Genomic DNA, 144,179 nt, shown 5'->3' on the forward strand with positions numbered 1-144,179 from the left:
CTTCCAGCACCGGTTAATCCCGCCTACATCTGTGACCTTCACTGTCCTTACACTGAATTCCTAGGTTTCCTCCCTGCAAAAGACAACTCCACGAGGCCACATGGTGTCTGTGTGTGCCAGCAAAGAAATTACACGCTTCTCCCTCTCCAAATCCGCCTATCTTTCTATAAATAATCGTTCTCCTTCCCCAGGCCTGTGAGTAGTTTGGTCACTTCACTAAACACACACACACACTCACAAAGGTTTCGGGGAGGAGGGTACGACGTGAATGACCTTGCAAAGGTATCTAGCTCACTGGGGACAGGATTAGCAAACCCAAACCTCTACAGATATTTGTCTTCCCCGCACATTCCTCCCGAAGCTGCTCGCTCCTCTCGCGCCGGCCTCGCCCGGTCCCCTCTCGGCTCGCTCCGCCATACAAAGCCCAGCCCGCCCATCTCTCCTTTGCAAAGCCAGAGAACTTCAGTCCCCATGTTGAAGCTCGGCGGTGGCGGCGGCGGTGGCGGGCAGGACTGGGCATGCTCAGTAGCGGGGACAGGTCTGGGAGGCGAGGAAGCCGCGTTTGAAGTCGCGCGGCTGGGGGATCCGGGGAAGGTGGGCTGCCGGGGCCCCGGCCGGGGGTGCGCTGGTATCCCCGATTCCGCGCCGGGAGTGGGCATGCTCCAGGCCGGCGCCGGGGGGCCGGCGCGCGGGGGGCAGGGCGTGGAGGAGGTTGGAGCGCCGGCGGGAGGAGGGGAGGAGCGCCCGGCTCGCCATCCCTCGGCGCCGGCTCTGCGGCTGTTGAATCGGAAGCCGCAAGGAGGATCCGGGGAAATAAAGACGCCCGAGAATGACCTCCAGCGAGGCCGCCTGAGCCGGGCCCCGCGCGCCGCCCCACCAGCCCCTGGCATGGGCGACCACGGAGGGCAGCCGGAGCGCTCGGCCTCGCGTGCCCCGGGGACTCCCGCCGGCGCTGCAGCCGTGAACGGAGTGCTGCACAACGGCTTCCACCCGCCGCCCATCCAGCCGCCGCGCCTCTGCAGCCGGAGCCTCCCGGGCGGCGGCGACGCGGCGCCCCCGCGCCTCCCGCTCCAGCCAGAGCTCCAGCCACAGCCGCCGCCCCCTCAGCACGACTCCCCGGCCAAGAAATGCCGGCTGCGGAGGAGGATGGACTCGGGGAGGAAGAACAGGCCGCGTAAGTCCCTCCGGGAGGGGAGCGCGGGCGCCAGGCAGGCGCAGCGCGGGGTCCGGCACCCGGGAGCGGCGGGCCAGGCACCGAAGCGCGCGTCGTGCACACCAGCGCCCACCGTCGGCGGACCGCTCTGAGGGGGCGCAAGCACTACAGATCGTTGCCTAAGCCTGACCCTTGCTTGCTTCCATCTGTAGAATAGGCGATTGGACTCGGAGTCTGAGCTGCTCCTCAGGTTACGGCTCAATGGAAGGCAAATGCACTGGCCACCTTACTAATTTGTCGGTGGGGAAATGCACGTGTGTCAACACTTGGTGGGGTCCGGGAGTAGGGGTAGAGCAGCAGTGGGTGGAGAGCCTGAGTTGCCCTTGTTCTCCTCGCCCCTTTCCCTTATGAGAGCTTGTCTTTCTGGGTTGGCGCTCAGGGCAGTCAGCTTGCCCTTTGAATCGCAGAGAAGCCGCCAGCTCCCTGGGCCTATTCGCAAGCGCGAGGTCTGGAGGCGTGGAGTTTGACAGCCCCGGAAAATCACAGCCTATTAAACGCTGTTTCCTCGCAGCCAATGAGAGGACCTGTTGGGAGGGTCACACCCACTGATACCATGTGGGCCGGAACTATGTGGACCAATGAAGATTGGAGGTGAATTTTTTCGCGGAGTGGGGAGGTGGAGTTGAGGTTTCTAATAGTACTGTACAGTGCAGAATGCTGAAATGCGTTATTTCACAATCTAAAGCTTGTATATATGTTAGTTTGTGAAGAGTCCCTTCCCCGCTGGAATTTCTGAGATGCATATTGTAGCTCGAGTTTACAACAGGATTTTCTTATCAGAGCTGAACTTAATTCAATTTGTTACCTCTTTCTGGGTCTCCTTAATGAAGCTTATAAATGGCAGAAAGCAAAGTAAGTAGAATGCATGCTAATAAGTGATTGCATTCAAACATGCACCTTTTGCATACAGGTTATTCTGTTTCACATAGGGAAATTGCTAGATATGCTTTGGATTCGTCTGTAAAAGCTTGATATTTGGCAAACAGCTTCACTTTTTTCTGTTTCTGTTTATCAACTTAGACTCTTAGCTTTTCTGCATTCAGTTAAAGTCTCTGAGACTTTGGAAAGCATTTTAACTCGACTGTGGGACGCGGTAACTGATACTTGTATTTTGTAGGTCTGAAATGTTTCGGTTGAAAGTTAACGTCTTGTCGGGAACTTTGAACCCATACAGCAGATTGGCTACGGTTATAAGGAAGGCATCTAACACCTAAATTTCTGTTTACTTTTGTTTTTGAGTCTTGTTAGAAAATGACTTTCTTTATGGATTTAGCGTTGATTCCTAATGATTTATTAACTTGTTTTACTTATTTTGAAGCCACATTTTAGTTATTTCTCTGATTTACATTAACAAACTGTATGAGAATTCACAATGTAAATAGCTAAAATATAACGAAAGAGAACTGCTTTGAGTATATAGTATTGCTAGCTTAAATGGTCTGTGTTTAACTGAGTGTATAATACCTCTTGAAGTAATTTTTGAGGAATTGAAAATACACTCTCTTAACAATAGCATGAAGGCAGAGAAAAAATAACCTTGAGCCTTAACTTTTGCTTGCAGATCCGCAGGAAGTATTATTCTAGAATACAGGAAAGTATAACTTTATGCCTGTGTGCTTTGTCAGGTATTAGTTTTGTATTTTTTTTAATGAAAACCATAGTTATTTTAAGTCTAGCGATCATACTTATTTATCTTTTAAAAAGAATTCATCAAAATTGACTTTTCATTATCCTATCATGTTTTTTTCTCAAATTTGAACAAACATTTCTGAAATAAATTTTATGTGTTCTGAGCCACATCTGCTGTGTTGACTACCAAAATCTCTTAGTTAAAACTAGGCTTAATTTAGTATCTTTATACCTTGCCTATTAGCATTCAAGTATCTTTTTACAAAAAAAAAATACTGCCCAATCAGTTGATATTTAGGTAATCTAAGACAAATCTACTTAGACTCAAGCACATCCCTATTTTCTGATGACTGATAGATTTTTACATAAGCAATTATTACAAAGAGTATTTACATGCTTTAAATGAAATTTGAGTATGTGGTTGATAAAAGCATCAAAGCTGGACAAATAATTAATTCCTACTTACAGTTTGCAACTTCAAACTCCTGCCACTGTCCAAACCAGAGGTGTTTTAGGGCAGCCAGATATCACTTCTCTCAGATAGGCACCTGGATTGCATATGTGAGTAGGTATGTTTCTGTTTGCTAATATTTTGGGTAGAGTGTGATAAACATTAAAATACTTAATGTTTAAAAGCAATGAATGGAATGAAACAAACAATTCAGTAGTTTTTGATTATTTAAAAATTTTAAATCTGATCCCTCAGTGCAAGGACTATTCACAATCTTGTAATCTAAAAATCAGAACAGTGGCAGGTTGATTTTGCTAAATCAGGAAATCTTGTCCACTCTTTTAATCAAAAGATCACCTCACTCACTGTGCTTGTTATCCTTGGAAAGCTTTTCCAAGACTTAACTGCTTCTTCAAGCTTTCTTGGTTACTCTAGCAACTGGGTGCCCTCAACCAAGTTAGCTCTCCTCTTGGAATGCTGGAGTCGGCTAGATGATCTTCAAGTATTGTTTCTTATACTGTACCTTCAGATTCTAAGATACTTCAGAGCTGATGGTTCTTTCTACATGACTTCTACACTAGTTATCCAGTCTGCCACATGACTTAACGTTTTATTATTATTATTTTAAAAGTTTTTATTTTTGCCCTGTGCTGATTGTTCCATGTATGTTATTGGTCTTTTCTCCACAATTAAGTTGGAAGTCTTATTATAGTTGGTGGTTTTTTTCATATGCTGTGCAACTTGGGTACAGATATTTGAGTATTTGATTGACGTTGATGAAAAAGGTACAGGTGACATCATCACCACCTCACTGAAGTAGCCATTTCCATCTGTACGACAGACGATGGCGAAAGTCCTTCAGTGGAGTTTCCATGAGGCCTCTATAGGGAGACTCCTTTCGCGTGCTCCTTGGTGCTCTGATGTTTTTGAAGCATACAAAAGTAGCTAAATCCTTATGGAGTCAACTCATATACCAAATATTTCTAAACTAATGATAGTCCTAGTAAAATGCCTAGAGCCTAATGTTTGTAAATGGTGTAGTTATTCAAACTCTGGAGGGCTTGAGTGTGAATTGCAGCTGGATGACCTGGGGCCATTTATTTAACCTCTGTGCTTCAGTTTCAGTATTGGTAAGATGGAGCTAATCATACAACCTCACCAGGTTGATGTGAGGATTAAATAAGATAATATGTATATAAAGAACTTAGATTCCTGCTTGGCACATAGCAGTTATTCAGTAAACGCCAGCTGTCATCACCGCCGTATAGAACACTGTCCACCACTAACCCACAGGACAAGATGACTGAGCTGGCAGAGACACCTCAGAATGACTTCCTTACTTAAAAAGGAGGGGGGGGGCTACAATAAGAAAGACCAAAAAGTTTTATTTGATTAACTATGACACTCCTAGCCCCACAATTACCTTTTTCCCCCCTTTGCCTCCCAAAATATTGGGTAATATAAAAATGGAGGGAAAAAGCAGGAAAAAGTACTCACAGTACCATCACTCAGAGAAAATGACTGTTTAAAATGTGCTAAAGGTAATTTTGGATCACCCTAAGATAAGATTTTGATAACTTTTTTTTATTGGACTGTATTTGATTTACAATGTTGTATTAGTTTCAGGTGTACAGCAAAGTGATTCAGTTATACATATACTTATATCTATTCTTTTTCAAATTCTTTTCCCATTTAGATTATTACAGATTATTGAGCAGAATTCCCTATGCTATATAGTAGGTCCTTGTTGATTATCTGTTTCAAATATAGTAGTATGTATATGTCAGTCCCCATCTCCCAATTTATCCTTTTTTATTTAAAAATGTTAGCAAAAGCATTTTCTTACAGCATTAGAGCATCATTTGCAATGGTTGTATTATATTCCCAATGTTCCATTATATAGATATACCATAATTTATTTAACCTGTCTCTCATGGCTTTAGGCTGCAGCTAGAGTCTCTAAACATCATAAACAGTTCTGCAGCAACAACTTTGTACATAACTCTTTATTTTTGATGAAATTGGTGAATATGTACTTTTTGGAGAAGGAACAGAAATGGCACAAAGGAGTATGTAGCTGTTGCCTTGAAATCCTGGATATTTTATTCATTTCGTTTCTTTTTTCAGCTTTATTGAGGTATAATTGACATTTAAAATGGCAATATATTTAAAGTGTAGAACATGGTGATTTAATATATGCATGCATTATGACAAGATTCCCATCATCAAGTTAAGAAATACATCCATCACCTCATATATTTACATTTTTATGAAAACACTTAATTCTGCTTTCTTAGCAAATTTCAGTTATACAATACAGTGTTATCAACTATAGTTACCATGTTTACATTAAATCCTCAGACCTTACTCATCTTATAACTGAAAGTCTGTACCCTTTTACCGGGCTCTCCCTATTTCCCTCACTACCACCACCCCAGTCCCTGGCAACCATTGTTATTCGACTCTGTTTCTATGAGTTCCACTTATTTTTTTTTAAGTTTCCGTATATAAATGATACCACACACTGTTTGTCTCTCTCTGTCTGGCTTATTTCAGTTAGCATAATGCCCTCCAGCTTCATCCATGTTGTTGTAAATGACAGGATTTCCTTCTTTCTCATGGTTGAGTAATATTCTATTGTGCACATATATGCCACACTTCATTCATCCATCATGTTTCCATACCTGGATATTTTAGACTCTAAGGATGCTTGGAGACAAGCCACACTAGTGAAGAGAGGAGAAAAATGCAAAGGAGGTAATTGAGCCAGCAAACACTATGCTGCAGAAAGCTTAATACCTGAGTACCATCAGAAGACTCAAGGATGTGAGCTGCGCTCTTCCGTCCCAGTGTGTAGCAACAGGCAAAAATAAGGGATGGATCAGTGCCCGCAGCCTCCTGGTGGAGGTTCCAAATTCTGAGATTCTCCAGACAGAAAAATAGCAGAAGATGGGTGAGAGTTCATTATGCATGTAACACATTCGTGGGTGCAAACTGAAGAAACCCTAACCTGTTACCGGTTTTAGCTAGCCACCATTGTCAAAGTGTAAGGCTTCACTTTTCTAAATATTGGGATATTTACCTTTGGCACTTAGAATTTCCCCTACTTCTGAGTCAGGCTAATTAGAAAACCCAGGATAAAAAGATAAACAGGTAGAATTTTCTGGTTGTATCTGCATAGAGTGTGAATATATATGCATTTTTAAAAACATAATCAGAACTTCTAGATGGACAGGGAACTTTGCGAATCGAGAACAAAAGACTAAAATGGAAAGCGAGGGCACATTCTAGATTGCTCCCTTCTAGGGTGTGGTCAGATTTCTAAGTTTGTCAATGAAGTTATGAATTGTACAATGCACATTTGAACTGGAGATTTAAGAATTTAATGGCCCAAGTGTTCAGTGTCTAAGTGGTTAAGTCAGGTATCAGGATTTATTAGGGACATGAACACCACTTTTCCCCAAAAGGCCAGTAAGTGAATTTCAATGTTAATACAAAGCATATTTTGTTCGGCATAGTAACAAAAGATGGAAAAAGTACTGTTACTTTTTAACATGTGGGACATTCAACAAGTGAATGAAACAAACTCCAGCCTGGTGTTTGGAGACATAATTGGTAGGGAAACACAGAGTACTGGTTTTAATTAACAGGTTTGAGGTTGGTTTTTTTATCTGTCTGATAGCCTGACTTTTAATAGTGTGTGTTATGTTTTAATACAAACCAATTACCATGAAAATCAATCAAGGTTTGACTTCCATTATATTCAATTATGTGCTTTAGCTTTACTGTGTAGGCCAGTGTTCACCTTGGGATGACAATATTCTGAATCAGATAGGGCACACAGAATTTCTTTAGTTTTTTTTAACATCTTTTTTTTTTTTTGCGGTACGTGCGCCTCTCACTGTTGTAGCCTCTCCCGTTGCGGAGCACAGGCTCCGGACACGCAGGCTCAGCGGCCATGGCTCACGGGCCCAGCCCCTCTGCCGCATGTGGAATCTTCCTGGACCGGGGCACTAACCCGTGTCTCCTGCATCGGCAGGCGGACTCTCAACCACTGCGCCACCAGGGAAGCCCTAACATCTTTATTGGAGTATAATTCCTTTACAATGGTGTGTTAGTTTCTGCTTTATAACAAAGAGAATCAGCTATACATATATCCACATATCTCCTCCCTCTTGCATCTCCCTCCCACCCTCCCTATCCCACCCCTCTAGGCAGTCACAAAGCACCGAGCTGATCTCCTTGTGCTATGCGGCTGCTTCCGACTATCTGTTGTACATTTGGTAGTGTATATATGTAAATGCTAGTCTCTCACTTAGTCCCACCTTACCCTTCCCACTCGCCGTGTGCTCAAGTCCATTCTCTACGTCTGCGTATTTATTCCTGTCCTGCCCCTAGGTTCTTCATAACCTTTTTTTTTTTTTTTTGGATTCCATGTATATGTTAGCATACAGTATTTGTTTTTCTCTTTCTGACTTACTTCACTCTGTATGACAGACTCTAGGTTCACCCACCTCACTACAAATAACTCAGTTTCGTTCCTTTTTATGGCCGAGTAATATTCCATTGTATATATGTGCCACATCTTCTTTATCCATTCATCTGTCGATGGACACTTAGGTTGCTTATGTGTCCTGGCTATTGTAAATAGAGCTGCAATGAACATTGTGGTACATGACTCTTTTTGAATTATGGTTTTCTCAGGGTATATACCCAGTAGTGGGATTACTGGGTCGTATGGTAGTTCTGTTTTTAATTTTTTAAGGAAGCTCCATACTGTTCTCCATAGTGGCTGTATCAATTTACATTCCTACCAGCAGTGCAAGAGGGTTCCCTTTTCTCCACACCCTGTCCAGCATTTATTGTTTGTAGATTTTTTGATGATGGCCATTCTGACTGGGGTGAGGTGATACCTCATTGTAGTTTTGATTTGCATTTCTCTAATGATTAGTGATGTTGAGCATCCTTTTATGTGTTTGTTGGCAACCTGTATAACTTCTTTGGAAAAATGTCTATTTAGGTCTTCTGCCCATTTTTGGATTGGGTTCTTTGTTTTTTTGATATTGAGCTGCATGAGCTTCTTGTAAATTTTGAAGATTAATCCTTTGTCAGTTGCTTCTAGGAGGTGTGTCAAAAAGGATCTTGCTATGATTTATGTCATTGAGTGTGCTGCCTATGTTTTCCTCTAAGAGTTTTATTGTGTCTGGCCTTACATTTAGGTTGTTAATCCATTTGAGTTTATTTTTGTGTCTGGTGTTAGGGAGTGTTCTAATTTCATTCTTTTACATGTAGCTGTCCAGTTTTCCCAGCACCACTTTTTGAAGAGGCTGTCTTTTCTCCATTGTATATTCTTGGCTCCTTTATCAAAAATAAGGTGAGCATATATGCGTGGGTTTATTTCTGGGCTTTCTATCCTGTTCCATTGATCTATATTTCTGTTTTTGTGCCAGTACCATACTGTCTTGATTACTGTAGCTTCGTAGTATAGTCTGAAGTCAGGGAGCCTGATTCCTCCAGCTCCATTTTTCTTTCTCAAGATTGCTTTGGCTATTCGGCGTCCTTTGTGTTTACATACAAATTGTGAAATTTTTTGTTCTAGTTCTGTGAAAAATGCCATTGGTAGTTTGATAAGGATTGCATTGAATCTGTAGATTTCTTTGGGTAATATAGTCATTTTCACAATGCTGATTCTTCCAGTACAAGAATATGGTATATCTCTCCATCTATTTGTATCACATTTAATTTCTTTCATCAGTGTCTTATACTTTTCTGCATACAGGTCTTTTGTCTCCTTAGGTAGGTTTATTCCTAGGTGTTTTATTCTTTTTGTTGCAATGGTAAATGGGAGTATTTCCTTAATTTCTCTTTCAGATTTTTCGTCAGTAGTGTATAGGAATGCAAGATATTTCTATGCATTAATTTTGTATCCTGCTACTTTGCCAAATTCATTGATTGATTAGCTCTAGTAGTTTTCTGGTAGCATCTTTAGGATTCTCTATGTATAGTGTCATGTCATCCACAAACAGTGACAGCTTTACTTCTTCTTTTCTCATTTGGATTCCTTTTATTTCTTTTTCTTCTCTGATTGCTGTGGCTAAAACTTCCAAAACTGTGTTGAATAATAGTGGTGAGTGTGGACAACCTTCTCTTGTTCCTGACCTTAGAGGAAATGATTTCAGTTTTTCACCATTGAGAGTGATGTTGGCTGTGGGTTTGTCATATATGGCCTTTATGATGTTGAGGTAAGTTCCCTCTATGCCTACTTTCTGCAGGGTTTTTATCATAAATGGGTGTTGAACTTTGTCAAAAGCTTTTTCTGCATCTGTTGAGATGATCATACAGTTTTTATTCTTTAATTTGTTATTATGGTTTATCACATTGATTGATTTGCATGTATTGAAGAATCCTTGCATTCCTGGGATAAACCCCACTTGATCATGGTGTATGTTCCTTTTAATGTGCTGTTGGATTCTGTTTGCTAGTATTTTGTTGAGGATTTTTGCATCTGTGTTCATCAGTGATATTGGCCTGTAGTTTTCTTTCTTTCTAACATCTTTGTCTGATTTTGGTATCAAGGTGACAGTGGCCTCAAAGAATGAGTTTGGGAATGTTCCTCCCTCTATTATATTTTGGAAGAGTTAGAGAAGGATAGGTGTTAGCTCTTCTCTAAATGTTTGATAGAATTCGCCTGTGAAGCCATGTGGTCTTTTGTTTGTTGGAAGGTTTTTAATCACAGTCTCAATTGCAGGGCTTGTGATTGGTCTGTTTATATTTTCTATTCCTTCCTGGCTCAGTCTCGGAAGGTTGTGCTTTTCTAAGAATTTGTCCATTTCTTCCAGGTTGTCCATTTTATTTGGCATAGTGTTGCTTGTAGTAATCTATCATCCTTTGTATTTCTGCAGTGTCAGTTGTTACTTCTCCTTTTTCATTTCTAATTCTATTGATTTGAGTCTTTTCCCTTTTTTTCTTGATGAATCTGGCTAAAGGTTTATCAATTTGTTTATCTTTTCAAAGAACCCGCTTTTAGTTTTATTGATCTTTGCTATTGTTTCCTTCATTTCTTTCTCATTTATTTCTGAGCTGATCTTTATGATTTCTTTCCTTCTGCTAACTTTGGGATATTTTTTTTCTTCTTTCTCTAGTTGCTTTAGGTGTAGGGTTAGGTTGTTTATTTGAGATGTTTGTTGTTTCTTGAGGTAGGATTGTATTGCTATAAACTTCCCTCTTAGAACTGCTTTTGCTGCATCCCATAGGTTCTGAGTTGTCATGTTTTCATTGTCATTTGTTTCTAAGTATTTTTTGATTATCTCTTTGATTTCTTCAGTGATCTCTTGGTTATTTAGTAATGTATTGTTTAGCCTCCGTTGTTTGTATTTTTTTGCAGATTTTTTTCCTGTAATTGATATCTAGTCTCATACTGTTGTCAGAAAAGATACTTGATACAATTTCAATTTTCTTAAATTTACCAAGGCTTGACTTGTGACCCAAGATATGATCTATCCTGGAGAATGTTCCATGAGCACTTGAGAAGAAAGTGTATTCTGTTGTTTTTGGATGGAATGTTCTATAAATATCAGTTAAGTCCATCTGGTCTAGTGTGTCATTCAAAGCTTGTTTCCTTATTTATTTTCATTTTGAATGATCTGTCCATTGGTGAAAGTGGGGTGTTAAAGTCCCCTACTATGATTGTGTTACTGTCAATTTCCCCTTTTATGGCTGTCAGCATTTGCCTTATGTATTGAGGTGCTCCTATGTTGGGTGCATAAATATTTGCAATTGCTATATCTTTCTTGGCTTGATCCCTTAATCATTATGCCCTGTCCTTCTTTGTCTCTTGTAGTAGTCTTTATTTTAAAGTCTGTTTTGTCTGACATCAGAATTGCTTCTCCAGCTTTCTTTTGATTTCCATTTGTATGGAATATCTTTTTCCATCCCCTCACTCTTAGTCTGTGTGTGTTCCAAGGTCTGAAGTGGGTCTCTTGTCGACAGCATATATACAGGTCTTGTTTTTGTATCCATTCAGCCAGTCTATGTTTTTGGTTGGAGCATTTAATCCATTTACATTTAAGGTAGTTATCGATATGTGTGTTCCCATTATCATTTTCTTAATTGTTTTGTGTTTGTTATTGTACGTCTTTCCCTTCTCTTGTGTTTCCTGCCTAGAGAAGTTCCTTTAGCGTTTGTTGTAAAGCCAGTTTGGTGGTGCTGAATTCTCTTAGCTTTTGCTTGTCTGTAAAGGTTTTCATTTCTCCATCGAATCTGAATGAGATCCTTGCTGGATATAGTAATCTTGGTTGTAGGTTTTTCCCTTTCATCACTTTAAATATGTCCTGCCACTCACTTCTGGCTTGCAGAGTTTCTGCTGAAAGATCAGCTGTTAACCTTATGGGGATTCCCTTGTATGTTATTTGTTGCTTTTCCCATGCTGCTTTTAATAATTTTTCTTTGCATTTAAGTTTTGATAGTTTGATTAATATGTGTCTTGGCGTGTTTCTCCTTGGATTTATCCTGTGTAGGACTCTCTGCACTTCCTGGACTTGATTGACTATGTCCTTTCTCATATTAGGGAAGTTTTCGACTATAATCTGTTCAAATATTTTCTCAGTCCCTTTCTATTTCTCTTCTTCTTCGGGACCACTATAATTCGAATGTTGGTGTGTTTAATGCTGTCCCAGAGGTCTCTGAGACTGTCCTCAATTCTTTTCATTCTTTTTTCTTTATTCTGCTCCCTAGCAGTTATTTCCACTATTTTATCTTCCAGGTCACCTATCCATTTTTCTGCCTCAGTTATTCTGCTATTGATTCCTTCTAGAGAATTTTTAATTTCATTTATTGTGTTGTTCGTTATTGTTTGTTTGCTCTTTAGTTCTTCTAGGTCCTTGTTAAACGTTTCTTGTATTTTCTCCATTCTGTTTCCAAGATTTTGGATCATCTTTACTGCCATTACTCTGAATTCTTTTTCAGGTAGACTGCCTATTTCCTCTTCATTTATTTGGTCTTGTGGGTTTTAACCTTGCTCCTTCATCTGCTGTGTGTTTCTCTGTCTTCTCATTTTGCTTATCTTACTGTGTTTGGGGTCTCCTTTTTCGCAGGCTGCAGATTTGTAGTTCACATTGGTTTCGGTGTCTGCCCACAGTGGCTAAGGTTGGTTCAGTGGGTTGTGTAGGCTTCCTGGTGGAGGGGCCTGGTGCCCGTGTTCCGGTGGACAATGCTGGATCTTGTCTTTCTGGTGTGCAGGACCATGTCCGGTGGTGTGTTTTGGGGTGTCTGTGACCTTATTATGATTTTAGGCAGCCTCTCTGCTAATGGGTGTGATTGTATTCCTGTCTTGATAGTTGTTTGGCATGGGACGTCCAGCACTGTAGCTTGCTTATCATTGAGTGGAGCTAGGTCTTAGCGTTGAGATGGAGATCTCTGGGAGAGTTTTTACCGTTTGATACTACATGGAGCCGGGAGTTCTCTGCTTGACCAATGTCCTGAACTCAGCTCTCCCACCTCAGAGGCACAGGCCTGACACCTGGCCAGAGCACCAAAACCCTGTCAGCCACACAGCTCAGAAGAAAAGGGAGAGAAAAAGAAAGCAAGAAGGAAAAGAAAGTTATTAAAATAAAAAAAAAAATTATTAAAAATATAAAAAATTTAAAAGTAATAAAGTAAAAGAAAGAAGAGAGCAACCAAACCAAAAAACAAGTCCACCAATGATAACAAGCCCTAAAAACTATACAAAAAAAAACCAAAACGAAAAAAACCAACAGAAACCTAAGACAAATGGTAAAAGCAAGGCTATATGGACAAAATCACACAAAGAAGCATACACATACACATTCACAGAAAGATAAAAATGAAAAAAAAAACATATATATATATTAAAAAAAAAAGGAAGAGAGCAACCAAATCAATAAACCATCTACCAATGATAATAAACTCTAAATACTAAACTTAGATAAACATGAGACCAGAAACAAATTAGGTGCAGAAAGCAAACCCCAAGTTACAATTGCTCCCAAAGTCCACCACCTCAATTTTGGGATGATTTGTTGTATATTCAGGTATTCCACAGGTGGAGGGTACATCAAGTTGATTGCGGAGATTTATTCCGCTGCTCCTGAGCCTGCTGGGAGAGATTTCCCTTTCTCTTCTTTGTTTGCATAGCTCCTGGGGTTCAGCTTTGGATTAGCCACACCTCTGTGTATAGGTCGCCTGAGGGCGTCTGTTCCTGCCCCGACAGGATGGGGTTAAAGTAGCAGCTGATTCTGGGGCTCTGACTCACTCAGGCCGGGGAGAGGGAGGGGTACGGAGTGCAGGGCGAGCCTGAGGTGGCAGAGGCAGCGTGACATTGCAGCAGCCTGAGGAGCACCGTGTGTTCTCCCAGGGACGTTGTCCGTGGATCACACGACCCTGGAAGTGGCAGGCTGCCCAGACTCCTGGAAGGGTAGGTGTGGATAGTGACCTGTGCTTGCACACAAGGTTCTTGGTGGCTGCAGCAGCAGCCTTAGCATCTCTTTCCCGTCTCTTGTGTCTGAGCTGATAGCCACATCTTGCGCCCATCTGTGGAGCTTGTTTCGGCGGTACTCTGAATCCCCTGTCCTCGTGCACCCCGAAACAATAGTCTCTTGCCTCTAAGGCAGTTCTAGACTTTTTCCCGGACTCCCGCCCAGTTAGCTGTGGCGCACTAGCCCCCTTCAGGCTGTGTTCACGCAGCCAACCCCAGTCCTTTCCCTGGGGTCTGACCTCCGAAGCCCGAGCCTCAGCTCCCAGCCCCCGCCTGCCCCGGCAGGTGAGCAGACAAGCCTCTCGGGCTGGTGAGTGCTGGTCGGCACCGGTCCTCTGTGCGGGAGTCTCTCCGCTTTGCCCTCCGCACCCCTGTGGCTGTGCTCACCGCCGCGATGCCGAAGCACCCCCCTACGCCTGCTGCAGTCTCCACCCGCAAAGGGGCTTCCTATTGTGTGGAAACCTTTCCTCCTTCACAGCTCCCTCCTACTGGTGCAGGTCCCATCCCTATTCTTTTGTCTCTGTTTTTTCTTTTTTCTTTTGCCCTACCCAGGTACGTGGGGAGTTTCTTGCCTTTTGGGAAGTCTGAGGTCTTCTGCCAGCATTCAGTAGTTGTTCTGTAGGAGCTGTTCCACAAGTAGATGTATTTCTAATCTATCTGTGGGGAGGAAGGTGATCTCCACATCTTACTCCTCCGCCATCTTAAAGGTCCCCCCCAGAATTTCTAAGTAGACCTTTTCTCTAGTTAGTGCAGCCGTCAATGGTAATCGTATCTCATTACTTAATTTATAACATCTTTTATATGCTTAGAGTTGTTTAATCATACACGTGTACGTGTGGGACTGTTTTTTGTCCTTGGGAATATATTTGAACGCAGCCGATGATTCCACGGGATAAGGGAATGTTATTTTTAGGGGCAGTTACATCAAAATAATGATCTGGGCCTCTAAGAGATTTCTCTATGGTTTGGAAAGCGGGTGAAAAGACTCATGACAGTAGTGGATACTTATGGTAGTCACTTTGATTGACCGAGTAATTAGCGTAGCTATTATTTTGCAACAACTATGTGTCCCATTGCTAAAGCATGTGATTACCACTCCCACACTCCATCTTACAGATGGGGAAAGCAAGGCCCAGAGAAGTGAAGCAACCTGCCTGAAGTCTGAATGGCAGAGCCAGAATTCAAAAGCAAGTCTAACTCCATTGCCAGCTAGCCAGCTTTCTTTTATGCCACGTTCAGCCTATTATTTTGCGAAAAGGAAGTGCATTCTGTAATACTTGTAGAGGAGATAAGTGTGTGCAGTTGGTACACCTTTGGCAAAAAGCTCATTCATGTATTTGTGGAACTGACAGTAGCCAGCATTTAGAGATGCTTACTCTGTGCCAGGAAGCCGCACAGTACATGGATTATCTCATCCAACACTCCCAGCACCCTGTGAGATAGGTACTGCTCTAGATTGAATGCTTGTGTCCCCCCAAGATTCAGATATTGTAATCCTAACCCCCAAGGTAATGGTATTAAGAAGTGGGGCCTTTGGGAGGTAATGAGGTCACGAGGATGAGACCAGAGAGTTCTCTAGAGGTTACAGCACAAAAGAGACAGCTGTCTAGGAATCGGGCTCTCACCAGACACCGAATCTGCCAGTGCCTTGATCTTGGATTCCAGGACTGTGAGAAATAAGTTTCTGTAATTTATAAGCTACCCAGTCTACGGTATCCTGTGACAGCAGCCTGAACAGCCTGAGCCAGGTACCATCACGATCTTCCTTCTGCAGATGAAGAAACTGTGCGAGGGCTCCCGGACTCGGGAAAACGGAGCTCAGATTTGGACTCTGCTGGGCCAGGGGACCAGATTCAGGACCCTAGTGGATTCCTAGGACGTGTCGGTAGTGTTTTGTAGTGGAAGAAGTTTTGGAGCCACCAGATCTGTATTCAGAGCCTCATTCTACTACTTACTAACCAGTGTAGCCTCAGTTGACATGCTTAACTTCTCAGAGGCTCACTTTGTTGACTAGAAATAACTGGTGTCCATCTTACCACTCGTGAGGACCAGACGTCAAAAATGTAGATAGTCTATAGTAGAATGCCTAGACCCTGATATGTGCATAGTAAAAGATATTTTACTATTAATACTAGCTGCTATTCATAAATGGTATTTAATATTAATATTTTTGCTATTGTTTAGTCACAGAAGCTTTCAAAACTTTCTGAAATCTCAGGATCTTCATCAACTCATCTTGCTCCAACTGAAAACCTTTGGGGACTGGGTTTCAGGGTATCCTCCAACCTGTTCTGACATCACTTCCTGAATGGAAGCTTCCCTAATTCCCTCTGAGGTTTCTGGAGGCAGGACACATGGCCTGTGTGTCAGGTCTTTATCTCATTGTCACTTTCATAGATTACTCCATTGCAATTCCTGAGACCAAGTACAAGCATGCCCTGCCTGAGAGTGATGTTGGCAACTTTGTGGATAAGAAGACTGTGTAATTTATTTTACTGCTAATCTAGTGTCAGGACAAAGTTATTCTTAAAACAGGAAGTATCTTTCTTTGATCTTTACTGTTTGATATCTCAGCCCTTGTGTGAGGCAGATAGGCACCAAAGAGAGGAGAAAGATTAGGAAAGGGAGCGCTTTTCCTTTATAAAAGCTGCATGCGTTGAACATGGCTTCAGAATTCAGAACAGCCGCATCTAGTTCTTAGGCCTAGGTGTGTTTTTTTCTATTTTATCTTTTTATTTTATTTATTTTTTTAACATCTTTATTGGAGTATAATTGCTTTACAATGGTGTGTTAGTTTCTGCTTTATAACAGAGTGAATCAGCTATACATATACATATGTTCCCATATCTCCTCCCTCTTGTCTCCCTATCCAACACCACTAGGTAGACACAAAGCATGGAGCTGATCTCCCCGTGCTATGCGGCTGCTTCCCACTAGCTATCTGTTTTACATTTGGTAGTGTATATATGTCCATGCCACTCTCATACTTCATCCCAGCTTACCCTTCCCGCTCCCTGTGTCCTCAAGTCCATTCTCTACGTCTGCATCTTTATTCCTGTCCTGCCCCTAGGTTCTTCATATCTTTTTTTTTTTAGATTTCATATATATGTGTTAACATACCATATTTGTTTTTCTCTGTCACTCTGTCACTCTGTATGACAGTCTCTAGGTCCATCCACCTCACTACAAATAACTCAATTTCGTTTCTTTTTATGGCTGAGTAATATTCCACTGTATACATGTGCCACATCTTCTTTATCCATTCATCTGTCGATGGACCCTCAGCCTAGCAAACTTTGTTCTGGCAGATGATAAAATGGATATTTCTGGGTGCTTCTTGCCCTCAAGATTAGCACGTGAACCTTCTGGTATGCCTGGCCTTGACTCTACACTGAATCTGAGGCCACAGGACTTTAGATAGAGGCTCAGGACGGTCTGGACATGCATGGACCTCTGAGCTGAGGCCAGCCTGGGCAGTGCCAGTTACTGGAAATCCTCTGGGGCTTCTGGACAAACAGCTCCTTTACAGCCTGATGTAGGCAGTTCAGGAGTGAAAGAGGCAGAGATGGACTTAGTTGGCTTGAAACTCATGTGTCAGCAGGATGGTGAATCTTCCATCAAAACATCATCACTCAATAAAAATTATGGGAGGGTGGTCTTAGATGTCCTTCCTTATACTAAATCAAAACCTGCCTCATAGGCATGGACATATATACACTACCAAACGTAAGGTAGATAGCTAGTGGGAAGCAGCCGCATAGCACAGGGAGATCAGCTCGGTGCTGTGTGACCGCCTGGAGGGGTGGGATAAGGAGGGTGGGAGGGAGGGAGACGCAAGCGGGAAGAGATATGGGAACATATGTATATATATAACTGATTCATTTTGTTGTGAAGCTGAAACTAACATACCATTGTAAAGCAATTATACTCCAATAAAGATGTTAAAATGAAAAAAAAAAAAAAACCTGCCTCATAATTTCTACCCTGTGTTCCCTGACAGTACAGTACATCTAATTTATCTTATACATGGCAGCTCATTAGATATTTAAAGACGGCTATTTTATTTTGACTTTTCCTTGGGGTCCTACCCTCTGAAGAACCAAAAGCCGTGCTCTCGCCTGCCAGACTCCATCACCCATGTGATTCAGTACAGGTTGTATTGAAATACTAGAAAGTATTAAAGTTTAGACTGCAGGGTGGCTTCTTTGTGTTGTCATAAAGGAGATCAGGTAAGTATTGACCTGGGTGACCTTGAACGCGGAGATTTAATACTCCTCATGGGTCGCACAGGGGCTAGTCAGTTTTTATTCCTTTGGGCCAAGGCACCGTGCTAGACCCTGGGTGTGATACTTGGTTTCATGTGATTCCAAGCTGTAGTGTAGCCTGAAGCCCGTTACATGACTTGATTTTACTCAAATGCTATGGCAGTTCCTTTAAGTCATTAAATTGTGTGTTTGAGTCAGAGGGCTTGAATGTAGTTGAGGCTGTTTACCATTCATATTTCCCCCACTACCTACATTTGATGAAAAACACCTAAAGAGATACTATATGTTTCGGGGAAGGAAGTTAGTATTAGTTTGGTCAAGGAGATATCACATCTTACCTTTTGTGGAAGCTTTCTACTATGAAGAAGTGGCCCAAATGTGATTTATTCTTTGGAGTGACCACATAATGTTTCATCAGCAATTTTAAAAGGAGGTAGAGGGTAACATTAATAATTACTCCAGGACCATCTTGGGCAAACCAGGAGTTCCAGTGGTGTGCTGGATCCAGCTCTTACAGGCTCTGGGAGCTGGTTGTACACATTACTTCCCAACTCTGCATTTGATGCCCTTGTGTTGGTAGCTTGAAATTGGCCACTGTGCGTGTATTTACACAGTGGAAATTGGCAAATGCTGAAAATCAGGGCTTTATTTTCAGAGCCCTGAAATACTTAATTGTGAAATACTTACCAGCGCACCACTGCCTGCAATACATATCACATGTCACTCAGAGAAAAGTCCCAGAGGGCATCAGTAATACAAACTGAATTATTAAAGCATTTGGGGCAGAGAATGGGAGAAAAAGCTCAACATATCCTCTGATGCATAGGACAGTGCCAGAAGATGAGAAGTTAGGTGATGGACCCTCATTCTCAGGAAAGAAAGTATTCTACAAATTTTTGAGAGCCCACTGTAGTATAAGAGTAGAATTTAGAACCACATTGCGGTCAGCCCTCTGTACCTGCAGACTCTGCATCTGCGGATTCAACCAACTACAGGTCAAAACTATTTGAACAAAAAGTTCCAGAAAGTTCCAAAAAGCAAAACTTGAATTTGCCATGCACTGGCAACTACATGGCATTTACATTGTATTAGGTATTATAAGTAATGTAGAGATGATTTAAAGTATATGGGAGGACGTGTGTAGGTTATATGCAAATACGATGCCATCTTACATAAGGGACTTGAGCATCTGAAGTTTTTTGGTATCTGCTGGGCAGGGAGGGGTTCAGGGTTCTGGAACGAATCCCCCTCAGATTTTGATGGACAACTATTATCTGCCACCCTTTTTCCCTCTGAAATTCCTACACCAGAAATAGTTGGGCTCAGTGCTGTATGACCCAATAGGTAGAGCAAGCAGGTGTTAGTGTACCAGCAATCCAGCATGGGAACCACGGAAAGGAGAAGATAACATACATGTCTTTATATGTGTACACACACACACACACACACATACACGCTTTCACCCAAGTATTAATCATAGGAAAATCATAACTTTGGACTTCTTTATACTTATTTCACAATTCACTATTGTTTTTATTTTGAATGACAAATTATTTTGAGTTACACTTATTGCTTGTGGATGGGGTAACAGCATAATTTTTTCTTTAAATAGGTGTAAATCTGGCCCTGGTTGAGCCTTGCACCTTTGTAAGGTGATTTAGAATTGCTGCTGAAACAGCAGGGTAGAGTTGCCAGAATATCTTCATGTCATGTTTATGGTTAGGGTGGGAAGGTTGAGATTTGTCCCAGCCAAGAGGAGAAGGAACTTGGTGTGTATGTTTGGTTCCAGAACAGGATCTCTCAGGAGGGACTTCCCCAGTTCATACCCCTTTGCATTTTACTCTAAAGGTAACTCATTGTTCTCCATTTATTCTCTCACTGTCCTGAAGAATTGTTTGGAGAGTGTTGGGATTTTTTTAAAAATCTTTTTATATAGGAAAATTTCAAACATTATACAAAACTAGAGTGTATGGTATAACTAACTGCTAATTACTCATCACTCAGCTTCTGCAATTATCAACTCATGTCCAATCTTATTTTATTTTGCCTATTACATGCAAACCTTCCCCTCCCAAACTGGAAGATATTGAAGCAAATCTCAGATATCATAACATTTCAATGGTAAATATTTTCATATATATATCTAAAAGATAAGAACTCTTTAAAAAAACATAACCATAATCTGTTATTTGTTAAAAACATTAACAACATATTACATCCAGTTGAGACAATAGTATTTTATGGTGCGCAATTAGATGTAGAAATTCAGTTATCTAACCACAGTTAAAATTGTTACATCCTCTTTGTTGATAGATGAAAATCTGGTATCATGTTACCCTGGAGGATTCCTCTGTTTGCCAGTACCTTTTATTGTTTGTTTATGATTAATTTTCAACCATTTCTTTATGGTCTGAGATTTTGAAACCTAATTCTTGTAATGAAATGGTCCTGTGCCCCAAAATAGGTGCTTTGGGATCACCCCAAAATCACTGAACTAGAAGCGATTGTTATCTCCTACACAGTTTTTGTCTTGAGATTGAGAGATTAGGAACAGTCTTAAAAGAATTCCACACCCTTCCTTTCCTCTGGAGTAATTAGAGTGGGAACAGGCAAGCTAGCACTCAGTTTGAAGATGAAGACAGTTAGGATGTAGGTCTGGACTCAGGCCTGGGAATCTGGAGGTGCTAGATTCAGGGTTGAACTAACAGAGGCATTGCTGAAATTTGTGAGATATTCGGAATTCTCCGCAATCTCCCTACCTATGACCCCGTATTTCAAGTTAACCACAAAAGCAAAGAAAAAGATCCTGAATCTATCTACTATCACTCTTGCTTGTCAAGCATTCCTAGAGATCCAACCAGTTAAACATCAGTGAATTCTTATCTATATAACTGCTAGAACTGGTTTACTTTTGTCGGTTTTATGACTTTATCAGTTCTGTGAAAAAAGTGCTTCAAATGCATTTTATACACCCCTGCCTTCTTTGATGGAATAATGAGTGTCATTTAATATCTTCTAACAATCTAGGGACATTATTAATATCATTTTTTATGCTGAGTTATAAAAGTAATGGCGTACAAAGTGTTTGCGTTTGCTCTTTTGTTTTCCAGTCAATGGATGTTTGTTATACATCAGTTTTATACAGGACAGAACTTTTAGGGGATCCAAATATTTCATACAAAATTCTTCTTTAAAAATATTTTTGTCTATTTAAAAGCTGTAATTAAAAAGGTGGAGATCACCCAACTTAATGTTTGGCTAGTTTCCTTAACCTCTCTGAGCTCCAGTTTCATCATCTGTAAAATGAGCATAATAACAGTGCCTACCTCATTGGGCTATGGGAATTAAATTAAATATTACATGTGAAGCTCCTAGCACAGCACCTGCCACATAGTAAACCCTTAATGTTAGCTGATACAATGCTGCTGCATTTTTTTATAGACCCTGGAATAAGCTTCTTCTGAATTCTTATCAGCAGACCATTGATTGGCAAGCGTGCAGCTCTGAAGTATTTTTTGAAGTTTGGCCTGTGCATCTACGTCCACATAAACTTACACAAGCTAATACATCACTTCAGCACATGTTTACCACACTCGCTTAAATTTTGGGCAAGACTTAGGCATATTTGCTTTTAGCAAATGCTCTAACAAGTAAGTGGATAACCTGTCAAGTCCTGATTATGTTGTCTTAGAGTTTTAGCACTTTTTATAAGGTTTTGATGCTTTTTGTTCGATTTTTATATTTATTACAAGCAAACTGAGGAGTTGTTAGATATTTTAGTATTCAGCTTTTTGTGAAAATTTTCCAGTAAATCTTTTCAAGCTACTGCATCAGTTTTGATTCAAGAAATCTCTGAGATTGTGAGGAAAGCTATTCAGAAAACCAGTTAGGATTTGCACCTGCTCTCTGCGAATCAAGCTTGTCTCCATATTGTGTAATCCAAACAAGGTACACAAATAAACTGGATGCTGGAGGTTCCTGAAACTGCAGCTATCGTCCATAAATGACAGTTAACCAGCCTTTATGTTCATCGAAACAGTATCATTCTTATTGGTTAACTTTACATTAAACGTGTGATATGTTTTTAAAATAAACCAATTTAAATAAGATGTTGCTTTGATCTCTTTCAAATGTGAGGTCCAGAGTTAAAGTGTAAAAAATAAAGGTTCCAGTGCTAAAGAGTTTGAAAATCTCTCAGTGATAGAGAAGGGCAGCGTGCCCCCAGACTAAATGGTACCAGATAAATAAAATATTTTGAATACTCATATTTATATTTGTAAAGTTTTCATCTCTTTTCCCAATTAGATATTAAATCTGGCTGTGCCTTTGACAAAAGTTGTTACAGTAAAAAAAAACAGTTGTTACTAATCACAGTGATCGTCACTTCTGGCATCTTGGCAGCGATAACCCAGAAGGCAGCTGAGAACCTAGAGGGAAGCAAACACTTCTGAGCCACGAAAAATCACTGTTGGAAAGTAGATAAAATTGGAGATGCTCGTGCATTTTACACTTGGAGTACTTTCTGGGCTCTCTCGGAGTCTGTTTACTCTTACCAAAGTCACAGCTTTACCAGACTTGATTTTCTGGTTTCTCTGCAATCATACATGGCAGGTTCGGGATAGACATTGCAGTACACTGACAGCAGCCAAGAAATTAACAGCGTTAGCTTCTAAAAAGCAAGACACAGAAAGCTATAACAGAGACAGAAGAATACGCAAACCTAGCAGCCTGGGAAGCACAAGTTTATGTGGTTCCTGAGGGCATCAGTATATAGTGGTGTAGTACAGTAATTGATTCTTACATGACTCCAAGTCATCAGAAAGAGCTAAGATTTTCTTCTATTTTCTTTAAGAATATGAGAAGGTGGGTCATGCATTTTAGGAAGATTTCCTTCAAAAACAATTTATAACTTGGCATTTATATCTTAAAAGTCATTTATAAAAGGCAGGGATTGGGCCAGAGCTTTATACATGTTATAAAATCTGAGATAGAATTCACATAGAATTCACCCATTTAAAGTGTACAGTTCAGTGTTTTTTAGTATATTCAGAGTACAACCATCACCACAATTAAGTTTAGACTACATCATCACCCCCCAAAAAACCTTATTAGCAATCACTCCCCTTTTCCCCCATACCTGTAACTCCCAACCCTGGACAACTACTAATCTTTTTGTCTCTATAGACTTGCCTATTGTGGATATTTCATATAAATGGAATCATATAATACCTGGTCTTTTGTGATTGACTCCTTTCACTTAGCATAGTGTTTTCAAGGCTCACCCGTGTCTTAGTATGTATCAGTATGCTGTTCCTTTTTACTGCCAAATAATATTTCATGTTATTTATCCATGCATCAATTGATGGACATTTGTATTGTTTCCACTTTTTGGCTATTATGAGTAATACTGCTCTGATCACTCACATACAAATTTTTGTGTGGGCGTATATTTTCATTTCTCCTGGGTATATACCTGAGGCTGAACTTGCTAGATCATATACTAGCTTATGTCTAACCTCTTGCAGACTGCCAGACTGTTTTCCAAAGTGACTGTACTATTTTATATTCCAACCAGCAGTGTAGGAGGGTTCCAGTTTCTCCACATCCTCACCAACACTTGTTATTTTCTGTGCTTTAAATATAGTCATCCTAGTGTGCTTGAAGTAGTATCTCATTGTGGTTTTGATGTGCATTTCCCTAAAAGGTGTCTTACATCCCTCAAACACTAACATCCTTGTGATTTTGAAACTTTTTGTAGGTTCAAACTTTATATCCAGTTTAATTAGAAGGTTCTTGAATGGGGACTTCCCTGGTAGCACAGTGGTTAAGGATCCGCCTGCCAGTGCAGGGGACATGGGTTCGAGCGGTGGTCCAGGAAGATCCCATGTGACGCGGAGCAACTAAGCCAGTGCGCCACAACTACTGAGCCTGCGCTCTAGAGCCCGCAAGCCACAACTACTGAGCCCACGTGCCACAATGACAGAAGCCCGCATGCCTAGAGCCCATGCTCTGCAACAAGAGAAGCCACCACAATGAGAAGCCCACGCACTGCAACAAAGAGTAGCCCCCACTAGCCGCAACTAGAGACCACGCGCAATAACGAGGACCCACCACAGCCAAAAATAAAATATAAATAAATAAATAAATTTATTTTTTAAAAAAATCCCAGGACTTTAAAAAAAAAAAAAGAAGGTTCTTGAATGGCTAGGAATTGGTGTCAGGCTTTACTTTGTGCCAGTTACTGTGCTCAGAAGGGAGCCCTGCAAAGAGCTGCTGCCATTTGTAAATATTAAAGGATTGTTTTAATTAAGTAGTGTCTGGTACAACGGCAATGTGAATTTAACTCATAGGAGAGTTTTCACTCCTCTCCAGACTTTTTTTTTTAACTTTTTATTTTATGTTGGAGTATAGTTGATTAACAGTGTTGTGTTAGTTTCAGGTTACAACAAAGTGACTCAGCCATATATATATATATGTATCTATTCTTTTTCAAATTCTTTTCCCATTTAGGTTATTACAGAATTTTGAGCAGAGTACCCTGTGCTATACGGTAGGTCCTTGTTGGTTATCCATTTTAAATATAGCAGTGTGGACATGTCAATCTCAAACTCCCTAACTATCTCTCCCACCTCCCCTTCCACCCTGGTAACCGTAAATTCATTCTCTAAGTCTGTGAGTCCAGACTGTTCTTGATTAACGATCAGTCCTTGTAAATGAGAATGTAAGTGCCAGGGAAGCAGGTTCATTGCTGCATCCTGACTCTGCCACAGTGGCTCCCACTGTCTATAGGAACAAAATATCTGTTTAATGAATCAGTGGAGGCATAAGCATGTAGCTTGGTCTCAGATTGTTGGAGGAGGGTCGCTGTGACCTCTTTATTGCAGCTTGCATTGCCATGTGAGCAGGTGGCACATCTTTTCTCGGTCCCCACCCATCTTGACTTGAAAGATTTGACAGGCTTTCACAGCTAAAATAAATGAACAAAGCCCATTTCTGGTAGCCCTGTTGTTCTGCCCCACAGTGCCGCCTAGCAATGCTGTTCTCCCTGAAGCCTCTTTAATTAACCACTCCCTGGTATTAAATTGTCAATAGCATCCCTAGAGTAAGTAAGCATGCTCTGGTGGCTTGTCAAGACAGAAAGCTAAACCTCTTGGTGGTTTATTCTGGGATTTGTTTAAGTAGGTAATGAGATTACCATCTTGAGCCTCAGTGCATGGCGTTAGGTAGCTGGAAGAACCATTCCTGGGTGGATGCTGGGGTCAGCTCTGGTGGCTGAAATGCTCACACTGGTGAGAGTCGCACAGGTGTACTGTACTCAGGTCCCCATGGCATATCTCTGCATGGTCAAAAAGGTGGAATGTTTTTAGTCCACGGGCTATTTCTTATGAATAAGACGGTGTAGTTAAAGGTGAGAACCACATGGAAGGTTGATACTCACCTTCCCTTGCCTCTAGACTGGGCGGGACAGGCAGCTTCTGGGTGAGAAATAGGGACAATGACCGTAACTGTCTGTAATTGTCTTTTCCTCACCCCCCACCCCTGCTCCCCCGCTTAACCTGAGAACATTGCTGTGGAATGGGAAACAAATTTCATCTGCCTCTCATTTTCCCTCCTTAAGACCTGGAACAGATTCAGGGCTTGACTGCAGGGGTGAGGGGGAGAAGATGAGCTCGGTGGTCTCTCTGCTCTGATTTCTCTCATAAGAAGTTGGCATAGAGAGGCTCTGGGACCTTGGGAAAGAAACCGCACCTCACTGAGCCTCTCGGGGACTTGAGGAAGAGACTCGAGGAAAAGTTTGTTTTAACCTCATGGCTTTGACATTTTGGGTCCCCTCATGTCTGCCTCCAACTTGGCCCTGCTAACTCCTGGCCCAGACCCAAGCTAAGAATACATTTATTGGTGCCACCAGAATGGCGCCCTGCAAGACCTTTTGTTACTCCCAAATCTTAACCTACAAAAAAAAAGTGACATAGCTTTTATGTCGTTGTATCTGTTTGTTCTTCTGATTTCATGTGGTTGTCTGTGCCATGGGTTGCAAATCAAAGAGTATCTGCCTGCCTGACCTAAATACATGAGTACTGTTGCCAGAGCGCTCTTCTTTATGGAAGAATGCCTGGTTGCCTTTAAAATGGCAGTCACTGGGAGAGATTGGTTGAAGATGGCAGAGTAGAAGGACATGCGCTCACTCCCTCTTGCAAGAGCACTGGAATCACAACTAACTGCTGAACAGTCATCAACAGGAAGACACTGGAACTCACCAAAAAGATACCCCACATCCAAAGACAAAGGAGAAGCCACAATGAGATGGTAGGACAGCCGCAATCACAATAAATCAAATCCCATAACTGGTGGGTGGGTGACTCACAAACTGGCGAACAATTATACCACAGAAGTCCAATCACTGGAGTGAAGGTTCTGAGCCCCACGTCAGGTTTCCCAACCTGGAGGTCCAGCAACAGGAGGAGCAATTCCTAGAGAATCAGACTTTGAAGGCTAGTGGGACTTGATTGCAGGACTTCCAACAGGACTGGAGGAAACAGAGACTCCACTCTTGGAGGGCACACACAAAGTAGTGTGCACATCGGGACCCAGGGGAAGGAGCAGTGACTCCAGGGGAGACTGAACCAGACCTACCTGCTAGTGTTGGAGGGTCACTTGCAGAGATGGGGGTGTGTGTGGCTGTGGCTCACCTTGAGGACAAGGACACTGGCAGCAGAAATTCTGGGAAGTACTGCTTGGTGTGAGCCCTCCTAGAGTCTGCCATTAGCCCCACCAAAGAGCCAGGTAGCCTCCAGTACTGGGTCGCCTCAGGCCAAACCACCAACAGGGAGGGAACCCAGCCCCACCCATCAGCAGACAAGTGCATTGAAGTTTTACTGAGCTCTGCCCACCACCAGTCCCTCCCATCAGGAAACTTGAACAAGCCTCTTAGATAGCCTCATCCACCAGAGGGCAGACGGCAGAAGCAAGAAGAACTACAGTTCTGCAGCCTGTGTAATGAGAACCACATTCACAGAAAGATAGACAAAATGGAAAGGCAGAGGACTAGGTACCAGATGAAGGAACAAGATAAAACCCACAAAAACAACTAAATAAACTGGAGATAGGCAACTTTCCAGAAAAAGAATTCAGAACAATGATAGTGAAGATGATCCAGGACCTCAGAAGAAGAATGGAGGCAAAGATCGAGAAGATGCAAGAAATGTTTAACAAAGACTTAGAAGAATTAAAGAACCAACCACTAGAAGAATTAAAGAACAAACAAACAGAGATGAACAATGCGATAACTGAAATGAAGAATACACTAGAAGGAATCAATAGCAGAATAACTGAGGCAGAAGAACGGATAAATGACCTGCAAGACAGAATGGTGGAAGTCACTGCTGCGGAACAGAATAAAGAAAAAAGAATGAAAAGAAATGAAGACAGCCTAAAAGACCTCTGGAACAACATTAAACGCAACAACATTCGCATTATAGGGGTCCCAGAAGAAGAAGAGAGAGAGAAAGGACCAGAGAAAATATTTGAAGAGATTATAGTCAAAAACTTCCCTAACATGGGAAAGGAAATAGCCACCCAAGTCCAGGAAGTGCAGCGAGTCCCATACAGGATAAATCCAAGGAGAAACATGTCGAGACACATAGTAATCAAATTGGCAAAAATTAAAGACAAAGAAAAATTATTAAAAGCAACAAGGGAAAAATGACAAATAACATACAAGGGAACTCCTGTAAGGTTAACAGCTGATTTCTCAGCAGAAACTCTACAGGCCACAAGGGAGTGGTGCAATATATTTAAAGTAATGAAAGGGAAGAACCTACAACCAAGATTACTCTACCCAGCAAAGATCTCATTCAGATTCAACAGAAAAATCAAAAGCTTTACAGACAAGCAAAAACCAAGAGAATTCACCACCACCAAACCAGCTCTACAACAAATGCTAAAGGAACTTCTCTAAGTGGGAAACACAAGAGAAGAAAAAGACCTACAAAAACAAACGCAAAACAATTATGAAAATGGTAATAGGAACATACATGTTGATAATTACCTTAAACGTGAATGGATTAACTGCTCCAAGCAAAAGACACTGGCTCGCTGAATAGATACAAAAACAAGACCCATATATATTCTGTCTAAAAGAGACCCACTTCAGACCTACAGACACAGACAGACTGAAAGTGAGGAGATGGAAAAAGATATTCTGTACAAATGGAAATCAAAAGAAAGCTGGAGTAGCAATACTCATATCAGATAAAATAGACTTTAAAATAAAGAATGTTACAAGAGACAAGGAAGGACACTATGTAATGATCAAGGGATCAATCCAAGAAGAAGATATAACGGTTATAAATATATATGCACCCAACATAGTAATACCTCAATGTGTAAGGCAAATGCTAACATCCATAAAAGAGGAAATCGGGCTTCCCTGGTGGTGCAGTGGTTGAGAGTCTGCCTGCCAATGCAGGGGACACGGGTTCGTGCCCCGGCCCAGGAGGATCCCACATGCCATGGAGCAGCTGTGCCTGTGAGCTGTGGCCACTGAGCCTGCGCGTCCAGAGCCTGTGCTCCGCAACAGGAGAGGCCACAGCGGTGAGAGGCCTGCATACCGCAAAAAAAAAAAAAAATAATTAAAAGAGGAAATCGACAGCGACATAATAATAGTGGGGGACTTTAACACCTCACTTACACCAGTGGACATATCATCCAGACAGAAAATTAAAGGAAACGCAAACTTTAAATCACACAATAGACCAGATAGATTTAATTGATATTTATACGACATTCCATCCAAAAACAGCAGATTATACTTTCTTCTCAAGTGCACATGGAACATTCTCCAGGATAGATCACATCTTGGGTCACAAATCAAACCTCAGTAAATTTAAGAAAATTGAAATCATATCAAGCATCTTTTCTGACCATAATGCTATGAGATTAGAAATCAATTACAGGGAAAAAAATGTAAAAAACACAAACACATAGAGGCTAAACAGTACGTTACTAAATAACCAAGAGATCACTGAAGAAATCAAGGAGGAAATTTAAAAAATTTTGATTATACTTGCTGGAGACAAATTATAATGAAAACATGATGATCCAAAACCCATGGGATGCAGCAAAAGCAGTTCTAAGAGGGAAATTTATACTAATACAATCCTACCTCAAGAAACAAGAAAAATCTCAAATAAGCAATCTAACCTTACACCTAAAGGAGCTAGAGAAAGAAGAACAAACAAAACCCAAAGTTAATAGAAGGAAAGAAATCATAAAGATCAGAGCAGAAATAAATGCAATAGAAACAAAGAAAACAATAGCAAAGGTGAACAAAACTAAAAGCTGGTTCTCTGAAAAGATAAACAAAATTGATAAACCTTTACCAGACTCATCAAGAAAAAGAGGGAGGGCTTCCCTGGTGGCACAGTGGTTGAGAGTCTGCCTGCCGATGCAGGGAACACGGGTTCGAGCCCTGGTCCAGGAAGATCCCACATGCTGCGGAGGGGCTGGGCCCGTGAGCCATGGCCGCTGAGCCTGTGCATCCGGAGCCTGTGCTCTGCAACGGGAGAGGCCACAACAGTGAGAGGCCCGCGTACTGCCAAAAAAAAAAAAAAAGGAAAGAAAAAGAGGGAGAGGATGCGAGGATGCAAATCAATAAAATTAGAAATGAAAACGGAGAAGTTACAGTGGACACCACAGAAATACAAAGCATCATAATAGACTACTACAAGCAACTCTATGCGAATAAAATGGATAACCTGGAAGAAACGGACAAATTCTTAGAAACGTATAACCTTCCAAGACTGAACCAGGAAGAAATAGAAAGTATGAACAGACCAGTCACAAGTCATGAAATTGAAGCTGTGATTAAAAATCTTCCAATGAACAAAAGTCCAGGACCAGATGGCTTCACAGGTGAATTCTATCAAACATTTAGAGAAGAGCTAACACTTACCCTTCTCAAACTCTTCCAAAAAATTTCAGAGGAAGGAACACTCCCAAACTCATTCTACGAGGCCACCATTACCCTGATACCAAAACCAGACAAAGATACTACAAAAAAAGAAAATTACAGACCAATATCACTGATGAATATAGATGCAAAAATCCTCAACAAAATACTAGCACACAGAATCCCAACAACTCATTAAAAGGATCATACACCATGATCAAGTGGGGTTTATCCCAGGGATGCAAGGATTCTTCAATATCACAATCAATGTGATACACCGTATTAACAAATTGAAGAATAAAAACCATATGATAGTCTCAATAGATGCAGAAAAAGCTTTTGACAAAATTCAACACCATTTAGGATAAAAACTCTCCAGAATGTGGGCATAGAGGGAACCTACCGCAACATAATAAAGGCCATATATGACAAACCCACAGCAAACATCATTCTCAATGGTGAAAAACTGAGAGAATTTCCTCAAAGATGAGGAAAAAGACAAGGATGTCCACTCTCACCACTATTATTCAACATAGTTTTGGAAGTCGTAACCACGGCAATCAGAGAAGAAAAAGAAAGAAAAGGAATACAAATTCAAAAAGAAGTAAAATTGTCACTGTTAGCAGGTGACATGATACTATACATAGAGAATCCTAAAGATGCCACCAGAAGACTACTAGAGCTAATAAATGAATTTGGTAAGGTTGCAGGATACAAAATTAATGCACAGAAATCTCTTGCAGTCCTATACACTAACAACGAAGGATCAGAAAGAGAAATTAAGGAAACAATCCCATTCACCATTGCAACAAAAAGAATAAAGTACCCAGGAATAAACCTACCTAAGGAGATAAAAGACCTGTACTCAGAAAACTATAAGACACTGATGAAAGAAATCAAAGATGACACAAACAGATGGAGAGATATACCATGTTCTTAGATTGGAAGAATCAATATTGTGAAAATGACTATGCTACCCAAAGCAATCTACAAATTCAATGCAATCCCTATCAAATTACCAGTGACATTTTTTACAGAACTAGAACAAAAAAACTTAAAATTTCTATGGAGACACAAAACACACCGAATAGCCAAAGCAGTCTTGAGGGAAAAAAGTGGAGCTGAAGGAATCAGACTCCCTGACTTCAAAGCTACAGTAATCAAGACAGTATGGCATTGGCACAAAAACAGAAATATAGATCAATGGAACAGGATAGAAAGCCCAGAGATAAACCCACGCACCTATGGTCAACTAATCTATGATAAAGGAGGCAAGGATATACAATGGAGAAAAGACAGTCTCTTCATAAGTGGTGCTGGGAAAACTGGACAGCTACATATAAAAGAATGAAATTAGTCCCTAACACCATACACAAAAATAAACTCAAAATGAATTAAAGACCTAAATGTAAGACCAGACACTATAAAACTCTTAGAGGAAAACATAGGAAGAACACTCTTTGACATAAGTCACAGCAAGATCCTTTTTGACCCACCTCCTAGAGTAAGGGAAATAAAAACAAAAATAAACAAATGGGACCTAATGAAACTTAAAAGTTTTTGCACAGCAAAGGAAAGTATAAACAAAACGAAAAGACAACCCTTAGAATGGTAGAAAATATTTGCCAACAGATCAACGGACAAAGGATTAATCTCCAAAATATATGAACAGCTCATGCAGCTCAATATTAAAAAAACAAACAACCCAATCAAAAAATGGCCAGAAGACCTAAATAGACATCTCTCCAGAGAAGACATACAGATGCCCAAGAGGCACTTGAAAAGCTGCTCAACATCACTAATTATTAGAGAAATGCAAACCAGAAGTACAATGAGGTATCACCTCACACCGGTTAGAATGGGCATCATCAGAAAATCTACAAACACCAAAGCTGGAGAGGGTGTGAAGAAAAGGGAACCCTCTTGCACTGTTGGGAATGTAAATTGATACAGCCACTATGGAGAACACTATGGAGGTTCCTTAAAAAACTAAAAGTAGAACTACCATATGACCCAGCAATCCCACTCCTGGGCATATACCCAGAGAAAACCATAATTCAGAAAGACACCTGCACCCCAATGTTCATTGCAGCATTATTTACAATAGCCAGGACATGGAAGCAACCTAAATGCCCACTGACAGATGAATGGATAAAGAAGATGTGGCACAAATATACAATGGAATATTAGCCATAAAAAGTAATGAAATTGGGTCATTTGTAGAGACATGGATGGACTTAGAGACTATCATACAGAGTGAAGTAAGTCAGAAAGAGAGAAACAAATATCGTATGTTAACGCATATATGTGGAATCTAGAAAAATGGTACAGATTACAAGGCAGAAATAGAGACACAGATGTAGAAAACAAACGTATGGACCTCAAGTGGGGAAAGTGGGGGTAGAGGGTGGTGGGATGAATTGGGAGATTGGGATTGACATATATACACTAATATGTATAAAATAGGTAACTAATAAGAACCTGCTGCATAAAAAATAAATTAATTAAATTAAATTTTTAAAAATGGGAGTCACTGGGAGAGAAGAGCACATGGATGAAATTTAATTATATATGGAACATTTCTAGACCCATATCCGTGGGGTTTAGTCCCAGATGAATGATAACTGGAAACTTCAGAAGCGGTATTTAAGATGTGAAAATCACCTGTGGCACTCATGTTATAAATTGCCCAGAAATAATTTAATTAACAAGTGATAAGTTGTTCCCAAGTCCCTCCTGGGAATGGGATGTCAGCTGGGTAATTACCGTGCATTGCCCTCAGCTGGCAGCCTGAGTTCCCTGGCAGTTAGGAGCAAAGGCAGATCATTCAAACTCTGATTGTCGCTTTCAAATAGTGGTCCAGCTACTTAGAGCATTCATTGCGATTCAGCTAGAACTGTGGTTTTGAGCTTGACCTGTGAGAATTCCAGGGGCCCCTCTTTGAAAACATTTTCTCCAGTCCCACTGCTTTGGGCTCTCCAGGCAGTGGCCTAGGAGTTTTTGTTTTGTTTTGTTTTTTAACGTTTTGGCCACACCTCACGGCATGTGGGATCTTATTTCCCCGACCAGGGATCAACCCACACCCACTGCAGTGGAAGTGCAGAGTCTTTTGGACCGCCAGGGAAGTCCCAGGTAGTCTATATTTTTAACAAGTGCCTTTGATGGTTTTTATGATGAGGCAAATTTGAGAAACATTGTGGTTGAATACAGCTAGTTTTAAAAAATAAAGATAATTAAAACATTTGACTTTAAAGTTTAGTTGCATAAAATACTAAAATGGAAGTTGCTTTCCGGAAATACAATTGTAAACAAATCGTAGAGATCCAGTTCAAATTACACACACAAAGTAAACTCTGGTCGCGTATTGTCATTTCTAACCTGGGGTTGGGTGTAGAGCAGAATATAAACAGGTTAACTTTCATAGACCTCAGGCACTTTTGCCTTTGCGGGGCCCCTTGCTCCATAAAAAAGAAATAAAAATTGTATTTTACGACTCTTTTGATATAAAGATGGATGCGTTGATAAGATGTATTACAACATTTTCTTTGACCTGAAAATTCATATATTTTCTTCTGATTTTAAAAGAAATTGCAGTATTTTCCTGATGGCTTAAAAAATACTATAGGCACCGAGCCCATTGTGCCTAAAAGTTAATTTGGGCCTGCATGGCAGAGGTGGTGAAATCCAGAAGTTAGTCCTGGAGGCTTATGTGATAATACTTCTACTTGTCTCGGGAGTTCTGAAAGGAATCCTCACTATCCTTTTGCTCTTACCCATGTGATACTATGATCAGCCCTTTTGTTCCCACCCTTGTCCGGGTGAGAGGGTGAAAGTTGATGGGCATCTGAGGCTGTGTCAGTGGAAGAAGGGTTACTGTCACACGGGGGTATGTAGCCTTTCCCGTGGTGATCCATTCCCACAAACATACCTGTGCTTCGTTAACTGTGTTTTGAATTGCCAAGTTTAACATACAGGTTTTGCCTTGACAATAAGGGAGTAATTCAGGTCTCTTCCTACCTGAAGGAGCCCTGGTGATGTCAAGCATCTAACTGGCTAAAGGACTCTGCTCTTGGGTGTCAGGCTTCCCCTGTCATTCTTTTTTTTTTTTTTTAAACTTTTTAAATTGAAGTATAGTTGCTGTACAATATTATATAAGTTGCAGGTGTACAATATAGTGATTCACAATTTTTAAAGGTTTTAGTCCATTTATAGTTATTACAAGATCTTGGCTATATTCCATGTGCTATATCCTTGTAGCTTATTTTATACCTAATAGTTTGTACCTTTCACTTCCCTACCCCTGTCTTGCCCCTCTCCTCTTCCCTCTCCCCACAGGTAACCACTAGTTTGTCCTCTATATCTGTGAGTCTGTTTCTTTTTTGTTATATTCACTAGTTTGTTTTATTTTTTCGATTCCACATATGATAGCATACAGTATTTGTCTTTCTCTGTTTTACTTATTTCAGTAAGCATAATGCTCTCCAAGTCCATCCATGTTGTTGCAAATGGCAAAATTTAATTCTTTTTTTATGACTGAGTAGTATGCCTTTGTATATATGTACCACATCTTTTTTATATTGCCATCTTGGATTTCGGTAACAGGCTTGAGATGGGCAGAATATTGCTTGAGACAGGAAGGAACTGTTGAGATGAGGAATGCAGGCATACTTTTTTTCATGGACAAGACCACAGATCTGCTCTCTGCTCACTGAAGCAAAATTAAAACAGTTTTTTTTTCTTTTGCATCATTACAGAGAACTTTTTGTTTGAGAATTCTAAAATAACTGATTATGAAGATTCAACATATTGACTGTAAAAAATTGACAAACATCATATCAGCAAAGCCAGAAGAAGAAAAAAACCTTAATCCACTATACATAATGCCTGTTAACATTTTGGCCTGAAGTTTCTAGTCTTGTTTTCTGCGAACAATAGCTGTTTAATTTTTATACAAAATTGTAATCGTACGAAATGTACCATTTAATCATCCACACTTTTCACCTAACAGTATATGATGAACATTCTCCTTACATCATTAATTTCCATCCTACAAAATGATTTTAATGGTGATGTATTGTTCCTTTGTGTTAGTGGATAATCATTTATTTAACCAGCCTTCTATTTTTGGACATTGAATTTCACATCCTCATTATTAGTAAAACTATAATGATTTTTGTAAGATAAATTTTTAAATGCATGCATAATTATTTCTTTAGGGTAAAGTGGAACTAATGTATCAAAGGGCATAGGAATCTGGAACTTTTTGATGCATATTTCCAAATATTGCAGAGGAAGCATTGCAACAGTTTATATTCCCATTAGTACTCTGTAAGCGCTTGTGTTCTTGTATCCTTGCCATGTGACTGAAATATGAACTAAAGAAATCTGGTATGCATTAATTTGAAAGAAACCATGATTCAGGTTTCTTTGCATAAGAGTAATGTTTAGCAGATTGCTCTGTGTGCAGTAATTATGGGTTTCTTCACAATGTTATGAAAACCCTTTTATTAAATTTTACATTTACCATTTTCTTCAAGGTCCTTAAATAGTTCTTAGGGTCTCAACTGTTACGTTTTAAGCTGTTAAAAGTACGGTTTTGGAGAACTTTGTGTGTGTGTATTTAGGATGATAGAATATGAGAACCAGACAGAACTTTAGTTAGTTGGGTTAGTCTACCTCCATCTTACAGATTAGTAAATGGCTCAAGAAAGAAACTTACCCACAATCATTCTATCTCTTGCAAGTGACAGACAACTCAGACTAGCGGTGCGAAATGGGGAATTTGTTGCTCACGAAACTAGAAATAGATTCTTTTACCTACTGTGACTGACCTTGGGTAATTCCTTGATCTTTCTAAACCTTGATTTTCTTATCTGTAAACAGGGTGTTGAACTCCACCAAAGGTCCCTTCTACCTCTTAAAGTTCAATGTTTCTATGAATATATTAGCAAAGAATTTCACTGTACTATCAACCAAATTTAGACATAGTGAAGGGAAGGCTAGCACTCAGGAAATTTTTAAAGAAATACAGTTTGTATTACACACTTGGATCTAAGTTAAAGTTGTTGTGGTTGTTTTTAACTTGCAGAGATCCTTAGGCAACTTGAACATAGTCAGTATTCACATAGTGTAAAAATATCTCCAAAGTGCTTGAAAAGTCTCTTTTCTCTGTCGATCACACATCATCTTCAAACATCTTTTCCACCTATTTGCTTAACAAACCTATTAACAAATAGTGGGGAAAGAAATGCAGTTCTTTTGCTCCCTGTTCACAACTATTAAAACAAATTTCAAGTTGGTGAACCTAGGCAAAACTGTCCATGACAGCAGCAGGTTGCTGACTCAGACCCGTGCACAGAGGAGCTAATCTTGAGCACTGGGCACCTACTTTACACACAGGAGGACATACCGATGGTAGGGAAACTTGCTGCACTAGGAATACCCTAAAGCTCTGTGGCTGGTTGTTTGAGAGGAGGTAGATTTTCTCATGTCAGGCCCCCTTAGCTCTTTAAGATTGTTTCCTTGACTGGTAGGAAACCTTTTCTCTCTGTTTGTGTGTGGTTGTTTTGTTTTTGGTTTTGGTTTTTTCTCAGTCTTTACTCATTTATGCTATTTGGAGTTCACTGTGTAACCCTTGAAATTTACTGCAAGAAGCATAAGTGTCCTTCATTGTGAAGCAATTATACTCCGGTAAAGATGTTATATATATTTAAGTGCCCCTCAGAGACTATTCTAGTGTTCTAAAAAGGTCTTTAAGAAACAGGCTTTGTCTTAAAGCCATTGACTACCGATAAAATTTTTAAATATTTTCACCACACTATGTAGAATACAGATTTATTTCAGGGTTTTAACTATCAGATTGCCAGTTCAGGTTTGTGTTTCCAGAAACTTTTACACAAATAAATGCAACAGAGCCTATGTACCCTTTTATTAACACTCAGCTACCACATGTTTATTAGCGATACTGGCAGTCCCTGGATCTGGTTCTGCAGGAGAGGGAAGGCTCCAGGGGAAAAAACAGCCAAAGATTTTGATGGAAAGTATACTAGTCAGGACAGGCAAGATCATCCTGCAGTAACAACCTCCAAATCTCAGTACCTTAAAACAACAAAGGTTTATTTCTCCTTCACACTGTAAGTTCATTGATGGGCAGCTGGGGTTCCAATATGGCTCGTCTTGACTCTGCATCCTGGCTGATGGAGCAATCATTATCTTTAATTTTGGTGGTCACGGTAACAGAGAAAGAGTTCTGCAAGGTCTGACACTAGCCGTAAGTACTCACTCTTGCCTGAAAGTGACACACACCATTTCCATTCCTAACTCACTGTCCAGATGAAGCACATTGCCCGGCTCCATTCAGAAATGGCCAGGAACTGTAGTCTGACCCCACGGGCCAGGAAGCAAGGGAAGCAGCAGCCCTAATGACGACCACAGTTTGCTCTTCTGATTACCAGATATTTGGCTCGCTGCCCCTCCTGCAGGTGAAACACTCATCCCCTCCCCAAAGGAGAGAACCCCGCAGTCCCACCCAGTCACAGCACCTGGATGATGCACAGTTGGCACTAAATTAGGGGGTCATTTTGACATCAGCTCTGGATGTGGGTCCTCTTGATCTAGAGACTTCTGAACTAAAAAAGGCATCTGGGTTTAAAAGGGAGGAGTAAAGGGTGAATGCAGACATTCTGTATCTAGAACGAGCATCACTTCTGGCAAACACAGAACAGGCCCTTAGTGGTTCAGCTGAATTTATCAAAGCATCTGCATACCCTGGATGAAAGAAAACGTGAGTCATGGATTATAGCTACATTGGGATTTCTTCTTTCCCCTTCTCTTCTGTCTCCATCCACAGCTCGTATACGGGAAGTGTAGTTTAGGTAGACCTTGATATCAGGAAGATAAATAAAACTGAACATTTAAAATATGACAGTGTCCTATAAAAGCATTAAAATGTGAATAGAAGAGCATTTAATTTTTCATGAAGGTAAGAAATGAATATAGGTAAGTGAAAGCAATTTCTATTGCCATTCAAACTATAGTTTTCCAATCCTTGCTCCCTTTTACCTTAACCCAAACTGCCGATATGACATTTAACTGAATTTCCAAAACTCTACACTTTCCCCCCCGTTTTGCTGAGTTGCTAACAAAAGCTTTGAAGTGGCTCAAAACTGCGCAGGAGGTGAAGCAGGAAGAAGAAACTGGAATTGTAAATAACTTACAAAATGCTTACCTGTCCCCTGATGCATTTTAAAAAGTGAGACCTCTTTTCAGTTTCCTGTACTTAACAATATCCAACCAAATAAAGGCCATGTAGGGGCTTTTCTGGGTTACACACAACTTATTCTGTCCATTCTGTGCTAAGGTGTCTCCTATTTTCCATTATCACTGAATTCTTATTTTTTTTACTTCTTTATATACTGCAAGTTCTAAGTATAGAATTTTCTCATCCTCTCCCCTGACTTCTAACCTCTACCTATAAAACCTGCTTATCCTGCCACCCTCTGACAATATTAACAACCTGAAGGGGTGGCCCTCTGTACCTTCCTGTGGACTCATAAAATCATAAACACTTAAGGGTCTTCTTTCCACCTGCCTGCCTGCTGTCCTTCATCCCTCCCTTCCTCCTTTCTTTCCTCCCTCCCTCCCCTACTTTTTTTTGAAACAGATGGGGTTAATAAATTATTTACACTTCTAGGTATCTCTTGCTTATCTCATTAACAGAAGATTGGGGGTGTATCCCTCTAGGCAGTTAGTATAGATCTCATTCATTCTTTTTAATGTCTGCCTAATATTCCATGGTTTGGAAGTCATGCTTTATTGAAGTTTCTCTGTTAAAGGGTATGCACATTGTTTCCAATTTGTTTTGATCTTGCTTTTTTGTTTTTCTTAAATTTGGCCACTGTAAGGGGTGCAGTGAACTTCCTTACACCCGTCCTCGAATACTGGTCCTTTTTCTAATATGGTCCAAGAGAGGGATTAACTGCATTAAAAATGTATGTGTACTTCTAATTTTAATAGATGTTGCTAGATGTGTAATAGATGTCGTTGTCTTTCAAAAATAGTTATCCTAGCAATGTTCCAGAATGCCCTTCCCCCATCCTATCCAGTAGTACGTCTTTCCTACTTTGATGAGAATGGATTACACCTGCAGCCCCAATTGCATAGCCTGGGCACCTGTTGATGTACTATAGCGTATTTCAGTGGGGTTTAAAACTACGGCTCTGGATGGCCTGCGTGATTAGGGGTAGTTGCGATTTTTTGTGTGTGTTTCTTTAAAAATCCAAGGAAAGTTTATGGGAGGGAGGGAACTGGAGGCCATTCTTACGCAGTCCACTCCTTTCACAGATAAGGAAATTGAGATCAGGGAGGTGGAGGGAGTTAATGTGAGCTAGTTACTGGCTGCTGCTTCTGGGAAGCAATTGGTCTGAATTCTAAATCAAGGATTTACCTACTACCTACACTGTGGGCCATGCTGACAGTAATTTTTAGAGAATGGACCAAGAAATGTCATCTGTGAGATAGGGATAAACTGTTTCCAGTTTTCTATTCTCTCCTGCTAGGCTGGATAAGCAAGCTTCCCACCCTACACTGGGCTGTGTGGGATTTGCTTTGCAAACTTCTGCAAAGATAATAGGACATTTGTTAAATTGGTCTTGTCAGTGGCATTTGCTGCTCTTAATCTTTTTGGGAGTTTGAGGTTTTATTTTTCTATACCATTAGAGTTACTGTTTACTAAGTGTGGAACAGCTGGCTTGGATCACAGCTAAAATGACAACAGGGAAGCACAGGAGAGAAGATTCTGTTCAGCAATGGCTTCCTCCTATGTACTCCTTCCTCCTCCCTCCCCAGTGTACCCATGAAGAGAGCTTAATAGTGGGGCTGCCTAGAAAAAAGAAGCCCTCTAGGTCCCAGGTATGTTCCTGGCAGTGTAATCTCTAGGTGTAATGTGCACAGTTTGACCAGGGCTCAAATGGATGTTCTCTAGGGCTGAATAAAATAAGCTTTTTGAAAGAAGCCACTTTTACTTCTTGAGTCTTTAGACTCAGTTTTAATAGAAGTTTCAGCTTTAGCCCATGGAGTCTGCTGAGGAAGGTGAAAAGGGAGACTCCAAATTTTGGATTCCCACTTGGGTTTGCCCCGTGTTCATTACAGAACATATGACAGCCCAGCGTTAGCTTTCCAGGTTGCCTCTAAATAAAGTCAGCCTGTTCAGGGAGCTCAGCCCATTCTGTAATAACAATAAAAATAATTACGATGGAAATTCATTTTGTCATAGATAAGCCTCTCCAGCAGATTAAAATATATATTTATGTAAAAAAATACAACACAGGGCTTCCCTGGTGGTGCAGTGGTTGAGAGTCCGCCTGCCGATGCAGGGGACATGGGTTCGTGCCCCGGTCCGGGTAGATCCCACATGCCGTGGAGCGGCTAGGCCTATGAGCCATGGCCGCTGAGCCTGCGCGTCCGGAGCTTGTGCTCCGCAATGGGAGAGGCCACAACAAGTGAGAGGCCCGCGTACTGCAAAATATATATATATATATATATATATATATATATATATATGTATATATATATATAAAACACAAAACATGCCTTTGTGTTGCAGACCTGGTCAGGAGCTATGCTATTTGTGGGCTTGATTCTCAGTGGTCATGGTTCTTGTGGCTTAGCTGTTTGCAAGCCTGCAAGTTGGAACCTCTGGGGAACGTAAAAAAAAAAAAAAAAAAAATGCTCGTGCCTAGATCCTCCCTCAGAATTAAATCAGAATCTGTGGCAGAGGACACATGGGTGAGGTGAGGACTTCTGGGCGGGCCATTTGAGGTGGAGAGAGTTTCTCTCCTTAATAAAGAAAGAAATGAGTTGTAGCTCAAGCTGTTCTTTTGAGAATCCTGTCGCCATAGGAGTCATCATGTGTGCCCCTCAGCTCTCACAGCCCACTCTCTCTCCTTTCTCTTTCCTATTTATTCTGTAGTTTAAAGCAGTGGAGTCATGTCATATAAAGTCAGCTCATGAAGGCAAAAATTGAATGCTGTAAAAATGATCATCGAAGAATGAGCTAGGAAGACACCGTGAGGCGTAGAGGTCAACGCACCATCTCTTGGTACACTTAGCATAGCCAGCGTTTCCTCTGGCATCAGAACAGATCACTGTTTTCTTTGGCTGAGATTCTGATAAAATAGCATTTGGGAGCCAGAGTGTATGCAAAATATGTATCTTTAAGTATGGAAGTTAACTCTATTTGGTGAGATTCTGGAGCCCTGAGAACCACGTGGGAATTGAGACTGGCTTAGGGAATCTTATTCTCATCTCATACTCAATTCCGAGGCCGATTCTGAATGAAATGTAGGCAGAATCATGGACACCATTTAAAGTGTGAATTTCTCCTCGCCTGTCTCTTCTTTTAGGCACCTATAGTTGAATTCAGGTAAACTGCATGGTAAATGCAGCCATAGATGCAACACCACTGCGTTTCATTATTGACTATTCAAAGGCGGCCCATTTCTTTGTCCAGAATTCAAGGGCACTCTGTCTTTCTGTCCGCTAGCGTTCCCGTGGTTCGGCATGGATATCGGTGGGACGCTGGTTAAATTGGTCTACTTTGAACCGAAGGATATTACAGCTGAAGAGGAACAAGAGGAAGTGGAGAACCTGAAGAGCATCAGGAAGTATTTGACTTCGAACACGGCTTACGGGAAAACCGGGATCCGAGACGTTCACCTGGAACTGAAAAACTTGACCATGTGTGGGCGGAAGGGGAACCTGCATTTCATCCGCTTTCCCAGCTGCGCGATGCACAGGTTCATCCAGATGGGCAGCGAGAAGAACTTCTCCAGCCTCCACACCACTCTCTGTGCCACGGGAGGCGGGGCTTTTAAGTTCGAAGAGGACTTCAGAACGGTAGGTCCGCTTTACCCCCCTGCAAACAACAAAACCACCTCTTAGAGAAAGAAAGAAAACCTCTCCCATGGCCATGATCATGGCATCTCTTATGGAAGAACCTGACCACTAGGCTTGGGACTTTGGACAAGCTTACTTCACCCCTCTGTGCCTCAGTTTCCTCATCTATAGGAGAGTAAAAATAGTTTCTGCCTCATAGGGTTGTTACATGAAGGATTGAATGAGATAATATGTACCCAGCACTTAGTGCTCAATACATATTGGCCGTCCTCATCATTTTTGTTACAATTACTTCTGCACAATATGCCAAAGACGAGGTGATGTAAATCCCCTTCTGAAGTATTTTAGTTTTCCACAGACTCTTATGTTTCATGAAAACCATAATCACTGTGCCAGTTTCATAGATATATAGACCGAGGCCTGGAGGAAAGGCTTTCTACGCATCTTACTAAAAATGATTACTTCTTTCTACCCATTTGCTCTGTATCATTTGTGTTTTATGAATGTCCTTCAGAAGTTTTGCTCACAAACAAAAATGAAATCTTTGACATTATTTGGAGGTGAATTGCATTATTGGTGAATATGATTTAGGGAGTATGGCTCTACATAATAAGAATAATACTATATCCTGACTGGCAGTGTTGCTTCTTTAGATTTGGCAAAGTTGGCTAAGTGGAAGATACGGATGAGTGACATGGAGTCCTAACTTTCTCTTTGTTAAGCAATCCCTAACACCTATGTGTTCCAATTTCCCCATTTCTACAGTCAAGATAATCTCGATACTGTCTAGCTTCATCTCACAGGGAATAAAATGAGAAGAAAGAGAAACAATAGGTAGAGAAGATAAAGAAAATTCAATTAACAGTAGTGATTGAACATAGGAGAAGGAAGGGTTGGAAGATGTGGGGATTAGTCTCACCAGAAAGTTTATCATTAATGAATAAATTCATAAATCAATGCATTATTCATGGTACTTAATAAAGCTATAATTGCAAATTTTATTTGCATCCTCAAAAGTAACATCATTTATCTCGTTGATAAGTAGTTTCTACAAGAGCTGGCGATAGAGCCCTAGAGCATTATATTAAGTCAGATTGATTATATTCAGGTTTTGGCTTTTCCTCCTGTGTCCCCTTTCCCTTGCCAGCAGAATCTGACACTGCCACTTACTTAAATGATCCATGGGATCTTTTTCCCACTAAAGGGACCCAATGATTGAAGAGTTTTGAAACTGAGAAAGTTGAGATCCAGGGGCATGAGAATTAAGTTCAAATTCATAAATGAAAAAGCACTGATCCTGAATTCTAGTGCTGTTTCTGCATTTAACTAGCTGGGTGACAGGGCAAGACATGTCCCTCCTGTGGGCCTCAGTTTCATCATTTTCAGAAAGTGGCAGTAAGATGTTTAGGCGGATAAGGAAACTAAAGCTAAAGAGAGATGAAGAGGCGCTAAATACCGTCCCCTAGGTGAGAGCTGGGTGTCGGCTCAATTCTGATTCAGGAAGTGCTGACCCACCCCTAGTGCTGTGAGCTCCCCAGGTCTCTCAAGGATGTCCTCTGTGTCCATCTCGACTAGGGAACCTGAAGTGTACCAAGGTGACCTGGGACATTTAAGCAAGCTCCATCAAAGTCTCCATCCCTCCTCTTGGGTAATGCCCTGGATTCCAGAAAGTTACTCAATCTGTGTTGGCCACGAGCAAGTGTGTTTCTCAAGTTTCTGAACCGAGAAAGGTCATATCTTATTACAGCCAAGATAAAGGAGGCTCTGCTCCTTCAGGAGGTTTCTGGAGCCTAATGAACAGACTGGTGCAGGGAGCAAGTTTGGAGTATTTGCCTAACAGCCTGGCCATCTATAAAAGAAAGTATTATATGGCCTGCCTTCTATTTCCATGCTCAGTCTTGGCCAAAGTGAAAACAATTGAAGACATATCTCTTCCTGTAGCCCGTCTGTCAGTAAGTGATATGCCCTGATCCTTCCAAAGTTTGTGAGGATGAATAGGTTTTATCATTCTCTCTCCCAAGCATTCATTCTCATTCAACAAGTATTTATCATACTCTGTCAATGCAACAAGTACTGTTATGAACAAAACAAAGCCCCTGCCTTCCTGGAGCTTATATTCTAGTGCAGGGAGATGGTCAATAATCAAATAAGTGATTATGGAGTATATCAAATGGCAATAAGTGGAGAAAATAAATAGGTAAGGGGGATAGGAAGTGCTGGGCAGGTCTTTGCGTGATGAGGTAACATTGGAGTAGGAACCCGAAGAAGAAATAGAGCAAACCAGGCTGGTATGGGGAAGAGTTAGGGTTAGTAAGTGCTAAGGCCCTTAGGTATAATGTATCCAAGCTCTTCCCTTTTCCAGAATGGGAAATTGAAGGTGCACCCTAAGTTGTAAAGGATCAATATATGCTACTATACTATGTAGTAAACAATCTGACAAATAATAAAGCAGTGTATATACGTACCTGTAAAGTCCTGTCGTTGTTATATAAAATCACTCTTTTGAGCATAATACAAGTTTGCAGACATGTATTTTAAAAACCCGAGTAACTAGGGCTATCTAAATGATGTTCAGCCGACGCTGAATAGTTAGCAATTGTTATGTCTGATGACTGTGTCCTTTTCGTATATAGTAAATGTACTTAAATCCTTAGATAATGTTAACTAGTCTTCATCAATTTTAGAAGGTACAAGAAAGAGTTACAAAGCCACGAGACAAGCATTAAACTAGACCCCTGTGTAGAATACTTTCAGTTGAACAAAGCTGCATTTCTTTCTTCCTTTTCCTTTCTTTTTTTCCTTCCTCCTTCTTCCTTTCCCCTTTTCCTTCCTTCCTTCCTCCCTCCCTCCCTCCCTCTCTCCTTCCTTCCTTCAACATTTTAGGATCACTGTCGCAAACAAATTTCTACCTGGCAAAAGTCTGCCTTCAAAATTAATGATTCAACAAAGTGGAACACAAAAGACAAACTTAAACAACATATGCTCCAAGAGATTGGTAGGCCAATGAAGAATCCTACAATCTGAGAAAGTGGTTCTCAGAGGGGAGGCTCCCATGTGGTTGTGTACCAGGGCACTTAATCCTGTAGATTTTATTGAACTTTGTGTTTCTCCCCACTGTCTATGTTCTGCGAGTGTTGTTTTAAATAACCTACCAGAATATTTTATGTACCAACTCTAATATTTTCATCCACAAGCACACTTTCCAACTTCAACAGGAGTCCTATTTAGAATGCAAAGTATTCTAATGATAGAAAATTTTTAGAAAAAAGTCATCCCTTTTGTCCACTTAGCTCTTCATTACAAGAGACACTTTTCCTTGTAAGTTTTGTTCAGTCCAAGACTAACATTTATTAGAAGTTAGGAGTGACTCTTTTCATTTTTCAGAAGAAAACAAATACCTACCATCTAAACAAGCAGGATATAACAACAATCTTACTGGGTTTACATGAGATTTAGGGAACAGTAAAAGATTCTCTTATTGCTTCACTACATTTTTTTCAAGGTGTGAGGACTTAAGAATTGGCCTTCATTAAGCCAGAAATCTCCAAGGACACAACCGAAAAAAGTTAATAATGGTGGAAAAATCATCAGGAGGGGATAATAAGGTAATTGTGGATGTGTGAAATTCTAAATCTAAGTAGACCATTCATTATTAGCTGGGTTCCTTTTATTAATCCAGGAACTGATTTGTGATATTGCAGGAGCATAAGCTTTGTAGATACCGTCATCCTACACTTCATTCTGGCTCGACCCTTTTGGCCTTTCATGTACCCCTTTTATCATTGGGTGCCAGGAGGAAGAAGCCATCTTTGAGGTTTTGTTATTTTTCTCACTCACAGAACACATTTGAAATTCATCTCTCTCTCAGGTCTCAGTTAGCTGTCCTGTGTGAGGAGAAAAGAGCCCCGAGTGTAATTTATAATCCAGAATCAACCATTTTATATGCAAATTGTTCTTGGTTTAGTAAGATAACCTCTTCTGCCACTTCCATTATGATTTATGGAGCCAGGGTCAGCAAAAGCACCTTGGGAAGTGTGGGGTATCGCACAGATGTGTATTTTATTCATTTCGTGCAAAACGATGTGGTGACTCATTTCTCAAGCACAGGAGAGTGATGGAACTGGTTTGGGGTAGGTCCATAGAGAGAGTAGGTATGGAACCTCCTGGGATGGTTTTTACCGGATTTATTTACTCAGCTATTTATTTAGTTACTTTTGAAGTTTATCTTATTGAGGTCTAGTTGATTTACAATGTTGCATTAATTTCTGCTATACAGCAGAGTGATTCAGTTATACATATATACATACCTCCTTTTTCATATTCTTTTCCACTATGGTTTATCACAGGGTATTGAATATAGTTCCCTGTGCTATACCGTAGGACCTTGTTGTTTAGCCATCTTATATGTAACAGTATTTATTTTTGACAGACTGAAGCACATAAGGAGAACCTCTTAGAGTTGTATCCTGAACATGTGTTTAGAATCCATATTTTTTCTAATTTCATCATACAGGGAATCACTGAATTCCTTTGAGAAATTAAGAGTTTTCGGTTTGGAAATGTTTCCAAATGTATTTCAACTTGAGATAAGAAGACCTGAATTATTTTACTTCTTATATAAAATGCATGTATAACTCATGTTTCCAAAGCATGTTCACACAGCCATCTCACTGGATTCTTGAAAACAGCCCTGCAGGTTAGCCAAGGCAGCTGCTATTGGGGAGAGTATGTGATTTTATTGAAGGCCTGTTGTCACTGTACTGGAGTGGGGTCATGCATTAATCCCAGCTCTTCAGCTCCAAAGTCTGTGTGGTCCTAGGACTAACAGCGTCAACATCACCTGCGATATCGTTAGACATGCAATCAGAAACTCTGGGAGTGGGACCCAGCGATCTGTGATTTAACAAGCCCCCCAGGTGATTCTGATGGCACCTAAAATTTGGGAACCCCACTGCACCCATGCTTGCTTGGGTGACTTTGGGACTAGGCAAAGCAAAGTTAGTTTATCACAGTAGTAGTTTGAAAAAAAAATTATTTTTTTTACTTTATTTCTTCCCCTACTTCCGTTATTTACAGAGTTTGAGTCTTAGGGCAAGTTTGGTTTGTTGGTGTTAAGTTTGGGGAATAGTTTAAGCTTAATGATTTAGGAATTGGCAGAACTCATACTTTCCAAAAGTGCTGAGGAGAGTCGCGAGCAGTGGGGTGCTGAAATCAGCTCCTACTGGTTCGCGAGAGCCCATTGTGTGCATGAGAGCGCATTGTGTCTTCCCAACGCTGTGTTTAGTGACATCGTGTTGGTAGCTTGAAGCTGGCTATGGTGGGAGTGATTATACCGTGGAAACTGGTAAATGCTATAAACCAGGGCATTTGCTCCCAGGGAGCTGGTTGTTAAACATTTACCAGCACGCCTTGGTGACAAGGTTATGTTCACATTAGCTGAAGCTTCATCTGTATGTTTGCTGGATCTGATGGGGTTTTTTTTTTTTTAATTTAAAACTAGCTGCCAGCATTTAAAAATTGGAAGTTTTCACATAAAAATCTGGGTTTCCAGCTCTTGAGAAATAGAATCATTTGGCAACATTAAGCCCTTATTACCACATGGCAACAACGGGCTGCAGTGAATTTTAAATACGTGTGGATTGTCTGTGTGCCACAATCCCCATCATTCTGTTACTTTAACATTTAGTCAAGGGACTTCACTCCTTTATTGGCTCCTGCAGCATTTGCTTTTGTTACCCTGGTATAAAGAAAACTAAACCCAAAGAAAGAGTGTTTCTGCATAGCTGGGATCTGAACATACTGTCCAAGTAATGATTTGACTCATCGCTTACACTTGGGAGCCTGTCTCTATTCCTGGATGGAAAAGACCTTTGAGGGAGGTCTCCGTAGGTCTCCATGAAAGTGACTAATATTTCTGTTTCCCAGTTTGGGGATGCATGACCTCAGGCTTCAGAAATATCCATCCCTCAGTAAAATGTTATAGAAGAGATGTTCGTTTGCTGCTAGCACTTTATTTGAAAGTGATTTTAAGGGGAAAGGTGAGATCTTTCCCTTCAGAGCAAAGCTACGTGCTTTGTTTACTTGCCCTGACAGGTTTTTCTTTTTCCCGAACATAGTTTCAGGATGTCCCCTGAACAGATGGTGTCACTGTTCGTGTTTGTGATGTTGGTTCTGGGCACTGCTGTCAATATTGTTGATGGACCTCCGATTAATTTTTAAGCAGGTGAACCTATGGCCCCAAGACTGGGTGATGAAATCGCTACTTTTCGGTTTGTGGTGATCCAGGAGGGGACAGTTTTCCCTGTTCCATTTAAGAAGTGTTTATTAAGCCATTATTATGGACAGGCCTTTGAGCGTGGTGCTCAGGGGCACCCACTGAACCAAAAACATGCCAGAATGTGACCCACGCCGTGAGCGCATTGGAAGACGTTGATAGGGCCAGGGAATCCCGGAGGATGAGAAGATAGCGTTTACACGGCTGTGTCACTATAGCGTTTAGGTCTCCAGATAGCCTTATACCTATAGTATTACCCCCTGAACACGTGAATCATGACATGCATCTCACCCAAAAGTTCCACTTGGTGAAAAATGAAATGTTCAAAATCACTTATGAGTTAGATGAACTTTATCACCAAGTGTCATTTAGAATGATTGTTTCTGTGTATCAAGAAAACGTCTAGTGCTCGTTTCGGCAGCACATACACTAAAAATTGGAACGATACAGAGAAGATTAGCATGGCCCCTGCGCAAGGATGACACGCAAATTTGTGAAGTGTTCCATATTTTTAAAGATGTTTAAAAAAAGAAAACGTCTACCACCTTGCTGGTAACCTATTCTAACTAATTCTGCTCTGCAGGTATAGCTTCAGTGGATTTTTGTTGAATGGGACATTCAGGTGAGTGACAAAAAGTCAAAAGTTTTCTTCTAGCTATTAACTTTTATAATGAAGATGATGCTTTTGGGGCAAAATATCTAAGTATAGTAGTTGTGTAGGTGGTTTCCAGATCCCAGAAGCAGGACTCATTATGAATGAAGACAAGAGAAGAACAGCGAGTTACTAGGAGGCATTTGCTAGTTGTATCACTTAGGCAAAATTATTTAAGCTCTATGAGCCTTAACCATAGAATTAGGATAACAATACCTCCTCATAGGGTTTTTGTGAGAATTAAATGATCTAGTACAGGTGCTTGGCATATAGTAAATAATAAATACCAGTTATTATTTTCTTAAAGAGATTTTTTTTAATTTAAATTAAAACTTGAAAATGATCTTCGATCATTGGTTCAGTTTCATGTTGGTGAATGTTAGATTCTTTTTTTTTTTTTTTGGACCAGCAGTAATATCACTCTTGAGGATTGTGAATAAACTTTTGAGGATGCAAAGTACCCATCCTCTGCTAAGGCTAGCCCTCAGCCAGCTCATTCCCCTTTACTTTTTTCCCCCGTACCTAGGAGAATAGGAGTTTTTGTTTCATAGGAGCATGAAAGGACACTCTGGGACCACCTCAGCTATTAATAAAAGAGTAAATATTTTCTGAGTCCTTTGCACTTGCCAAGCCCTGTGTTAACATTTTACGTGTATTATTATCACGTAACCTTCACAATACTGCACTGTGGGTATTATTCCCATTTTACAGAGGAGGAAACTGAGGCTTGAGAAGTTAAGTAACTTGCCCCACATCCCTCAATTAGGTAAGAGTTGGAGTTATAGCTTTCAATGCCAGGTCTGTCGAACTCCAAAGCCCAGGCTTGGGAAAAGGAGAGTTGGGCTGTGTGGGCTCAGAGGAGATTGTCCTCAGCTCCCAGGCTCACATGCCTCCCTCAGGACTCCGTATCCTGCCAAGAAGTGTAGGAGCCTTTCTGCTTTCAGAACATTTCTCACTTGCCTCACCCTGAGGTATGCTGGGTGAGTGCTCTAACAGTCCTGTGACTGCTCTAACAAATTACCACAAACCTAGCAGCTTAAAACAACGGAAATTTACTCAGTCATAGTTCTGGAGGCCAGAGGGCCGAAATCAAGGTGTTGGCAGGACCACACTTCCTTCAGAGACTCCTGGGCAGAATCCATTCTTTGCCTCTCCCAGCATCTGGTGGCCATCGGCCTTCCTTGGCCTGTGGTGCAGTTCTCCAGGCTCTGCCTCGCGTCTTTACACGGCCTTCTCCTCTGTGTCTGTCAGATCTTTCCTGTGTCTCGTAAGGAAACTGTCAGTGGACTTAGGGCCCACCCTGATAACCCAGGATGCCCTCTGCATCTCAAGATTCTTCACTGAATCACACCTGCAAAGACCCTTTTTCCAAATAAGGCAGCATTCACAGGTTCTGAAAATTAGGACATGGACATAACTTTCAGGGGCAACCCTTCTGCCTACCCCACGTGCTACTGGCTTCCTTGCCAGCTATCAGGTAGGGTCCTGTCTCTCAGCAGGCACCGTGGGTAGACACGACATCCGGTAAAGGCTGCCTTTCCAGTGGAATGACTGGTTCTCAACAAGATTTCACAGCGTGGTGCTTGAAGGACGTTTCCATGCTTTTCCTGTTCATGACACATGTTAAGTTCAGCTGAAAGCTTCCGGGGGCTTCCCCTGAGGTGGTAGTGGTCTCTCTCACAAGGGTTCCTTCTCTTTCAGATTGCTGACCTTCAGCTCCACAAACTGGACGAACTGGACTGTCTGATTCAGGGCCTGCTTTACGTTGACTCTGTTGGCTTCAACGGCAAGCCGGAATGTTACTATTTTGAAAATCCCACAAATCCCGAATTGTGTCAAAAAAGGCCGTACTGTCTGGACAACCCGTACCCTATGTTGCTGGTGAACATGGGCTCAGGTGTCAGCATCCTAGCAGTGTACTCCAAGGACAACTACAAAAGAGTTACAGGGACCAGGTAAACGTGGTTTCCACTAGAAGAACCTTTTTGTGCTTAAACCCAGGCCTCTTCCTTGAAGACCACTTTCTGAAAAGGTTATTTATATTTAATACATTTTTAAAAGAAAGATCTTACCCTCCTCAGCCAACCAAAAAGGATCTGTTGGATATGTTACACAGGGTGATTTATAGAAAGGTTAATAAAACACAGCCTTGGTTGGAAACTGGTGAGGTTGTGGGAAAAAGTGTTGCACATACCAGAAATTTCCCCAAAGGCAGACATATTAAGTGCCAGGTGAATGGCAGGGACCACAAGCACAGTAGAATCCAGGTGGAAGGATGCTTGGGATGGTCAAAGAGGGCTTCTTTCTGGAAGTACCTTGGTGCCTAGCACAGGAAGAATTGCTTGAAATAGTCGTTCCAATCAGTGAGCCAGATTGGGTTTACAAAGAGTGTTTTTTACCCTCTGGTAAATGCTCCAGCTGCAAACTGGAATAGTCAGCACACCTCACAGGGAATTTGGGAGTGCAGTGGATGGGAAAACAGCCCTGCAACTAGAGCAGAGCAGAGTACCATGTTTCTTAATGTACACACTCCCCAAGGGCACGTGGGCTCAGCTTCCTGTTAATGGGGATTCAACACGGGAAAAAGACCCAGGGTCAGAAGTCTTTGAGAAATTGTAGTATAAACAAAATTAAACAGGTTTTCCTTACTTATAAGAAGATTTGGTATGAAGTGTTTCTTCAACTTATTGGACCACAGAGCCCAGTTTTGGAGGAACAACTTAAGGAACTAGTGTGTGGTGTGTGCTTTGAAACATGGTATTGAAACCCTTGTTTTTGATAGATGAAGATATCACGTAACTTCTCTGGGCCTCGGTTTCCTTGTTTGTGCCATGAAGTGAGTGAATTGTCTCTTAGTTTCTACAAGCTTTTCCAGTACTGAAATTCTGCGGTTCTACTCACCCGTTAGGAGGAGAGCACTGCTTTTCTCCCGTATTGACATGACTTGTGATGGGTTCTGCAGACATCAGTGGTTCACCACTGGGGAAGGGAAGATTGAGGCCCCCAGGGGACGTTTGGCAATGTCTGGAGACATTTTTTGGTTGTCACAACTGGAGGTGCAATGATAATGGCATCTAGTGACCAGAGGTTAGGGACGCTGCTAAATATCGTACAGTGCATTGGTCAGTCCCCCACAGCAAAAAAAGTATCAAGCCCCAAATGTTAACAGTTAGTGGTGTTAAGAAAACCTGAACCACACATTCTGACTGATCCCGCTTGTGTCCGGAATATAGGCTTTGGTGTGTACGTTAATTGCCGCTAGTCAATACATTTTCTCACTGAGAATACAGCACTAACCTTACTTGCTCACATGAGAATCACAACGGGCCCCGTGGCCTCATTAGGACTGTCAGAACTGTCCGAGACAAATGAAGAATTCGGCTGAGCTGGTTTTACCTTGAGAGAGTGATCTCCTGAGAAAGGTATAATTTTTAAGAAACTACAAACTGCGTCCCCAAAGGAGCCGTTGAATTGGTAGAGCTAGTCTCAAGGTAACAACAAGATAAACATTTTCCAGAATTAGAGATATTTATAATTTTGTTCATTAACACTTAACAAATTCATGAATTATATCACAGGTACGCTCTCTCAAACTTGGGGGTTCCAAGGATCTGGGTTGTCTTTGAATAATGAGCCCAGTTGTGACGTTTGGCATCTGTCACATGTGCAATAATGCCTATCCATTGCAGTTATTGGTAAATGCCAGTTAATGATCACTGATTTGCAATCATCAACAAATCCTGTGTGGATGCCCAAGCTTCCTTACAAGCTCTCTGTAACCAGTAGTTTTGGAAAGGTGCTACAGGAGACTGAAGGTTACTAGAGAGCCCTTTCTTGGGCTGCCACAGGTGGGGGAGGGGAATGAAATATCAAGTTTCTGGGCCGCAGATCTTGTCCAACCGAGTTGTTCTGCCAAAGGTTTTTTTTTGATCCAAGTTAGAAAACCACTGATCTAAACTAGAGGCATACCTCGGAGATACTGCAGATTCCATTCCAGACCTCCGCAATAAGCGAGTATCGCCATAAGGCGAATCACACAAATTTTTTGGTTTCTCAGTGCATATAAATGTTGTGTTTACACTGTACTGTAGCCTATTAAGTGTGCACTAGAATTATGTTTTTAAAATGTATATGCCTTTATTAAAAAATATGTTATTGCTAAAAAACGCTAACCATCATCTAAGCCTTCAGTGGGTAATAATCCTTATGCGATAGTAGCACCAAAGATCACAGATCACCATAACAAATATAATAATAACTTTAAAATTTGAAATATTGGGAGAATTGCCCAAAATGTGACACAGAGACACAAAGTGAGCAAATGTTTTTGGAAAAATGGCACCGATAGACTTGCGGATGCAGGATTGCTGCAAACCTTCAATTTGTAAAAAATGCAATATCTGCCAAGTGTAATAAAGGACAGCACAGGAAAATGAGGTGTGCCTGTATTGTGGTCAGCAGTGAACATCGGTGTGTGGAATACACTTTGGGAATCACTGATTTAAGCAAAGGCTTCAGTTTTAATTTTGTTACTCCTACTGTGATAGCTATAACTCTAGGTTTTTTGTTATTCTCATATACCCTGTTTTCCCATTAAGCATTTTTATTTTTAGGAAGCCACATCGTTACAGGGTATCAGTTTTCTTTTAAGCATGTGATTTTAAATGGTTTGTTTCAGTGTTGTCTGTAACTTTACTGCATCCTAGATTAGTAGCAACATTTCTGTCGACCAACTCCAATTTTATTATAGAAGTCAACTGAAAAAACAGAACTTAACAGCTAACATTGTTAGAATGTGTAATCTATTAAAAGAGGAATGAAAAGAATTTTAAAACTTCAGTGAAACGAACAGTACAGCTTATTTCATTCTTTTGGAATCAGTTTTAAGGGCATGGATAATCAAGTAATTGGATTCTTCTACTTCTTCCGAAAATTCCTCACTACAAGTTGGTTGGGTTTTTTTAAAAAAATGATGTTTTGGTCTCTGATTTGCTGAGGATCTTGCTGTGTGTCTGCTGAAACAAACATGTATCTGATTATGAGAGAATCACTAGACTAGAGAGTGGTTAGCAGGTTAAGGAGGTCAATAAAGTGCTCTTCTGCAACCGTGCATTCTTTCCTCCTATCTGCAGTGCTCCAGCTGTGCCAGTTCATGCTCGCTTTCTCCATTCAGCTCCAATTCTTTGTCTGGAGTCACCTGTCACTTTCCAGTCATACAAAGCCCGTGTCCTTTTTCACTCATACCAACACATCAGATGATGAGTTGCCTTCTTTCTAAGTCAGCCAGTGTCTTCAGGTGCCTATGTTTGGGGTTGGTTGTTGAACACCTTGATGAATCCAAATACCTGATATTCAAAGAAAGGTTATTAGTGTGGATGAAAGGTAGGAGCTAGAAATGTGAGCCAAGCCTTTTAAAAGAATGTAAAGAGAGAAAACAAGGCAAATTCAGATGACACGCAAACCAAGAAGTGTTCCCATTAAACCACGCTAACTTTCTAGGGTAGACTGAAACTAACGACGTCGCATGAGGCGCCCTGTTAAATGTAAATGAAGACAAACTTTCTTAGAGGGAATCCAAACTTTCTACTGTGACTGAGGTGTCAAGGCAATAATGCCCACAGAGCTCTTTTTGTCCTTGTGGTACTGCACCTACAGTTTGCATACTGTGACTTGTGCCCAGCTACCTAATTGTCCATGAGAACCCATCATTTCAATCAAGTATGTATTTTTGTAAGAATCACTATTTAAGAAATATCACAGTTAGTCCTTAGATGTGATTTAAAGAACCGTGTGTCTATAATCTGGTGCCTTCTTGGTAACAGTTATTGACAGTCAGTATAATTTACCCTAAATTTTCTTTTTTCAAATTTAAGTTTTAAAAATAACCTCAATCTCAACTTGAATTTTCTCTTAAAAGCCAGTAGCCAAACACATGTGGAATTCCCAGAGCTAGCAGCTCTTGAGGCTTCAGAACAAATTGATGTGCATTTGCTCTTCTGTCTAGTAGGTAAAGAGTAAGGCCCATTCATGGCCATATCAGTGCTCTTTCCTGCCAGGAGCTCACTGGTGACAGCTTTACTCTGAATCTGCTTTACTTCCCCTCAGGTAACTTTGATATTAATACACAATTGAGTTCACTTTCAACTATCATAATTGGTTTCTAATTTTTTCTCAAAAGACTATTTTAGAAGAATTTCCCCCCAAACAACTGAAAGCTTTTAAAACATGGTTTGAGCATTGAAACCATTTTAAGATCTTTGTTACTATTTTTTGACTATTGGGTGGTAAGTAAAGTACTAATAACATTTTCTAGAGTTTACTAGAAAAAAATCCAATATGAGATCCATCGGTGGTTTCCTTTTTGAAATTTTTGAGGAGCTTAAATGAAATTATTTCTGCTAGAGAGGCAAGGTCAGATGAAAGATACAGCTTGGGGGCCAGCTATTCCGGGCAGCGTCCCAGTTCAGTTTTGTCACCACAGAGTTTGTCTCTATAGATATGAACTGTGCTTCAGGTACACACAGTTTCTTTTTCTAAGTATTTGTTTAGCTACATATGTTTGTATTTTTTCTTTTTAATAGAGGTCATTTCTCTGGTTATTTGCTGCTTTCAGACCACGCAAATAAGGGAGATAGATCATGATTTGGCCCCATTTTATAGGCGGGAAGATTGCATGAAGCACTTAGGTCAGTGGCTAGTTCAAGGTCTCACAACGGAAATCAGTGAGAGTCTTTCTCTGGTTTTGTTCTTAAACTTCAGGGCAAGTTTTCCTTGATGTTTCTTTTAGTCTCTGCCCTCTTTTTTTATCCAATCTACCCTAAAGCTCTTTTTCACCCAGCACTTTGATTCAAGTGCCCCTTTGTTTTTCTTCTGTTCTTATTAACCCGTATTAGTGATATTGATGTAGTTGGGGACTTGGATGGGCATCTCTTAAAGTAAAACTTAAAAAATAAACCTTATTGTTCCTTCAGTCTTGGAGGTGGAACATTCCTAGGCCTATGTTGCTTGCTGACTGGTTGTGAGACCTTTGAAGAAGCTCTGGAAATGGCAGCTAAAGGCGACAGCACCAATGTTGATAAGCTGGTGAAGGACATTTACGGAGGAGACTATGAACGATTTGGCCTTCAAGGATCTGCGGTAGCATCAAGGTAGAGACTAAGTAGCTAGGAGCAGTAGCGATTAAACACAAGGCAACCTCTCCACCCTGGCTGTTCATTTAGTTGTTGTTTTCTTTAAATGTCAACCCACCAGCCTGGTGCAAGGATCTATGGTATTGGAGCTCAGACTTGATCTCCTGCTCTTGATGAAGCACTGAGATGTTTAGCTCCTGTTGCTTGTGCTTAAAATAAGGCAGCTTTGAAAGAAGGTTCTGGAAAACTGCAACCGTTTCCCCCGTTCCATTCTTGTCCAGATATCTAGAGGCATTTAATTTTTTTTTTTTTTTTCCCCGTTAATAGCCATGCTACTTTGTCCCTATTAAGAAAAGGGCAGCCAACCATTCATACCGTAATCCTGTCTGCTTGTAAACCATGGTAGCCAAATCAGGTCATTTGAGCTCAAACAGAGTTATTCATAAAGCTTTCCACAGTACTTTGGTGGAACCATGGGGCCTGCCTAAGGATGATTTTGAACCCTCTTGCTACTATTTCCAACATAGCTTTGGCAACATGATGAGTAAGGAAAAGCGAGATTCCATCAGCAAGGAAGACCTCGCCCGAGCCACCCTGGTCACCATCACCAACAACATTGGCTCCATTGCTCGGATGTGTGCATTGAATGAGGTAAGGCCTTAACCTAGGGAAAGCCATGTGTCATTCATAAACATCGTTTGGCAGTGCAATAACTGTTGACCCTCACAAAACCACAGATCCTTAGGAAACCTGCCCTTCCTCGTAGTCACACCTGGTAGGACATGAGGGGCGTGTGTTGCGGGGAGGGACAGGAGTATGTTTTAGTTTTAAGTAGGCACTAGATGATGACAAACAAAACCATCTAACTGTGGAAACATGGTAAAAATGACAATCTATACCATAACCTCTCCAACCTCATGGACACACACCTAATGAAAGCTGGCGAAAATCTCTCTGCATCCTTGCAAATAATTGCAGGTAAAACATTCCACTTGCAATATTCGATATTCTCTCTGCTTTCAGCTTCTTTACAGTGTTGCCTTGTGGCATGGAGTTCAAGCAGCATTGTACAGGGCTATCAAAGCACAGAGAGCTTGCTACGGCTGGGGCCAGCCAGAGCCCCAGGCACAAGAAAGGGTGGACCTGATGACAGACCAAGCTTTGGTACCATGTGTTAAAACACTGCAAAATTCCTTCGCAAAGAATGGAACGCTTTTCTGAAATACAAGATGTGTAAAGTAGATGTGTAATACAGCTGAGTTGTATTAGGAAGACAAGAAAGAGGGGGCATGGAATAGGTAATAGTAGAAGAAGCACTAAAAAATCTAGTAGCATCAGTAGTAGACTTTTTTTTAATATAAATTTTAAGAGAAATATGACATACCTACAGAAGAGGGCTCCAATCACAAGTGTACAGCCTGACGAATTTTCACACACACACACACACACACACACACACACACACACACACACACACCCCTAATACCCACCACAAAGATCAAGAATTAGAACATTACAGGTACTGCAGAAACCCTTTCCAACCCCCTTCTAGTTGAATAGTGGACTGTTAAACAGGGTATGAGGCAGTCTTTATAATAGGTGGATGGCAGCCCTGCCTTTGAACTCTGGAGTTACAAGAGAGACATCCTCCTTTCACAATATTTTTCTTTCACCTCTTTATTGGAGTATAAGTGCTTTACAATGTTGTGTTAGTTTCTGCTGTACAACAAAGTGAATCAGCTATATGTATACACATATCCCCACATCCCCTTCCTCTTGAGCCTCCCTCCCACCCTCCCTATCCCATCCTTCAAGGTCATCACAAAGCATCAAGTTGATCTCGTGCTATGCAGCAGCTTCCCACTAGCCATCCATTTTACATTTGGTAGGGTAAATATGTCAGTGCTACTCTCTTACTTCGTCCCAGCTTCCCCTTCCCACCCTGTGCCCTCAAGTCTGTCCTCTACGTCTGCATCTGCATCTTTATTCCTGCCCTGCCACTAGGTTCACCAGTACCACTTTTTTAAATTCCATATATATGCGTTAGCATACAGTATTTGTTTTTCTCTTTCTGACTTACTTCACTCTATATGACAAACCGTAGGTCCATCCCCCTCACTACAAGTAACTCACTTTCGTTTCTTTTCATGGCCGAGTAATATTCCATTGTATATATGTGCCACATCTTCTTTATCCATTCATCTGTCAATGGATACTTAGGTTGCTTCCATGTCCTAACTATTGTAAATAGGGCTGCAGTGAACATTGTGGTACATGACTCTTTTTGAATTATGGTTTTCTCAGGGTATATGCCCAGTAGTGGGATTCCTGGGTCATATGGTAGTTCTATTTTTAGTTTTTTAAGGAACTTCCATACTGTTCTCCATAGTGGCTGTATCAATTTACATTCCCACCAACAGTGCAGGAGGGTTCCCTTTTCTCCACACCCTCTCCAGCATTTATTGTTTGTAGAATTTTTTATGATGGCCATTTTGACCAGTGTGAGGTGATACCTCATTGTGGTTTTGATTTGTATTTCTCTAATGATTAGTGATGTTGAGCATCATTTCATGTATTTGTTGGCCATCCGTATGTCTTCTTTGGAGAAATGTCTATTTAGGTCTTCCACCCATTTTTGGATTAGGTTGTTTGTTTTTTTGATATTGAGCTGCATGAGCTGCTTGTATATTTTGGAGATTAATCCTTTGTCAGTCTCTTCATTTGCAAATATTTTCTCCCATTCTAAGGGTTGTCTTTTCATCTTGTTTATGGTTTCCTTTGCTGTGCAAAAGCTTTTACGTTTCATTAGGTCCCATTTGTTTATTTGTGTTTTTATTTCTATTACCCTAGGAGGTGGGTCAAATAAGATCTTGCTGTGATTTATGTCATAGAGTGTTCTTCCTATGTTTTCCTCTAAGAGTTTGATAGTGTCTGGCCTTACATTTAGGTCTTTAATCCATTTTGAGTTTATTTTTGTGTATGGTGTTAGGGAGTGTTCTAATTTCATTCTTTTACATGTAGCTGTCCAGTTTTCCCGGCACCACTTACTGAAGAGTCTGTCTCCATTGTCTATTCTTGCCTCCTTTGTCAAAGATAAGGGGACCGTATGTGTGGAGGATTTCTCTGGGCTTTCTATCCTGTTCCATTGATCTATCTTTCTGTTTTTGTGCCAGTACCATACTGTCTTGATTACTGTAGCTTTGTAGTATAGTCTGAAGTCAGGGAGCCTGATCCCTCCAGCTCCGTTTTTCTTTCTCAAGATGGCTTTGGCTATTCACGGTCTTTTGTGTTGCCATACAAATTGTAAAATTTCTTGTTCTAGTTCTGTGAAAAATGCCATTGGTAATTTGACAAGGATTGCATTGAACCTGTAGCTTGCTTTCGGTAGTATAGTCATTTTCACAATATTGATTCTTCCAATCCAGGAGCGTGGTATATCTCTCCATCTGTTTATGTTATCTTTGATTTCTTTCATCAGTGCTTTTTATTTTCTGAGTACAGGTCTTTTGCCTCCTTAGGTAGGTTTTTTCCTAGGTATTTTATTGTTTTTGTTGCAGTGGTAAATGGGATTTTTTCCTTAATTTATCTTTCTGATCTTTCATTGTTAGTGTATAAGAATGCAAGAGATTTCTGTGCATTAATTTTGTATCCTGCAACCTTACCAAATTCATTGATTAGTTCTAGTAGTTTTCTGGTGGCATCTTTAGGATTTTCTATGTATAGTATCTTGTCATCTGCAAACAGTGACAGCTTTACTTCTTCTTTTCCAATTCGCATTCCTTTTATTTCTTTTTCTTCTCTGACTGCTGTGGCTAGGACTTCCAATACTATGTTGAATAATAGTGGTGAGAGTGGACAACCTTGTCTTGTTCCTGATCTTAGAGGAAATGATTTCAGTTTTTCACCATTGAGAGTGATATTGGCTGTGGGTTTGTCATATATGGCTTTTATTATGTTGAGGTAGGTTCCCTCTGTGCCCACTTTCTGGAGAGTTTTTATCATAAATGGTGTTGAATTTTGTCAAAAGCTTTTTCTGCATCTATTGAGAGGATCGTACGGTTTTTATTCTTCAGTTTGTTAATATGGTGTACCACATTGATTGACTTGTGTATATTGAAGAATCCTTGCATCCCTGGGGTAAATCCCACTTGATCACGGTGTATGATCCTTTTACTGTGTTGTTGGATTCTGTTTGCTATTATTTTGTTGAGGATTTTTGTGTCTATGTCCATCAGTGATATTGGTCTATAATTTTCTTTTTTGGTGATATCTTTGTCTGGTTTTGGTATCAGGGTGATTGTGGCCTCATATAATGAGTTTGGGAGTATTCCTCCCTCCACAATTTTTTGGAAGAGTTTGAGAAGGATGGATGTTAACGCTTCTCTAAATGTTTGATAGAATTCGCCTGTGAAGCCTTCTAGTCCTGGACTTCTGTTTGTTGGAAGATATTTAATTACAGTATCAACTTCATTATCTGTGATTGGTCTGTTTATATTTTCCAGTTCTTCCTGGTTCAGTCTTGGAAAGCTGTACTTGTCCAAGAATTTGTCCATTTCTTCCAGGTTGTCCATTTTATTGGCATATAGTTGCTGGTAGTAGTCTCTTATGATCTTTTGTATTTCTGTGGTGTCAGTTGTAATCTCTCCTTTTTCATTTCTAATTTTATTGACTTGAGTCCTCTCCCTTTTTTTCTTGATGAGTTCTGGCTAAAGGTTTATCATTTTTTTTTATCTTCTCAAAAAACCAACTTTTAGTTTTATCGATCTTTGCTATTATTTTCTTTGTTTCTATTTCATTTATCTCTACTCTGATTTTGTGATTTCTTTCCTTCTACTAACTTTGGGTTTTCTTTGTTCTTCTTTTCCTGGTTGCTTTAGGTGTAAGGTTAGATTGTTTATTTGAGATTTTTCTTGTTTCTTGAGGTGAGCTTGAATTGCTATGAACCTCCCTCTTAGAACTGCTTTTGCTGCGTTCCATAGGTTTTGGATCGTTTTGTTTTCGTTGTCATTTGTTTCTAGGTATTTTTTTATTTCTTCTTTGATTTCTTCAGTGATTTCTTGGTTATTTAGCAGTGCACTGTTTAGCCTCCATGTACTTGTGTTTTTTACTGTTTTTTCCTGTAATTGATTTCTAATCTTATAGCATTGTAGTCAGAAAAGATGCTTGATACAATTTCAATTTTATTAAATTTTCCAAGCCTTGATTTGTGACCCAAGATGTGATCTATTCTAGAGAACGTACCATGTGCACTTGAGAAGAAGGTGTATTCTTCCACTTTCAGGTGGAATGTCCTAAAAATATCTATTAAGTCTATCTGGTCTATTGTGTCACTTAAAGCTTTTGTTTCCTTATTTATTTTCTGTCTGGATGATGTGTCTATTGGTGTAAGTGGGGTGTTAAAATCCCCCACTATTATTGTGTTACTGTCGATTGCCTTATGTATTGAGGTGCTCCTATGTTGGATGCATAAATATTTACAGTTGTTATATCTTCTTCTTGGATTGATCCCTTGATCATTATGTAGTGTCCTTCCTTATCTCTTGTAACAGTCTTTATTTTAAAGTCTATTTTATCTGATATGAGTATTGCTACTGCAGCTTTCTTGTGATCTCCATTTGCATGGAATATCTTTTTCCATCCCCTCACTTTCAGTCTGTATGTGTCCCTAGGTCTGAAGTGGGTTTCTTGTAGACAGCATATATAAGGGTCTTGTTTTTGTATCCATTCAGCCAGTCTGTGTCTTTTGGTTGGGGCATTTAATCCATTTACATTCGAGGTGATTGTTGATATGTATGTTCCTATTACCATTTTCTTAATTGATTTGGGTTTGTTTTTATGAGTCTTTTTGTTCTCCTGTGTTTCCCACTTAGAGAAGTTCCTTCAGCATATGTTGTAAAGCTGGTTTGGTGGTTCTGAATTTTCGTAGCTTTTGCTTGTCTGTAAAGCTTTTGATTTCTCCGTCAAATCTGAATGAGATTCTTGCTGGGTAGAGTAAAGTTGTAGGTTTTTTCTTGGTTGTAGGTTTTTCCCTTTCATCACTTTAAATATGTCCTGCCACTCCCTTCTGGCTTGCAGAGTTTCTGCTGAAAGATCAGCTGTTAACCTTATGGGGATCCCCTTGTATATTATTTGTTGCTTTTCCCTTGCTGCTTTTAATAATTTTTCTTTGTATTTAATTTTTGATAGTTTATTGGGTTTATCCTGTATGGCACTCTCTGCACTTCCTGGACTTGATTGACTATTTCCTTTCCCATGTTAGGGTAGTTTTCGACTATAATGTCTTCAAATATTTTCTCAGACCCTTTCTTTTTCTCTTCTTCTTCTGGGGCCCCTATAATTCGAATGTTCATGTGTTTAATGCTGTCCCAGAGGTCTCTGAGACTGTCCTCAATTCTTTTCATTCGCTCTTCTTTATTCTGCTCCCTGGCAGTTATTTCCACCATTTTATCTTCCAGGTCACTTATCTGTTCTTCCGCCTCAGTTATTCTGCTAGTGATTTCTTCTAGAGTATTTTTAATTTCAGTTATTGTGTTGTTCGTCATTGTTTGCTCTTTAGTTCTTCTAGATCCTTGTTAAACATTTCTTGTATTTTCTCCACTCTGTTTCCGAGATTTTGGATCATCGTTACTCTGAATTCTTTTTCAGGTAGGTTGCCTACTTCATCTTCATTTATTTGGTCTTGTAGGTTTTTACCATGCTCTTTCATCTGTAACATATTTTTGTCATTTCCTTTTTTTTTTTTTTTTTTTTTTTTTGATTGGTGTGGCTGTATTCCTGTCCTACTGGTTGTTTGGCCTGAGGCGTCCACACTGGAGTTTGCAGGCAGTTGGGTAGAGCTGGGTCTTGGAGTGAAATGAGGACTTCTGGGAGTCCTCACTCTGATTAATATTCCCTGGGGTCTGAGCTTCTCAGTTAGTCCAGCGGTTTGGACTTGGTGCTCCCACCACAGGAGCTCGGGCCCAACAAGATCCCACAAGCCACATGGTGTGGCAAAAAAAAAAAGAAAGAGAAAAAAAAGGAGCAGTTCAATAACAAAGAATAAAAACTAAAATAAAATTAGAAAGATAAAAATACATTAGGAAAAATAAAAATATAATCGAAACAAATGCAACAAGGTAAAACAAATCCACCACAGAAAAAAGGAAAAAAAAAGGAGGGGGAACAAGTCAAAAGGAGCAGAATAATAACAAAGTATAAAGAACAAAATAAAATTCCAAAAATAAAAGAATTATTAGAAAAAATGAAAATATAAATGAATCAACTACAAGGTGAAACAGAACCCCAATCTAAAAGAGGAAAAAAGAAAAAAAAAAAAGCCTTGGCTATGGGGGGCAGAGTTTAGGCAGGGGGTGGAACTTAGGCAGGGGCGATGCTCAAGTGTGAGGTGGGGCCTCTGCTTAGGATCTGCGCAGAAGGGGACAGGCAGCACGTCCAAACGGGAGCCTCTGGAGTGTGGAGTTCCAGAGTTTGGAGGTAAGGCCCTGGGTGAGGGTGTGTGGCTGGGGTTAATGCCCAGCGTGTTGGAGGGGGTCTCAGAGGGGGTCTCCGAGTGCAGAGGCGGGGCCGTGGGTGGGGGTGTGGGGTGAGGCTTGGGCTCTGCAGGGTAGGAGGGAGGCTCCAGGGCAGAGGATTAGGCCTGGGAGCCCAACAGGCTCCCCAGTGCCTAAGTGGACAGGGAAAGCACTGGCCACGTTCCCTTCCCTTCCTCCACGCCTACCCCCACCCAGGGTCTCCCCTGTCCCTGCTGGACCCCTAATCGTGGGCCCATCTCCCACCCCTCTACCCAGGGAAAATTTTCACAGTGGTTACTGGGTTCATGTATTGTTAAAGCTTGAGACAGTTAGAAGGCGATGTTCCCAGACCCTGGTTGCTCTTGATAGACTGAACAGAAAATAATGCCAGCTCCCAAGACTCCCTTCCCTTTGATATGAGTGACCATAGCAACTGGCTCTGTGAGTGAGTGAGGAGTGAGCAGTGTCTGTGTGGCAGATAGGCTGAGCTCAGTGTGAGGGGTGTGTTCAGAATACAAATCTGTATCCGTGACAACAAAAATATAAATGTATTTTTTGTTATCATATTGTAACCCACATACTGACCAAACAGGATATTTCACCATATATCCTAAAGGTAGAGACTGGGTCTTGTTTCTTTTTTGTATTCCCAGTGTTTGGCACAGAGCAGCCTGACCACAGTTGTTAGATGAATAACCATGCCATAGCCATTTAATTTACTGAGTTGGTTGGGAGTTCCCTGGTGGCCTAGTGGTTGGGGTTTGGAGCTGTCATTGCCATGGCCCAGATTCGATCCCTGGTCGGGGAACTGAGATTCCATGAGCCGCGTGGCATGGCCAAAATATTTAAAAAAAAATTTTTTTTAAATAAATAAATAAAATTAAAAAAATAACTTATGAGTTGGTAATAATATATTTTATAGTTGGAAGTTTGGGGGATTTAAGGAATACACAGGCAAATTTAGATGAACTCCAGTTTTAATTTCATATGTGAATGTTGGGAGCTGAATTTCATATCAGATCTAAGGCAGCCTAACATAATACCTGTAAATGAGCCCAGTATTAGTCTCTGCCTCCCCCAACCGAATTCTCCCCCTCATGTTCTTGTGGAATGCATTCTGAGGTTTGTTTGACTTCATCTTGGAAATCCTGAAGTAATTCCACTTAAAAAAAAAATTCACTCTGCAAGGTCCTGGCGTACAGTGATACACAGCACATTGGGTCTGTTGCTAAATGTTATTTTTATGTCATGGTTCAATTGTTTTTCTTTCATTTTTTTTTCCAGAATATTGACAGAGTTGTGTTTGTTGGGAATTTTCTCAGAATCAATATGGTCTCCATGAAGCTGCTAGCATATGCCATGGATTTTTGGTCCAAAGGACAGCTAAAAGCTCTGTTTTTGGAACATGAGGTAGGTTGAGTTCACATGCACTTAGTTGTCCTACATGGAAATTTTTGGGTTATCTAACATATGAGCGGGTTCCTTAGTTTGCATTTATGCAAAAGATAGGGAAGAACATTATATAAAATGGAAGCTCTATTATCCAACAATCAGGGCTAGTATGTGGTTAATTTAAAAAACAAAAAAAAATGTTTAAATGATTAATCATGGAAAAATATCTTCCTACTTTTACCATTCTATTTTAATATAAAATGTATAAATGTTCATTCACTCACCAATTTCTTGATGTAGGACCAAGACCTATTTTTGAGCATGGGTTCTGCTGATCAGAGCTTTGTAATTGTCTTTTTTTTCCCCATAATCCACAAGTATTATGCAACTTTTATGACATCTGGTTTGTTTCTTTAAAGTAGATCAAGAAATTAAAGATACTTATGAAGCAATTTGGTTGCAGAGTCATTCTAGATTTTCCCAATCTTTCATATGTAGGATCCACCTAAATAGAGGGCAGTGGTTTGTGACTACCTTTTTCAATCTTTGTTTCATTTTTTTCCATTTTTATTGAGATATAATTGACATATAACTTTGTATAAGTTTAAGGTACACAACAATGATTTGATGTATATACTGTAAAATGGTTATCAATGTAAGTTTAGTTATCGTCCATCACCACACATTGTTACATTTTTTTTTCCTTGTGATGAGAACTTTTAAGATCTACTTTCCTAGCAACTTTCACTTGTTAACTAGCTTTTTAATCTTTCTCAAGAATTTAACTGGATTTTCAAAGAGGTGACCATTCATCTTGTACTCTTTTTATTGGTTTAGGTGGCATATAATTACATTAGATTATTACATTAACAATCAAACTGTCATAAACAAATTTGAGGATAAACACAGGTGACTCTTGGCAAGTAAACAACTCAGCTGGTGAGAACAGAAGTGCTTGGGCTGCTCCGAGTAGCCTGGTGGCCTTGAGAGGCTGGTGTGCTGGCCATTAGGCAGCCTGTTTACAGAAGAAGTGGAGCGCTCCGGTTAATGCAAAGGGGCCCTTATATCCAGTTTCTACACTAATACAAATCGGAGGTTTCTAAAACTGAGTGGGGAGCCCTCATCTCTTCCCACCTCTTCTATTCCCCTTTAAAATCAATACTGTAGAGAGCAGCTGTTTATCACGGGAGGTACCCAAAGCCTTGGGTATATTGCAGCAGAAAGAACATTGGGAGAACGAGTGTCATAAATTTTAATTGTAATGAATAACTACTGTGGCATTTTTCTCATCTCCAAACTGAATTATTTATTTGAAAAGTTGCTGATGCATTTATAAATTATTTAGAGCTCTCTTAGCCTATGTTTTGTTTTATTAAAGCATCTAAAACAATACGAAGTTAAATACCAAATAGTTAACTGTTTTACTGTACTACAGAAAGTTTTTGTTTTTGTCTTTTTAAGGAGGCTAAGGCATGAAGTCATATAACTTTTTTATGGGGGGCGAGGGCAGTGGAGTCTCAGAATTTTCACTCCCCCTCCTCCAACCAGAGCAGCTCCTTTTTTATCTGCTTAGTTACCGATTTCCCTTGTAAGATTTTGTTTAAAAAAATAATTAAAATGAAAAAGAAGACCACTCTTCTAGCCCATCTGGTGTTGCCATATTTAGCGATTAAAAATATAGGACACAGTTATTTTACCTGGCATTTATCTGGCAACCCTAAGTTTAGATCCTCTTGGACTAAGGCAGAAAACAAACCCTGGAAGCCGTCAGGGCTTAAAAGCCATCTACAAGGGCTTCCCTGGTGGCGCAGTGGTTGAGAGTCCGCCTACCAATGCAGGGGACACGGGTTCGTGCCCCGGTCCGGGAAGATCCCACGTCCTGCGGAGCAGCTGGGCCCGTGAGCCATGGCCGCTGAGCCTGCGCGTCCGGAGCCTGTGCTCCGCAACGGGAGAGGCCACAACAGTGAGAGGCCCGCGTACCGCAAAAAAAAAAAAAAAAAAAAAAAAAAAAAAAGCCATCTACAAGGGCACACAGGTAGTTAGTTGATGGTAAGATAAGGAAAAAGAGCCAGCATTTGGGGGAAACCTACTTCTCTGGATAAAAAGGCATCCCTTTGTACAATCTTAGGCCTCTGTGAATGATGGCTTTGGTTTGTTACTAAGTATCATAACTCAGTCTCTATGGCCGATGAAAGTAGAGCAATTTTATATCTCCTTGTAGGTGTTTCTCAGAAATTTCTCTACCTTCTTAGGTTCACTCTCACTTAGGCAGGTCTTCCTGGAGGATATTATGGAGAGAGGACTTTTGGGAGGTGCTGGTGAGGTGGCCTTCCTGCCCTGCCTGGAGTCCTCACTCACTCAGTCCCACTCACTCCACTTATGTAAGTGCGCGTCTCCTAAGAGAAGTAGTCTAGCCAAGCCGTTGAGAGCACAGGCCCTCACTGACTTGGAGACCTTAGGCAATGACTCTACCTTTCCATTTCTGTTTTAGCTTTTGTGGAATGGGGTGATAATATTATTTGTCTCATAAAGTTACTGTGACGATTAAGTGAGGAATCCATGTAAATTTCTAGCATATAGTGAGCCCTCAGAGGTCAGCTGGCAGTGGAGGCAAAGATCCTACCATGTAGTGTTCTGCCAGATGCCACCCATTTCGCAGTAAGTAACTGTTGAGTCAGGCAGATACCAGAGGAGTAGAGTCTCTTGCCTTTTGGAAACGAGCTTCTCTAAACATTTCCATTTTTCAGCTTCCTTCATTTTCACAGATACGTGAGCTTTTCCTTTACAGATGAGCAAAGGGAAACTTGAGCTGATTTAGATGCCTTTCCGGGATCTACTGAGGGAAGCTTAGAGCTATACCTTGTGAGACATTACAACTTTGAAGTCAGATAGATTTGCGATTGAACCCTGGTACAACTCATGTGACCTTGAAAGGGAAATTTACTTTATGACCTCCCATTTCTCATCTGTGGAATGGGAGTAATAATGTGAATTTTGCCATGACAAGGATTAAAATGAAATAATCCTAATCCTAAAAATCCTAAAAATTGTCAACACTGACGTAGTATACACTGTGGTGCCAGATATTTTTCTATGCACTTTACATCAGTTAATTTATTTAATGTATACAAACAAATAGATATCCAATGCATTTATTATTATTATTATTATATCATGCTTCATGCCAGAGGTCAGGTTTTAAGTTGTATCTATAGCATTAGGAGGCAGCATTCCTCGAATTATGAAAAACAGTAGGTATTGGACTAAGGTTCAGAGATAATCGTACAGAAGTTTTCTCATTGTTGTTGTAGGGTTATTTTGGAGCTGTTGGGGCACTGCTGGAACTGTTCAAAATGACTGATGACCAGTAGAGATGGGACAGGGATCCAAGCTCTGCGGCTGGAGAGGGTGAAAGCCACTGTGGGACGGAAGCCAAGCCATTATGGCAGATGAACCTGCTGGATTTGTAAATAATTAAAATCCTTCTAGCTGATCTTTTACTCTTGGGTTTTGAGCTTATGATTCAAAATGGGGAATACAAGAGTTTTTTCTGTATACTGTATTTTTTAAAAAAATATTTGTGCAGTGTGGCCAAGCCTACCAGTCTTATGCATTGACTTTGAAAAATGATATGATGTTTAAGAAGGACCTGAAATGTAAGTGCTGTTTATTTTTCTTCTGGGGTTTACTGATCAGTGTGGTAATTTTAACTTCATTTAGTAATTACTCTAGGAGATTTTACCTTGACTTATATTTTTCATGACGTTTCATGATTTGCTGTTGGTTTCAAATGAAACTACAAATCTGTCATGTTTTACTGTGAACACTATTTTGTTTGTTTGTTTACCTTTTTGGGTCTTGTTTTTTCTGTTTGAATGTCTTAGGGAAAAAGAGAGTCCTTCCCCCTGTTTCTGTCCTCAGGTGACTCCCCGTCCCCCTTCCAATACCGTTCTTTAATGTAATTGCTCATATTAATCAAGGTGCTGACCAACTCAATACAAAGTTAAGCACGAGATCTAAAGCTCTCAAAAGTGCCCTTGAAGAGAAAACTCTGAAAAAGTGTTCGTGAATTTAGTGAGTCTGGCAAAAGTTGAAAATTATATGCAATTTTGTCGTATCCCTTATGAACATGTAGTGTTGCGGTAGATTTATTTTACGTTAGGTTATGTTAAATTGAAATGTTCTCTGATGAAGTGTCCTCATCCATGCACAGCGTATGAATGGCAACAAATCCTTGTGCAAGATATTGGGATTTACAGGGGAAAGTCTCCCGGTAGATTAACTGTTCACGTTGGGATGTTTAGGAGAAGTCATGGGTTGAGATGTCATGTGGTAATATCTGTGTTTTGTACATGTATGTAGCTAGGAGCTTTGTAACAAGGCGTCTTAAATAATAATAAAGTTGTTTTTTATTTGAAATATTTTAAACTGTATTTCAATCCCACTTTCTAAAATTAAAAAAAATTATTATACTGATCTATATATATTTTTTCTGTTTGAAAGATATCATTGGGACTGATGGGTAACTTTCAAATGACAGTCTCATACAAATACTGAAACACATGAGATCTAATGATTTAGAACTAATTAATCTTTTGAATTGAGCATATTGCTGAAAGGGATTTTTGAAGGGCAGTACAATTGCTCCATGATGAAACTTTCCTTCTCTGCCTCTGGGCACTATCTTTAATTTCCATGTCTTCAAGTCTTGAAGAAGTTGATATTAATGGAAGTATTCACTTGTCTGGTTGAAATAAAGCCTGTTTCTGTTGTGATTTTTTTTGGTGTATATGTTATTTTCATTTCTTAACCTTTATGTCCATCTTATCTGCTTTTGTGTCATAAAATGAATATGTGTTGTACTTTTGCTACTCTACATTTCATAACTTGAAGCTTTCACATAAGCACGGTAAGGTCCAAAACACTGTGTCTTCAGTTGAAGCTGTAGCCCTATGCAGGGGTTTGTTTTTTTTTTTTTAATGTAGCTTTATTGTTCTTATACAACTAACTCCTTATTCCCAAAAGATCACTACTATATTTTGTTATTCTGAAAGAGTTCCAAAATTTGGTCATCACAATTATATTTGATCAACTTACGCCTGGCTTAAAAAAATTCAAGCAATTAAGATGCTCTTGAAAAAGGCAAGTGTGAAAATCCACATATCCTCTGTGATAGTACCTTTTTTAGATTGTTCTCTTCTGCCATTCCTACTCTCATCTGTTAGGGAATAGCACCCCTTGGATCATGGTTCTACAAAAAATAAAATCAGGGCAAGTTAGTATGACTACATAATTTTTTAATTATCTGGAATTACTTGATCTCTCATTACAAATGTTTAAAACATGAGGAGATAAATTACTCCGTTATACAAATATCAGTTAAATGTTGTGTACTTATAGCCAGCATTTTTTTTTTTTTTAATGAGGGAGTTGTAGCCTGAGGAAGTTTTTTACATTCACTTGAATTATAGAAACTTTCCTTTGTCTCAACATCATGAAGAAACTTAGCAAGACTAAAGAATTTTTATCTTGAACTCCATGAATTCAGGGTGACCAGGTGGTCCAGAACATGACTTTTGGTTCTGAGACAGCTGCAGTTTTGATCCAGCTCAGCTATTGACAAGCTTTGTGGACAAGCTGCTAACCCTCTCTCTAAACCCTAATTTTCTCACTCATAAAATGGGGCAAATAGTAGTTTTTACCTATGTATTTAAAAAGCTTAGCACAAGGGCTAATACATAGTAAAAGCTTCATTAATGCTAGCTATGCTGGAAAAAAAATAGATGTTTGTAAATTAATGCATTAAATCAGTGATTTCTAAACTGGAATGTGGGGAATCCATTTTAGCATAAAACATCACACAGATCTGCATATGCTAGTACACGTCTACAGCCCCATATCCACACTTCCAAAATCCCAAACTCTTAACATTTCTCTTGACAGAAAAATTCAAGACAGAAAAAGTTGATTTGAGCATTATTTATCATTCTTCGGAGGGCTCTTCACATGTTTTGTTGCAAAGCTATTAATGTGTTTGATTACAGGGTCTGCCTGAGACCCTACCAGGGGTGTTAATTAAGTAGGGAGCAAGGGCTTCCCTGGTGGCACAGTGGTTGAGAATCTGCCTGCTAATGCAGGGGACACGGGTTCGAGCCCTGGTCTGGGAGGATCCCGCATGCCACAGAGCAACTGGGCCCGTGAGCCACAACTACTGAGCCTGTACTCCACAACAAGAGAGGCCGCGATAGTGAGAGGCCCGCGCACCGTGATGAAGAATGGCCCCCGCTTGCCGCAACTAGAGAAAGCCCTCGCACAGAAACGAAGACCCAACACAGCCAAAATAAATTAATTAATTAATAAACTCCTACCCCCAACATCTTCTAAAAAAAAAAAAAGTAGGGAACAAGTCTGAATCTTAAAAGTGGTCTCAAGAGTTTCAGATAAAGGACTCATGGAAAGATTTACCTGTATTCTTCAGTTTATGTACTTTTCCATATTCCATATTTACATGGATTCAGAGTCCCTTTGTTGGGAACCATTGTTACAGGTAATTTATACTTGACATCATTCAGTCATACAAGGAATATTAAGAAGTTATTTTGTGCCAGGAAGGAGCACTGAGTAAACTAGGAGGAATAGGATGCAACCCCTGCTGTCCAGTGTGGGGAAGACAGAAGTCTTAAACCAACACATATAATTAAGTGTCACAGGTGTCATTCATTCATTCATTCACAAATATTCACAGCAGTGAACAAAACAGACCCATCCTCACAGACCTTACATTCTGGAAGGAAAGACAGATACATACCTAATTACATAATGTTACATCAGTACTACAAAGAGAAAAAGTAAGGTAGAGGGGCCTCAGAAGGAGGTAATTCTGTTTAGAAAATGAAAAGGGGATTGAAACTTCTCTGGTTAGAGCGCTCAAAGACAATCTCTCTTAGGAGGTGACGTTGGAGCAGAGGTGAATAAAGCTGAGAACACACCATGGAAATACCTGGGAAAAATACTTTTACTCCTGGAAAATGAGAATGGAGGTTGTGAAGACCTGTAAGGAGGCCAGTCTGCCTGGAGTAAACAACGGGCAGAGTGGTGGGAAATGCAGTTTTAGGAGTAGCCGTGGACCAGGTCCTATACAAAGTCCCACAACTGAGGGTAGAAAACTGCCCTTGAAGGAGGCATTGGTGGAGGAGGGTGCAAGAAAAGTTTTCACAGAGTCTTAACCAACAAGTAGAGACCACCGAGTAGAGCAGGATGAGAGAAGCACTGAGAGAAGAAACAACCTGGCTTGTCCGGGACGCCGTTTGCTTCAGCCGGAGTGTGGTTAGTGGGAGCGAAACCAGATACTAGGAGAGAAGAAAACAGATTATGGAAGGACTCGCTCGTATTCCATGTAAAAGGTGTTTCTGTAGTCAGTGTGAAGCCATCAAAGAGTGTCAAGTAAAGTGAAACTAGAATTAATCTGGCTTCAAAGTGATAATAGAGCAAAGTGATTCCGCTTATATAAAATGTCTAGAATAGGCAAAGAGACAGAAATTCGATTAGTGGTTTCCCAGGGCTGAGGATTTGGAAGAAATGAGGACTTACTGCTAATAGTTACGAGGCTTCTTTTTTGGTGATGAAAATGTTCTAAAATTGATTGAAGTGATGATTGTACAACTCAACTAGAAACCACTGAATTAATTAAATGGTATGTGAATTATATTTCAGTAAAGGTACTTTTCAAAAATAAGTTAAATTTGAAGGTTGAAAAAATCCTTTAAATACAGCACAAAAGTGAAATTAGGTATGTTAATTGGATATTCTTTATTTTAACCTAATTGGTGTCATTTTCAGTTTTGTAAAATATTCTACTCGTTGTGTTTGATTTTCTACCTTCTTTCTCCTGTACATTCCTTGAACATTTTTAGACACAACAACCAAGTGCATTTAGTCAGATGTGTATGGCAGAGTTGATGTGGTTACAATAGGAAATAACAAATAAATGTCAGCAGCCTCAGCCCCCGTTGCCTAAGGTTTCTTTTTTTTGAACAAATGGATTTCCTTTTTAATTTTTGCAGTTACAGCTTAATAAGAGTTTTAATTTTCCCTTAGATTTAAAACAACTAGAAGGAATTGGACTTTTTTTATATTAGACTTTTTCTTCTCTCTTCTCTTCCTCCCCTTCACTCTGTTCATGAAATTTGCTCTTGCTATTTTAACCAGGTTCAGCATCTAAAGAATTCATGCCATTTGGCTGCCATAATGTGGCTAATGAGTTGTCTATTTTAGTTCCAGAGTGAGGCAGGTAGTCTATGTCTTCTTGTGTACCTTTAAGAGATACTTAAATTGTAATTTTAAAGAAAACTTAAATTTTAAAATAATTGTTTTCCATTGACTACTCGTTTACCTACCCTGACTTATTAAATATTTTTTCATGGTATGTTCTCAGACTATGTTTTCTAGCATTTTTCTTGTGTTTGCATACTTGTGTGAGTGTGTATACATGGTGCATTGAGGAAGAAATAAACCCCAGGTTAATCCTGCAAGTAATGCATCTGGAGTTTATATGAGAACCATAATTTATGCAGAGTGTATTTTTAAATTCAATACTTGAACAGTTTGTCAAATGTTACATTATTTTAAATGTAGGCCAAGAGTGTTTCTGTATTAAGCTCCACAAGTGTGTGGGTTAAAATGAGGCAAGTTAAATTGGACTGTGAATGTTAAATAGGAATATTTTTAAGCATTCTCCTTTGGGGTTTGATTACTATTTATATTGGATTTATAAATTTTGAAAGAAGCAGTCACTCTTGTCTGTCTGTTCACGTGCCAACATCAACATTGAATTTATCAAGTAATTATTTATGCAATGTTTAGACAGGCAAAATGAAATGGAGAAGGGAACCAATTATCTGTGGATCCTACCCACACAGTTTTCAGCAACTGCAGAGAAAATGGGTTGGTCGTCAAGACCAACTGTTTTGTTGACTCTGCCCTGAACATTTAGTTAATTATGCAATTCTTCCTGTCCTTTAGCCTGTGTTTCTACATTCCATGCCTGGCCTCAGCTGTCCGTGTCAGTCATGACTGTGGTCGTTAATTAACCATGACGACTGGCCTCAGCTGTCCGTGTCAGTCATGACTGTGGTCGTTAATTAACCACGACGACTGCCTCGGCAAAATCAAGCTGGAGGAATCCCTGTCCATTACGAAGCTTGGTCTCAGGGAACCTTAAGGACCATTTCACCTGTGGCATAATCTATGTTAGTGGCCATCGAGAAAGATACTACCAAGATATAACCACCCTTGGATATAAGAAATTAACCTTTTCAAAAGGGTATATGACATTAAGATTTGCTTTAAAAAGAAAACGCCAAACTGAGTCTCGTTTTCGGATCCCACACAACTTCCAAACACACTGGCATGCAAACTTTAAGATTTATTAACTCATTATATAATGTTAACTATCGATTAATTAGTTAATTAAAGCTCATGTTTTAATGTCAGCTTTTACCTATTGACCCAGTGCTGCAAAAGAGAATTTGGAAGCAATGATGGAGTCTTACATTTCAACTCAGGGGAAATCAGTTTTGATCGTTCAATTGGTAAGTTGCAAAACTATGCTAAAAGCCTTGCCCAGAGTAAGGTTACCAAGTATGAGAAGCGAAAATTAAACCTTTTGCCTTTATTCTAATTTTTAAATTCCTAAATAAATGTGAACTGTTTAGGGAATATCAGTTAGGAAGGAGCCAACTTATTAGCCTGCTTTAAACTCTCTTGAACTCTCACAGGTTCTGACCTGGCACCGGATGAAGAGGGAGGGCTTGGGACAGAGAAGACCTTTAACATTCTTCCAAACCTGCATTTCTTTGATTCCAAGAATTGGGCATTGAGCCTACCCTTTATAAAGTTATCACATGAGAATAAATGGTGTTTACACGGAAAAGAGCTCATAACAGTGACAGCTCTGAGGGATTAAGCCTTTCATGTGCTTGGCATTCCGTGTACATAACCTCCTTTAATCTACCCAGCAAATGAACATGGTGGGGATTCCTGTCTCCATTTTACAGAAAAGACTGAGGTTTGGAGAGGTAAAGGAGCATGCCCATGATACCAATCACCAAGAATCTTGAAATGGCCTTTTGGGAAAAATCAAGGCTTCTTTGAGTCCAAATGATCCAGATATTTACCTCCATTTTCCAAAGGGATTGTATATAGACACAATGTCTGACTGTGTAACTATCACTCCTATCATTCATCTCATTGAAATTTCTTCATACCCAGGCTCAATATTTCACGTTGGCTGGTCTGAGGTCCTAGCTCAAGGGCCTTCGTCTCCGTTATTCGGTTAATAGTAACATTCCCCCGCCTGGCCTTCTCTCTTCTTCTTTAGTCGCACTTCCACCACACTCTATACAAGCATTGATGCTAGACTTGCACATACTAGAGTGCTTATAAAACAGACAGAAAACAAAAAGCTTATTAACTAAACTTCTATGCAGTTAAAATAATCTGTATTTCATCCTGTCCAAGAAGAAATACTTGAGTCTACAAAATACTGGCTTATTGTGAAGACCCATGCCAAAATTATTTTTGCAAAATGGAATAATTATTGACTTCTGTACTAATTTTTTCTATTATAATTTGAAATAATTTCTATTTTAGTCAATAACTTACATTTCTGAGCTCTGATATTACTTTTGAAAATTTATTCTTCTCATGAAACAGTTCATCTTGATGTGATTTTTAATTAATCTTTCAATTCTTAAATTTTGAAAGAGTATATAGACATTATGGTATTTGGTTTTTAAGTGTTTCTCATTAGATTTAAAATTTTTAGTAGTTATGCAATTTTTAGTATCAGCAAATAAACCTCTTTTCAACAGTTAATATTTAAATGACCTATCATTTTGTCTTGATTATGATTTTTATTAGGAAGAGCGTGTCTTCTAAATCCACTGTCATCCTCAAAGATAGAAGAAGAGTTCTTTATTGAGTTATTTTTATTCCTGTTCAATTTTTTTTGTCCCTAGAAATGATGTAGGTCAAAGACAGTTTTCTTTTTCAAAGGGAATCCTATGTTCTCAATAACTTAGCGCAGAGGTAAATTGCTTAAATACTCATAGCATCTCAGATGTCAGGTGGCTTTAACAAAAGCAGATGCTCAGGATACAGAATATCTTACATTGTGGTATAGGCCAACATGCCTCAGAATAACCTGGAGAGTTTGTTTAACACGACTATTTGGGGACCTCTCCCTGGACCATCTGTATCTGAATCTCTAAGATTGGGGTCCCAGAATGCATGAAAAAAGATCTTCTCAAATAATCCTTAAAAACCTAAAATTTGAGAATCACTGTCTTAGAGGTTATATTACTACTAACATTAAAAATCATATCCACATTTAAATAAACCTTCCTGATTCTCTGGCAGTTCACACCCATTTGCAGGAAAGCAACATTGTTCGATGATCAACTACTGATTAAATAAACCCAGCTGCTGTCTCTGTTAAAAATGATGGCACCACGTAGACATTAATCAACCATGGCCACTACGTAATGACTGACACCCTTCAAAACAATAGACACAAATAGCACGGTTTTATAGCTTGTTTTTCAATTTCTGTTCCATTCCCACATTTATCTGATACCTCTTTCGGTGTCCTGAATTTAGTTTGTAGGGAAGAAGGAATCTCTTAGCTGGGCAGTTACTCTGCTTAAGATTGTCTGAGGTTCATCTCGGATGAGCCACTAGTCTCTCTCCAAGTATGGAAGCAACAAAAGACATCTTCATAAGGTCAGCCTGCACTTATTACTGCTGTCATCTCTGGTTACTTAATAAACACTTTGCATTTTTGAAGTGCTCTGCAAACACACCGGAAACTTTAAGGACAATTTGCACAGAAACTTAAAGATTCCACGTCTTGGGCTTCCCTGGTGGCGCAGTGGTTAAGAATTCACCTGCCAATGTAGGGGACACGGGTTCAAGCCCTGGGCGGGGAAGATCCCACATGCCGCGGAGCAACTAAGCCCATGCAACACAACTACTGAGCCTGCACTCTAGAGCCCGCGTGCCACAACTACTGAAGCCCGCACGCCTACAGCCCGTGTTCCGCAACAAGAGAAGCCACCGGCAATGAGAAACCCGTGCACCGCAACAAAGAGTAGCCCCAGCTCGTCACAACTAGAGAAACCCCGTGCGCAGCAACCAGGATCCAATGCAGTCAAAAATAAATAAATTAATTAATTAATTTTAAAAAATAATAAGAAAAAATAAATTCTTCAGGCTCAGGAAGAGGAGTTACTCTAAATTCCCAATGACTGCAAGTCACTTATTCACCTAGGTATTTAGGTATATTTATTAATATACCTAATTATTTAGGTATATTATTCACCTAGGTATTTAGGTATAAATTTCCAGCATATCCTGAAACACTGTTATTTTGAAAAACCTGTACCATATTAAATTAAAGATCATTAAAAATAAACATATTTTCTTCAGTCTTACTGTGTAATTGCAAAAAATGTTCTCCCCGGGGTCATTTAATTTATCTAAAACTAAAGCACGTTTTTTTTCCCACTTAAGGAGGTGATGATGAAGTGAAAATATAAAGGAAAAAAGCCCACTTTTTGTTTTTGCTTTGTATACACTCTATTATTCTGAAAGGTCCATCATTTTGAAAGCTTAAGGTATATGAATCATTTCACTGCAAAGGTATATACATATATCTATATCTACGTCTATACAGCTGTTTCATGACTTTCAATATGTGTTCATAGATTGCTATTATATCTTATCATTAATAAACATTTATATTATATTAAAAACTCTTTAAAAAAGATACAAATGAACTTATTTCCAAAACAAAAAGAGACTCACAGATATAGAAAACAAACTTATGGTTACCAAAGGGAAAAGGAGGGTGGGGAGAGGGATAAATTAGGAGGTTGGGATTAACATATACACACTACTATACATAAAATAGTTAACCAACAGTATATAGCACAGGGAACTCTACTAAATATTTTGCAATAACCTATAAGGGAAAAGAATCTGAAAAAAAATATATATAAACATTTATGTATATAACCGAATCACTGCTGTACACCTGAAATTAACTGTAAATCAACTGTACTTCAATAAAAACAATTTTTAAAATTTTAAAAAACTCTATTCAAAGCAAGCTTTTACTAATTGTTGTATTTCATGTAATTATGACCTCCTACAGCTTCCTTGTAGCACTTAAACAAAGAATCAACAGGGGGGATACAAAATCCCCAAATGATTTTGACATTTGGACCAATCACATCACTTGAGCCAAGACTCTTTGTTCTTAAAATCTCAGCTGGCTGTTCTAATGGCTGGCTACCCACCCGGCCCACCAAGCAGGGTTGTTTGTCAAGACTTTGAGGCACATATTCTGCTTCCAGAATCAACACTGCATAGTGATTATTTCTCTCACTTTTTTGTTTCTTTTCCCCCAATACTTTATTTTCAATAATCTTCACTTTCCTGAAGGAACTAATTTGGGGAATGGGGACCACTCTTTCAAAAAAAAAAGTTAAAGTTAGTATTTTAATCCCCCAAAGGCAAGGACTATAAAGAACATTCCAATCACATGACCGCACCACATTTTTGTGTTTAAATTAAGCCAGGGTTATGAGGGCGATTAATAACACACACTGACTCAAAAAGTCAGCTGGCATGATTAGGAAGGGCAAACTTTTCTGGTTTTAGTAGAGAAACAAAATAAGCATATAATTGACCTTTGCATTCCATTCTACTTGAAAAAGGCTTTCCAGCCTTTTAAAAAATCTTCATACTTCTGGTCCATATCACACTCGGAATTAGATACTTTAAAAATATGCCATTAACCAAATTTTGTCTTGGCAGCTGGTTTAAATATTTATGTAAGATATGTAGCAGTTGCTGCACTTAGAATTTAAAACAGATGGCAGGACTATATTGGCACTGTGCATTACTGGCAGAAGTGGACCATTTGAACTTTCTTAAAGTTTTGCAGCTTTGAAGCTTGAGGGGACATAATTGACCCTCTTTTCCTCTGTCCTTAGGGGAGCACAGAATTGGTTAGGGATGCTAACTCAGAAATCATGACACTGAAGATGTGGGCAGCTGTTTAGGAGACTGAATGTAAGAGGCAGGTACCCGTAGGATTCTCCCCTCCCCTCCCCTTCCAGTTCACTTATTCTGTCTCCTTGTTAAGGCATTTACTTCATTTTCTGGGTCTCTGGAGACTTATTGCTGGCACACATTCCCACACCGAGACAATTCATTTTCCTCATCAGGAAAGATTAAGAAAAGAATAGAAGACTGTGTGAAGGCAAAATGCAAAGTCCAACATTTCTCTGCTGACCTCAGCTATTAATGACCCAAAAGTCCATATCTTGGTAGAATCTTAAAGATTCTAAGAGCTTAGCACAGGGTCTGGCACATAGTAGGTACTCAGTAAATCTTGAACAACGGAATGTTTCCTCCAGCTAGACTTTCCTCAGCCTTTTTGTGTTTTTAAAATTGAAGTATAGTTGATTTACAATGTTGTGTTACTTCAAGTGTACAGCAAAGTGATTCAGTTACACACATATATACTTCTTCAGTCTTTTCTATTATAGGCTATTACAAGATATTGAATATAGTTTCCTGTGCTATAACATGGATGGGCCTAGAGATTATCATACTAAGTGAAGTAAGCCAGAAAGAGAAAGACAAATACCTTATGATATCATTTATACGTGGAATCTAAAATACAACATAAATGAACTTATCTATGAAACAGAAGCAGAATCACAGACATAGAGACCAGACTTGTGGTTGCCAAGGCGGGGGGTGGGGAGGGATGGATTGGGAGTTTGGGATGAGCACATGCAAACTATTACATATATGTATAACTGAATCACTTTGCCATACACCAGAAACTAATACAGCATTGTAAATCAACTATACACTTTAATAAAACAAATTTAAAAAATAATAAACCATGTTTCTTTGTTTTGCTGATTTAAAAATTATAAAACGAACACAACCTCCATGTCATAACTCAATATCACATCAAATGAGAGTCTCACTTTACTCTTACCTATTTCCACTCTTCCTGTCTCCCCAGAAGTAAGCACTGATGTCAGTTCGGTACATACATTGCCTATTTTTTCCTATTCATTTGCATTTATAGGTACTCATGGAAATATATCATTTTAATAACATATATTAGTTACGGATGCATACTTATATATTAGACATATAAACATACGCGTGGAAATAATAAACATGAAGTTCAAGATAAGGTTATGAAAGAGCTGCCCTCCTCTCTCAGTCACAACAGAGTGTGAGAGTTCACTTCCGGCTCTTTGTCTAGTGCCCATAGGTGAGAGCTGCCTTTCAGAATATTAGCGCCTGGATCTCACTGCTAGAACAGGCATCAACGAGACACACAGTGCTGCACCGGTTGGGCTTCGTGGCAGCGTGTTTAAATTTAAGCTGAGTTTTCTGCACAGTGTGTTGGTTTCCATCAAACTCCAGATCTGAAGCCAACTTCTCCAGGAGGCTTGCTGCACTGCCCCACCCTGCCTCAGCCCCCACTGTGAAGTGTGACGCCCTTCTCCAGTTGGCAGAATACAGGCGCGCCTCCTTTCGTCGTGCTTCGCTTCATTGCACTTCACAGATGTTGTATTTTTTAAGAACTGAAGGTTTGTGGCAACCCTGCAACGAGCAGGTACTATCGGTGCCATTTTTCCAACAATCTGCTCATTTGATGGCTCTGTGTCACATTTTGGTAATTCTCACAATACTTCAAACATTTTTATTATTATTATGTTTGTTATGGTGATCTGCGGTCACTGATCTTTGATGATACTATTGTCATTGTTTGGGGGCACCAACCAAGAACTTTATCAATAAATGTTGTGTGTGTTCTGACAGCTTTACTGACCGGCCATTCTCCATCTCACTCCCTCTCCTTGGGCCTCCCTGTTCCCTGAGACACAATATTGAAATTAGGCCAATTTATAACCCGACAATGGCCTCTAAGTGAAAGGAAGGATGCACACCTCTCGCTTCATTTTTTTCCGCTGTGCAGCTGGCAGGCTCTTAGTTCCCTGACCAGGGATGGAATCAAGGCCACGACAGTGAAAGCGTGGAGTCCTAACCACTAGACTGCTAGGGAATTCCCAAGAGACGCATGTCTCTCACTTTAAATCAAAAGCTAGAAATAATTAAGCTTAATGAGGGAGGCATGTTAAAAGCTACATAGGTTGAAAGCTAGGCCTCTTGCTCCGGTCAGGCAAGCTGTGAATGCAAAGGAAAAGTTGGGTTTTTAAAAAAATTTTTTATTGGCATATAGTTGATTTAAAATGCTGTGTTAGTTTCATGTGTACAGCAAAGTGAATCAGTTATACATATATGTATATCCCCTCTTTTTTTTTTTTTAGATTCTTTTCCCATATAGGCCATTACAGAGTACTGAATAGAGTTCCCTGTGCTATACAGTAAGTCCTTATTAGTTATCTATTTTATATATAGTAGTGTGTATATGTCAGTCCCAATCTCCAAATTTATCTCTCTCCCTTCCCAGGAAAAGTTCTTGAAGGAAATTAAAAGTGTTACTCCAGAGAACACAGGAATGATAAGAAAGTAAAACAGCCTAATTACTGATATGGAGAAAGTTTTAGTGGTCTGGAGAGAAGATCAAACCAGCCACAATATTCCCGTAGGCCAAAGCCTAATCCAGAGCAAGGCTCTAATTCTCTTCAATTCTACGAAGGCTGAGAAAGGTAAGGAAGCTGCAGAAGAAAAGTTTAGAGCTAGCAGGGGTTTTGGTTCATGAGGCTTAAGGGGAAAAGCTGCCTCCACAAGTTGGACGGGCAAGGTGAAGCAGCAAGGGCTGATGTAGAAGCGGCTGCCGGTTACCTAGAAGAGCTAGCTATGACAATGAATGAAGGTGACTACACTAAACAACAGATTTTCAGTGTAGATAAAACAGCCTTCTGTTGCAAGAAGATGTCAGCTAGGATTTTCAAAGCTAGAGAGGAGAAGCCAATGCCTCGCTTCAAAGCTTCAAAAGACAGGCTGACTATCCTGTTACAGGCTAATGCAGCTCATCACACAGTAAGTTAAAGCCAATGCTCATTTACCATTCCAAAATCCTGGAGCCCTTAAGAACTGTGCTAAATCTACACTGCCTGTGCTTTATAAATGAAACAGCAAAGCCTGGATGATAGCATGTGTGCTCACAACATAGTTTACTAAATATTTTAAGCCCACTGTTAAGAACTACTGCTTCAGAAAAAGAGATTCCTTTCAAAATATTACTGCTCATTGACAAAACACCGGGTCACCTAAGAGCTCTGATGGAGATATACAACGAGATTAATATTGTTTTAATGGCTGATAACACAACATCTATTCTGCAGCCCAGGGATCAAGGAGTCATTGCAACTGTCTTATTATTGAAGAAACACATTCCATAAGGCTACAGCTGCCATAGATAGTGATTCCTCTGATGGTTGTGGGCGAGGTCAACTGAAAGCCTTCTGGAAAGAATTCACCATTCTAGATGCCATTAAGGACATTCTTATGGGAATAGGTCAAGATATCAACATTAACAGGAATTTGGAAGAAGTTGATTCCAGCCCTCATGGATGCCTTTCAGAGGTTCAGGACTCCGGCAGAGGAAGTAACTGCAGATGTAGTGGAGACAACAAGAGAACTAGAATCAGAAGTGGAGCCTGAAGATGGGACTGAATTGCTGCAATCTCACGATAAAACTTTTGGAGATGAGGAGTTGCTTCTCATGGATGAGTAAAGAAAGTGATTTCTTGAGATGGAATCTACTCCTGGTGACCATGCTGTGAAGACTGTTGAAATGACAACAAAGGATTTAGAATAGTACATAAACGTAGTTGACAAAGCAGTGGCAGGGTTTGAGAGTATTAACTTCAATTTGGAAAGACGTTCTACTGTGGGTAAAATGCTCTCAAACAGCAGTGCATGCTGCAGGGAAAATCGTTCATGAAAAGAAGAGTCAATTGATGTGGCAAACTCACTGTTGTCTTATTTTAAGAAACTGCCGCATCCACCCCAGCCTTCAGCCACCACCCTGATCAGCCAGCAGCCTGCAGCCTCGAGGCCAGGCCCTCCACCAGCAAAAAGATCACAAATAACTGAAAGTTCCAATGATGGTTAACATTTTTTAGCAATAAAGTATTTTTAAATTAAAGTATGTAGGACTTCCCTGGTGGCCCAGTGGTTAAGAATCCACCTGCCAGTGTAGGGGACACGGGTTCGAGCCCTGGTCCGGGAAGATCCCACATGCTGTGGAGCAACGAAGCCCGTGCGCCACAACTACTGACCTTGCGCTCTGGAGCCTGTGAGCCACAGCTACTGAGCCGAAGCGCCGCAACTACTGGAGCCTGCGTGCCTAGAGCCCGTGCTCCGCAACAAGAGAAGCCACCACAATGAGAAGCCCATGCACCGCAACGAAGAGTAGCCCCCACTCGCTGCAGCTAGAGAAAACCTGCGCACAGCAACAAAGACCCAATGCAGCCAAAAATAAAATAAATTTTGTTTAATAAAGTATGTATATATTTTTTAGACATAATGCTATTGCATGCTTAAAAGACTTCAGTATATTGTAAATTAACTTGTATATGCACTGGAAAACCAAAAAATTCATGTGACTTGCTTTATTGCCGTGGTCTCCAACAAAACCCAAAATATCTCTGAGGTATGCCTGTAGTTATCTTTTCTCTCCCTTATGCCACTTATCACGTTCCACCATCTAGTCCTGTTTTTTGAACGTACAACCCTTCGCCACTAACTTGTAGCTTTTAAGGAGAGAAACTGGGTTATGCATCTTCGTATTCTCTTTCTGCCTAGAACACTGCCTCAGTCAACAAATGACAGGACACGTATGGTTTAACACTCGTTTTGTATAAATGAAGGTATTATAGATTAATACATTCTATATATTTACTTTATTTAAAACATTTTAAAATGAGGCAAAATTCACTTAATGGCATCTAGAAGGGTGAATCCTTTCCAGAAGTGTTTCAATTGACTTTGCCCATTTTATTATTTTTGTTTGTTTGTTTGTTTTTTTGCGGTACGCGGGCCTCTCACTGTTGCGGCCTCTCCCGTTGCGGAGCACAGGCTCCGGACGCGCAGGCTCAGCGGCCATGGCTCACGGGCCCAGCCGCTCCGCGGTACGTGGGATCTTCCCGGACCGGGGCACGAACCCGCGTCCCCTGCATCGGCAGGCGGACTCTCAACCACTGCACCACCAGGGAAGCCCGACTTTGCCCATTTTAAAGAGAGCAATTCAGGGGCATTTAATATATTCACAACCTTATGCATCTACTATCTAGTTCCTAAACCTCTTCATCACCCCAAAAGAAAGCCCCCTGCCCATAAAGCAGTTACTTCCTCAGCCCCTGGCAGACACTAACGTGCTTTCTGTCTCTGTGGATTTACCTATTCTGGATATGTCATATAAATGGAATGATACAGTACATAATCTTTTGGGTCTGGATTCTTTGACTTAGCACAATATTTTCAAGATTCATCCATGATGTAGCACGTATTAATATTTCATTCCTTTTTGTGGTTAAATAAACTGTTCTATATATTTTATTTGCAATGTGTTGCAGGTATATGTCATCTGCCCGATTTTACCTCTAGATGGCATTACTTTCTTGGGAATTTCCTGGTCTGTCCCAATACTAGTTGGTGAAATTAACTAAATTACACTGTAACATTATATCAATTCAAGAACTGCTTTCATGCATCTCCCTCCCTCCCTATCCAGGGAAGAGATATGGGAACATATGTATATGTATAACTGATTCACTTTGTTATAAAGCAGAAACTAACACACCATTTTAAAGCAATTATACCCCAATAAAGATGTAAAAAAAAAAAAAAGAACTGCTTTCACTGCAAAGCCAAATGAGCCCTAATGAATCAGCCATTATGGCTGCTTTGACGCTACAGCATACAATATGCCGTGGATCTGGCCATTACATGCTGTTATAAGCAACAGTGGCTTCTGGGTAAGTAGAGATTACTTTCCAGATGTGTTTTTAAAATATCTATTTCATACTGAATTATTGTAGCTTGAATCGTTTTATTAATCTGGCAGTAAATAATAATACCCCAGTCAGGACTGGAATAACAAAATACTATAGGGGATTTTGTAATGTCATTGTGAAATCTACATGATACTTGGTTTGATTTATAGACCTGGCTCCTCCTATTACCTAAAGGAACATGGACAAATCTCACTGGTCTTGCTTAATCCTCTAGAAAGAGATGAAAGCAAATTAAAACCTTCCTTTTGGGGTTTTATGAGTATCAGATGAAAAATGACAGTGAAAATGCATTGTAATCTGGGAAGTACTATGCTACTTGTTATCAACTTTGAGGACTTAAAGATTCATACTCATCGGTGTTTACATTATGCATAAAATTGTTATTCTCTTTAAGGTAGTCAGTGTCATTAAGCCCAGGGCTTCTCAAGAATTTTAACAGTTTAGAAAGCAATTCCATTTTGAGTATCTTCCTGAGACTATCATCAGAGTGGTCCGAGAAGATTCTGTGAGGAAATTACAGCACTTTTAAGTAAGTGATCTCTGTACTGGATACTCCTAGTTTGTTTAGTTTAGTTAGGTGAGGTAACTTTGACTTGAATGAAATATATTTTAGTATGAGAAGCATTTGTCCTGTCTGGTGATAATAGTTCAGAGCTTCTTTGTACCTCTAGTGCCCAAGAGAATTTGACATATAATAACCCTTAAACATATAATGACAAATAAGTGAGTTCCATTTCCTATATTTCTCCTTTATTTGACTAGGAGTTTATTTAGGGTAACAATAATTTTATTGTTTATTGAATTCGCATTGCCAAATTGTGCCTGGCAGTCGAAAAAAAAAACAAAAGATAAAAAAACCCAACCAAACAAACAAAAAAAGAAGCGTTCATTGTATGCAAAATGAGTAAATTACTGGATACAAATATTGCTACTAAAGATGCAGAAAATATAGGTTTAAAATAGTTTATGTTTTAAATTATTAACAGCTTATTTCAAAGTTGTGCATTCTCCCCTAGTTGACCTAGATGCTTAATTAAAGCTGCCCAAACAGTTAACACCTGGCGCATCTTTTGACAGAAAAAATCAAAGCAGGTAAGTAGTGTTCATAGGTAGGTCTACAAATGATTCATGTGCCCTAAAGTTCTTAAAACATAAGCAATACAGAGTTCTTTGCATGTGTAGGAAGCACTGGGGTCTTGAAAACAGAATGGGTGGAGGCTTGGGGACAAATGGATGAAATGAGATAATACAAAGCATTCAATTCAGTACTTGGCTCCCAGCACCTTTGTGCTAATTAGGTAAAGACCTCTCTGGACAGATGCAGCCCTGCAGGCCTACAGTTTGGCAAGCTGAGTGGGGATTGGATTACTGTTCCCAAGCTCCCTTGGGCAGCAACCTTGCACAATGAACAACCTGCAGAACAATTTTTGGAGGCCCTCCGACTAGCTATTGTCATCGAGAGACAGCATGACAGAGTGAGTAGTCAGCCTCCCCAGCTTACCAGTGGGTACCTTGTAACAGTAATCTTTCCGTGGCTTGGTTACTCACTTGTAAAATGAGACAGTACTAATATTCCCCTCGCTGGGTCATTATGCAGAGTGAATGACTGAATGTATGGAAAGCACATAGAACAGTGCATGGCAAATGTATATATTCCATAAAATGTTAGGTATTGTTATCAATATTAGACTACTTCTCAATAACAGACAAGGCAAACTGGTATCAACTCTTTGACAGTCTTGAGGCATGGGGTTTAGGATGGTAAGGCTTTGAAGGAAGGGTGGTGGTCGACACAAAGCTCCCTGTCTTGCAGAGAAGTAGGAGCAATGAAACCCTACAAAGAACCATGCAAATTTAGGGGTGTGGAATTCTTCCTTGGAACTCCATGATCTTATACACCACCTCCATTCCAATGACTTCCATCTAGATGTTCAATATGTATTTGTTGGTGGGTTTTTAAAGTAATTTTAAATGTCTAAAATCTTTGCTCTCCATCCAGAGCTGCCGGCTGGTTTGTTAGTACTGCTTGTTTATACTGAAGTCAAATGAGGCAGTTTTCTCAGTCTCTTCCTCTGAGAAGATTATTTATGTGTACTTTTCCAAATACTGCAGCACTCTTTTCTTTTAGCTTTCCAGATTGAACTTTTAGTTAATTAATTAATTTAATTGAAGTACGGCTGATTTACAGTATCAGTTTCAGGTGGTCAACATAGTGATTCAGTATTTTTATAGACTATACTCCACTTAAAATTATTACAAAATAATGGCTATATTTCCCTGTGCTGTACAATATATCCTTGTTGCTTATTTATTTTGTACATTGAGGTTTGTATCTCTTAATCTTTTACCCCTATCTTGCTCGTCCCCCTCCCCTCTCCTCGCTGGTAACCACTAGTTTGTTCTCCGTATCTGTGTGGGCACTTAGGTTGTAAGTTCTAATACTAAACACAAGGGGGCAGCGTTCTGCCACTTATCCCTGCCCTGGCTCCGTTCAGACACCTGATTTTCATGAAGTGCTTTTTGTAAAGCCTGTCTTAGTTAAGGTGGCAAATCCTTATTCCTTTAAGACTCAGGCTTGCTGTTTTTCTTCACTACTGCCTGGAATATATACCTACCCTTCTGTAGAAATAAAATTGAAATCTAAAAGCCTGACTGTATTTATACCCAGGACATGTTAATAGGGAGTTTAAAAAACAACAAAATACTTAAACCAAAGCATTTTAGGCTGGCTATCCCTCTCTACTGGGTAACATAAAATATAATGATATTGCCATTAAGGTGATTGTCTGGACTCTCTTAAACACTAATTTGCTCTGTTAATCACCATAGATCTTTTCCAAAGGTAATTGCTAACCCTGAATACTTCATTCCACAAATATTTACTAAGTGCCTTCTATGTGCTAGGGATTTTTCTGGGGATTTAATGGAACCCAGACAAGGGTTGTATCTTTGTGTTTAGACTGGTGATATTCTATCAGGAGAGGGAGGGAGGGATATACCTGCCTGCAGAGGCTCGGCCCCTTTGAAAGCATATCTTTAAAACGTTTAGGTTTGTTAAGATGGAAGGGGATTTAGAGATTACCTAGTGGAAACTCAGATGCCTAGAGGCGCCAGACAGATAAATAAAATGGGCCAGTTGGGGTCTGCAATTAAGTGAAGAGCAGGTGTCTAATTTAGAGACCACTCTCTCCCAATAAGCTCAGGCTAGAATATTCTTCTCTCTTCTTTTTTTTCTTTAAACCCAAAACAAGACCTGCTCCCCTCAACACACACACACCTTCTCCTAAAGTTACCAAACAGAACTGTTTTAAGGGAGGTGGATTCACAGAACCAGGAAGGGCAAAGAGTCAAGATAAATCACCTTGTCCTCCACCCCACCCCTCACCCCAAATTTTTTTAAACAAATATATTAACCCAAACCATGATAAATATTGAGCAATGCAAGACCACAACATGAACAGCGGCCAAAGGCTACGGTATAGGTGAGGTCGCTGTTTTTCTCCTTCCTCAAGGAATTTTCTAGGCCATTAAGAGGCTTCCCTTTCTGAGTCTGGTTTTTCTAAGTCTCCTGTTAGCATTCAGCAGGAACAGGGCAGTGTAACCATCTTCGGGCGCTATCAGAAGAGAAATGCAAGGTGCTAGCTGTGTCTTCCTCCCCTGTCACTAGTGAATGTAAGATGGAGGCAAGGAGTCTCTGGGGCCAGATTTGTCAAGGGAATTCAGATGTTGATCTTTCAAAGAGAAGTCAGAAATCTGGAGTTTCATGGGGAATCTCCCAATTTTAGAGAGCTGCCAATGAATTATCTCAATGCTGTGAAGGCCATTCCAAGCTCATCTGAGAGCTAACTTTGCCTCATTTGTCCAGTAGCTTAACCTCTAACCTAATTAAATCCTCTAATTCTACAGATTAAATAACAGGCCCAGAGAAGTTAATGACTTGCCCAACATCATCACATAATCTGTATTTTTTCCTCTAAGTCATAAAATAGCTGAAAAAAGGGGAGGAAATGTCTTACAACTAGTGAGACAACTATTGTCAACTTAAATAAAAGGTAGGTGCGAAATGAGCCAGCTACTTGGCAATGTTGGTGTTGAGACAATTCAGAAGAGTATGATTTATACTAACAATGAATGTAGTACCTAATGTGGAAAATGATTATTGCAGAGGGGCTAATGAGAAAATAAAAGATGCTCTGACTGCCATGAGTTACAAATCAGCACCGTGATGGTTCTCTCAAATTTCAGTAAGTAAGTATGAACACAACAGGGTATTGGAAAACAGCTGCAGGCTTACATATCAAGAAATTCTGGACAAGTCAGACATTCCATTATTTCATAAATCTAATAAGAGAAGTTCATATGGAGTTTACTATTAAATTAAGAAAAAAATGGCTCAATATCACACAGGAAATACAATAAACATGTAGGTATTGCTAAAGAGCTCAAACAAATGAGGGGATGAAGGAACATTTAAGTGAAGCCAGTTGGGACTTCAAATTCTGGGGCCATTTCCAACATGTCCAGTGGTCATTTTTTTATATGGGGGCTAGAAATATTTTAACCATTTAAGAAAGTTTTTTTTTTTTTTTTTTTTTTTTTTTTTTTGCGGTACGTGGGCCTCTCACTGTTGTGGCCTCTCCCGTTGCGGAGCACAGGCTCCGGACGCGCAGGCTCAGAGGCCATGGCTCACGGGCCCAGACGCTCCACGGCATGCAGGATCCTCCCGGAGCGGGGCACGAACCCGTGTCCCCTGTATCGGCAGGCGGACTCTCAACCACTGCGCCACCAGGGAAGCCCAAAAGTGCTATTTTTTTTATCGTTCACTACACGTGGCTAATTCTTGTGCCAAACTGACATTCCAAGAGGACAGCCAAGTGCTGACTGATGTCACCACCTGGTTTTACCAAGTCGTGTTCACCTCTCACTGACCGTCTCCAGATTCTGTTAGGGCAGAGTGGATGTCTATATTGTTCACGGTCATGCTCCCAGCTCAGTTCCTGGCTCTCAGAAGGTCGTCAATAACTGTTTAGCTAGGCTGAATTGGCTCAGCTGGAATTGAAGAATCAGAAGCAATTGGAAGGGAGCTTAGAGCTAGTTCTCAGCATCCTCATCCATTCCACCCCTCCCAGCACGATACCAGCCCCTCCTCTTCCATGTTCCCCTCCGTCAGTGATGGGAAATACAATGTGCTGTTAGCAAGCAGTCAAATCTACTTCAATAATCCTGCCTTAGACCCTCTCCAGATGATGCTAACGCCAAACTAGATAGTCATAATGTTCTTGGCCAAAAGCCTATACTTTTAAAATGAAATTACACGAGATTCATATGAGTTTTTGTTTGTTTGTTTTTTGTGGTAAGCGGGCCTCTCACCGCTGTGGCCTCTCCCGTTGCGGAGCACAGGCTCCGGACGCGCAGGCTCAGCGGCCATGGCTCACGGGCCCAGCCGCTCCGCGGCATGTGGGATCCTCCCGGATCGGGGCACGAACCCGAGTCCCCCGCATTGGCAGGCAGACTCCCAACCACTGTGCCACCAGGGAAGCCCCCATATGAGTTTTAATATAACCGTAACAAGTATTAATAATGCATGCTGTATAATCCATTGGCATTCTCCCCCAAAGAGCTCAAATTCTTATTGTGATAAATTTGTACTTACGGATAAACAGGAATACATCTCTCTTCATAAGGGGCAAAATAACCTTTTAGCTTCATAGAAGTTTCCCAACAATGATGTGATGTAGTTCCACTAGGCTGGAAGAGCATGGGCTTGAGAATTTCAGATCACCGGTCACCAGTATAATTCTGGAATGGAATTTAATTTCTAAATGCACACTCTCACCCCAACCAAAATGTCTAACTTGTCTATCTCAGGGACTCCACACCTTGAAAACTTCGAATCCTTTTAACCATTCATTCATCCAATAACTGAGTTCCTGATATATGCCAAGCACCACGCTAGGTACCAGTGGCACAGTGGTGAACACGATGGGCATGGTTCCTATTCTCATTGAGCTTTTAGTTTAGGGCCAAACAAAATGAAAGCAAGCAGCAACAAAAACTCAAGTTGAGATAAAAATGGTGAAGGAGAAAGAAAGTGCTAAGATGGAGAATAATGGAGGCGAGAGATTGAGTTTAAATAGAATGGTCTTAGAAGACCCCTGGGGAGGTGATATTTAAGTTGAGGTCTTTGTAATAAAAAAAAATAAAAAAAGATGAAGAGTTTTCCAGGCAGGAGGAAGAACAGATGTAAAGACTCTACGTCCTTGGCTTGATGCTAAGAAAAAAAACAGACATGGGGAATGTGACACAAGATGATGCAGGGATGGGCAGGGGCATGACACACTTAGGGGCCATGGTCAGAGGAGCCCAGATTGGTGCTTTGGGAGCCATAGAAAAGTTATAAGCTGTGAGGCAATGTGATCTAGTTTAAGTTTTGAGAAAAAAATTCTTGGTGTTCTCGTGAGAATGGACTGGCAGAGGCTTAGAGCAAAAACAAGTAGATGGGTTAGGATGCTATGACAGGAGTAGGCAAGAGAAGACGGCAAGCAGTATCAGGGTGTTGGCAATGCAGATGGAGAAAAGTGAGGCAGATTTTGAGCTAGATTTTGATGAGTTCATTGACAGGACTTGCAGATGGATTGATGTGGGAGGTAAGGGACGACTCTTAGATTTCTGGCTTGATGAATGGAATGGATTAGAAGCCCAACACAATAAAGTCATAGAGGAGAACTGCTCTGCTTAAAGAAAGAGAAAAGGAAAAGGGGAGGTCTGGGTCCTGTCCACGGGGGCGCCTTCCCGACTGTCCTTGGGTCTCCCTAGGATACCTAGGTCATGATTCTTAAATTTTAGGGTGCTGAGCCGTTTGGAAAGCATATTAACATACCGGTTCCTACATGTAGTGTTTCTGGAACAGAGCACTTGAAGCAGATATAGACCAGAAGGTTAATGTTGATGTGTCTGCTTACAAGCTACACTGCTTTCAACTAACCTTCAGATTGGTTGGAAACACTTAAAGCAACTGGCAAGCCGTTTGCTGGCAGACTTATGGCCCCTTTTTATATATGTGTAAAAACCAAGGTAGCCTTTTTTTTTACTTCGTGTTTTTCCACTCTTCACATTCTACTGAAATAAAATAGAACCAATGGCTATTATTTATATTGCTAGAAACTCTTTGAGTGGTTCTTCCAGTGGTTGGGAGGAATTGTATTTTCTTCACTTAATGATGCTATCGTATCATCGACTATAATCACGAGAACTAATTCATATGAATGTATAAATGTGTCTCTGCTGAAAAAGACTGATACAGCAGTACCCAGTATGTGTTAATTTGTGTAACAATTAAGATATACTTTAGCACAGAAACTAAAAGGGCATTTGGCCATTGTTCTTTTACCTTGATGCCTTATTTATTTGGATTGGCTTTATCCTCATCAAATACTTGCTTCAATTTGCACTTTCTGAATTTATCAAAAATGAAGAAAGGTGAAGCAGGAACTTGCTAATTAATCCATTAAGAAGATCAACACAGAGAGTGAAAGAGGGTAAGTCAGCCCCGAACAAAGCTGGCTGATTTTTTTTTTTTTTGTAAATAAAGTCTAATCAGCCTTCCCTGCGTTTCTGATGTTAGCAGATGAGCTGTCTAGCTGGAACCATGCATCCCTTCAAATGACTTACAGAAGCGTCTGGTCCTGCTGTGAGCAGGTCCTGCTCATTATCACTCATTCTTCTCTTGAAAGAGAATGTTTCCGCCCTGCTGGTGTACACCTCTCTCCTGCCTCTGAATGGTTGTCACACTTATGCGACTCATGAGGCACTCGCTCCATCCCGCTTAGCAGTCAGCTGTGCATCTTTCCTATCTCCCCCACTAGACATTGCGAGCATTCCCCGAGGTCCAGGCCTTGTCCTTCTGCTCTGGTTTCATCTCAGCTCTCTTGCTCTGAAGATTCTCGAGCCTTATCTCTAACTTTGACCTTTTCCCTTGGCCCCTGACCTAAATTTCCAACAGTCTGCTGGGTATTTCACTCCTATCTCAAGCCCCACGTGTCATATATTGAATAGTTCACCAACTGCTACCTCTTAACTCCTCTCTCTGTTAATGATCACCATCCTCCCGGCTGGAGACACACATGCTTCTCGTGTCTCTTTCACTCCCTATCTAATCAGTCACTTTGTCCTATTGATTTTCCCTGTTCTCATCAAAATGACTTATTTACTCACCACCAAATACACCTTGCACTTTCCCACTGCTAATATTATTACCTGCAGTTTCACCTACCATGAGAGCCTTCTTATCTGCTTATTGACATGCTCCAAGGAGTTCCAGGCTCACCTGTAAAGTCAGCCTTTACCTTAAGCAGCATCTGTCCCAAGCATTTAGCTTCTCCTCTGGATTCTAGCAGGCGTTGACTTCCTTTATCAAAATGATCACGCACTTTTTCTTTTTGAAATGTTAGATTGTGGTGACGGTGTTTTTGAAATCCTTTATTGTGATTCAACTTCTCTCATCTGCATGGTTACTTCAACTAGATTGTAAATTCCTTGAAGACAGGAACGCTGTCTTAAATACTATTGTACTGCGCACAGGCTAGACACTCAAAACTACTGGTTGATTTGTTTGAGTTGGATTTGTCTGATGATAGAGATGGAGAGACACGCACTGTAGTTCAGTTTGCAATTCAGTCGCTCATTAAGTTGGCCCATTAAACACAAATAAGTTATTTTCTCTTCTAATATATTGCTCACAACACTTTTTTTTTTTCCCTTAAGTCATTGAAAAGCACAATAAAAACTGGGCAAAAAAGACTTCTGATAGATGTGTTTGCAAAAACTTTTCTCTTATGTTCTTCTAAAGTAAATACAAGATCAGCAGGCACTGAATTTATAGTAGTCGTCTCTCGGCTAAATAACACTGCATGACAAACCACAGCAACCCTGCAGTGGCTACAACAAGAAACCTTTATTTTTGTGCATGAGCGTGTAGGTTGGCTGGGTAGTTCTGCTGATCTGAGCTAGTCTAGGTGGGCTCGCTCATGCCCCTGAAGCCTGCCATGGGGGTAGCAGCCGGCTCTGCTAATGTTGGTCTGGCTCTCCTGGTGTCTGGGGCCTTGGCTGGGGTGACTGAGCTGACTGAGCTTGGCCCCATGTGTTCGCTCACCTTCCAGCAGGCTAGCCCAGGCTCATTCTCATGGTGATGCAGGGTACTGAGAGAGAGCCAGTGGTGGCCTAATATCTAGACTCAGCACTGGCCCACCACTGTTCCTCTTCCCCACTGATTCAAGGGGTGGGGAAACAGGCCCCACTTCCCGATGGGCAGAGCTAATTCACATTGCAAAGGATATGGAAACAGGGATGGAGAACCCCAGCTGTTCTTGCAATCAACCTATCCCAGAGTAGACACACCTGATTTCATATACCAGCACAGTTTTCTAGTTGCAAAATATTGGGCAATTTATTTAACCACTCTGAGCCACTTTCCCTCAATTGGAAAATAGGTCCTGTGAGACTCAAAGGAAATCTATACCCAGGGCCTGGGACATTATAGGAACTCATTAAATTCCTCACAGCTCTCCCAACAGCTGTTTAGAGAAGGGAAAGAGGTGTACATCATCTCTTAACATGATGAAAATTAGATAATTTTATTTAAATTTGATTTGGAGAAACCAAACGCTAAACCCAAATGCATAATTCGGGAAAAAAATGACATAAAAGTTTGAGCAGTCATTTGAAAGATGTTGAAGAAATTAACTGGGAAACAAAGTTCAATGTTATTAAAATCAGTAGGACCTTTGAGCTGATCCTATGGGAGCAAGAAAGGGCAGGTCACAAAGTCTGTGGGGCAGACCATGGGGACTTTCTCATCGCTTTTTGGGTCATACTCCCCATCTGGTTGGGTGATAGATAAAACCAGCAGTCTCTCTATCTTTCCCATTCTCCACGTAAACTTTCTTATCCCCGGTGTGTTCTCGGAAGGAGTCCTAGCTGGGTCAGAGAACTCTCAAACTGCACAGCAGCCCTGAACTAGGAAGAAAGTCATAGTGTGGGGCTATCTGGGTCCTGCCCACGGTTGCTGACTTAGCTCAGAATAAATGTCATAAATCCTAATCGAATGAATCTATAAGAGGAAGAATCACAGAGGTGACAACAAAGGTGATGAGTAGCTAACATTCACTCATTCCACAAAGATTTATTGAAGTTCCTACTCTGTCAGCATTGGGGGAACAGTAAATGAGACTGAGAAGTTTTCTGCCATCAAATAGCTTATATTCTATGGGGTCAAGGGAAGAGTATTTGTATTTGCTGTATTTTCAGCTAACACTTATTTTATTTTTAATTTTCCCCTCAACTTTACTGAGGCATAAGTGACAAATAAAAATTCAACATACTCAAAGTGTACAGTGTGATGATTTGATATATGTATACATTGTGAAATGATTACCACAACCAAGCTAACTGAAACACCCATCACCTAATAGAGTTACCTTTTTTGTGTGTGTGGTGAGAACACTTAAGTCTACTTACGTTGAAAATTTCAGTATACAATACAGTATTATTAACTATAGTCACCATGCTATACATTAGATCCCCAGAATTTATGCATCTTATAAGTAAAAGTTTATATCCTTTGACCCCATTTCCCACAACACCCAGGCCCTGGCAACAACTGTTCTATTCTCTCCTTCTGTGAATTTAAATTTTTTAGATTCCACATATAAGTGAGATCATACAGTATTTGTTTTTCTGTGTCTGGCTTATTCACATAGCATTATGTCCTCCAGGTTCATCCATGTTGTCACAAATGGCAGCTTCTTGTTTTATGACTGAATAATATTCCATTGTGTGTATACATATATATATATATATATATACATATACACACATATATATATGTATATATATAGATCACATCTTCTTTATCGATTGGTCGGTCAACAGACACGTAGGTTGTTTCCATATCTTGGCTATTGTGAATCGTTCTGCTAACACTCATTAAGTACTTACTGTGCGTTAGCTACTGTGCTAGGCACTTCACACATATATGTCTCATTTAACCTTCACAATAGCCCTGGAAGGACGGTGTTGTTATTTTGCTTGTTTCATAAGTGAAGAAACTGAAGTTCTGAGTTGTTATGTAACTTATCCAAGGTCACCCAGCTAGCAAGTTCCTGATAGGTTAACATTCGAAGTGATGGGGTGGGAAGGATTTAAGTGACAATATCCGCTGGGGGTCTGGTGATAAATGGAGTTCAGAGAGAGGTCAGAATTGGAAATGCACTGCTTCTGACAGGCAGGTGTTAGCCACAGTCATGACAAGAGGGGGATCGGGATTTGGGCAAAGAAGGGAAAGCAGAGAAATAGGGGCTAAATTCTAAGAAAACCTTCATAAGAAAAGAAGTGATGAAAGAGGGACCAAGGAAGACAATAAAGAAAGTGGAATCTGAAAGGTGCCCATAGGATGTGATCTTGTTAAAGAAGTCAGAAGAACAGGAATTTGAGAAAAGCTTATTCAGAAGTCTGTTTCTTGGTGTCCTGGGAAGAATCACAATTTCCCATTCCATGTATTGCCCTCATTTGTATAACTGACAGCATAATATACTTGCATCTTTTTTATGCTGTTTGTAGTTATCCTTAGAATCTTTATTAGCCATGGAAATAAACTTTCAAATTCTATTTAGGCAAAAGCTTCACATTTCCATCCCCTACCCCCAACCTTCTGGTAGCTTCCAGTCTGACGTGGACACCCCAAAATATCCCTTATCTGGAGCCAATGTTCTCGTTTCTCTCTGCTGAGTCCACACATCCTTGTTTGACCAAGTAACAGGAACAAACAATTCCTTCTATAATGGATGTACCCTAAGGTGTTATGCTTCCAAGAATCTCATCTGAAAATTGATTCCCCTGAGCCATGGTGCAGTGTGATTTTAGTTCACACACTTGCTATTTATTGGTTACAAATGGTAGGGATTTGACTAGGTACGCTGTGTCTCTAGGCCAGAACAGTACAGGTAGTGTCCAACTCAGAGAGGGAAGGAAGAAGCTAGGGGAGGGGGTTGCAGCACAGCCATACATGGTAGTTGAGGTACCAGAGTAGCTGACCACATTAGCGAAAGGTTATTTAACTAATAATGATCCAACTGTAGTACCATGTCCCCCCCAACTTTTAAAAATGTAAAATTATTATTAATACTAATACTGGTTAAGACTTCTTGCACATTTACTATGTGCAGGGCATGGCATCCAGCACATTCTATGGATTATCCCATTTTGACTCTCACAAAAGGACTCAATGGCTTAGGTTTAATGACCAAGTCCTCCACTTCCCTTAGGACAGATGAGGTTCTGAGTAGAATTAGGAAAAGCTGAAATATCTGGGCTCACCTCCTTGCCCAAATCCTGGCCTCTAGCTACCACTGTCCAATAGAACTTCCTGTGATGAAGGGAATGTTTTATATGCTGTCCAGTATGGCAGCTACAAGCTGCACATCAATGTAGACCACTTGAAATGTGATTACTGCAACAGACTCGCACTAAGAAACAAACACACAAGAAACCTGAATTTTAATTAAAATTTAAATGTAAATAGCCACATTTCATAATCGTTTTGGACTGTGCCAATATAGAACATCTTCAACATTGCAGAAAATTCTATTGGATAGCACTGTTTAGGAGAAATGTTGCATTTCCCCCTTCCTCCCTGGTTGGATTCCAAGGCAAGCAAAGGGGTTTCTTCTCCCGTTCCCAGCTCCTCCAACCCTCCAGGCTTAGAGAAAGGAGATTCCCCATTCCACCTTCTCCTGCTTCACCTCCACGCTGCCCACCCCATGGCACCAGCTTGTTTAACAGCCTTGGGTTGTGGGAGCCCCAAAGGGGGAAGCAGATGGGAGTGACCTTCTCTATCAGCAGCAGCATCAACGATCCACAGTTACTCAGCTCTCAAAAGATGAAAATCATTCTGCCACAGATAGAATCAGCCGAGCTAAACCGGAACACACACACACACACACACACACACACACAGCATTTAATGACATAAACAAAAGAATTGCTCTGTGCTTTGCTAGAGTCTCTATAACTGGTGACTTACATGGAAGAAAGCCTGTGAGGGTTTCTTTCTCTTCTTCAAAACTTTAAAAAATAACTGGTTGGAAGAAAGACCTTCAAGATGGCAGAGGAGTAAGACGTGGAGATCACCTTCCTCCTTACAAATACATCAGAAATACATTTACATGTGGAACAACTCCTACAGAACACCTACTGAACGCTGGCAGAAGACCTCAGACTTCCCAAAAGGCAAGAAACTCCCCACGTACCTGGGTAGGGCAAAAGAAAAAAGAAAAAACAGAGACAAAAGAATAGGGGTGGGACCCGCACCAGTGGGAGGGAGCTGTGAAGGAGGAACAGTTTCCACACACTAGAAAGCCTCTTCACTGACAGGGACAGGGGGTGGCAGGGGGAGAAGCTTCAGAGCCACGGAGAAGAGCGCAGCAACAAGGGTGCAGAGGGCAAAGCAGACAGATTCCCACCCAGAGGATCGGTGCCGACCAGCAATCACCAGCCTGAGAGGCTTGTCTGCTCTCCCAACGGGACGGGCGGGGGCTGGGAGCTGAGGCTCGGGCTTCGGAGGTCAGACCCCAGTGAGAGGACTATGGTTGGCTGCGTGAACCCACCCTGAACGGGGCTAGTGCGCCACAGCTAGCCGGGAGGGAGTCCGGGAAAAAGTCTGGACCTGCCTAAGAGGCAAGAGACCATTGTTTCGGGGTGCACGAGGAGAGGGGATTCAGAGCACTGCCTAAACAAGCTCTAGAGACGGGTGCAAGCTGCGGCTATCAGCGCGGACCCCAGAGACGGGCATGAGACGCCAAGGCTGCTGCTGCCGCCACCAAGAAGCCTGTGTACAAGCACAGGTCACTATCCACACCTCCCCTCCTGGGAGCCTGTGCAGCCCGCCACTGCCAGCATCCCGTGATCCAGGGACAAATTTCCCCGGGAGAACACTCGGCAGGCCTCAGGCTGGTGCAACGTCACGCCGGCCTCTGCCGCCGCAAGCTCACCCCGCATCCGTACCCCTCCCTCCCCGGTCCTGAGTGAGCCAGAGCCCCCGAATCAGCCGCCCCTTTAACCCCATCCTGTCTGAGCGAAGAACAGACGCCCTCAGGCGACCTACATGCAGAGGCGGGTCCAAATCCAAAGCTGAACACCAGGAGCTGTGCGAACAAAGAAGAGAAAGGGAAATTTCTCCCAGCAGCCTCAGGAGCAGCAGATTAAGTCTCCCCAATCAATTTGATGTACCCTGCATCTCTGGAATACCTGGACAACGAATCATCCCAAAATTGAGGCAGTGGACTTTGGGAGCAACTGTACACTTGGGGTTTGCTTTCTGCATCTAATTTGTTTCTGATTTTATGTTTATCTTAGTTTGGTATTTAAAGTTTATTATCATTGGTAGATTTGTTTATTGATTTGGTTGCTCTCTTCTTTTTTTTTTAATACATATATATAGATATATTGTTCCTTTTTCTCTTTTTTGTGAGTGTGTATGTGTATGATTCTTAGTGTGATTTTGTCTGTATAGCTTTGCTTCTACCATTTGTCCTAGGGTTCTATCTGTCCGTTTTTTTTTTGTTGTTGTTGTTCTTTTAGTATAGTTTTCAGCGCTTGTTATCATTGGTGGATTTGTTTTTTGGTTTGGTTGCTCTCTTCTTTGTTTCTTTCTTTTTTTTTCCTTTTTCTTAATTACTTTTTAATTTTTTATATTTAATAATTTTTTATTTCAATAACTTTTAATTTAATTTAATTAATTAACTTATTTTTTTCTCCCTTTTCTCCTGAGCCGTGTGGCTGACAGGGTCTTTGTGCTCCAGCCAGGTGTCAGGCCTGTGCCTCTGAGGCGGGAGAGCCAAGTTCAGGACACTGGTCCAACAGAGACCTCCTAGCTCCACATAGTATCAAACGGCAAAAGCTCTCCCAGAGATCTCCATCTCAACACTAAGACCCAGCTCCACTCAACCACCATCAAGGTACAGTGCTGGACACCCTATGCCAAACAACTAGCAAGACAGGAACACAATCACACCCATTAGCAGAGAGGCTGCCTAAAATCATAATAAGGTCACAGACACCCCAAAACACACCACTGGACATGGTCCTGCCCACCAGAAAGACAAGATCCAGCCTCATCCACCAGACCACAGGCACCAGTCCCCACCACCAGAAAGCCTACACAACCCACTGAACCAACCTTAGCTACTAGGGGCAGACACCAAAAACAATGGGAGCTTTGAACCTGCAACCTGCAAAAAGGAGACCCCAAACACAGTAAGATAAGCAAAATGAGAAGACAGAAAAACACACAGCAGATGAAGGAGCAAGATAAAAACCCACCAGACCTAACAAATGAAGAGGAAAGAGGCAGTCTACCCGAAAAAGAATTCAGAGTAATGATAGTAAACATGATCCAAACTCTTGGAAATAGAATGGAGAAAATACAAGAAATGTTTAACAAGGACCTAGAAGAACTAAAGAGCAAACAAACAATAATGAACAACACAATAAATGAAATTAAAAGTTCTCTAGAAGGAATCAAGCAGAATAACTGAGGCAGAAGAACGGATAAGTGACCTGGAAGACAAAATAGTGGAAATAACTACCACAGAGCAGAATAAAGAAAAAAGAATGAAAAGAATTGAGGACAGTCTCAGAGACCTCTGGGACAACATTAAATGCACTAATATTTGAATTATAGGGTTCCTAGAGGAAGAAGAGAAAAAGAAAGGGACTGAGAAAATATTTGAAGACATTATAGTTGAAAACTTCCCTAATATGGGAAAGGAAAGGGTCAATCAAGTCCAGGAAGTGCAGAGTCCCATACAGGATAAATACAAGGAGAAACATGCCAAGAAACTATCAAAAATTAAATACAAAGAAAAAATATTAAAAGCAGCAAGGGAAAAGCAACAAATAACATTCAAAGGAATCCCAATACAGTTAACAGCTAATCTTTCAGCAGAAACTCTGCAAGCCAGAAGGGAGTGGCAGGACATATTTAAATGATGAAAGGGAAAAACCTACAACCAAGATTACTCTACTCAGGAAGGATCTTATTCAGATTCGACGGAGAAATTAAAACATTTACAGACGAGCAGAAGCTAAGAGAATTCAGCACCACCAAACCAGCTTTGCAACAAATGCTAAAGGAACTTCTCTAGGCAGGAAACACAACAGAAAGAAAAGGACTACAATAACAAACCCAAAACAATTAAGAAAATGGTAATAGGAACATAAATATCCATAACTACCTTAAATGTAAATGGATTAAATGTTTCAACCAAAAGACATAGACTGGCTGAATGGATACAAAACCAAGACTCATATATTTGCTGTCTACAAGAGACCCACTTCAGACGTAGGGACACATACAGACTGAAAGTGAGGGGATGGAAAAAGATAATCCATGTAGATGGAAATCAAAAGGAAGCTTCAGTAGCAATTCTCTTATCAGAAAAAATAGACTTTAAAATAAAGACTATTACAAGAGACAAAGAAGGACACTACATAATGATCAAGGGGTCGATGCAAGAAGAAGATATAACAATTGTAAATATTTATGCACCCAAGATAGGAGCACCTCAATACATAAGGCAAATGCTAACAGCCATAAAAGGGGAAATCGACGGTAACACAATCATAGTAGGGGACTTTAACACCCCACTTTCACCAATGGACAGATCATCCAAAATGAAAATAAATAAGGAAACACAAGCTTTAAATGATACATTAAACAAGATGGACTTAATTGATATTTATAGGACATTCCATCCAAAAACAACAGAATACACTTTCTTCTCAACTGCTCATGGGACATTCTCCAGGATAGATCAGATCTTGGGTCAAAATCAAGCCTTGGTAAATTTAAGAAAAGTGAAATCATATCAAGTATCTTTTCCAACCACATAGCATAGTCTGATATGCTATGAGACTAGATATCAATTACAGGAAAAAATCTGTAAAAAATTCAAACACATGGGGGCTAAACAATACACTACTTAATAACCAAGAGATCACTGAAGAAATCAAAGAGGAAATCAAAAAATACCTAGAAACAAATGACAATGAAAACATGACGACCCAAAACCCATGGGATGCAGCAAAAGCAGTTCTAAGAGGGAAATTTATAGCAATACAATCCTACCTCAAGAAACAAGAAACATCTCAAATAAACAACCTAACCTACACCTAAAGCAATTAGAGGAATAAGAACAAAAAACCCCAAAGTTAGCAGAAGGAAAGAAATCATAAAGATCAGATCAGCAATAAATGAAAAAGAAATGAAGGAAACAATAGCAAAGATCAATAAAACTAAAAGCGGGTTCTTTGAAAAGGTAAACAAAATTGATAAACCTTTAGCCAGACTGATCAAGAAAAAAAGGGAAAAGACTCAAATCAATAGAATTAGAAATGAAAAAGGAGAAGTAACAACTGACACTGCAGAAATACAAAGGATCATGAGTGATTACTACAAGCAACTCTATGCCAATAAAATGGACAACCTGGAAGAAATGGACAAATTCTTAGAAAAGTACAACCTTCCAAGTCTGAACCAGGAAGAAATAGAAAATATAAACAGACCAATCACAAGCACTGAAATTGAGACTGTGATTTAAAATCTTCCAACAAACAAAAGCCCAGGACCAGATGGCTTCACATGTGAATTCTATCAAACATTTAGAGAAGAGCTAACATCTATCCTTCTCAGACTCTTCCAAAATATAGCACAGGGGGGAACACTCCCAAACTCATTCTACACGGCCCCCATCACCCTGATACCAAAACCAGAAAAAGATGTCACAAAGAAAGAAAACTACAGGCCAATATCACTGATGAACATAGATGCAAAAATCCTCAACAAAATACTAGCAAACAGAATCCAACAGCACATTAAAAGGATCATACACCATGATCAAGTGGGGTTTATCCCAGGAATGCAAGGATTCTTCAATATATGCAAATCAATCAATATGATTAACCATATTAACAAATTGAAGGAGAAAACCATATGATCATATTAATAGATGCAGAAAAAGCTTTTGACAAAATTCAACATCCATTTATGATAAAAACCTTCCACAAAGTAGGCATAGAGGGAACTTACATCAACATAATAAAGGCCATCTAAGACACACCCACAGCCAACATGATTCTCACTGGTGAAAAACTGAAACCATTTCCTCTAAGATCAGGAACGTGACAAGGTTGCTGTCTTCTTCACTCTCACCACTATTATTCGACATAGTTTTGGAAGTTTTTGCCACAGCAATCAGAGAAGAAAAAGAAATAAAAGGAATCCAAATCAGAAAAGAAGAAATAAAGCTGTCACTGTTTGCAGATGACAAGATACTATACATAGAGAATCCTAAAGATGCTACCAGAAAACTACTAGAGCTAATCAATGAATTTGGTAAAGTAGCAGGATACAAAATTAATGCACAGATATCTCTTGCATTTCTATACACTAAGGATGAAAAATATGAAAGACAAATTAAGGAAACACTCCCATTTACCATTGCAACAAAAAGAATAAAATACCTAGCAATAAATCTACCTAAGGAGACAAAAGACCTGTATGCAGAAAACTATAAGACACTGATGAAAGAAATTAAAGATGATACAAACAGATGGAGAGATATACCATGTTCTTGGATTGGAACAATCAACATTGTGAAAATGACTATACTACCCAAAACAATGTACAGATTCAATGCAATCCCTATCAAACTCCCACTGGCATTTTTTTTTTTTTTTTTTTTTTGTGGTACTTGGGCCTCTCACTGTTGTGGCCTCTCCCATTGCGGAGCACAGGCTCTGGACGTGCAGGCTCAGTGGCCATGGCTCACGGGTCTAGCTGCTCCGCGGCATGTGGGACCTTCCTGGACTGGGGCACAAACCCGTGTCCCCTGCCTCGGCAGGTGGACTCTCAACCACTGCACCACTGGGGAAGCCCACCACTGGCATTTTTCATAGAATTAGAACAAAAAATTTCACAATTTGTATGGAAACACAAAAGACCCCGAATAGGCAAAGCAATACTGAGAAAGAAAAACTGAGCTGGGGGAATCAGGCTGCCAGACTTCAGAGTATACTACTAAGCTATGGTAATCAAGACAGTGTGGTGCTGGCACAAAAACAGAAATATAGATCAATGGAACAAGATAGAAAGCCCAGAGATAAACCCACGCACATATGGCCACCTTATTTTTGATAAAAGAGGCAAGAATATACAATGGAGAAAAGACAGCCTCTTCAATAAGTGGTGCTGGGAAAACTGGACAGCTACATGTAAAAGAATGCAATTAGAACACTCTCTAACACCATACACAAAAATAAACTCAAAATGGATTAAAGACCTAAATGTAAAGCCAGACACGATAAAACTCTTAGAGGAAACATAGGCAGAATGCTCTATGACATAAATCACATCAAGATCCTTTTTGACCCACCTCCTAGAGAAATGGAAATAAAAATAAACAAATGGAACCTAATGAAACTTAAAAGCTTTTGCACAGCAAAGGAAACGATAAACAAGACAAGAAGACAACCCTCAGAATGGGAGAAAATATTTGCAAATGAAGCAACTGACAAAGGATTAATCTCCAAAATTTACAAGCAGCTCATGCAGCTCAATAACAAAAAAACAAACAACCCAATCCAAAAATGGGCAGAAGATCTAAATAGGCATTTCTTCAAAGAAGATATACAGATTACCAGCCATCACATGAAATGATGCTCAACATCACTAATCATTAGAGAAATGCAAATCAAAACTTCAATGAGGTATCACCTCACACCAGTCAGAATGGCCATAATCAAAAATTCTACAAACTATAAATGCTGGAGAGGGTGTGGAGAAAAGGAAACCCTCTTGCAGTGTTGGTGGGAATGTAAATTGATACAGCCACTATGGAGAACAGTATGGAGGTTCTTTAAAAAACTAAAAATAGAATTACCATATGACCCAGCAATCCCACTACTGGGCATATTCCCTGAGAAAACCATAATTCAAAAATTGTCATCTACCATAATGTTCATTGCAGCTCTATTTACAATAGCCAGGACATGGAAGCAATGTAAGTGTCCATCAACAGATGAATGGATAAAGAAGATGTGGCACATATATACAATGGAATATTACTCAGCCATAAAAAGAAACGAAATTGAGTCATTTGTAGTGAGGTGGATGGGCCTAGAGACTGTCATACAGAGTGAAGTAAGTCAGAAAGAGAAAAACAAATACCATATGCTAACACATATATATGGAATCTAAAAAAAAAAAAAAGGATATGAAGAACCTAGGGGCAGGACAGGAATAAACATGCAGACGTAGAGAATGGACTTGAGGACATGGGGAGTGGGAAGGGTAAGCTGGGATGAAGTAGAGATTGCCGTGGACATATATACACTACCAAATGTAGAATAGATAGCTGATGGGAAGCAGACACATAGCACAGGGAGATCAGCTCTGTGCTTTGTGACCACCTAGAGGGGTGGGATAGGGAGGGTGGGAGGGAGATGCAAGAGGGAGGAGATATGGGGATGTATGTATGTGTATAGCTGATTCACTTTGTTATAAAGCAGGGACTAACACACCATTGTAAAGCAATTATACTCCAATAAAGATGTAAAAGAAAAAAAAAGAAGAAAAAAGAAATAACTGGTTGTCCTACATTAAAGTGGAAATTGGGTCTTCTTGACCACCCAAAGCAATGTTTAACTAAGATAAGTATTTTTCTGAACTGCAAAAGTATTCAAGTCTTCAACCTAAAGACCTTCACAGATGAAAGCTCAGGACTTACAGCTGCTTCAACATTTTAAGTACATTTTCAATGCTAATGAATTCTTTTACAGTTCGTATTTGCTAATTCTTCTGTGTGTTTTAGAGGTAGCTTCACTAATCATTACTTAGATGTAATCCAGAGCTTTCTGCAGGAGAAAAGAGGAGCTCAATCCAGATTTTATAGTTAAAGAGCAGGAAACTGGGGAGGGGGTAAAGAGACAAAATAGCGGGAGGGTAAAATGAGGAAGGTCTTTAGCAGCCTATTTTTTAAATACCCTAAGGTATTGTGTGGCCACTGAGCCATAACTTTCTAGTCCCCTTCTCAAATTTTCTAAAAAGCCGTACTCACTTTGAAACTTTGAAGTACAACCGACTAAATCACCTAGGGATTCTTGTTAAACGACTCTGGGGTTGGGCCTGAGATTTTGCATCTCTAGCAACGTCCCAGATGACGATGCTGTTGAGTGGCAAGGATGTAGAACCCAAGAAATTGGAATCAGACCTAGTCAGTTCGGAGACTTTGCTTCTGATGGGGAGCATAATTTACAGGAAGGTCCCTCGGGCAGCTCCTTAGGCCAGTGAGACAGCCGACTTTAGGGCGACGTTTGGAGAGTCGGGCGAACCTTAGCACAAGGAGCAGCCGTAACTTTTACTGGGGGTGTGTTACGTACGTACCGGACTCCTGTGCCTCATTTATTTTGTCCTCTTCAGCAAGCACAGGAAGTGGACACTATTATTATCGTCGTTTTATAGGTGAAGAAAGGCTCGGAGATTTAAGTAACTTGCCTAAGGTCATGAGGTTTTCAGGAGAGTTGAATCTAGGTCCATCTAACAATAAGAAACAGCGTTTTAAACACTTTGGGCCCTCAGTTCCCTGTGCTGTGAAATGGGACGGGTTGTATGGCAGAGTCCAGATCCCTGCCGGATACACCCAAGAGAGTCCTTGGATTCCTTTTCCAGAGCTTGCTCTTTGAGCCTGCAGGGGAAAGTTCTTTCTGAGAACACCCGGCCCCCTCTGCTTGCCTAGGTCAGGGGCACGCACTGCAGTTGCCGGGGAGGGTCGGGCCGTCCCAGAGCGAGCTGGCTCGGGTCACAGAGGGCCGGTCCATTACATAACCGCGAGGCGGCCCTCCTCCCGCGCGCCCCTCACCCCTCGCGAAGCCGCGGCTCGTAGAGCGGATCTCAGGGATAAATCCCATTCACCCGCCGGCCAGAGAGTGCACGGCAGAGCTCTGGACGCTGAACTTGCTGGTGCATTTCAGAGGCCGAGCGCGGGGATTTTCCCCGCCACGCTCTCCGCCTCCCGCGCTGCTCGCGCTGCCCGCGCTGCCCGCGGGGTAGCCGCCCCAGCACCGCCGGCGCCCCCGCCCAGTCAGCTCCCGGCGCCTCGGACGCGCGGACCGCGGCGCCTGGGGCCCCGGAAGGGGCCACCGCGCGGGGACGCGGCACGGTGGGCGCGCCCCGGGGGTATGTCCGCGCGCGCGGCCGTCCGGGCTGCAGAGGTCCACGCGAGGTGAGCACGCAGCGGGGCCCGGCGGGGGCAGGCGGAGAGGGGGGTCTGGGCGGGCTGCGGAGGGCTGGAGGCTGGCCCGCCGGGCTGCCGGGGCGCAGTCTCCCGCCGGTCGCTCTGGCGCCGGGATACCCAGCGCTCGGGCTCGGGAACCACCTGGCTCACCTTCTGTCCTGTCTCCCGCTCGGCCGTGCTGAGGACGCGGTGGCTCAGGTGACCCGGGCATCCTTCGCGGCGCGGCGGCGGGCTCTAGGGCTGGGCTGGGCGGAGGTGGCGGAGGGCTCTCCCTTGGCTCCCCGCCGCCCCAGCGCCTGGTGAGACGCGCGCGGGGAGCCCGCCACCGTAACCCGGTCCCTCGGAGCGCCCGCTGGTTTAGAGGAGAGACACGTGCCCACTTGCCCCGACGGTGCTGGGCCGGCGCTCGGGCAGTTTCTGGCAGGTGGCTGGAGAGGGAGCGGCTTTGATCCCTATCTCCTGTGTTTTCCAAATGCAGTCTTCTCGTGCAAGAAAGACCGCCTTTCTTCTGGATTCTGTTTCCAGTGTATCTTATTTATTTCTTTATTTTGAATCTCCCCTCACCCTCAGGTAATAATACTCATAACCTTCAATTGACTTAATTTCTTAGTTGCTTCTTGTCCTCACAGAAAATCAGTGATACCTGTAGTGCAGATTCAGGGGAAGGTGTTTGAAGCAAAATTTAAAAGCACGATTCCAGTAAGTCCTGGGGCTCTTTGGTTAGCCTTCGGCTTTCACAACTCAGCATTCTGAATCTCTTGTAACTTTTTTTTCTTTTTTTTTTTAGTGTTGAGTTGGATGGGACCTGCCAGGGCACTGGTTCAACCCTTACATTCTTTTTTTTTTTTTTTTAACATCTTTATTGGAGTATAATTGCTTTACAATGGTGTGTTAGTTTCTGCTGTGTAACAAGGTGAATCACAACCAGGACCACTGCCCTGGGGTCAGGCTCACCACGGTGTCCCTTGATCACTAGGCCACCTTCTTTGGCTCAAACCTCAGGTGCTAGGCTTGCCCACCTGATCTCACGGGCCTGGCTTGTCTCGTCACTTCCTACCTCACATATTTCCAGGCCTGACATCCATGACCCCCACTTCCAGAAAACACACACACACACACACACGCACACACACACATAGTCTTCTATTTATGTCTTTTATGCTCTTGTACGAAATAAATCTTCTCTGCATTTTGGAAAAAAAAAAAAAAGTGAATCAGCTATACATATACATACATCCCCATATCTCCTCCCTCTTGTCTCCCTACCCAACGCCTCTAGGTGGACACAAAGCACGGAGCTGATCTCCCTGTGCTATGTGGCTGCTTCCCACTAGCTATCTGTTTTACCCTTGGTAGTGTATATATGTCCATGCCGCTCTCTCATACTTTGTCCCAGCTTACCCTTCCCACTCCCTGTGTCCTCAAGTCCATTCTCTATGTCTGCATTTTTATTCCTGTCCTGCCCCTATGTTCTTCAGAACCTTTTTCTTTTTAGATTCCATATATATGTGTTAGCATACGGTATTTGTTTTTCTCTTTCTGACGTACTTCACTCTGTATGACAGTCTCTAGGTCCATCCACCTCACTACAAATAACTCAATTTCATTTCTTTTTATGGCTGAGTAATATTCCGTTGTATATAAGTGCAACATCTTCTTTATCCATTCATCTGTCAATGGACACTTAGGTTGCTTCCATGTCCTGGCTATTGTAAATAGTGCTGCAATGAACATTGTGGTACATGACTCTTTTTGAATTATGGTTTTCTCAGGGTATATGCCCAGTAGTGCAACCCTTCCATTCTTGAAGGGACTCTAATTAGTTTATCTTACCTTTTCTTTGCTGAGAGCTGGGCACTCTGGTGGCCCAGTCAGCTTAACCCTGGAGGAAAGTCTTCAGGTCCTCCAAATTTAGAAACACACTATGTCCAAGGGTATCGGAGATCACTAGCTTTTTTTTTTGGCCGTGTTGGGTCTTCATTGCTGGCTGGCGTGAGCAGGGGCTACTCTTTGTGGTGCGTGGGCTTCTTGCGGTGGCTTCTCTTGTTGTGGAGCACAGGCTCTAGGCACTTGGTCTTCAGTAGTTGTGGCACACAGGCTCAGTAGTTGTGGCGCACGGGCTTTGTTGCTCTGCAGCATGTGGGATCTTACTGGACCAGGGCTTGAACCCATGTCCCCTGCATTGGCAGGTGGATTCTTAACCACTGTGCCACCAGGGAAGTCCCCCGAGATCACTAGCTTTTAAAATCAACTGCTGCTGCATAGTTTACTCCCCTCTCCCCCTATAAATGTCATGTCAAACTAAGCCAATGGTGTCTGAGCCTCCCAGGGAGTAGTAATTAAGTGACTGGATTTGGTCACTTATAATCACAGGATCTTGAAAATTGTACAGGTTTTTAGAGGTCATCATGCCAAACTCTTCACCTTACAGCCTGGGAAGCTCAGTTTCCTGTTAGCAAGGATTGGTTAAGCTCTTTGGTGATGGAGCCAACACCAGAATCCAGGCCCTCTGCTTCCAACTCCATTCAATTTTCAAAGCATATTGCTTCCAGGCATTTTGAGCAAAAATGATGACTAGAATCACCTAATCATGTCATTTTCCTGTTCTTCTTATTTATTTATTTAAACTGGTGGGATTCTGAAATAGATGAGAGGTTGATTTAGTCAAACCACCTTTGTAGTATAATTTTAAAAAATACAAACCCTTCATTTTTTTTTTTTTTTTGCGGCACGTGGGCCTCTCACTGCTGTGGCCTCTCCCGCTGCGGAGCACAGGTTCCGGACGCGCAGGCTCAGCGGCCATGGCTCACGGGCCCAGCCGCTCTGTGGCATGTGGGATCTTCCCGGACCGGGGCAGGAACCCGTGTCCCCTGCATCGGCAGGCGGACTCTCAACCACTGCGCCACCAGGGAAGCCCCCAAACCCTTAATTTTAAATAACACATTCTTAAATACATGTCTTTAAATAATAATACAAAGATGAATATGCAGATACATCCCAGATGAACTTCCAGGAGAAGAAAAGTAATCAAAATCAAAACATATGGATGAAATTTACCCTCATCTCTCTTTGAAGTCTTTTCCGATTCTTACCTCCCTGTGGTGGTGGTTGGTTAGAGTTAAAAGTGTGATTTGTGACTTTGGAGCCGGCTTGAGAAAAGTGGCTTATATGAGGACAATTTGTGTGTTGTGATTAATACCATAACCTATAACAGAGCTAAGAAAGGAATTTTAAACAGACTTATTTAGCATTTTAGCATTACATCGCACATTTTTTATGTCTTTCAATTTACTTTCATTTAATAGGTATTTATTGAGTGCCTACTATGTGCCCAGTGCTGTTCTGGGCACTTGAGGTATGTCAGTGAACAAAACAGAGAACTTTGATCCTGTGGACCTCAAGTTACAATTAATTCATTAGAATTCCAGGATTTTGTTTGGCAGATAGAAGAGAATTTCGGTTTTGCCTAAAGTAGGGAAATGGATGTAAATATTCCAAATTATCTTCCTTCCAATACTGTGATTCTGCTGATTTTATAATCAGTGAAAAACAAAAGTAAATTCAGTTAAAGTTACTTTAACTTTTATGAACTGACATACGTGAACTCTATGTGAATAGAAATTCCCACACTTGGTTATTTTATGTATGTTCATTCGGAGTCCCTGAAATTACACTTCCTTTAATGCAAGAACATCATTGTGGTGACATTGAACTTAATGAAGCATGGGAGGATTAGTTTTCTCAATCGTGTTGGTGCCCCTGTGTCAGTGTTGTGGACTGTAATTATATTATTTTTAAGATGTAGCTGCTTATTTATTTATGAAGATGGTGTTCTGCTTTTATTTTGTCTCACTTTACATTTTGTCCCGTGCTCCATATTAATAGGAGACACAGTGTTGTGACTTATTGGTAAATCTCTTACCACAGAGGTTTTTCTTTTTAATCAGACATCGCAGTTTTAAGCATTTTCTAATTTTCTCAATTGCTTTTTCTTCAGAACGGCATGGTTTGCAAGCTCAGGCATGTTTATTGTTTTTAACAAAGGCTTATCAAAATGAACTTGGCAGTTTTTCAGTCGTATATACGGCCAAAAAAAAGTATTCAGTGCCGCTTTGGGGGTTGTTTATGCATTCCTTACCTAACCCATGGCTTTGCTTTTAAAAATCGCCAATTTGGAAGCTATGTTCTTATGAGTAGTTTCTAGGATATCTAAAAACCCATTCAAGTGGTATAATAATTTAATTGAGAAAAACCAAATCCACACTTGAAGACAATGGGATGTTTTGAGTACAAAGATTTTTCTCTCTGTTTTTAATTTGTTCTACATCAGAGGACATCAGGAAGTGTCATTATCTAACAATGTCCTATTTGAAAGCGATCTCTGTTAAACACGTGGAGGAGAGTCATGATTTCTGATAGCTGCTAGGCACCCAGAGGAGTTGATTTTCTTCCTTTGCCTACCGCTCTGCCCCATCAGATTCTCATCCCCCCTCCTTACTGCACATTGAAGAAAGAGGTGCATTGCTCTATAGCCAGGTAGGAAGTTACACACCTTTACTTAATTATTTAATCAATGTGCTCATTCATTATTTACTTAATAAATATTTCTTGAACTTCTTATTACAGGTTTGTGCAAAGATTGTGTCCCGAGCCCCTCTTTTCCTGTGCTGGTGGCTGTAGGAGATGTAAAAACACAAGCAGCCTAAGCCTCATACGGAAGAAAATACATTGTGTAACTAGTTATGTAATACCAGTTATAAGCACTGTGAGAGATAGATAAGTATGTTGGAAATTGAAGGAGAGAGAGCATGTAGGCACTCTGGGGAGTCAAGGCTTGGGGAAGAATTTATAGAGCAGGACGCGTTTGAGCTGACTCTCGAAAGATGAGTAGGACGGTAAAGCTTTTATAAAGGCAGGAGAGTATACCTATCTTTATGGGAACACATCCTTGCCTCTTTTGAAGAAATAGACATATGGAAGACTTCCTTTTGGGGACAGTTGAGGTTGTGTTGGGTTGTCTAATAGACACTTAATCGCCTCTACACCCTCTGCATGCATACCGCTCCGTCCTAGGTAATGGAGTATCCACCAACACTAAAACAGCTCATGGGCTTAACCGGTGCTCTCCTTTCCCTCTGAAACACGAACCCGTTGTTGCTCAGAGCTCAGAGACCGCTGTGGCAAGTAACTGTCATCATAATAAATGGGTGTACTTTGCTTTTATCAGCTCAGGTGCACGCTTAACCGTGGTGTTTAGTCACAGTCTTGTTTATTTTATTAATAATTGCTCTTGTAATTTTGCAATTTAATTAAATATTACATAAACTGATATAATGGGAGTGCCAAAAAGGAATGCTCTTTCTATGAAAACAAAGTTGATTGCCATATAGACTCATAAAAATAAGCCATATTAAAAAACAATATCAACAGCTACAACCTGGATGAACCATGAACACATGTTAAGTGAAAGAAACCAGACACAAAAACCACACATTGTGATTCCATTTATATGAAATAGCCACAATAGGCAAACACATAGAGACAAAATGTAGATTTGTGGTTGCCAGGGTATGGGGTAGGGGGAATTGACAGTGAATGGCAGTAGGTACAGGGTTTCTTTTTGAGGTGATGGCTGGGTTCTGGAATTAGACAGTAGTCTTGGTTTTACAACATTGTGACAGTACTAAAAACCACTGAATTATATACTTTAAAAGGCTAAATTTAAAAAAAATCAACAAACTACTGCTCCCCAAGTATGGTATACAGAGCTATAAAACATTGGAAACTATAGTAAAAAAATCTAGGGAGATTTTGCCCTCAGGTTTTTTCACAAGTGCCTTTAAGGTACAAGTGCATTTAAGAAATGGGAGGAGGAAATCTGGGGGAGGTTTAACCAACAAAGGCAACACAGAACTGCAGTCATGACCTGACACCCAAAGATTAGTGAATGATTTTACTTTTATTTATGTGACTAAAATTGAAATAAAATGTTTGAAACATGATGTATCAACTTTTTGACTCTCTGCTTTTACTGACTTCTATTGCTTCAGTTAAGAGAGCTTTTAATGTTTCAACTTCTTAGGGTACCCTAGCATATCTTGAAAATAGCTCATTTCTCTGGCTCTGGAGAGAAATTCCATGTTTATGAGCCTCTCTTATGGATGTAATATTAGTCCCTTATGATTATAGAGGAGGCCGGAACCTAGTTTTCAGTCTTCTAAATCACCATAAAAATCACAACCCATTTTTCCCCAAACTGTCTTATGGCTCCCTGGTACATATATGTAAACAAAGTAGCAACATAAAATCTTAACTCTACCAATATGTCATCACTTGTAGACTTTATAAATTTCAAAATATTTCTGAGCACAATTCACCATTTTCTGGTTTACTTAACATATTACAGATTAAGGCCACAATTACTTATTTTGTAATTCTGCTTTTTTTTGATGAAATACTTTCCATGGAAGTAAGGTCATATTTATCTACCAAAACCAGTTGTATTTCTTGAAATAGCAATTTCAGTTCTCTAAACCTGTATCAAAACAACGACATTCACAGCCCATGAAGGAACGACCAAAAAAAGAAAAAAACCCAAACGCACACTCGCAACAAAGTTAGATCTGCTTTAAAGGAGAAGGGAATGCAGCCTCTTTGGTCAGATATGGGTCAACCAGACAACTAGCAGAAAGCAGCCGTACCCATCATTATTAACTAGTCATGAGCCAGGGGAGCCCAACTCACAGGCATCACTGCTATCAAAAAGGAATGGTTTGTTCGTGTTGGTGTTTGACAACTGAGTTGATCAGTTGTTGCAAGACTATATCAATGGCTCTCAAGCCTGGTGACACATTAGAATAAGCTGGGGAAGGAAAAGAAACCATTGGTGCCAAAAGCCACCCTCAGAAATTCTGATTCAGTAGCTCTGGGACAGATCCGGGGCATCAGGAATTTTTAAAGCTCCGCTGGTGAATCTCATGTGCAGCCAGGGTTGAGAGCCACCAATCTATATAATACTTAATCATTTTATGCTTTTTCAGAATAAATGTTATTGAAACAAATCACTGTTATAGTGTCTTTTTATGATGAAAAAATTAAACATGATATTGGATTTTTGTAATTTCTCTATACAGTGTCCACTAAGTAAATGGGAAGATTTTCTAACGGTTAAGTGAATTTCCACTGATTTTTCCCCCCTGTGAGATTCACTGAGCTTCTGTGTGTACAGTGTCAAAGTAACCAAAGCAACCAAATTTGGTATCATGACAGTCAACCAACCCATCAGTTGCCCACCTTTTTGCATGTTTTTGGTGATTGTGGTGTCATATAGGTCTGTTACTCGAGGACAGTTAAGTGGGGGTTTTCCTGTACAACAATGTGTTTCCTCTATAATAACTTACAGATATGTCCTTATTTATTATGTGTTTCCTTAAGTTGATTGACTTGTTAATCCTAATGCTCAAATTTGCCTCTTAAATAAAATAAATCCTTAATTAAAAGGATACTTTTCCTTTGATTTAATTGTACCAAATTGATTTCGAAAATATAGGACTTTAGATAAGAAAGCTAGTATAAGAAAGCTAGCAATTTAAACTTGGCCTTGTGTGACTTAAACAAAATATGACTAATTTTAGAGTTTTCCTTGTCATTGGGATTTACTGTCTTTGAGAAAATGTGGTGAAGTGGTTGACACAGGACCTGAAAAAGACTGATCTAGCTCTCGCTACTCAGAACCAACTTTATTTTTAGTGACATTTGTTCTTTTATTTATTTATTTATTCGTTTATTTATTATTGAAGTATAGTTAATTTATAATGTTGTGTTGTTGAATCAGCAAAGTGATTCAGTTATATATATATATACATACACACACACACACACACACACACACACATTCTTTTTCAGATTCTTTTCCCTTATAGGTGATTACAAAATAGTGAGTATAGTTCCCTGTGCTGTACTGTAGGTCCTTGTTGGTTATCTATTTTATATATAGTGTACATCTGTTAATACTCATGGAAATTCTCATGCCTGGTTACCAGTTAGCTTTCCCAAACTGTGCTTACGCTGTTAATTTTTGTATTGAAAATAGCACCTTCATGGATCTTGACCGGCAGTTTTTGAACTATGTTTTGCAGATTTCTGAGAGTTTCAAGGAGCCTCGGGGGCTGTTCCGGGGCATGGGGACAATGTGGGCAGGAAGAGTCCAGCGTCCAGCTTAGGGTTCCTTTCGGTGGCTTTTTCTGCAACCCGAGCAGGTGGGCTATTCTTGATTTCACATTTTGGGTTTCCAAGTAAGATTTTATTTGAACAAAGGCTCTCTTGGCAAAAACAAGTTTGTAAATGCCTAGGTCACATGTTTCTAAGTTTCTGCTTTTCCTTCCCTGCCAAATTTGGTTTATGTGGTTCCGGTAGCTCCTAATTATTTCTAGCTGCTACAGTGCCTCTGTGTTGAAAAAAGCATGGGAAGACTTGGGGCCTTATTAACTTTATATCCTTCATGCTTGTGGGGAGAGAGAGCCAAATGAGCAGTTAGATATTCTGGGCAAGAAATAGAGATTGGGAGTCATCAGCCTAGAGACTCAGTTTAAGTTGTGTGTGTGTGTGTGTGTGTGTGTGTGTGTGTGTGTGTGTGTAAGTGTAATTACCCATGGGGAGTGTTTATAGAGAGTGTAACGGGTCAAAGATAAAATGCCGAGGAGTAGCTGTGCTAGGTCAGGTACACTCTTCTGTACTCACGTTAACCCAATACACATTGGTCAGTGATGTTTCCTTTTTCTATTTTAATTTGCTGTTTCCCCACATATACTCGTGCATAACTGTTGGAAGAGTTGGAACACGAGTGTATGTGTGGGTGGGGGAGGTAGCCTGGTAGGGTCAGAGCACAGGCTTTGGGAACCAGCCAAGGAAGTTCTCCCACTCTTCAAAAATCCTGTATCCTGCTCAAAACTATAGGGCTTCTTCCATACGCTTATTGAGGTGCAGAATGAGAAGATAACCTTGAGTGGTTAGCTAGTGGATTTGGCAGTGTAGACAGCCATTGTGGTATTTTTGGCATAAAATGATTTAAGAAGTATTATGGTTTCTTGACTTTTAAAAGCCAGATATCTCCCCCATGTCTTTGTTCTCTCTTTTGTAATCAGAGCAGTGACTGCCAGGTTCTGGTTGTAATCCCAATGAACCCAGGGGTAAGGTCCATTCCACCTGGGTCCAAGCTTCATTTCGTTTCAGTGACACAGACCCTGCCCTCCATGCTGGCTAGCTGTTTGGCAACTTTAGTTACAAGGCTCACCAGGCAACAGTGATGACTTAATTAAAAAATTCATAAACATTCTTAGAAAAAGTCAAAGTACGTGGGTAAAGAATAAATAAATGGATATAAATAAGATACTGTCAAAAATATTTTACTTAATAGTAAGGGTGTTCCAATGATAAAGGGACTGGTCATTGTATCAAAAATTAAGCCCCACACATTTTCCTTTCTTTTTACTTCTTTTTAAAAATTTTTTCTTGAAATATAGTTGATTTACAATTTTGTATTAGTTTCAGATGTACAGCAAAGTGATTCAGTTATACATATTCATATAAATGTATATATTCTTTTTTACATTATCTTCTACTATGGGTTATTCCTTTTTACTTCTTTAGGTTGACTTCTTTGATTATCTTCCACATTCAAATAAAATAAAATATAGCCAACCATATATTCTGATTTTTAAAAAAATATTTATTTGGCTGCACCAGATCGTAGTTGTGGCACATGGGATCTTCGTTGCAGCATGTGAGATCTTTAGTTGTGGCGTGAGGGATCTTTAGTTGCGGCATGTGGGATCTAGTTCCCTGACCAGGGATCGAACCCAGGCCCCCTGCATTGGGAGCACAGAGTCTTAACCACTAGACCACCAGGGAAGTCCCATATATTCTAATTTTATTAGAAATGAAGGTCTAACTAAAATTTCAAATGACATTGAGTCATTTGATCCCCCAAATTGACATCTCAGAAGTGTCCTGGAACATTCTGCTTTCTTTATAAATTCTTGCATAATAGTATACCTAATTGGTTCCAAAGACAGGTTACTGTATATTAAGGTAAAATTTCAGTTTAGCCTTTTATAGTTTTAATAATCTTAAATAGTCTCTTCTGGGGAAGAGACATTTGATGGAAGAGAATTAATTACCTTTAAAGTCCCTAATTAAAAAAATACTGTGATTAAACAATGTTAAAATAGCTCAGGGAGTTTACCTCTTCACAAGGCTGAGTACCCAGCACGTGCTAGATGCTGCCCCGGATGCTGAAGGCCCACAGAGAATAGGCAGGGTCCTTACTCAAAGGCTTACGCTATACTAGGGGAGACAGGTGTATCAGTAAAGAATCACTACACTGTGATAAGTCCCAGTAGTGACTGCTTTCTATGGGAGTTTAGAGCCAGAGGTACTTAACTCTGCTTAGATTGGTCAAGCAATTAAATGTGGAAATTCATGAGGTGAACAACCAGAGGAAGGGCGTTCTAGGCAGCAGGAATAATAGGTACAAAGGCAATGAGGTGGGAAAGGACACTGTGGATTGAAGGAACCACATGGTTTTTCAGGGTGGTTTGGGGTGGCTGACGTGCAGGGTACGTATGTGGCTATGTAGATGATAGAAGAGCAGGCAGGAGCTAGAACATTTAGGGTCTTGTGTATCACACTAAGGTAGAAGGAGTTTCAGTTTTGCTTTGGCCACTAAGAGTAATCCTTGAAAGCTTTTACACAGGGGATTTAGGTAGCACTGGGGGTTTGGTGATAAAATTAACTTGTGTTTCAAACAGCTAACTCTTAATGGGGCTTGAAGAAAAGTCCAAGAGGGTGATAAACCAGGGGGTCTGCTGAAGTGGTACAGATGGGGAATGATTAATGCCTCATGGTAAGACTTTTGCTTTATTTGTATTTTTGGTGCCTTGGTGCCCTCTAGGGCATGTGGTAGAGACGTTTGGTAGGCAATATGATATTCTGTGCAAATAATACAAGGTTTGGGCATCTTCGGCTACTAGGTTCAGTTAAAATCACGTGATGGGATGTAATTACCTGGGGGGGGGGGGTGTGAAGAGTGAAGTGTGAAATGGATCAAAAAATTGTGGAGCGTAACTAGGGTGTGTTCACATTCTACCGCGGTCACTGTACCTTTCTTTTTGTCCTCTGATTGTCTAGTTACATGTTCTTTTTCGCTATACCAAGTGTGAGGGCAGGGCCCGAGTCATGTCACTGCCACATACGACTTCAGGAAAGACCACTCAGATGTCTGAGTCGTTGTGTCTCACCATGAGTAGTAATGACCTCTGGAGTTGTGTTCCAGCTGCCCCTGCTTAGCTGGTTCCAGCAGCTGTCATGGTACCTGCCCTTCGGTAAGTGTTCAGTACACGTGTTGAATGAATGGATAAATGACACAATATCTAATGAGTGGTCCGAGGAAGAAGGATCTAGCCAAAGAAGTAAGAAGCACAGGTCTCAGGGGAGGAAGGCTCAACAGGAGAGACTCCTGTCATGGAAATTCAGGGGAGAAATAGTTCAGTAATAGAGAAGTCAGCAGTGCCAGATGCTACAGAGAGGCCAGTTAACTAAGGATGGCAGAGCTACCACTGGCAATTAGGAGCCATTGGTGATAATGTCAAAAATAGCTTGCGTGGTGTGTATGGGGGGCAGGTGGCAAATTCCATTCCATGGTGGTGGGAATGAGGACAGGGGTGAGGAGACAGGTTCTTAAGAGGCTGGGAGTGTGAAGGGAAGAAAGTAATTGGTGGTAGTTGGAAAGGGTGGCAAGGCTGAAAGGTAGTTTTTGCCCCTTCTGTCTCCTTATGTCCCCTTCTTTCCTTTCTCCTGTTCTTCCTTTCTGCTTCAAGATGAGAGACACTTGAGTAAATTTATAGGCTAAAGAAGACCCAGTGTAAATGTCTAGGTTCAAAATATAGAAAAGAGGAGGGGTATATTAACTAGAAAAATTAAATATAAATGGACACATCTTTCTTTGAGAAAGGCAGAAAAGAAATAAGGATGCACATGGATGTGAATAAACTGGAAGAATAACTGAAGGAAAGGAAATAGAGGGAAATCCTATCCAGCGGCCCCAATTCTCTCTAAAATAGTAACTGGCACCAATAGTTTTGGACACTTTTTATGTTCTAAGCATTGTTAAAATTACATATATTTACTCACTGATTTCTTGCAACAACTCTGTAAAGATGGAATTATTATCCTAACTTTACAAATGAGACAACTAAAACACAGAGGGTTAAGCAACTTGCCTGAGGTTGTACAGCTACTAAGAGGCAGAACCAGGAACCAATGTGTGTATGGAATTGGTACAACAAATTGATGCTGAGTCACTCCACGCACTTAGCCTGTGTTAGAAATCATGATTGTGTCGCGCCATTAATCTGCAAGGTTGAAAGATTTGCTCTAGCAAAACTTGCCTTACTGTTACCATTTATAGGAGTGGAAACGTTTGGATATTTGGATTGATGTGGAATTGGGGACTGGTGGCTTGGAAGGATTGGGGATGCCAGAAAGAGAGCAATTGATGTGATGGATCATGAGCTCTAGCCTCTAAGGAGAAGGATACGAGAGCAGGACAGGCTGATGGAATGGGAGAAAATGGAGGAACCAGGGGCCTGAGGGTTCAAGGAGGTTGAAAACCAGGTGCAGGGAGATCAGCTCGGTGCTTTGTGACTGCCTGGAGGGGTGGGATAGGGAGGGTGGGAGGGAGGGAGACGCAAGAGGGAAGAGATATGGGAACATATGTATATGTATAACTGATTCACTTTGTTATAAAGCAGAAACTAACACACCATTGTAAAGCAATTATACCCCAATAAAGATGTTTAAAAAAAAAAGAAGTTGAGGAGCTGGAGACTTGGGGAGGTTGGAAAGTTGGGGTTAGAGAGGGATACTTCATTCTCACAACAACCCTGCATTTCAGAAGTGAGGGTAGGCACAGGTGATGGTAGGTTGATGGTGTGGCTTTGGGAGGACATGACTCAAGTGGACTGGAGGTAAATCTCATGAGGTCAAGGTCAAGGCTGAGATCCGCAGAGATGTTGGGTAGATGTTGACTAGACCCTGCTTCTCCTGGGAGGATGGTTCCAAGAAGCCCCAAGGATTGGTCTAGACTTTAGAAAGCTGCAACTCAAGTGTGTTATGGTTTTAGGGAAAGATACAGAAGGTTAGCTGATGGCTGGCATGCAATAAAAATCACTCAGTGGTCTCAAGTAGAACATTGTCAAAGAACAGTTGAATAGCTTCTATTTTGAACTGTAATTTTTGAAAAAAGGATTTGAAGTGTTAATGGACAAGACAGTACATTTCACAAGCAATTTTGGGTGTTTTAGAAAATTGCCATTATCACCCTGGAAAGAAAAGACTACGTGCTCTGATGAAATCGCCTCTTCCCCTTCCTTCTCCCTCCTCTTTTTTTCTCCTGGTGGTGTGCAGTACAACACTCTCTGGGCAGAGAGAGGCAGCTGAAGATCATCGGGCTTCCAGATGTCGAGCTTTGTTGTGATATATGGGGGTGGGGGTCATGGGAGAGGGGCCAGAAGCTTCAGTGAGACTCTTCAGTGGGACTCACTGTGGTGGCCTCTGCTTCTATAGTTAGCCGTGTGATGGGAACCAGCCGTATGTGTTCCCTTGGTACAGCTGTGCATACCTCTGTCTCCCTTTTTCTTCTGCCCATTTAGGATTTCAGGAAATCAAAATTACATCTGATGGAAGCTTAGAAATCCCCACATGTGAAGTTATGGAGCTACCGCATAGGGAAAAATAATTTGTGAGCTGGGTCTGATACAGAAGTGGCACATGTAGATAATGTATCAGGTAGGATGTTTTGGGGTGTAAGGAACAGAAACTCTAACCTGGGCTGACTTTACTAGTAAGGAAAAGAATTCCTTTGTGTAGTAGAAAGTCCAGGAGCAGAATGTCTGGCTCTGAGTTTGTTTCTTTGTGATTCTTTTGGTTTTGGTCCTGCCCTGTGTTGGTTTCGTTCTCAGCCTGACTCCCCTCATGGTCCCAAGATGGGTAATAGTTTGAAGGGTCATATCTAGGTAGGAGACATCCAGTGGAAGGGGAGAAGCTGTGTCTTCGTATCTCCTCAGTAATGAGGAAACCTTTCCCAGGATCTCCCTAAAGACTTTTCTTCAAGTCATTGGCAAGTGTTGGGTCACTGCCCTTTCCTCGGGCTTTGTGACTGAGTAGTGGCAGCTGGCGGTGAGGCCCCTGACAATTTCTCTGTTATCTGCCACTGATTGTCTTTAGCTCACTAGTTCAGGGCTCACTGCTCTGGAGATTTGCAAAACACTTGTGTGTATGTGTACTTTCAGAACCTGTGATGCTTTTCTTTCCACCGTTTCTTTCTTTCCCCAGGTGTAAGCTTTTTGCATATTTATGCTTTTGAAATAGTAAAGGGATTTACAAACGTTTCTCAGGTTCTTGTATATTTTGTGCCATCTGAGCCTCATGAAGAGGTCAAGACTGAGTTTGTATTGTACTGAGGCTTTGCGGTCCAGAGACCTATCAGGAAATGAAGTCAGTAAGTGTGGGGCATCATTTTTTTGATGTCGCACGTTGCCCTGCTTTGAACATCACTGTGGAGTGAACTTTTTCTGTATTTTGGTTTATATCCTTATGGTAGTTTCTTTGAAGGAGAATAGCTGGGTGAGAGTTTGAAATTTTTATATGAGTTGGCCGATCAGTTCGTGGAAGGCTTTTGAGTGGTGAAAATGCCACACTTGTAATGTTTTTGGGGATTATGTGTCTTTTCATTCTGCTGCTTTATATGCCTGGGATCATAAAATATTTCCGGAAAATCTGAACTGTTCTGCCTGATACCACGTAACTTACTTTTTCCCAGGCCCCCTTTGCAATTATAATACAAATAGTGTTGGAATTGCTTAACCTCTACTGGATTTTGAGGAAATCCAGCCTACGTCAATTCTTCCGCATTAGTTGTCAAGTCCAGGGGAGAAACTCAGCTTGTGCACCTTGCTTCATTCTCCCCTTAGTGTGAGTTACTGCTCATGAGGCCTCTTGATCTACTTGCAGATCGACTCCCTGAAGGCCTGTTTTTCAGACACATCTGCTTTTTATTCATGGTTCTGGCCCTCATGCTGGGCCCTCTGCTATACTCTTAGACATTCTGTGAGTAAACTGATGGGAAAGATGAAGTGAGAGATACTGTTTTTTTGTTGACGCAGTATGAACGTGGAGTATTTGTTATCTGTTTTGAGGAGGAAGTGGAGAGACTCCTTCATATGACCCAGTGTAATTCTTTCAACAATTCCTAAAATACTTCTCCCCAGGTCTTGCCACTGCCCACAAGATACATTGATGAATGAAGCTATGTAGCAACAGAAAGTCAGAGGAAGGAGCTGCCACTATTCTTAAACAGATTTTGAAAAGTCATAGTTGCGAGTAGAGCATATATGATATAAATCGTGTTCTCTGCCTATATGTTTCCCCAGGTAATTTTAAACACGAATGTGTCATGTATGATATTAGGAAAAAGCAAAGAGTGGGACCACCCCTGCCCTGGAAGAACCCATTAACAGACTGACCACACAGTGTGACCAGGACTGTGGACGTGGGGACGGGGAGAGAGTCCAGCGGCAGCAACTAAATCGTTTGGAACAACGCTGTGAAGTGGGTAGACAGTGGAGACATGGTTACACAGCAAGTCAATGGGAGAGCCTGGATTTCAACCCAAACCTTTGTATGTCCATATTGCACACTTTAGATTTGCTTTTCTTGGTTTCTTTTTCCAGATCTGCATTTTCAAAATCACCTCTGAAATAGTTTAGACTTTACAGAAGGGAATAAAGGGCATACTGCTTCCCCACTGCACCCCCTCTTCTCCCATGCTCCAGGTTTACACTGCGAACAGTTTGGTGTGTGTGCTCCCTGGCCACCTTCTCTGCGTGTACAAATCACCTAAAGGAGCCAGGCATGCCTGTCTCCAGCCAGACAGAACTGCTGAGAGGGCAGAGGTGGGGCTCAGGAACGCATTGTCCTCTCCGGGACCTACCTGGGTGAGGCTGCTGGAGGGCTGGGCTCTGGGAACCAGGATACTCCCAGGTTTAGCAGCACCGGAGTGTCCTGGCAGCCAACTCTTCTGAGAAAGGAGAGCTATCTGTGCTGCTCTGTCCTGCCTTGCCCAAGCAGAGAACAGAGCCCCTGACAGTAAGAGGTGGGGAGGATGGCCCGGACTGCCTCTGCTCATCTCTGTTTTTCCAGCACTTGCATGTATTGGTGCTCAGCTACTGTTGCATGAAAGAAATGAAGATACCCTAGCCCTGGTCCTGTAGGCAAATCATCGAGTGACTTTGGGCAAGTCACTTGAAGATCAGAAGATTCTAGTCTCAGTTTCCCCGAGTCTAAGGTACACTATTTCTCCTTTTCATTTTAATGTTTCTGAAATACCATGTGATCGGCAGTAGATGCATATATTTAATATCCTGGAGTTTCTTAATTTTTCCTTTTTCCTGAAAAGTTGTTTTTAAGTCCATGAGGTAACTTACAATTTCTGTTATTTTAGGGTTGTGGGAATGTGATAATCCCTTGAGGAGTGGTTTGGAGAATGGGTCATGCCTAATAACTCACTTTGTGAGTGGTAGAGTTCTGTATAAATATGAAAGATCAGAAAACTGCCCAACTACCTCTGCAGGGTTATTTCTTAGAGATGCTCAGACAGGGATGTGAGAGTCTTCTGTTCAATAAAGTTGGTGTTCTAGGTTATGAGAATGTACATTTCTAATCTCCCCATTCTCCCAATAGAACTCAATAAGCTATTTTCATTTTGAATTAAAAAAAAAAAAGAACATGGCTCTTAAACTTTGGAATTTTTCTTGAATTAGGCCTCAGCAAGAACTGTTGGCCTGTCATGGATTTAGTGGATTCCTGGCCATTATTGGAAGTATCACATTGGCCACAGAACTGTTGAAACTTGAACAGAATGTTAATCCAAAAAAGTGCTGTATTTCAGATGGGAAATTACAATGCCACTTAGTTCCTATGATATGCCGGGTAATGAGGGGATTAAAAACAATTACTCACACTGTTGACCTAAAACAAATAGACTGCCAGATATTTCTCTAGCAAAGACGGGTTTATTCAGGATCAGCAGAGAATTGCAGTTTGGGGTCTGCAACCATGGTGAGCCACGTGCAAGTCCCTTCACAGCCAGGGAAGGAGAACTCTTTTATAGAGGGGAAAAGGAAGTTGGCAGGGTTCTAGTAAACAGAGTCCATGGCCTTTCACTGGCTGAGCTGTTGCTAGGAAAGGAGTCTTCCTTGCTGTTGAGCTCTGTTACCATCACAGGGCATAAGTGCTCCCCTTTCTGGTCTCCTGGCTCTTTAATTGAGGTTTCTGTTTATCAGTTTTTTACAAGACTCTATTCCTCTCCAGGTGGAGTTCAGTTTGGAGAGCCTTCAAATGGTGAAGGTTAGGCACTGAGCTAAAATTTCCCTTTCCAGCTCAATTCAACCAATTTGCCTCAATAACTAGTGTGAAGGAGTTTACGATCTGGTAGGAAACAAGGTGGACATTTGTTTTGGTAAAAACAAGGTGCTAACCAAATAACCAGTGGAAACAAGATCACAGAGGGAATATTTTTATTCATACAAGAAATTGTATCAGTTGCTTAGAATATCCATTTACAAGCCAATGGTCTGTCATAGCACTTAAACCAGGGGTTGCAAAATCAAAGGTCTTTGGGGCTCAAGTGTGAAGTAGCTGAGTTGTGACATAATAGGGTGGGTCTGGGCTGTAAAATTGAGGAGAACATGTAAAGGTTCGTTCTCTCACCATCCATCAGATACTTGAGTTCTGTTCTTGGTGTCAGGGATATATCAGTGAACAAAACAGACAAAAATCCCTGCCCTGGAGTTTACATTCTAATTTGTTGCTGCCTTGAAAAACAAATAATTAGGCCAGTTAGAATTATCTCTAGAGTATAAATAAATGAATCAGATGCAGTGATGTGTTCCTGTGAATAAGTTGCACAAATTTCAATTTTGTTAGCTTTTAGCCCTTTGTCACATAGCTAGCTAATATGTCTGGATAAGCGAGATTGTTGTAATTATAAGTCAAGGTAGCTTCATTTTGGCATTCTGCTTGGTCTTTTGCCTTAATTTGCCAAATAACCACAATTATAAAATATTATTGGCTCTACAAGGCAGCACCTGGTTTATTTAATTTTAATTTTAATTGAAAGTAAAGCATTGTGGAAAATCCCATCTCTCATCGTATTGATTGTGATGACCTTCTGAGGTTAACTAATGATGGCTGAGTGCAGTTTATGACCGCCCTAGTCGGTGGATCCCATGGCCGGGGCCAGAGAGCTGTGAGCTGAGCTGGGAACTCCCCCAGGAAGCCATTCTATGGGGAGCAGGGCTCTTGCAGGCCTGGTTTTCTGCAGGGCTTTCTGCAGAGTGACTGATGAGGTCACAAAATAACAAGCCTGGGAGCTTGGACCTGGGAAACCATGTGCCTTTTCTTTGAGCTTCTTGTGGGAATATGGGGATAAGAAGCATTTGTGACTGCACTTATTTTCAGTTTCCACAAATAGAACTTCTGCTGGGCCTGTAAAGTAAAGCAATATGGATAGTTCCAGAGAGAGAAAATGCAGGCTGCCGGCAGGGATTCGAGCCCTCTGACTCTGACTGTTCTGTTAAGTCTGTAGTGCCCAGGGGGACTGTTTTCAGCAAATTAATAGGTATTAGAGATGTGAATGTTTGTGGCCTAGACTCCTGTTTCAGGAGCTTCTTGGCATGTGCACCCAGGAGCTCCTGCCTTCTCCTCTATGTCGAGGGTGCTGCACTGAGCCGGGACACAGCAATTCTGCCAAGCCAGGGGCTCAGCATTCTCAACCTGGAGGAGCCTGAGAGTGCTGACAGGTCATGAGTATTACAGCAGTGGTCTTGGGTTGTCATAATGAATCTGAACCCTCAAGTAATCACATCATCCAATGAAGTTGCTGCCAAACACCTACTGGGTATCTTTACATTTACACAAAGTCCAGTGGGCACTTTTGTTGTTGTTGTTTTGTTTTTTAGCGGTACGCGGGCCTCTCACTGTTGTGGCCTCTCCCGTTGCGGAGCACAGGCTCCGGACACGCAGGCTCAGTGGCCATGGCTCACGGGCCCAGCCGCTCCGCGGCATGTGGGATCTTCCCGGACCGGGGCACGAACCTGTGTCCCCTGCATCGGCAGGAGGACTCTCAACCACTGTGCCACCAGGGAAGCCCCAGTGGGCACTTTTAGGGATGCAATGTTTGTGTGCCCCCCCCCCAACAATTCATATGTTGAAGCCCTAACCCCCAATGTGATAGTATTAGAAGGTAGGGCCGGGACTTCCCTGGTGGCACAGTGGTTAAGAATCCGCCTGCCAATGCAGGGGACACAGGTTCGAGCCCTGGTCCAGGAAGATCCCACACGCTGTGGAGCAACTAAGCCCACGAGCCACAACTACTGAGCCCACATGCCACAACTACTGAAGCCAGCACGCCTAGAGCTCATGCTCTGCAACAAGAGAAACCACGACAATGAGAAGCCCGCGCACCACAACAAAGAGTTGCCCCTGCTCGCTGCAACTAGAGAAAGCCCGCTCACAACAACGAAGACCCAACGCAGCCAAAAATAAATAAATAAATTAATTAATTAAAAAAAAATAGAAGGTAGGGCCTTTGGGAGGTATTAGGTTTAGATGAGGTCATGAGGGTGGAACCCCGTGACAGGATTAGTTTCCTTTTAAGAAGAAGAAGAGAGAGAAATACCTCTCTCTCCATATACACACCAAGGAGAGGCCATGTGAGCGCATAGCAAGAAGGCAGCTCTCTGCAAGCCAGGCAGAGAGCTCTCACCAGAAACCGAGCAGGCTGGCACCCTGATCTTGGACTTCCAGACTCCAGAACTGTGGGAGAATAAATGTTTGCTGTTTCAGCCACCCAGTCTGTGGTATTTTATTGTGACAACCCGAGTGGACTACGACAGGCTCAGTACCTCTTCAGCAGGGCTGCAGTATTGTTCCTTTCTTCTTTGACCTCAGTGACCCCAGGCTCTCTTGAGCTTCTTTTTACCTTTCTCAATTTCGTTGCAGCCTCCTCTTCTTATCCTCTCCTAAAGTTCAGGGTTCTTCGAAGTCCCCCTCTCTCTCCTTTTCTACCCACCCTCAGGACACCTTGTTTCTCATTTCGTAGTCTGGGGACCAGCATAGGCCTCACTCAGCAGCTTATCAGAAATGCGAATCTCAGGCTCCCTCCAGATGTGCTGAATTGACTCTGCCGTTAACAGGGGACACCCGCAGAGTCTGAAAGTCCTGCTTTTAAAGGTCTTTGTGATCAACTGTGTGCTCTGACCTCCCAGTGTATATTTGATCTGCACACCAGATCTCTCTCCTAGGCTCTAGACCAGTTTATCCGACAGAACCTCTGGGTCCACTTCCAGGTCCCATAGGGGTTTTGAACTTTACCAATCCAGAGTCTGGCTCCTCTTTTCCCAATTATGCTCTTTCTCCTTTGGGCGACCAACAAAAGATAGGGTCTGTTCAGAAACTTTTGCTTTAGAACTCCCGTATTACTCCATACTCCTGGTTAAATGGTTTCTTTGGGGTTAGTCAGGGTTAACTGGTCTGGCTGACCCGTTGTTCAGCTGGCCTCTCCTCTGAGTGATTGGCACCTTTATCCACCTCTTGTTAAGTATTTTGAATCTTGCCCATGGTGTCATGTTCAGTTAGTAACATTTCTAACTTTTGTCCTCCATAGTAAGTTTGAAAGTGTACAAGTACTGGGACTTCCCTGGCGGTCCAGTGGTTAGGACTCCGCACTTCCACTGCAGGGGCCATGGGTTCAATCCCTGGTCGGGGAACTAAGATCCTGCGTGCCGTGCGATGCGGCCAAAAAAAAAAAAAAGTGTACAAGTACTGAATAAATATTTAAAATTAAGTATTAATCATTATCTTTGTTATTAATTATTAATATATTACAGGGACAAGTGGTTAATAAATATTTTTTAATGGTGTGGAAATTTTGCTGACTGAAGTGCAAGATTCTCAGAATATTTGTGAATGAGCTTAATGAGTCCAAAAGAAGGATCATCAGGAATGTAGTGTGACCTGATATGTCACATGATTGAATCATACAACGTCTTTTGGGGAGAGAAAAATCAGAGGCAGCCTAACTGTCCAACAGTAGAGGATTGGTGAACTCAATTATGGTACATTCATACAGTAAAATACTTTGCAATCATGTCTAAATGATCAGACAGAGTACCTTTATTAACAGCCCTGGTATCAAATGAGGCGAAAACAGCAAATTACAGATAGGATCATCATGGTGTTTTTTTTTTTTTAATTTTGGTAAAAAATACAAAATGTAAAATTTACCATTTTAGCCATTTTTAAGAGTATAGTTCTAAAGACTCTGAAAAAGAATATATATATGTATATGTGTGTGTGTGTGTGTGTGTGTGTGTGTGTGTGTAAAACTGAATCACTTTGCTGTACACCCAAAACTAGCACAACTTTGTAAATCAGCTATACTTCAGTAAACAAAGAAGAGTGACATTAAAGTACATTCACACCGTTGTGCAGCTATCATCACCATCTATCTCCAGGACATTTTTAAAAATTAGTTAATTTATTTATTTTTGGCTGCATTGGGTCTTCGTTGCGGTGCGTGGGCTTCTCGCCGCCGTGGCTTCTCTTATTGCAGAGCACGGGCTCTAGGCATGCAGGCTTCAGTAGTTGTGGCATGCGGGCTCAGTAGTTGTGGCACACGGGCTTAGTTGCTCCATGGCATGTGGGAATCTGCCCGGACCAGGGCTCGAACCTGTGTGCCCTGCATTGACAGGTGGACTCTTAACCACTGCGCCACCAGGGAAGTCCCTCCAGAACATTTTTTATCATCTCAAACTGAAACTCCATACCCATTAAACAATAACTCTCCATTCTCCCTCCCCCAGCCCTTGGCAACCACTATTCTCATTTTGTCTCTATGAATTTGACCACTCTAGGTACCTCACATAAGTGGAATCACACAGTATTTGGACCTCTGTGACTGGCTTATCTCACTTCATATAATGTCTTCAAGGTTCATCTGAGATGTACCATGGGTCAGAATTTCCTCTTTAAGGCTGAATAGTATTTCACTGTGTACATATGCCACATTTTGTTTATCCATTCATCTGGACACTTGGGTTGCTTATATCTTTTGGCTATTGTGAATAATACTGCTATGAACGTAGGTGTACAAATATCTGTTCAAGTCCCTGTTTTCATTTATTTTGGGTATATACCCAGAAGTGGAATTGCTGGATCATATGGTAATTCTATATATTTTTAATTTTTTGAGGAACCATCATCCTGTTTTCCATAGTTGCTGCGCTCTTGTACATTCCCACCAGCAATACACAAGGATTCCAGTTTCTCCACATCCTTACTAACGCTTGCTAACTTTTTTGTTTTTGTTTTCAATAATAGCCATGGTAATGGGTGTGAATTCTCAGTCTTGTTTTTTAGAAATGTATTTACATACATATATAATATAAAAAAACTCAAAGGATTTATTCCAAATAAAAACAGTGCCTATTAGTTGGCAGGATGTAGCTGATTTTTATTATTGTCTTCTTGCTCTATTCTCTCCTTTTTCCACATTAAGCATGTATAATATGTGTAATTAAAAATGCTTGAGGGCTTTCCTGGTGGCACAGTGGTTGAGAGTCTGCCTGCCGATGCAGGGGACACGGGTTCGTGCCCCGGTCCGGGAAGATCCCACGTGCCACGGAGCGGCTGGGCCCGTGAGCCATGGCCGCTGAGCCTGCGCTTCCAGAGCCTGTGCTCCGCAATGGGAGAGGCCACAACAATGAGAGGCCCGCGTACCACAAAAAAAAAAAAAAAAAAAAAAAAAAAGCTTGAAACTCAGAATCAAGCTGTATGAATTCAGAGGTTGACAGCACCTCCCGTTTGCCCTTGACTGTGAAGACTTCACGTGAGTCCCCCTACTTGCTGACTTTGGACCTGATGCTGCCCCTGTCGCATTGCCACTGTCCATGGGTGGAGGCCATCCACAGATGCTCCAGTGCTGGAGGCCCGACTGCCACACATTCCTCTGCCCAGTGAAGCAGAAACAGAGCTTCTTGGCAGTGGATTAGACTACAGACATTGTCATAACCAGGCCTCAGCATTTGGTTTTCTGGTGCCCAAGTGCATCTTCCTCCCTCATTTTGATTTTTAACACAAAGAAATCTCCTTTTTAGGTATGTTTACTCAGCAAGGTTTTGACTGGTCATCTGGGTTGATTACAGATGAAAGGGAAGGCTGCTTTCTTCCTATTCTGTGAAATTATATATTTTGTAATTTTCCAAAGAGCTTTATGGCTCATAGCAAGTGCCTATGTCAGCTTAAAAAGCAGTAAAGATTGCATTATGTACCAATTCAGAAAGAGTTGAAAGGAATCCTTTCATGGAGCAAACTACTACTACCTTTATGAAAATCAGGCTTGTCCAGTTTACAATAATATAATTTATTGCTTTTTTTTTTCCAGTTACTATATTTGATGACCTACAGGGTAAAAGGGTGGGTTAAAAGTATATTTTTGTTTTTTGGGGTTTTTTTTTTTTTTAGGGATAGAGAGAGTGATGAACCAGGGGACAGGTGATAAGGAAAGGCACTAGTTAAGGGCCTCTTTACACGTGATTGACTGTTTTAATCAATTATCAGTGACCTCTTATGGGAGATTTTTAAATTTTTGGTTTGTTTTCTCCTGACAAGATGATTCTGGCTGCCTAGTCTGAGGGCCAAGAATTTGCAGCAGAGTCAGAGAGACTGTTGGAATTGTCCCAACTTGAGCTGTTAGGACTTGTGCTGGTTTTGTGTGGATATAAGAAACAGTGGTAAGATGTGATGACTAAATTTGGGGGCTCATAGAGCTGGAAGCAGGTGACGCTGGGGACAGATTGTGTATCTGGGAGGCACAAGAGTGATTCCACTTCTTAATCACACTACATCTGGATAAGACATCCTTGTTCATTTCATCTCAACATTTCTTGTGCTCGGTTTTCTCCCAAACTTCTCAAAAAAGAAGCAGTCAATGACTTTGGGGTTTGGCTTTCCGTTGCCTTCCTCCCTCCTTTCCACCCTTTGGGCACGTGGCCTCGTTTTCCTCCAAAGCCTCTTCCAAGGGCTGCCGTTCGCTTCCATCACCGAAGCCCCGGCCCAGCACAGGCCTTAGTGGTCCAAATCATATGAGGACAATTGCAAACTCCCCTGCAAGCCTCTTTCCATCTGACCTGGGGCTTGTCTTCTCCAGTGACTTTGCAGTGACACCTCCTCCAGCCCACATGACCTCGTGGCTTTTACGGGTCACTGCCCATGACTCACCTGTTCGTGTCTCTACTTTCTTTACACACATTTAGAAATCCACATGCTCCAAGCACTTCCGGACGCGCCCTTCTCTGTCTACCCTCTGGGTGTGAAATCACTTCATGTTTCATCTACTTAATCACTCTGTGCTTCCACTTGGAGAAGGCACAGAGCCATGAAGAGAGGTTCTTCTCAGGTTAATGGGATTTTACAGGGACCTTTTATAATTCTAAGTAGGAATGAGGTAACAACCATGGATTAGATGCACTACATTAATTGTTTGTGAGTTTTCTTTTTGCCGAAGCACATTTTGACCACCTTATTTTAAAACCTTTCTCAAATAAAACAAGGTTATGTTTATGTAATGAGGCTAGTCAAGGACCTACCACTTTAGTAAGGTATATTTAATGTCAAGGGAAAATAATATAAAAAAAAGGTAAAAGTCAGTTATGTGAGAAACAAATCATTTGATAGGTTATCATTTATTAAGATTTGTTATAGAAAGAGACTGTGGCTTCATCCTCCTTCATGCCTGCTGTTTTGACTGACATGGGGCTGCATTTGAGAACGTTCATCAGAGAGAAATGAACTAAGCACGTGTCTGTTTTGACAAGGTCCTTATGACCAGATAGGAACCCCCTGACCTGACCTCCACTTGTGGTTTTGATCTTGGGTAGAGCATGTGTTTCCTACAAGCTTTGCCCATCACTGTTGCTTCTCATCTTTTCAATCATTGATGAAGGGATAAGAGAAAGCTGACTGCTGGCTTCTCGGGACAGATGGAGGCCTAGTAGATACGAAGTCAGGGACTTCTTTGTCCTCTGCCAAATTAACACTTACAAGTGTTGTGTTGGTCTCAGTCTGCGGCAGTCAGTGTGATTTGGCAGCTGGAAACGTAAATGCACACTCCTTATGGAAGTGGTATCAACTGTATCGATGCCCGGCGGATGTATGGCCGAGATGACTGATGTTTATTTGTTTCTCTAATCCCAAGGGCTCCAGGCACTTGGCACATTTTGAATAGCTCTCCAGTGTGAGGCTCTGAAATGCTGCAATCTCCTGGGCAAGCGGCTTAATTCTGCTCAGGAGTGTTGCCCACCAGCTGGTGAATGCAAGTGGCCTCTAGTTTGCAGCTGGACCAGGAATATTTCTGGGGGCATCACTCTGGCCCTAATTCCAGCATGAAATGGTGGTTGTGCAGGCTGTGTACTCCCTACACCGCCCTAACTGAAGCAGGACTTTCAAGCAGTTGAGGATCTGGGCTGTGTGAGTAGCCAGCCTAAATAACTGAAATGAAAAACAACACGGTAAGGATCACATTGTCTTCAATTAATTTTTCAATTTCAATAAATGTTTGTTTACTCAGGACCTGTCATATGTTAGGTATGTTCTAGGTGCTGAGAATCCAGCAGTAAATAAGATAAGCAAGATTCCCTCCCCCCCAGTGCTTTGTGACCACCTAGAAGGGTGGGATAGGGAGGGTGGGAGGGAGGGAGACGCAAGAGGGAAGAGATATGGGGACATATGTATATGTATAGCTGATTCATTTTGTTATACAGCAGAAACTAATACACCATTGTAAAGCTATTATACTCCGATAGAGATGTTAAAAAAAAAAGATTCCCTCCCTCATAGAGCTTATGGTTTTGTAGTGAAGACAAACAGTAAACAAATTAATGAATGAGACAGCTTCAAATAGTGATAACTGTGCTATGAAGAAATTGAAACAGTCTAATTTAGAGGTTGTGGGGACAGGGGGTATCATGCATTGTTAGGGTGGGGAAGGGCTCTCTTAGAAAGAGACATTTGACCTGAGGTCTGAATGACAAGAAAGAGCCATTTTTGTAAAGACCATGGGGGTGGAGGGGTATTCCAGGGAAGCAAGAGCAAGTGCAAAGGCCCTGAGGCAGAAATGAGTTTAGCATGTTCAGAGAATAGACAGAAGACATGGGAAGCTGCTTCAGCATGACTGAGGGGAAGAGTGGTAAGAGGTGACATTTGAAGGTACGAAGATGGCCCTTCAAGGCCTTGTATGTTATAAGGAGGATTCTCAGGGCAATGGAGAAACCATTGGAGTGTTTTAAGGAGGGGAATGAGGTGGTCCAATAAATAGTGCCGCCTTCCATCCAACTGTGCATTTATGGTCCAATCTAAAAAGCCCTCCAAACTGTGGCACGGTGCCTGCTGTAAGAATGCTCTTGAGGGTGTTAGTCTTACATCACACGGTGTTCCCTATGAGGGATTGAGGAGAGATACGGTAGCAGCTAAAGATCACTCTCTCTGAATTCCAGCCTCAAATGGAATTTGTGGGGACTCTGGAGCCAGCACTCCAGGCAGGGTTTAAACACTTGTGTGACCTTTGGTGAGTCATTCATTAATTTCTGTGTGCCTCCATTTCCCCATCTGTACAATGGCACCAGCAGTTTTAGCCCTCACTTGGGTCACTGTAGAAAAGATTAAATGAATGGTGCCCAGGCATATGGTAGGCACTATATAAGCACACTATTATTACTGTTAGGAAAAATTGTCTGGCTTTAGTCCAGCTGTTTTGTCATTACCTTATGGACATTACAAATCACGTATCTGGCTGGGTTTTCCTTTATTGGCTATGTCTAGAAATTTTAAGGCCAACTTTTGCGGCCTCACCATAGGAAGTGGATTGATTTTACCTGAATTAACATTCTCCTTTGTTCCATTTTATGCAATGTTCCAGATGTTTTGTAGATATTTTACGTATTATGTGTAGTTGATAAAAATGTGGTAGATCATACATAGTTTTACAAATTCTTTTGTTCATATAACTGTAACTGTATATCTGGAACACCTCCCCTTGTCAGGAATTATACTTCAGCCAGTCGTACGTAAATGAGAGCTCATAGCTTATGTAATTAATCTCAGTCAATTGAACTAGAAATATCACTATATTTTTACTGGGTGTAACAGTAGTACTTGTTTCTTATTAAATTGTCAAATAGTACAGAAGTAGATAAAATAAAAATTGTACTTACTTTTAGCTTTATCTTATGTAATCTGTGTGCCCTTATAATTTACAATTTAGGGGAAATAAATATGTAGTTTACATGCACACATAAAATATAATTCTGACCTCAATAGGAAAATGTTAGTTTATATCTTACTAGAAAGGGTCTTCCTTTTTTTTTTTTAAATAAAGTTATTTAATTAATTAATTAATTTACTTTGGCTGCGTTGGGTCTTCATTGCTGCATGCAGGCTTTCTCTAGTTGCAGCAAGTGGGGGCTACTCCTTGTTGCAGTGTGCAAGGCTTCTCATTGTGGTTGCTTCTCTTTGTTGCAGAGCACAGGCTCTAGGCACACGGGCTTCAGTAGCTGTGGCACATGGGCTCAGTAGTTGTGGCTCGTGGTCTCTAGAGCGCAGGCTCAGCGGTTGTGGCGCACAGGCTTCGTTGCTCCGTGGCATGTGGGATCTTCCCAGACCAGGGCTCGTACCCGTGTCCCCTGCATTGGCAGGCGGATTCTTAACCACTGTGACACCAGGGAAGTCCCAAAAAGGTCTTCTTTAATTAAGAGAAACATGTTCTTAGTGAAATCATTTTGGATTTTCTTTCTCTCTCTGTTCTTTTTTTTTTTTTTAATTGGGGTACAGTTGTTTTACAATGTTGTGTTAGTTTCTACTGTGCAGTGAAGTGGAGTTCCCTGTGCTGTACAGCAGGTTCTCATTAGTTATCTATTTTATACATATTATTTAGTGTATATACGTCAACCCCAATCTCCCAATTCATCCCACCCCCCTTTCCCCCCTTGGTGTCCATACGTTTGTTCTCTACGTCTGTGTCTCTATTTCTGCCTTGCAAACAGGTTCATCTGTACCATTTTTCTAGATTCCACATATATGCATTAATATACAATATTGGTTTTTCTCTTTCTGACTTGCTTCACTCTGTATGACAGTCTCTAGGTCCACCCATGTCTCTACAAATGACCCAGTTTCATTCCATTTTATGGCTGAGTAGTATTCCATTGTATATATGTACCACAGCTTCTTTATCCATGCGTCTGTCAGTGGGTCTTTTCTTTCTGATGTCTACACACGTCTAATCCTTCAATCAGTAGCTGTACATAGGGTAGCAATAGCATGTAGTAGGATGTGTGCTAGATTAGGAGTCGGGAGATCCAAATTTAACTCCATTTTGCCTCTAACCAGCTGTGTGCATGTAGAGAAACTTTGGTTCCTGAGACCCTAATTCAGTGCTCTTTTCCCTGCACCATGTGGAATTTTTCCCCTGTGCTTTTCAGTTACCCCTATTCACCATTATACTTTTCTACCTCCGCTGAAAAGACCTGGTCTTTGAGTTTTCAGAAAAATTTTAAAAAATATTTATTTATTTTATTTGTTTATTTTCCTTATTTTTTTTGGCTGCGTCGGGTCTTAGTTGTGGCATACGGGATCTTTGTTGAGGCATGCAGGATCTTTTCGTTACAGCACGCGGTCTGCTCAGTTTCTCTCTAGTTGCAGCACGCAGGCTTCTCTCTGGTTATGGCTTGTGGGTTTTCTTTCTCTAGTCGTGACACATCGGCTCCAGAGTGTGTGGGCTCTGTAGTTTGTGGCACGCGGGCCCTCTCGTCGAGGCGCGCAAGCTCAGTAGTTGTGGCGCGTGGGCTTAGTTGCCCTGTGGCATGTGAGATCTTAGTTCCCCGACCAGGGATCCAACCTGCGTCCCCTGCCTTGGAAGGCGGATTCTTTACCACTGGACCACCAAGGAAGTCCCAGAGTTTTCAGAAATTTGATACAAAAAATTGCAATATACTGTAGTTCGATTTAAGAATAATATACATTTCTTATTGCTATGAATATTATATGTTAATACTATATGTTAACATATAGTATTATAACATAATACTATATGTTAACTTCTGTATTCTTCTTCTGTTTCTACGTGTATTCTTTAAGAATAAATAAATAAAACCAAAGAAGCTTGATATTTTTCTTGACCCATGGGGAAAGTGTTTATCAACAGGGCGCATGACCAAACACATTAATTCTGAGCAGACACAGAGCGTGGATATTCTTCAACTAAAGCGCAGATTGGAGATAGAGGTGCGCAAGCCTCCCCTCCCTTAGTTTCACTCCCTCCCCGGCTCACAAAGTGTCAGAACTTCCTGAGGATTCAGTGCTCAACCTCCCTGACATGCAGCTGCAACCATAAAAGGAGTTTACTTCCTGTCCAGCAGGTAGAGGGGAGTTGTAAGCGTAGAACCATGCTTTTCTCAGTTCTTTCTGAATCCCTGGGCTCCATGAAGGTGGGTCAGGCTGTAATTTATACTTTTTTTTTTGTTTCAGAACACTTTTTTCATTGTAATGGATTGATCATAACCCCTAGTTTCCAGTACAGTATCAAAGTGGACCTATGCACAGTCCCTGTTCTCTTGTATTTTATGTTATTTACTTATTTATATTATTTATTTATAATATTTTATTCCTTTTGCCCATTTGTCTATGCTCATTCCCACTCTTTTTTTCTATATATACATTTTTTTCTTTCAAATATCTTAATGCCACCAATCAGGTTAAAGACAGTTCCTAAATTTCTTGCCACTTGCATAATAAATCCTGAAATCACTAAGAAAACTTTTGCTTAGAGTTGATCATATCCTTTTGCTTTTAACTGTCAGAGTCTTGTTGGTGTCAGAGTCTTGTTGATGCCCTCATCATTGCCAACTACCCTCACTTTACAAAGTTGGTTCAACCAGAGAGCTCTCTGAAGGACCCTTTATGACGGCGGAGGGAGAATAGAACAGTTCACAGAGTTCTATGAAAGTATTTGAAGGAGCTAGTCCCTTCTTGCCCTAGAACTCTGCTTCCTGATGTTCTGACTTGGCTGCTGTGAGAATGACTGATCTGGAGACCAAAAGTTAAAAAACCAGAGGGGCTAGTTACATTTTCAAAGTGTTTTGCTCTTTTTTCTTGTTTTTCTTCTATGTAACTCCACCTAGATTAAAAAATAGAGCATTGCCAATATCTTAGAAGACACTCCACCTCCAGCCCAACTTCCTGTGCGCTGGATCTCTTTGATTACGTTTCCTTCCCCCCAACCTGATAACCACTGTCCTATGTTTTGTGGACTTCGCTTTTGTACGTCTCTAAATAATGCAATTTAGTTTTATAAAATTTTATAAAATTTTTGAGGATAGAATACCACTGTTCATATTACTTTGGGACTTGTTCCTTTCACTTATTATTAGGTTTCTGAGATTCATCTGTATAGCTGCATGTAGCTGTGGTTCTTTCATTTTAATTGCAACATGGTATTCCTTTGTTCGAATTACTAATATTGATAGACATTAGGGCTTTTCCAGTTTGGGGTTTTTACCAGAGATGCCTGCATAAACACTCTCATACATGCGCTCTCATACATTTGTATATGCATTTCTGTTGGTATACACTTAGGAGAGGTCATGTGGAAATCCTGTCTTTAACTTTATTAGATAATGCCAAGTGGTTTTCAACAATATTTGTACCAATTTACACTTCCACCAATAGTGTACGAGAGTTCTCATTGCTCTGCATCTTTGCCAACACTTGGTATCGCCAAACTTTTAATATTTTTGGTTAATGTGATGCATGTATGGTGGTATCTCATCGTGTGTGGTGTGTGTGTGTGTGTGTGTGTGTGTGTGTGTTTAATTAATAGACTTTATTTCTTAGAGCAGTTTTAGGTTTACAGAAAAACTGAAGAGAAAGTATAGAGTTTCCATATACTCTTTCTCTGCCCCTCCATGATTTCCCCTATTAGTAACATCTTGCATTGGTGTGGAATATTTAATACAATTGATGAACTAGTATTGATACCTTATTATGACGATTATGATTAACTGAAGTTCATCGCTTACGTTAGGGCTCACACCTATCTTGTGTTTTTAATTTGTATATCTGATTGCAAATAAAGTTGAGCCTCTTTCCATGTACTCATTGACCATTGGATTTCCATTTGCGTGGATTGCCTCTCCAGGTCCTTTTTCTATTGGATTGTCCTATTAATCATATTGATTAATAGGGGTGTCTTTTATATTCTTGGTAGGAACCCTTTTAGGTTATATATATTGTAGATATATTCTTCCACTTTCTGTCTTGTCTTTTTACTCTTTTAATCATATCTTTTGATGAACACAAGTTATTAATTTTAATGCAATCAAATGTATCAGGGTTCTTCCCATCATGATTAAGGGCTTTTTGAGCTCTGTTTTAGAATTCTTTCCCTACCTCCAGCTCATGAAGATATTATATTCTTAAGGCTTAATCATTTTGTTTCTCATATTTTGTTATATGATACACTTGAAATTGATTTTTGTAAATGGTGTGAGATTGGGAGCTGTGGGGTTTTTCATTAATTTTGTTGGACACTCAGATGTGGAACATGTTTCTGTAGTGTTCCTTTCATCATGTATTTCTTTCTGTTTCCTCTGTTTGGGGGATACCTATTATTTGAATGTTTGATCTTCTGAACCAATGCAGTTTCTTATTCTTTCGCTCTAATATTCTATATTTTTGTGTTTTTGTCTACTTTCTGGGGTATTTCTTAAACATTATCTTCCAATCCTTCCATTAAATTTTAAATTTCCACTATCATGTTTTTAATTCCAAGAGTTCTTTTTTGGTTCCTGAATGTTTCTTTCTTATAGCCTCCATTTCTTGTTTGACTTGTGCACTATCTTTTCTCTATCTTTTTGAAGATATCAACTAAAGTTTAAAAAAAATTTTTTTCTTTCCTGACCTTGTCTTTCTCTTTCATGCCCTGAATTGTCTTTGTCCTTGTTTCCTCTGAGTTCATTTCCCCCCGCTCTTCCCCTCCTGATTCCCTCTATCTGAGCTTTTATATTAGAGGCTTTTAATTATCTGGTGATCTGTGGTTGTCTGTTCATTTAAGAGCGAGATGTTAAAAAGCTGATTGGATGGAAGAATTGGTGGATTGGCAAGCTGCATTATGAATGAGGAGCTCTGGATCCAGCAGTTTTGTTAGATGTAGTTCCTGCATCTCCCAAGGGTTAGCACCTTTGCTCTCAGTTTGGTCGGTTTCTCCAAAGATACATCTCGGTCTTTTGCCCTGAGGTCACAAGCTTGGCTGGTAGTGTTCTGGGAGTCCAGTGAGACCTGGGTTTGGGGACAGGGTATCTCACCTTTCAGTATGGTTTTCATTTAATCCCCTTGTTTTCGTATGGCGCCTCGCCTTCCCCCTGCACCCCAACTGTATCTGCTGTTCCCAATAACATAGTGTGTAGCATTTCCACAGAGTAAACACCATTCTCCCCCCAGTGGAGATGGGGAGGCTAATTGTCTCAGGATGTGGGGGGCGAATTATTAAAAAAATTTTATTGAAGTATGGTTGATTTACAGCGTCGTCTTAATTTCTGCCGTACTGCAAAGGGATTCAGTTACATGTATGTGTGTGTGTATACGTGTATATTCTTTTTCATATTCTTTTCCATTATGGTCTATCACAGGATAGTGAATGTAGTTCCCTGTGCTATACAGCAGGACCTTGTTGTTTATCCATCCTATATATAAAATAGTTGGCATGTGCTCATCCCAAACTCCCAATCCACACCCCACCTCCCCCTTGGCAGCCACAAGTCTGTCCTCTATGTCTGTGAGTCTGTTTCTGTTTCGTAGATAAGTTCATTTGTGTCATATTTTAGATTCCATATGTAAGTGATATCATATGGTGTTTGTCTTTCTCCTTCTGACCTACTTCACTTAGTATGATCATCTCTAGGTCCATCCATGTTGCTGCAAGTGGCATTATTTGATTCTGAGGCAGGTGCCTGGGGGGAGGAGAACTTTTAAAGACTTTCCATCAGTACTATTTTTAACCACATTCGCTGCCTCTAGAAGTCCTCTGTTACTCCATCCCTGAGTCTTTCTGTGATTCTACAGTCAGCTTACTCCTTATTGTATTCCTTCCCTGTCGGCTTAGGTTTCAGCATTCTGTTTGGCTAAGTCCTATACCATCTGTTCATTTATTTCCCAGCTTCCAATATTTGGTTCACATTTCTTATCTGTTATCATCATCTTTCCTGCTCTCTTTATCTTTGTGGCTTATTTCTTTTTTATTCCTTTACCATCAGTGGCATTTTAGGAGACAGCAGAGATAAACGTGTGTGTTCAATCTATAATAAATCGCAGTCTGAATGTACCACAATTTATCCAGCTGATTCCCTGCAAATAGAAACTTATTTCAATGTGTTTGCAGTTATAAATAATGCTAATGCACCCTTATCCAAACATATCTGAGCATATATGACAGATTCCTAAATAAATGTAGAAGTATTGGGTCAGAAGTTAAGTTCATTTAAACTTTTGATAGATGTTGCAAAATATCACTCCAGAAAATTGAACCAATTAATACTCTTATCAACAGTGTGAGCTAGAACATATGTCTTTGTTAATGAACTAGCTATATATCCTCTTTGATCCTTGGCTGATTGATTTCTTTGTTGGATTTAAAACATTTGCTTTATTTAATAATCCTGGCAGACTTTCATATTAGATAACTGAAAAAACTTGATCCTAAATATCGCTGTATCACAGTTCTTCAAGAAAAGAAAAAATAGTGTGTGGGTGATTGAATTGGTCTACCAGCAGGAATGGAGCCAGTACGGTTACTTGGATTTTCTTTATTTCTACTGTGTTCCTGTGGCTCACAATACTTCAATTTCCTATGCTTCCAGAACTTTTAGCATTAGAGGAACTGGAGATTGATTTGGTACTAGTCTGCTTTGACAAAATTACTTTAGTGAGAACCCTTCATTTATCTGCCACGTGTTACACACTCACTGTCCCGGTCCTACTGCTTCTGATTACTGCTGGCTCATCTGATTATTTGAGTGTCTGTGCAAAAAGGGATAAAAATGTGTTTGTTTAGGCCTATAAAACACTGGTAGGATAACTTTAAGGGATGGGGAGCCAAGCTGAGGAACTGAAAAGAGCTACGGATGGAGGATTTGACAGCTTTGAGTTCGCATCCTGGTTTAGCCACATATTACTACATGATCTTGGACAATAACATAAGCTCTGAGCCATATGTATAAGACCAGAATAACAATGCTTCAAAAAATTCGTCAGGAGCTTGGGTGCAAGTGACAGAAATCAAATTCAACTTGGCAAAAAGCTAATTCATTTATTCACTGAACAGAGAGTTCCCAGGGTAGGATTTAGTTATAGCTGATTCAGATGTTGGTACAATTTCAGAGCTATGTATATCTCTCACTCCTTCTCTTTTCTGGGTTGACTTCATTTTAGGTGGGGTCTCTCCCAGTGGAGACAAAAATGGCCACCAGCAGCTCTATGTATCCATTCTTCGACTTGGAATCCCATGCAAAGAAGGCACTTCTTCCCGGTTGTTCCAGCAAATGCTGCAAGGCTGACTCTTACTGGTCTAGTTTGGTTCATAAGTCTCTGAATGAATCACTGTGCCTCTAACTAGCCAGGCCTTTCCAGAAGCACGTAGGTTTCCAAAGCACATGATCTGAGAATGGGTAAGATGTCCAGCCTAAAGTGTCCTTTCTCCCAACTTGTTGTAAAAAAAATTGTTTAACTCGTCTAGGGCTTGGCTCTGTAGGAGAGGAGATTAGGAAACTAGGGTACAATCTTACTTGGTATGTGCACTCTTTATCTAGGGGATGATTTCATCTTTATTCTATTCTATTCTACATTTTATTCTATTCTATTCTATTACTTTATTTTTTTATTCATACTTTCTAGGCCCAGCCCCTGTGAGGCATGTAGTACTTCTCCTCTGGCTGGTTCCAACCCCCTCAGCTCTTGGTCCTCTGGTGGTTATGGACCCTTGCTGTTCCTTAGAGAACCATTTCCCCTGCCCGGAGGCCCTCTTGGGTGGGACTATAATGGCTCCAGGCAGCTCTTTCCATGGCAAAGTCTGCAGCTGGCCTGTGGGAAACTTTCCTGCATCCCTGGAGACTCCATGGGGAAGGGGGCATGCAGTTACTATTCCCAGGAGGGTGAAATTCTCCTTTGTGCCAGGATCAATGCCATTTGCCAGCCTTTCTTCTGAGCCCCTGGGCCTGGAGTCCCCTCCACTGAGTTTTCAAACAGAGTCCCAGCTAGGCCCTGATTTCCTCCTTTTTCTAAGCTTGAGGTGGGGTGGGGGCATCCCCCATCTCTAAAGAAATTGTCTTAAAATAATCCTCTTTTTAACTCCGTTCTCCCAGCCCTTTTCTATTTTCAAAGCTAGGCGAGGAGCCCAAGAGCTGTGAAATGAGATTTTTTGGTGTAAATTCTGAAGATGGTCATCTGACCCATCACAATAGAATTTTGTATTCATTTTATCTCATTATTTCAGTTGAAAGTTGAACTGAACTTCCCTGAGTTACAGTAAAAAAAAAATATATTTGATCTTTGTCTATGGCTACTGGCAAGGCACCCTGAAAACCCTTGGGATTTCCTCAGTGACTGGACTGTCTTTTGTTATTCATAAGCAGCACCTTTGGAGCACACCTGAGTTTATGTTAATGAAGTAATGGGGGGGCGGGGCTTGATAGCCTCAGGGCGGGGCTGGTCTCCAGAAGGACTAAGTGATTAGAGGGGTGGAGCTTTCAGCCCTACTCCCTGATCTCCTGGGAGAGGAAAGAAGTGGGGCTGGAGATTTAGCTCTATAAAGGGGCTGCCACAACTAAGACCCGGTGCAACCAGATAAATAAATATTAATAAAAATAAAAACATAAAAGACAAACATTTAAAAAAAAAACGGTCTTGAACAAGAGCTTCAGAAATCTTCTAGGTTGGTAAACTTGACATCCACTTGCTGGGAGGGTGGCACACACTAACTCCACCAGCAGAAGCTCCCAACTCAGGACCCTTCCGGACCTCGCCCCACGTACCTTTCTACCTGGCTGTTCCTTTGTATCTTTTATAATAAACCAGTACATGTAACGAAAATGTTTTTGATTTCTGGAGTTCTGTGAGCCCTTCTAGCAAATTTTATAGCCTGAGGAGGGGCTGGTGGAAAGCCCAGTTTCTAGTTGGTCGGCCAGAGGTACAGGTGCCCTAGGACCTGAGACTGGCGGGGGCAGTCTTGTGGGCTGAGCCCTGTAACTTGTGGGATTTGATGCCAAATCCAGGATGATAGTGTCAGAAATGAACTGAATCGTTGGACATGCAGGTGGTAGAGGATTGTTGGAATATTTGAGAATCAGAGAATACTGTTTTACGTGTAAGTCAACCCGATCTCTTCCAGGCTTCAGGTGTTGCCAGCAAGTTCTGAGATTTGTTGCTGATCTAGGTTCACCAGATGTACTCATCAGGATTTTGTAATCTTCAGGCCCATCACCCTTTGATCTACTTCTCTGCCTATTGAAGAAACACCCTACTTTTTAATTCCTTTTCATATGAAGACACTTCATATCTTGAGACACATTAGTCATCTATTTCTGACTCTTCTGAGATTGTTATATATGTATTTTTTATTTGTAAGTGAACAGAATTATATGTAGCATTATGGATACTGATGTTTGGTACAAGGGGA

The 144,179-nt window shown here is 40.9% G+C and overlaps 1 protein-coding gene and 1 non-coding gene across 2 annotated transcripts; both read left to right on the top strand.

Annotated features, from left to right (window-relative positions):
• The first annotated feature begins 471 nt into the window (after positions 1-471).
• PANK1 (pantothenate kinase 1) lies at positions 472-68,225 on the top strand. Its single transcript, XM_065894250.1, has 7 exons — positions 472-1,174; positions 41,543-41,895; positions 50,523-50,776; positions 55,793-55,969; positions 56,479-56,602; positions 64,747-64,872; positions 68,166-68,225. Exons 1-7 carry the CDS (start codon positions 472-474, stop codon positions 68,223-68,225), a joined length of 1,797 nt encoding a protein of 598 aa, XP_065750322.1.
• LOC136136744 (U6 spliceosomal RNA) lies at positions 48,575-48,682 on the top strand. Its single transcript, XR_010656680.1, has one exon. It is a non-coding gene; the product is annotated as a U6 spliceosomal RNA (small nuclear RNA).
• Positions 68,226-144,179: the final 75,954 nt, after the last annotated feature.

The sequence above is a fragment of the Phocoena phocoena genome, chromosome 16 (genome assembly GCF_963924675.1).
Source record: "Phocoena phocoena chromosome 16, mPhoPho1.1, whole genome shotgun sequence".
NCBI lineage: Eukaryota > Metazoa > Chordata > Mammalia > Artiodactyla > Phocoenidae > Phocoena > Phocoena phocoena.

Coding starts and splice junctions, on each gene's coding strand:
- PANK1 (XM_065894250.1), top strand. CDS start 472: ATGTTGAAGCTCGGCGGTGGCGGCGGCGGTGGCGGGCAGGACTGGGCA. Junction 55,970..56,478: donor GGATCTGCGGTAGCATCAAG/GTAGAGACTAAG, acceptor TTTCCAACATAG/CTTTGGCAACATGATGAGTA. Junction 64,873..68,165: donor CTCTGTTTTTGGAACATGAG/GTAGGTTGAGTT, acceptor TTGTTGTTGTAG/GGTTATTTTGGAGCTGTTGG.